The sequence below is a fragment of the Hylobates moloch genome, unplaced genomic scaffold (assembly GCF_009828535.3).
Source record: "Hylobates moloch isolate HMO894 unplaced genomic scaffold, HMol_V3 SCAFFOLD_5, whole genome shotgun sequence".
Classification (NCBI taxonomy): Eukaryota; Metazoa; Chordata; class Mammalia; order Primates; family Hylobatidae; genus Hylobates; species Hylobates moloch.
Window position 1 is genome coordinate 107,981,581 of NW_026652280.1, and position 109,586 is coordinate 108,091,166.

Consider the following 109,586-nt stretch of genomic DNA (forward strand, 5'->3'; position numbering starts at 1 on the left):
GGTCTAGGTGTGGGGTCTTCAGTTCACAGATTCTTGGCGGGGCTTCTTTAGTTGACTCAGACAAACACAGGGAACATAAAGCGGGAAGCCCCATACTTCCTGCTTTTTAATAAAACTGCCAAAGATACCACATATTTGTTCACCCTCTTTCATGAATATGTATGTGTTCATCCTTTAGTATTTGTCTATAAACATCTTAAGGCTTTTTCTCTTTTTGAATATTATGTTACAGAAAAACAGATCATCCTTTACCATAGTTGTTACAAATATTTCATACAATTATTTTTTTAATGTCATTTACTTGACTATCAGAAATTTTACGTTTACGTATTCACATTGCTATCAATCAGAATCCTGTCATTCAGATGGAGTAAATATTTACATCTAGTTCTATTTTTTGCGGTAATATTGGTAATGTTTTCCTATTAGTGGTTGAGTGGAATGACTTTCTCTTTTCCCTTCTTCAAGCATTTCTGTAGTTTCCCAATATTTGCAATGAAAACCATGTTTTAAAGGGGACTGAGGGGACTTCCTTGGCTGTGGCAGGTGGGTTGCTGAGCTGTACACTTCTCCATCTCCTGTTGTTGCAGAGGCAGCAGTGGCAGTGGATTGATGGGGCCATGTATCTGTACAGATCCTGGTCTGGCAAGTCCATGGGTGGGAACAAGCACTGTGCTGAGATGAGCTCCAATAACAGTAAGTTCTAATGTACCACCCCTCACCACTTCCCAATGCGCAGACTCTTCCCTTTACCTAATAAGCACAAAAATAGGCACGGGGCAGCCCTGCACTCCTCATTCCACACCAACAACTCTTTTCTCCAGCAGGGCAGTGGCCTTGCCACAGACATTGGTTACCAACCTTCAGTCCTTTGTGATCACTTTGCAGTCTTTGTCATATCAATGTACCAGCTGTTCTGTTATTTACTCAATATTTTCTTTAAATCCATTCTTTTTTTCTGAAATACACTTTTAAAATCACATTCTATACCATGAGGGGGATATATATCCCATTTTGGGAAACCCAGACCACAGGGAGTAAATATATGTGGTGAAAACAGATAAATCTCTTCTGACTTCTTTGAAATGAGGGTTTGCCATGAGCCCTGGAAAGCCAGTCTTTGCCTGAGTTCTTCCCTCCTGTCTGTTTCCCTGAATCCCGTCCCCAGAATGTGGTGGCCTGAAGCTCAGCGCAGGCCTCACACACTCACGTGAGCCTTCTCCTTTCCATGGCCTGCTTTCATTCTTTGTCTTTATGCTCATGATTTAGACTTTTCAGCATTCATGCTTGTGACATCTTGGGCTGGATACTTCTTGGTTGTGGGGGCTATCCTGTACATTGCAGGAGGTTGAGCAGCATCCCCAGTCTCTAATCAGTAGGTGCCAGTAGCACTCCTTCTCCCAGGTCATGACAATCAAAAATGTCTCCAGGCATAGCCAAGTGTTTCCTGTGGGGGGCAAATTTACCCCCTGGTGAGAACCATGATTAATAAGCCGTGTAGAAAACTTCAGCTGTACAAGATCACAGAATATTAAAGAATACTCAATGCCAAAGGTCGTATACTTGAGAATATCCCAGTGGGTCTAATAGGCCATCATAGTGACACCAGGACCCCCTGCCAGCCAAGAAGTCGGCCTGGGGCAGGCCTGGGCTGAGGTCTCAGCTATTGGGCTGGGGTAGGGAGGGACTCGGTCACCCCTAGCTGGACATGGGGGCAGTTTACTGTTGTCAGAGGAATAAACTTATACGAAGGAAAGAGAGAGTGAGAAAACTTTCTAACAGCATGAGGCGAAGGGCAGGCATGAGAAGACACACTCTGAGGAAAGCCCTCAGAGATAAACAGCCATAGAGGGGATTTTCACAGACCAGTGAGAGCACAGCTGCTGCTGTTCAAGGCAGAAGTCAGCTCAGATGGAAAGAACACAACCAAAACCAATAGGTAGAGGCTACCAACAAGTGGATTTTTACTCTAATCAAGGAAAAAACTTTAAACAGTTAGCATTGCTCAAACACATAATGAGCTACCCCAGGAAGTAGTGAGAAACCTTATAACCGGAGTTAACCAAGCAAAAGGTGGACATTGTAGTTGTTATTGCAGTTGACGCATTAAAAGTGTTAGAAGCGAGGCTCCGCGGCACAAAAGAATCAAATGAGGAACACTGTAAAAATACCAACATCAGAGGTTTGCTTTTCAGACCTGCAGCATCAGAATCTCTGGGGCTGGAGGCCAGACCCGCTTTGGGAGCAGTAGGCCAGATGCCTCCCTAAGTCCCTCACATTCCCCAGATTCTGACATTCCCACTGGACAAAGTTCTCAAACAAAAGTCCTTTTCCTGTGAGTCGATGATCACATCAGCAAAATTCAGTAGCGAAGTTGCCTCTGTTGTGTGGATGGGAACCAGAAGCCTGAAGCTGTCTGAGAACAGCACGTCTTTCGGTTCCTTTCCTTTCCCGTGGTTACTCACCCAGCTCGTGGCTGTCAGAACACAGGCTCTCAAGGCAGAAAAGCACAAGGAATGAAGCAAGGATTTGAGAAAAACTGGTGGAAGGTAGAATTTAAAAGCACATCCCCCTCAGCCACATCAGTACAATGGATTTTGCTCCCCACTCACTTTCTAATTTTTTTTAAATTCAAAATGTATAATATTAATGCCCCAATATACAGCCACACACACATTCTTGTTCTCTCTTTGTGACAGGGCTGTTCCTTTTTTATAACTCTTTAGAAAGAATCCCAGAGCGTTTTACTGTGTGTGTCCCTCTCTCACCCTTTCTGACTCTCCCCTTTACATCAAAATGTGTTTTGTGACTCCAGAAAATTGAAGCTTGCAATGTTTCCTGATGGTCCACTTTGAGACATTTAATAATGAGAACCTGGGTTTTGCAGTTGGAAAAGAAATTTCATATTCAGTATACATTGAGGTCAAGAGCATGGGTTCTGCATTCTGAATGCCCAGGGTAGAATTCCAGCTCCTCCTAGCTGAGCTGTGTGACCCTGTGCAGATCTCTGACTTCTCTGTGCCTCAAATGCCTCTTTATAAAAAGGAGGAAATAATCGCCCTAATCATCTGAATACATGTGGCATGCTTATCACGTGCAAGCTAGGCTCATGGCTCCGTGGCCTGGAGAAAAGGGAAAGTAAGGTCTCTCACTCACTCTTCCCTGAACTCTGCCTCCGATGAGGTGGGAAAAGCAGACCTCTCTAGCTTAGTGCCTGTAGTGAGCTGTGCTGTGCTTGATTGTTTGAAGCTGCTATTCTAGCTTATCCACAGGCTCAATGGGCAGCAACCTCAAAAGGACCCGCTGATGAGAGAGTCAGTCTCGTGCCTGGCCCATGGCCTTGTGCCGTATTCTCTTTGCCCCACACTGTGAAAGTACCCACAAGCTTGCAGGCCCTGTTTCATTTATACTCTGTGGTCCCTGTGCTGAGCATTATGGATGTAGGCATGGGCAGGCCCCATCCTCTGTGGCTCCTGAGAACTAGGAGTGGGAGGGGCACACCTCACCCCCTCCTCTCCCCAGGGCTCTCACCCACCCACATGCACCGGGAACAGGGCCAGATCTGCAGGTCAGGGCCCAAGCAGACACCTAGCCAGGGAACAACTCCTTGATCTGCTGCAGATACCCATGGAAGACAAGTGATGCTGTGGAGCTTGGCTTCTGGGAGGGAAATAGCTCGATCTTACCTCAAAAATACTTCTGTCCTTCAAAAGGCCACCTCTGCCTTGGGCTCTCTCCTTTTTCATAAGCAGGTGGCCTGTTGGGATGTGAGTGGCTTTAGCAGCCTTCAGTTCTTTGAACTTTGAACAGGAGCTTCTTAGATCCTCAGCTGTGGGCTTGAGGACAGGCCACCCTCAGATCCTCACTGCATCCTGCCTCAACACAAGAGCCCCTCATTCTCAGTTGATTCATGTCAACCCCTGCCTTTCCTCAAAAGCAGTGCTGGAGTGGAGATTTTGCCATGGTGTGTGACATTTAAAGTGTTTTTCTTTCATTGGGAAAGTTAGTATCTGTATTACGGTTCTCTAGGGAAACAGAAGTAGTTGGATGTATATATAGAGAGACAGAGATTTACTTTGAGGAATTGGCTCATGCAATTGTGGGGGCTGTCAAGTCTCAAAACCGCAGGACAGGCCAGCAGGCTGGAAATTCTTGCAGGACTTAATGTTGTTGTCCTGAGTCCAAAGACGGTCTGGAGGCAGAATTTCTTCCTCTTTGGGAGACAGGTCTTTTCTCTTAAGGCTTTCAATTGATTAGAGGAGGCCCACCCACATGATGGAGGGTCATCTGCTTTACTCAAAGTCTACTGATTGTTAAACATTAATCACATCTAAAAAACACCTTCACAGCAATCAGACAACTGTACATCATAGTCTAGCTAAGTTGACACATAAATCATATCGCCTTATCTACGATTCCAAGAAAAACACCCAGATAACTCTGGCAAGCTCAGTATAGGACTGAATGGATTTAAATGTCTGTTTATTTTCTTGCAGACTTTTTAACTTGGAGCAGCAACGAATGCAACAAGCGCCAACACTTCCTGTGCAAGTACCGACCATAGAGCAAGAATCATGATTCTGCTAACTCCTACACAGCCCCGTCCTCTTCCTTTCTGCTAGCCTGGCTAAATCTGCTCATTATTTCAGAGGGGAAACCTAGCAAACTAAGAGCGATAAGGCCCCTACTGCACTGGCTTTTTTAGGCTTAGAGACAGAAACTTTAGCATTGGCCCAGTAGTGGCTTCTAGCTCTAAATGTTTGCCCCGCCATCCCTTTCCACAGTATCTTTCTTTCCTCCTCCCCTCTCTCTGGCTGTCCCGAGCAGTCTAGAAGAGTGCATCTCCAGCCGATGAAACAGCTGGGTCTTTGGCCATAAGAAGTAAAGATTTGAAGACAGAATGAAGAAACTCAGGAATAAGCCTCTAGCCCCCTTCAGCTTCTACACCCCTCTGCCCTCTCTGCATTGCCTGCACCCCACCCCAGCCACTCAACTCCTGCTTGTTTTTCCTTTGGCCATGGGAAGGTTTACCAGTAGAATCCTTGCTAGGCTGATGTGGGCCATACATTCCTTTAATAAACCATTGTGTACATAAGAGGTTGCTGTGTTCCAGTTCAGTAATGGTGAATGTGGAAAAGTGAAATAAGACCAAGAAATACACCCAAGTGCTTCTTCGTATCCTTCATCTGAGTCTCTGCCTCCTCCACCCCAGCAACAGCACTGGTTCAAGGAGAGGAGAGATGCAAGTGATATGCCTGCCAACTTCTGAGCAGGGTTGGGCGAGTGGGTGCTATTTAGTTGTGAGTGCTTCTCAGCTTATGAGGGGGATGACAGTCACAGCAGGTATGGTGAAGCTGACCTGGACCCTGGACACTCATCTCCCCCACTGCCACTGGCAACCTGTGTGGCCTTGTGTGACTCTCTTTGCCCTGTGAGGTTTGCAATGGCTTATGCGGTGGTTACTTCAATAATGAGGAGGTGATTTTGCCTGCAAACAGATATATGAGTCCCTAGGTCACGAATCTGCATGGTCATGTAAAAAGAAGCAAATATGGACTCAATGATTATAGCGTATGGCTGTGGTATGATCACATTCGCATTCCTTAAAGGGAAATGCCACCAGACAGGAGAGGCCATGTGGGTTGGCCGTGCAGTTCAGGCAGTGTAGATCGCCACTTGCTTCATCCATGATGTGCTGCCAACCAGCAAACACACTCAGTTTTATTCCCTAGTCTGAGAACACTCCCTCTCATCTTAGCAACTATTGAGTGCTGGCTGAAAGAACAGTAAAATGAAAGGGGAAAGGGAAGTCATGGAGCCTCGGCCCTAACCAGTTCTGCTTCTACTCTGCCTTCCTTTCTTCTTCCTTCCTCCATCACACCCTTGTCATTCTTTTGGTTGTCAAAGAGGAAAACACCAGGAAGAATGTATTGCTCCTCTCAAGTATAAAATTCCTGGATAACCCAAAAGATAAATCTCCTAATAGTGATATTTCAGACAAAGTGACAGGCAAATGGAAAAGGCTCATTCTTTCGAAGCATATAGTTAGCTTCAGCAAAACTGCAACCACCAGCTCCCTAGAGGGTTCTGGGCAAGTCACTGTCAGAGAAACAGACAAAATTATCAGACTGCATTATAGAGATAAAAGATAAATTGGGGTGGCTCACGCCTGTAATCCCAGCACTTTGGGAGGCCGAGGCGGGCAGATCACGAGGTCAGGAGATGGAGACCATCTTGGCTAACATGGTGAAACCCTGTCTCTACTGAAAATACAAAAAAAATTAGCCAGGTGTAGTGGCGGGCACCTGTAGTCCCAGCTACTCAGGAGGCTGAGGCAGGAGAATGGCGTGAACCCGGGAGGCGGAGCTTGCAGTGAGCCGAGATCTCACCACTGCACTCCAGCCTGGGAGACTGAGCAAGACTCTGTAGTATTACCTGTAGGAACCGAAAAAAAAATGCAAAGGAAACGTGGCTGAGAATATCTCAGAGAGGTAGAAGCTCTCAGTTTTTTCTGACTATGGCACATATGAAAGTTAAAAAAAAACATGATGGCCCACCTCCCTCTCCTAATTTATTTGCTTTTTCAAGAGGAAAAATACCTCATGATAGCAAAGAAGTAGAGATGAACAAAGTAAAAATCAAAAAAATTACAGATAGCAAATCTACTGAGACAAAATAAAGTCATCATTCTATAAATATTTATAATATATAAAAATATTTACAATATATTTAAAAATAGTTCCAACTGAAAAGCATCACCAACTTAAGACCATCTTGGCGATATAATAATAACAAGGCTCCCTCCCTGCAATTGCTGAAATGCTGACAGTCTGCATGTGCACATACGCTGGGAAAGGCATGGATAAGCAGTCACCCATCTTATTGGAAGGCTGGGATAGTACGGAGTTAATTCTAGAACTGTCATGATTTTCATTTACGTATGTAAAATTTTAATAATCCTCAATAATTCACTGAGTGGATATATCATTTAACATATCTTTATTGAATGCATGCTGTGCACCAAGAACTCATTTTAGAAGCTGAGAATCCATCAGTGAGCAAAACAGATAAAATTCCTTGCAATCATAGAGTATTCATTTCATCAGGGATGGGGAGTGGATGTACACCAACAACAAACTAAGTAAAGGACATAGTATGAGAGGATGACAAGAGCTGTGGTGAAAACATAAAGCCAGGAAGGGGCACAGGGAGCAGGGATGTGTTGGAGTGTGTATGGAATAGGTGCTATGCTTCCTCTGCTCCTTTGGTCACAACTGACTGCCAGACTGTTTCAGCATTAAAGAAAATGTATGGGTTTATGTCACTCCACAGTCCATAAGTATATTTGAGCTTCAGGTATAACTTGACCAACAGCTCAACAAAGTTACCATATGGGAGTTTTCTCTATTTTGTGGCCATTTTTTGCTGGGGATTGGCTTCATTATCTGGCCCTATCTAATGCAAGGTGGCTGAAGCAGGTCCAGCTTCACATCTACCAGGAAAGAGATCCACAACCCTTAAACAGGAGCCTCCAAGTTATGCCTCATTGGCCAGGAAAGGCCCTACATGAGTTATGTACTCATTCTCCAACCGATTAAGGTAGTGAGGAGGATGGAATGTGATGATTAACTTAGCTAAGTCATCACCTGTAACTCCTCTAGAGCCCAGGAGTTTATGCAGCTTCACCTGAAGGACAGGACCACTTCTCACCCATATGGTGCCTTTGTAGAAATTGAAAAAAAAAAGATGCCTCTTCTTTGCAAGAAGACATAGCCCCATGGTCTCTCAGAATCAAGACAGGCTGGAATTTAGCCCTTTCTTGTCCTCTTAGTTGTGTGCCTTTGTGCAGTGCACAAGCTAGACAATCCTATTCTGTGGCCCGCTGTACATGGAAGGGGAGTAGGGCAGAGTGGTTCTCAACCCAGGGGACCAAGGACCATGCTTCGGGAAATTTTATCCTAAGGCCTTACTGCAATAATTTAGAACCAGGAGTCTCAACTGAGACTGGAGAAGCATCTGATGCAAGAGAAAATTCAGGTAATGTTGTTTCCTGAGATGTGCCCATTTATATGACTCCAGCCACGGCTCATGGCAGTTTATTATGATGGGAAAAACAAAGGATTAAGAGTTAAGCCACACCAGAACTGGCTGACTCTGCCTCAAACTGGCTGTGTGACATTGAGCCTACAGTGTCTGAGCCTTTGTTTTCTTTTCTCCGGGATTTGAGGATTAAATTAGTTAAGGTATGTGATGCATTTGGAATGGGGCCTGCCATAAATGCTTAGCAAATGTTATTGTCTCCATTTTAAATCTTTGTGATCTGAATATATGTCTCTCTTCCAAACCACAGTTTATTTATCTATAAAATGGGGGCCTTAAACTAAATCCCAATGCTTATAGGGTTTAGTTAGATGTGAATAAGTGGAGTGGTCTCTTGTAGGGCAATTTGAACCAGGAAATGAGCACGTAAATCAATTTCTTTCAACCATGTGAGAGCCAAACGAAGCAGGTCTGTTGACCTTTGCCCATGGGGCCAGTTGACAACCATGGAATAAACAATCCCTTCCAGCTCCAGCATTATCTTGTTCTGTTTATATCTGGATCGTGTACTTTCCTAAGTCAAGAATCAGTCTCTAAAGTCACTGAGAACTTTTACAAAAGTAAGTGAATATGAAACAAAAGAATATGCACAATAATAGTGGATCAGATATGTATCCTACTTGAGGACAGTCATTTCAGGCTATGTTGGAACCAAGGAACAGACAGTATAGACATATAAGCAGGTTATGAAAGTAGAAGTTTATGAGCAACCTCAAGGCCCTGCCCTGCAGCCCAAGGACCCCATGAAGACAGCTGGAGAGGAAATTTTAGGGACAAGGTGGAGCCAAAAGAAATCTGCAGGTGGAATCCTGGATTTGGGAGTTATGACTTTGACTTTAAACCTTTTTAAGGTTGGAGAATATAGTATTATGTCATAGTAAATTCATAGTCAATAGTAAATACATGATTGATTGATCATATCTTATTTAAAACTATTATTGCTTCCAAAAACTTCAGAAGATAGGATTAAGACAATGAACAGGTCTAGAATCTGATAACCTAGAAGGATATGGCTGGGTGCAGTGCCTCATGTCTGTAATCCCAGCACTTTGGGAGGCCAAGGCAGGTGGATCACCTGAGGTCAGGTTCCAGACCAGCCTGGCCAACACAGTGAAACCCCGTCTCTACTAAAAATACAAATATTAGCCAGGCATGGTGGCAGGTAATCCCGGCTACTTGGGAGGCTGAGGCACAAGAATTGCTTGATCCCGGGAGGCAGAGGTTGCAGTGAGCCTAGATGGCACCACTGCACTCAAGCCTGGGTGACAGACACTCTGTCTCAAAAAAAAAGGAAACAATGCATTGATTTTCATTGAAACACAAAATTTTTTTGTATTATGAATTAAAATGGAATCACCACAATACCTATGAATAAACATTGCAAAAATAAGGGGAGGATTAGCATAGGAAAAAGAAAAGCAGATAAATAGCTCAATAGGAAAAGCCAGGGAACAAGGGGAGGAGATCAGAAAAATTGTTCTCCATTTATTCAAATAAATTACAGATAACGTGATATCCACTCCATGTGCCTCTCCCAAAAAGAGCTCAGAGAAGAAATAATAAGGGGATCTGGCAGAATTGTAGAAAGAAAAAGAAAGAAATTAGCATTGAAATGAGAGAGTAGAAATAATTAAAGGGAGAAATAATATTACTAAGAAAATCGTGTGGCGTGGTGAATTGGCTTGAGGAAATAACAACAAAAAAAGGAAAATAGCAATTATATTTAAGTGGTTAAAGAGAAAATGATAACAATGGAAGATATAAAAGAACAAATGTGTGATTTTTGTTTCTGAAGAGGAGAATAGAACATATAGAACAGAAAAATTTTTAGAGATAAAATATAAGAAAATTTTATTGAACCTGCATCTGCTCATTGAAAAGACACATACGTTCCTGGAAAAATTCATTCAAAATGATAAACACCAAGACATATGCTATCTTGGTTTCTGAACTCTATGGGTAAAGAATCTATTGGGTACATAGGAAAAATAAAGACAAATACCTGGGAATAAATATCTTGTCAGTCTCAGACTTCTTAACAGTAATGCTCAATGTCAGAAGACAGTGAAGCAATATTTACAAACTTCTGAAAGAAAGAAGTCTGAATAATAATTTTATATGTAATAGAGTAAAAAGGCACTAAATAGTTAAGCATGCAATAACCAATAAACCTCTCCTGAAAGAAACTATCCAATAATGAAATCCAAACAATCAAATAAGGAAGCAAATAAAGGACTCAGCAATTTAAAAAACATAATTAAAAATAGTAATAGTAATTATTTAAAATTAAAGTTAAAATTATTGGTGGCTAATTAATTATAGAGCTAAGGCTGAGTAACTGAGATTTATGGTAATGGAATGGAATGCAAATGTTTTAAACCATGACAACATAAAAAAAGATTATAATTATATTGGAAATATGAAGGGGGAGAAAACAGAATAAAGTATAAATGCATGAATTTTCTAATTTTGAAGTAAGGATGTAATAGATACTCTCTAAAGTTGAAACATGTATTACTTATAATAATAAAAATAGCTGAGGTTTTTAAGATTAAAAAATGCTTCTTCAGACACTAATATTTTCTGCTGCAAACATTTATTTGAAGAAAGGCAATTCCTTTAGTTTCACTACAGGTGCTTACTTTATATAAAAATCAAAGCTGATATTTTTATCTTAAACAGCTGCATCTGCTATATCCCCATATCTAAAATTATTTTTTATCTCTCCTTCCATCTGAATGTACGTAGGTAGATATTTAAAGCCATGTCACCATTGTTAACAATGTTTATTTTTGCAGTGGTGGGATTGAGGTAACCTCTGTTAAATTTACTCTTTACATTTTTTAGAGTTAACTTTTTATAACATGCATATTTTGTTTCTAAAAAGACAATAAGGCTATTGCACTTTAATAAAAATATTGTTTTCAAATGTGAGTAATGATCAGAGTTTTTCATAGTGAAAAATTCTTGTCGCTTTCCAGTGTATAAGAAAATTATCTTCTTATGTTAAATTCATACAAACCTTTAAGTAAGCATATGTCCTTTATGCTTGTAGCTCTTATAAAACCAAGAAAATGACAGATAGAAATAAACTATATATCTAATAAACTTCAAACTCAGATAAGTTTGATTTCATGGAGAATGTGGGTTTGTTGCAACTAAACTTGACTTACAAAACAAGCCTGGAATGCCTTGCTATGGTTCAGGTTCTTTTGGGGGTTTGACAGTCAGTTTTTGGCTGAAATATTACTTCACTTTTCTTTATTTAAAGATGAAGTGGTGCAAGGCCTTTGTTCTTTGAGAGCCCTGCAACACTTGGCCTCTACTCCACACCCTGTTCCAGAATAAGTCAGTTTATGTTCTCTCCCATTATCTCAGTTACTGTACAACTTGATGCCAATGAACTTTAACATAAATGCAAAATGCAGCATGAAAATCCCAAGGCATTTCTCAGAAAGTAATCAAACACATTATCTAGAAAACTCTGTTTTTAAATACACATTATTATCCAAATGAAAATAAACTTTCAAAAAAACAAAGGGGGCAGGTGGAAACTTTCGGAGGTGAAGGCTAAGTTTATTGAGTTGATGTGATAATGGTTTCACAGGTGTACACTTTTCTCCAAACATGTTAAGTTGTATGCATTAAATATCTACAGCTTTTTAATATCAGTAATACCTCAATAAAGTGGTTTAAAAAAATACAGGCCGGGCGTGGTGGTGTGCACATGCAATCCCAGCATTTTGGGACGCTCAGGTGGGAGGCTCACTAGAGCCCAGGAGCTGGAGGCTGCAGTGAGCTATGATCACAATGCTGCACAAGCCTGGGTGACAGGTAAGACCTTGTCTGTAGTCTCTAAAAAAAAGAAAAAAGAAAAAAAGAAAAGAAAGAAAATACATTTTAAGATTTTTTTTTTCAGTTAGAAGGAATAAAGAAGACCTAGTATTTGATAGCGTAACAGGGGGACTGCAGTCGATAATGATTTAATTGCACATTTTAAAATAACTAAAAAAGTGTAATTGGATTGTTTGTAACACAAAGGATAAATGCTTGAGGGGGGTAGATATCCAATTTTCCATGATGTAATTGTTATGCGTTGTATGCCTGTACCAAAATATCTCACTTACCCCATAAATATATACACCTAACTATATACTCAAAAAAATTTTTTTAAAAAATAAATATTTTTCCAGAGAACCAGTAGCAAAGCAAACTCCCCAACTGTAGGGAGACCCTCTGAAACTATTGCTGTGGAATAAAAGATGAAATGCTCCTGATTATTGTAAATACAAAGTTGCACGCGGGATTGTGTAAAGGCAATGCCAGGTTGGGCTGCCAGAATGAGCCAACAGTGCGTGATGTGCTTCCCCCTGCAGAGAGCCTATGAATGGACATGCAGTCAGGGAGGTTTCACATCACCAAGATTCCTATCCCAGAAAAGCAGATGTTCATAGCTCTGGGAATGGAATGTGGCCCTTGTAGAGAGAGCCTATAAATGGACGCATGGGAGGCGCCTGTCCATATGGATAAGACAGGGCGATAAACGCCCTCATCTTGCCATGGCTCTTCTAGTTCTCTTTAGGGTTAAGGCATACTCCCTTCTGAGAATTTCTGGTCTAACCGGTTGTCTAGCTTCACATCCTATTTCTATGGATTATTTGTAACCAGCTTTTGTTGCAATTGTTACTGCTGATTAATATCTTGCTAATCATAGGTTATGGAAAGATTGTGTTTCTGTTTTAAGGCTCTGTTAGAAATTACTGATGCACACACTATACTGTAAATTCTTATCTCTGTATACTGTACTTGTACATACAAATGTACTGTACTTCTACATACAAATGTTATGTTAAAGAATTACTTCATCCCCATGTGATCATCTCACCTCATAATCAAATGACCCTAAATCCCTCACTAACCTATCCCCGCTCTCACTAAACTTAATAATAAATGCTGGTATATCCAGTGCATTGTTGGCACTATGGGATCAAAAGGTGGTGACCCCCCTGGACCCAGCTTTCACTATCTTATGTGTGTCTATTATTTCTCAACCTGCCGATCTGCCTGGGAACAAAGAGAGAGCCCCGTTGCATTGCGGGCTGCAGGCCAGATCCCGCAATACCCAACATATTTCTATAGAGCACAAGGGGTGCACAGGCTCCAGTTTGAGGTATTTAGTTCATGAGGCAAGTCTTTATATTCTCTTTCTTCATGTCAGAGGACAAGGAAAAAGCATGGACTTTTGTTGTCAAATGCACTCAGGTTACAATCCCAGGCCTGGCAACTAATAGCTCTGTGACTTTAAACAGCTCACTAACCTCTTTGAGGCTGTTTTCCCACCTAAAAAATGGAGGGCGGGGGCATGGGGGGAACGACTTTTTTATGATTGTGGAACGGATGACATGAAATTGTGTGTCAACACAGGTATTAAATTAGGAGCACAGTGACATGTGTCCCTAGACCCCTGTAGTGAGTCTGCCCTTTCAAGAAATAACACATTTGAATGGCTGCTGTCAATCTATGGCAACTATGTATTCTCCCAGGCAGTCATTGTCCCAGGATAAGGATTTAACAGAAAGTTTTGAGGCTTGACTAAAATTTCCTGAGAGTCACGGTAAGCAAAGTTGTCACAGAGAGAGATGGATCATCTGCCTAAGCAGTTCCAGAGCAGGAGAAGCACCCTGTGCTCTGTAGAATGGGAGGGTATGGTGCCGTCAGCTCAGCCCATGGCTGATTCTGCAAACTACTGGGAACAAGCTCTCCTAGCCCAAAGGCTGGGCTTCAGGGAATATTGGCTGAGCATGAGAGGGGGACCTGAAGGGGTGATGGGCTTAGATCCCAAGCATGGGAAAACACCTTGATGAGATGTCTCCCTCCTGTGTCAGTGAACAAAGGCATCAAGTGAATGTACCTGACCAGACTCCGATAATCAGAATCAAGAGGGACAGCAGCAGTAGTCCAGCACTAGAGAGAGCAGCCTGCTCCTGTGAAGGGTTCGTAGGTGGTGTGGATGCTCGATATTACGAATACCCATGGACTGTGATGAGCCAGAGTCTGAAAGGATCCTACTTGCAGACTGTTTTAAAATGAGGGCAAATATAACATAGTCTGAATAACTATTCACAGGAGAAGACAAAGTGACTACAGCTTTAATAGGATATTAATTTTTCTGACTTCCAGTGTGATAATAGAGAAGGGAAATAACCAGAAAGTGATTTTTAAAATCCTAACTTTGTCTAAATTTCTCAAAAGACTAATCTTTTTGAGGCACAAGAGAACCCAGTACAGTCATCCTCCAGTATCCTGTGGATGATTAGTTCCAGGACCCTTATCAGACACCGAAATCCTCAGATACCTGAGTCCCTTATATAAAATAGTGTAGTATTTGCATATAACCTTCTTACATTCTCCCAAATGCTTTAAATCATCTCTAGATTACTTATAATTCCTAACACAATGTAAATAATTGTTATGCTGTGTTGTTTTTTGTTTGTATTAACTTTTATTGCTATATTGTTATTTTTATTAATAATCTAATATTCAATATTTTCTATCACATTTGGTTGAATCCGCAGATGTGGAGCCTGCTGATATGGAGGCCCAACCCTGGCCTGGGTTACGCAAGCATGCCTATTGCCCAAGCTGGGAACAGCCAACAGAGATGAGGGCTGGGGTGTGGGACAGCCAGGGAGCAGCTCTACTTAGCCAAATTGAAATGCTGAGATGCCAGAAGAAGCTTCCCCCATCACTCTCTCTAGGAAGAAATATTTGAATCTTGACTGGAAAGAGTGCAGATATCAGAAAGGAAGAACAAGAGGAGGCTTATGTGGTTCCACTCCAGAAAATGCCACCACAGCTGCAGGGAAGTTCTTGGAAGCCTGTAAAACAGTGTTGGAAATAGGCAGAGCTGCCAAATAATGCTGGTGAATTTCTCATAGCAGAGTAGGAGAGACCTTCAGCTTTACAGCATTTTTGAAGATTGCATATATTCATAAGTTAAATATATGACATTCGTTTTCAGGAAGGACAGAACTTTACCCCACAGACTTTTGAAATGAGCCATGGAACAAGGTCCTGTGAGCCTTGACCTGGTCCTGACATTGGAAAAATCAGGCTGTGCTGGCAATCCCTGCAGAAGCAATGATGGAGAAGCATTATTGAAGAAATACGTATTCACCAGAGAATTGTTGGGCCATCCTAATATTTACTTTCAGTAAAAATCGTTCAGGAGGAACAAGAAGGGGTGGCAATATTGGCTGTTCTCAAAACAAACCAAAGAGCAAAGTGGGCTGGGCCTGGTGACTGGCATCTGTAGTCCCAGCTTCTTGGGAGGCCAAGGAAGGAGGATTGCTGGAGCACAGGAGTTCAAGGCTGCAGTGAGCTATGATCATGCCACTACACTCCAGCCTGAGCAACAGAGTGAGGTCCCATCTTGAAAGAAGGAAGGAAGGAAGGAAGGAAGGAAGGAAGGAAGGAAGGAAGGAAGGAAGGAAGCAAGGAAGGAAGGAGAAAGAAAGAAAGAATGAAAGAAAGAAAGGAGGAAGGAAGTGAGAGGTGACAGCATGCTGGCAGTCCTCACAGCCCTCGCTTGCTCTCAGTGCCTCCTTTGCCTGGGCTCCCACTTTGGTGGCACTTGAGGAGCACTTCAGCCCACCACTGCACTGTGGGAGCCCCTTTCTGGGCTGGCCAAGGCAGGGGCCGGCTCCCTCAGCTTGCAGGGAGGTGTGGAGGGAGAGGCGCGAGCGGGAACCAGGGCTGCGAGCGGTGCTTGCGGGCCAGCTGGAGTTCTAGGGGGCATGGGCTTGGGGGGCCCCTCACTCAGAGCAGCCAGCCAGCCTTGCTGGCCCCAGGCAATGAGGGGCTTAGCACCCAGGCCAGTAGCTGCGGAGGATGTACTGGGTCCCCCAGCAGTGCCAGACCAACAGTGGTGCACTCAATTTCTCACCGGGCCTTAGCTGCCTTCCCATGGGGCAGGGCTCAGGACTTGCAGCCCACCATGCCTGAGCCTCCCACCCCCTCCATGGGCTCCTGTGTGGCCCGAGCCTCCCCAACGAGCACCATCTCCTGCTCCACGGCGCCCAGTCCCATCAACCACCCAAGGGCTGAGGAGCGTGAGCACATGGCGCAGGACTGGCAGGCAGCTCCACCTGCAGCCCCGGTGCGGGATCCACTGGGTGAAGCCAGCTGGGCTCCTGAGTCTGGTGGAGATGTGGAGAACCTTTATGTCTAGCGCAGGGATTGTAAATACACCAATCAGCACCCTGTGTCTAGCTCAGGGTCTGTGAATGCACCAATCGACACTCTGTATCTAGCTGCTCTGGTGGGGCCTTGGAGAACTTTTATGTCTAGCTCAAGGATTGTAAATACACCAATCGGCACTCTGTGTCTAGCTCAAGGTTTGTAGACACACCAATCGCACCCTGTGTCTAGCTCAGGGTTTGTGAGTGCACCAATCGACACTCTGTATCTAGCTGCTCTGGTGGGGCCTTGGAGAACCTTCGTGTCGATACTCTGTATCTAACTGATCTGATGGAGACATGGAGAACCTTTATGTCTAGCTCAGGGATTGTAAACGCACCAATCAGCACCCTGTCAAAACAGACCACTGGGCTCTACAAATCAGCAGGACGTGGGTGGGGCCAGATAAGAGAATAAAAGCAGGCTGCCCCAGCCAGCAGTGGCAACCCGCTCGGGTCCCTTTCCACCCTGTGGAAGCTTTGTTCTTTCGCTCTTTGCAATAAATCTTGCTACTGCTCACTCTTTGGGTCCACAATGTTTTTATGAGCTGTAACACTCACTGTGAAGGTCTGCAGCTTCACTCCTGAAGCCAGTGAGACCACGAGCCCTGGGTTCGTTCACCGGGAGGAACGAACAACTCCAGACGTGCCGCCTTAAGAGCTGTAACACTCACTGCGAAGGTCTGCAGCTTCACTCCTGAGCCAGTGAGACCATGAACCCCACCAGAAGGAAGAAACTCCGAACACATCCGAACATCAGAAGGAACAAACTCCGGACACACCGCCTTTAGAACTGTAACACTCACTGTGAGGGTCCGCGGCTTCATTCCTGAAGTCAGTGAGACCAAGAACCCACCAATTCCGGACACAGAAGGAAGGAAGGAAGGAAAAAAGGAAAGAAGAAAAGAAGAAGAGAAAGAAAGAAAGAAAGAAAAGAAAGAAAGAAAGAAAAGAAAGAAAGAAAGAAAGAAAGAAAGAAAGAAAGAAAGAAAGAAAGAGAGAAAGAAAGAAAGAAAGAAAGAAAAGAAAAAAGAAAAGAAAAGAAAGACAGACAGACAGGCAGGCATCTTGAGGTCAGATCCCTGGCTAACAAATTCCTGAAGAGTGGAAAGAAATAATGCTCCAACTCTGGTCAGAAGTTCCCATAGAGAACAGTTTTCTATGTTGCATAATAAATTACCACAAGCTTAGCGGCTTCAAGCAATGCACATTTATTATCTCTGAATTTCTGTGCATCCAAATTGTACACATGACCTAGCTGGGTCCTCTTGCCCGAGGTCATGTAAAGCTGCTGTCAGGGTGTCAACAGGGCTGTGTTTTCATCAGAGGCTTTAAGAATCTGCTCCAGACTTGGGTTTTGACAGAATTTATCTCCTGGTGGTTGTGGGACAGAGGCCCCTATTTCTCACTGGCTGTTGGCTAGAAACCAGACCCTGCTCCCAGAGGCCAGCCACAGTTCTCATCCTGGGAACCCCATAGACAGTTCAAACATAGTAGCTGTGTTCTTCAAAACCGGAGAGAATCTTTCTCTCTAGTCTGCTGTAATGGAACATAGTCACAGGAGTAATCATCTTACATTCGCTTGGCTACAGGTAAGTCACAGGTTCCTTCCACTCTCAAGGGGAGAGAATTAAACAAAGGGCATGACTCACTGCGGGTAACGTTAAGGTATGTCTGCCACGCACCAATAAAATTCGTTGTGTGTGCATGTGTACCTGTGCACACAGGCACATGTGTATGTTTATCGGAAAGGCAGATCACTGCCTTGGTTTTGATTTCCCCCAGGCTCAGACTCTGAGGCAGGAATTCATGTGGAGCTGGTCCATTTGGGAGCTGATCCTAGGAAATGCCTGCAGGGCTGCAGGGGAAGGGGGAATTGCGACAGTGAAGAGAGGCAGCTAAGAAAAGATGTGTTAATAAATTATAAGCTGTGGACTGCTTGAGCTTTCACCCCTCTGGGAATTCAAGACTCCCACACAATACACACACATCAGAGTATTACCTGAGGGCTGGGGGCTGCAGTGTTTATCCACCAGCAGCAGGTAGTGAAAACAGCGGGAACTGAGAGGATACAGGCAGAGATCTGAGGGCAACTTCATGAGTACAAATATCATGAGGGCGATCACTAGACTAGCACCCCCGGTACTTAGCATGTAACTTCCTTGAGAGAAGGGAGATGAAGAAATGTGTTTGTACTGTAAGTCAGTGGACTACTAGGTCTCTTCTCCTAATCTATCCCACAGGGAGAGAATTTTTGAATCCAAAATTGTAAATATTTTCAAACACTTTCCTCAGGTTGAAAACATCATGAGATGAAAGACATTTCATTTATAAGAACCGTGGAAGAACCAGGGAAGCCAGAAGGCCAGGCAGGGCTGCCCTCCCAGAGAGAAGCAGTTACAGTAGAAGACTGCACCTTCCAGGGAGCTGTACAGAGCAGAGATGGGCACACGTTTAAAGCAGGACCCCTGAGCATGAGGGGTGCAGTGGGGACACAGCTGACAGATGACAGCAGAAGCATCCCTGATTGGCCTGACCGCCAAGGAGGCACTGTGGGAAGAGAAGGACTGTCAAAGTTGCTTTAACTTTTTATTGAGTATATCATACACGAACAGAAATGTGCACATAAGTACACACCTGAATGAATTTTCACAGACAGGACACAGCCATGGAATGAGACCCAGATCAAGAAGCAGAACCTGGACAGCACCCCAGAAGCTGCCTTTGTGCCCACTTCCACTCTTGATCCCTCCCCGCGAGGAGGGAACCACTATCGTGACTCAGCACAACGTGGACTCGCTTTGCCTGTTTTCATATACATGGAGTCATATAACATATACTCATTTTTGTCCGACAATATTGTTTGTGACATCATCCATGTCATTGCATAGTTCTAGAGCACTTATTTTCATGCTATGTCATATTTCATTCTGGAAATATATACTAAATTATTAGTTCTATTGTTGATGGGCATTGGGGTAGTTTCTTAATAGGATTTGAATTTGGTTGAGTTTGTTTGCTCTGTGGCATACAATATCATCATTTTCTCTGTCTCAACAGAAAATCTTTAATCAATGATGTGGGGCACGAAAGGATTTTGTAAAGTCAACGCAAAGAAGTGCCAAGTCCAGTGTCAGGGATAGTGTGGCATGGAACAGAAGCCACGTGCGAACCAGCCACGTCAGGTCGATTTTAATTTCTTGAGTTACTCATTAGATTTCATTCAACAAAAGTGCATCAAGTTACCTAATCAGGCTGACTGGAACCAGGCAAATTTAGACAAACGCCTCCAGTGGACATCTTGTATAATTTTGCTTTTTTGCTTCCCTTCTTGAGAAATTCCATGTAGTCCAGAGCTGTTGATTATAAAATCCCACTTATATACCAAGAGAATGCACATGGGACCCAAAATAGACCAATTAAAGTTTCATTCTTAGGAATTTTAATTTTGTGTGTGTGACTTTCTTAGTTGTTTTGTTTATTTGTTTAATGAGACAGGAGGATCTCATGATGGTTTTGAGACTGGTTTTGAACTCCTGGGTTTAAGGGATATTCCTACATCAGCCTATGGTGTAGTTGGGATTATAGTCATGTGCTACCACACCCAGGAATTTGAATCTTGAGAATCAAATGTTTTTGAACCTGAGTTACCGAGTGCACACCCAAAGCAGATGGTTCTTGAATAAGTGCTACTGCAATTCCCAAAGGGTCCCTGGTTCTTGCCCTTCCTAAGAACACGAACAGCCCTTCTTTCTAGTCTGCCAAAGAACTGGAACTGTTGAACTCTTCTGACCCAAAATTTCTTCCCCATTACCCTAGCCTATACTTTTTTTGAAATCCCCACATTAGTGATTCCTAGAGGGTCATACAATGAAAACATATAATACTACAGCTATTGTATGAAAGTACTGGGGAAGGAAATTTTACTCAGCTAAAATTAATCACTGAAATATTAGTTGTCATGATACTCCTGCGGCTGAAAATCTCTAGAAAACTGGGAGAAAGTTAGGAGGATGCAAGGAGTTGAGTGGGTGGTAGGAGGCTGCTGAAGACTACAGCTGTCAATGTCATGGCTTTGGTTAGGCCAGTTTAACTTATTGTAGGTAGTCAGGAGTGTGGCCTCATATCCACAATAAATGGCACAGAAAGAGTATTCTCTGTTTTCGTTTTTGCTTTCAGTGATTATCATGTGCTACAAGTCTGGGAACCATGGAGTTAAATGCTTTATAATAACTTTGCTTGGGATTTTACCTCAGTACATTTTTATGTAACATCACCTTTCCTGAACTTCTAGAAGGTGGGGCGGTTAGTGGCAACTCATCCAACTTTGCAGAGCTCGCTATTCTTTGTTTTTTGGGTAGTGTTCTGAAGCATGGCCGCTTGCTCTCTGAAATGCCCTGGCTCTGTTCCATTCCCACTTTTTATCTCAACCTTCTCTTCCCTTCCTTGCTGTTGTCCTTATTCCTGCTCAGTTTTTATTTCACTCCCAAAGGTCCAGCCAGTCCTTGAAAAGAGCCCTGGCTCTTCCCAGAGTTCACAGCTGCCTCCAACCAGAGTCAACTGTGTATAACACTTCCCAGCGTCATGTTCATGTCGTTAGCCTGCAATCGACCGTGATGAGAGTGTTTACATCACGGAAGTCAGCAAATACTACAAATCAGGTTGTGCAAGTTATGAGCACAGCACTGTTTATGCTGTGCCAGCCCTTGAAATCTTATTTGGGGTTGGGGAGTGGAGCTTAAACTCATCAGCATTGGGGTAGGCAAAACTATTTCTGATTTGAGCTACTGCTGCTGAATCGGTCTGCCTGCTCTCCAGTGAGTTCTCTGGCTATTCAGAGATTCAGATTCCTTAGACATATCATTGGTGCCCTCTGCTTCCTCCCTCTCAGATGCTGCTGCAGGTTTCATGACTGTTGGTTTATCCTCATCCACTTTTTTTGCAGGACTTCTACTAACGAGACACACTATCACTTAGTTTTATTGCAAATATTGATTTGCAAATTTTTGTTTTCTTCTGTTTTTATGTGGGGATTCAGAGATTTGAAAATTATGCCACCACCATCTCCCCAGAATCTATAAGATGGATGACTTATAGATTCATTCTAAGGTTTGTTCCTGTTCTGAAATTGTCTAGGTTCAAATCTCTGAAAACTGTTTTTACAGTGAGTTGGACCTAGAGCTATAGCTGGCCTCTCATGAGGCCCCTGAAGGCCTCCTGGGGGTCAGGGCTGGAGTACTACTGATCTTTCATAGAAAACGCCTTCTGTTAAATTTTTGTGGAAGGTACTTCTCCTTAGCTATCAGCTCTCTGGGGTCCTGAAGTTTCCATCGTTAAACTTCATGCCCTTCTGCCTGCTTCACACAGCCTCTGATGTTCTCTTGACTTTCTAGTCACTGTTTAACTCAGCAGATGCCAAAGTAATGTAAAACAAAAACAAAACAGGGTTTAAAGTCTTTAGCTCCAGAACAACCATTTTTCTGGAATTGTCTCCTCCAAAAAAGAAGTTTCCAAGACTCAGGGTCAGGAAATTTCTCCTCGACTTAGTGTCAGTTTCTCACTTTGCAAATTAAAAAAAAAAAAGGGGGTTGTGCTAGAATCATGGTGTGTTTTCTGTTTGCTTATTTACATTTTTCTGAAATGAGTTTTGTCTTTATATTGAGAAGGGAACAATCAAGGAAACTTGATCTGTGGGAAAAAAATTCACATTTGCTGTCCAGATGTTTTTACTAAGAATTCCAGGCTGGGCGCGGTGGCTCTCGCCTGTAATCCCAGCACTTTGGGAGGCCAAGTCCGGCGTGTCACTAGGTCAGGAGATCTAGACCATCCTGGCTAACATGGTGAAACCCCGTCTCTACTAAAAATACAAAAAATTAGCCGGGCCCCGTGGCAGGCACCTGTACTCCCAGCCACTCGGGAGGCTGAGGCAGGAGAATGGCGTGAACCCGGGAGGCAGAGCTTGCAGTGAGCAGAGATCGTGGCACTGCACTCCAGCCTGGGTGACAGAGCGAGACTCCGCCTCAAAAAAAAAAAAAAAATTCCAGATATTTTACAACAATTTGCAGGCACAAGAGTTTTCACGAGAGTAGGAGTCCGGAGTCCCTGGCACCACCACTTAACCAGCTACGTGCACTTGAACAAAGCATTTCATTTTTCTGAGGCTGTGTGCTCTGTCCAGTGGCTTTAATACTTGAGTTTTCCTCCAGATCCCATCTCCCCATAACCAAACACGTCCTGAGTTCAAACGGAAGAGGAAAAGAAACACGAATAAGCACACACAAAATTTATTTTTTTATCCCTGCACTATCAAATCATACAGCCATGGATATAAAATTTATGTTTTTATGATTATTTATTTTTCCATTTTCAGTTCCCTCCTCAAATCCACTGTGGCAACTATTCTTGTTTTTATCTGTTTTTGTGAAACACATATTTTTGTTTTGTGGGTCTTTATTTTAAACTTATATAAATGTTACTTTGCATTACTTTAGCATTGCCTTTAAGATGCATCCATGCTATCTTTTGTACATTTAATGTGCTTTTTCTAACAATTTCACAGCACTCCATGTCATATCTCCAACCACATTTTACCCATCCCTCCCCAGAGATGGACACCCAATTACCCTCAACTCCTTACTTGAGCTCGATTTTATTTTTCTCTACATCATTTATTAAATAATCCATTTGATTTTCTGCCAATTGACTTGGGGTATGATATTTGTCATTAAAATGTCCATCTATACATGAATTTCCTTTTGATCTCTCTGTTCTACTCCAATGGTCTTTTTTTTTTTTTTTTTGCGGAGGCGGGGACAAGGTCTGGCACTGTTACCCAGGCTGGAGTGCAGTGGCACTATCATGGCTCACTGAAACCCCCGACTCCCAGGTTCAAGCGATTCTTGTGCCTCAGCCTCCCCAGTAGCTGGGATTACAAGCACCCACCACCACACTCGGCTAATTTTTGAATTGTTAGTAGAGCTAGGGTTTCTCCATGTTGGCCAGGCTGGTCTCAAACTCCTGGCCTCAAGCGATCCACCTGCCTGGGCCTCCAAAAGTGCTGGGATTACAGGCATGAGCCACCACACCCAGCCTAATGATATATTTTTTCTTGCACCAAAACCACACTGTTTCTATTACTAGAGATTTGTACTAAGTTACAGTGACTGGTAAAAGAAATCTCCCTCATTATTCTTATTTTTCAATTTTCACTTAGTTATTTCTGAATATTTATTATTTCTTTTCAGTGTAGTTCAGAATAATAATTCAAGTTCCTCAAAAAATCCAACTAGAATTTGTATGGGGATTGCACTGAATTTTTGGATTAATTCGGGAAGAACAAATACCTTTATAATAGTAAATTGTGTCATCCAAGAGCACAGAATATTTTTCTGTTATTTTAAAATCAGCTGGGCATGGTAGCTCATGCCTATAGTCCCAGCACTTTAGGAGGCCGAGGTGGGAGGATTGCTTTAGCCCAGGAATTCGAGACCAGCCTGGGCAACATAGGAAGACCCCTGTCTCTACAAAAAAATATAAATAAATAAAATAAATAAGTAAAATTATTTTCTATATTATTTGTTCAAGTTTTAAAAGTTTTTCATAGAGGTCTTTCATAGCCTTGGTTAAAATAATTTCTAGACACTAGTTTTTGTTGTTATTGCGAATTGCTCTTGTTGGTTCATTTTTTCATCAAATTTTCTAGTTGATTAATGCAAATGTAAGGAAATCCTACTGATTTTTATAAACTGATGTTGTCTGTTGGAACTTTGTTGCATCAGCAATACATTTACCAAAGTATTTCATTAGCCATGCTTTTTCTGTACTTCATACTGCATCCTCCTGAATTTGTTTTTCTCTACAAATGTAAAGAGATTTAGCTTCTTCCTCTGATTCTGTTTCCATTATGGGTCTTGGAGTGCCTGAGGACATATTTGTTATGCCCCTATGTTTGAATGACAATTTCATGTGTCATCTTCATCGGTTATTTAAATATATTACTTCATTGTCTGAGTCCAGTGTTGTTGATGCGTAGTACAATGCCACCTGACTTTTTTCTTTTTAGGTGATCTTTCTCTCTATCAGCGTTTAGAATGTCCTCTTTGTCTTTGTGTACTCTAGGTCCATTTTCTCCTTAACTCTCTTGTTTGTTCCTTGATGAGCTTTTATTTATTTTTTTATTTTTTATTTTTTTTTGTTGAGACTGAGTCTTGTTCTGTCACCCAGGCTGGAGTGCAGTGGCGTGATCTCAGCTCACTGCAAACTCTGCCTCCCAGGTTCCAGCGATTCTCTTGCCTCAGCCTCCCAAGTAGCTGGGATTACAGGTGTGCCCCACGACACACAGTTGTTTCTTGTATTTTTAGTAGAGCAGGTTTTCTCCATGTGGCCCACGCTTGTCTCAAACTCCTGGCCTCAACTGATCTGCCCACCTCAGCCTCCCAAAGTGCTGGGATTACAAGTATGAGCCGCTGCGCCCAGGCTTTTTTTTTCTTTTTCTTTTTCTTTTTTTTAAATGAGATGTGTCATCTTTCTTTAAAAATGGAAATACATCTTTATTAGTCCTAATTTTTGCCCTGTGGGGATCCCATTATTCAAATATTCTTGCTACTTTTATATCTAGTCTCCCAACATCTTAGCACTTTTCTAAATGTTTTCTCTCTTTGCTCTTTCCTTTTTTGTGAGAGTTCCCCAATCAAATGTGCCTCTTCACTAAAAATATGCCTCCTCATTAATTATTTTTAGTTACATCCGTCCTGTAATATTTCTCATTTAGCGTATTCTTCATTTCAACATTATATTTAAGTATTTATACATGTAATTCTTAGTTATGATTTCTTTTTAGTGCACTATAGTAGGAAATCTTTCTTTGTGTCCTTGAGTACATGTACTAGATTATTCTACATTCTTGGTCTGTTTCAGGTGGTGCCTGTTGTTCAGGGTGCTGTCTTCCTTTTCTAATCCCCAGGCGTCTGATTATGTTGGTGTGTGAGTTCATGTTCCTTGGTGGTCATGGCTGGTGCTTCTGGGGAAGCACAGAAGGCCTGGTCCCAGTCTATGTCCCTCTAGGCACATGTAAGGTGAGGGATGGGGAGGAACCCCACAGTGGAGAGCCCTCGACATGGCAGAAGACCATCCCTGTTTGCTGCCTCTTCACCTGGAGACTCCTGTGACCAAGGTTTCACATTTAAGCTGCTAGAAGGCAAGAGCACCAGGAGGAAATTATTGCTGGGACACCCATCTGGGGGTTGGAAATGGAGGTTTGTTGGAGTGATTGTCAGAGTGTGATTGCTCAGTCCGCAACTCCTGTCATCAAAGAGGCCCCACGGTAGGGCTTTTACAACGTTCCTTTGCTCACTGCCACTCCCCACCCCGCCCAGCCATCCTCCACCTCAGGCTCCAGCCCTTCCTATCCCCAGTTCTGCCTCTGACCTTTACACATCCAACTCCTCAGAGATTTTGTGGCAAGTCAGGTCTCACTAATGCTGGTCTCAGTAACAACTGTTTCAGTACTGACTGAGTGGTTAAGTTAAATATTAAAAGCTGATTGAGCCAGTGCCCTTATACAAAGGCTAGATTGTAACAAAAGCCCACCAAGAGTTTTGCCCAGGCCTCTCCTGGGCCTTGAAGCACTGCAAGATAACCAAGGAATTCTTAACAGGACCCATTTAGGATTAAACAAGTTTTATTGGGGGTCTGAAAAAAACTTTCCAGGTCTCCACAAACAAGTTTATTGGGAGTCTGAAGGAACTCCCTAAATCTCCAGGATTTAGCAGGAGACAAGATAAGGTTAATCACCCCAGCACCTCGACCCATTTAGATTAAATAAATTTACAAGGCTCCTGAGGAAGGTCTTCAGGACTGAGACCTTAGTTATAGATTAGAAGAAGTTAATCATTGATGTCTTTAGATGAATGCACACTTACACATTGACGTATAGCTTAGAAGGTATATAAGCCCTGGAAAATTTTATAATTTTGAGCTGGTCTGGCGATATTTTCCCAGCCTTCTCCCTGTACCTGGTTACAGAAATAAACTCTCTTCTTTCCCAGTTCACCAGCATCTCGTTATTGGGCCACAAGAATAAACAGCCCAACCTTCGGTTTGGTCCAGGAACAATTTCTCTCAGATTTTTTTATAAATTGTTTTTCAAATTAATACTTCCTTTTTTTAAGTGCCTTCCAGTTTGATTTTGGAAGAAGCACTCCACAGCCTATGACAGTTTGCCATATTGCCAGGTAGAAAAGTGATGACATGATAAAATGTTATGCAAATATAAACTATGATAAGAACTAGGACAAATACTTGATAGTTATCTATCAATAAACTTCTAGAGCTCAAAAACAAAAAAAGAAAAGGAAGTTAGTTATGGATATTATTGTGACATTATTTGTTTGACATAAAGTAGCTGTAAGAACGGATTTTTTTTTCCAACTGTTTAAGTGTCTGTGAAGATGAAAGCTTGACAATAGACACCAAGAAGGATTGACACGTAGTGATGCTGGGGTCAAGTCCTTGAGAGCCATGGGCAGCTGCACACTAGGTCTCCCCATGCAAATACTTAATTCCCACTTGAGACTCCAATTAGCTTGTTAGGTTTGCTCCCTAGAAGCTGAACATACACTAAGGAACACCGGGAATGGTGAAACTTGAGAAGCATCAAAACACCAGTGCTCATCGTTTTTGTTTGGGAGATCTCATCACACTCCATGCCCTTTCCCCTACTTTCCTCTGGACCTTTCACCTAATTAGCTAGGAATTTATATATACCAGTCACAGGGTTCAGGACTCTTCCCTCACCAAACTCTGCAGGCTTTGAAATCAAAGGTCTAAATGTCTCCCCAGGCAATCAGAAAAGGCAAGACCTGGCAAATAAGAGATTGTACTAACCAGTAACAAAATCACAAGCAACATTTGCTCTTCCCCTTCCACAGCAGAATCCACAAGTAGGTGCAATGAAAGAGCCCTAGATTTGGAGCCAAGGCTGTCAAATGCCCTCCCAGCCGTTGTCACTAATCACATATCCACAAGCCAGGTCACTTAATCTCTCAAAGCCTCAATGTCCATATCTTCCAAATGGGGCTAATAATTCAGGTTAACTCCTTGGAACTTTCATGAGAAAAGACTGTATGCAAAAGCAACTGAAAACTGATAAAGCACCAGATATGCTAGTACTGCATTAGTATCATGAAATAAACAGGGCTCATTTCCAAAGGTACAAAGACCCTGCAAGTATAAAGACTTCTTCCTAGGTCTAGACTTTCCATAGAAATAGCTTTCCCACCCACTTTCTGATGCCGAGAATTTTGAAAGTTCTTTTTCCCTTAGGTTGAGATGTAAAGGGCAAATCTGCATGGAAAAATATTGCTTCAATTTGTCAGTCATGGGAACCTGGGGTAAATGCATTTTCAGAGCATTTATTGAAAGGAGAACAGTGGGCTACTAAGATAGAAGAGTTGCAATCTTTGTGTGGGCTAAAAGAGGCAAATCCAGGTGCCTGGGAACCTTGTTTATAGTTTTGTTCTCCTACACCAGCTCTTTTGTCAGAATTGCTTAAAAAACAAACATTGTTTTTGCAAGACCTCACCCTAGATGTCTAAACTTCTAAAATCCCTCATAATCAATTTTTCTGACTTTTAATGCTTATCTAGCAGGTAACATGCATTTTAAATTAATCCTTTTATCAACGCTTCAGCTGAAAAGCTGAAGTCTAGGAGTTGAAGGACCCTAAAGTCTCAAAGCAAAAATAAATACATCTTTTTTCATCTAAGAAGTATCAAAATGTGAGTTTATTTAAGTATTTGGGAGGTAGTATCTTCTTCAGACACAAATGTTGTGTTCCATTTTCTTCAACACTTTGAACAATTAGTAGACAAACCAGTTACTTGATTGTGTTTGAATACAATTACTTGACTAAGTCATATAAATTTCCTTCAGTATGAAAAACTACCACCTAATGGTGTTTTACTATTATTTCCCTCAATTCATACTTTGCATAATGCATTCCCGGTGCTTCCTCAATCTACAGGTTCCCTTATCCCAAAGGAACAACTTAATATTAGATTGGCCATATAAAATTTCCGCCTTCCCAAGTCAAAAATGGTTCATGATTGACTCAGGTTATGTGTAGAGACAGATACCTGGATTCAAAGCCCATTCAGGCCATTTACTAGGTCTAAAATCACAAATGGTTATATAATTTTTCTGAACCTCAGTTTCTTTATCTGTAAAGTGGGCTTAACAATAGTGCCAACCTCAGACAGTTGTAAAAATTAAATGAGATAATGAACGGAAAGTACCCAGCACAGTGCCTAGCACACAATAATTACTTAGTACATGTCAGCTTAAAAGAGAGAAGGGGATCGAGACCACAGTGAAACCCCGTCTCTACTAAAAAAATACAAAAAATTAGCCGGGCGTGGTGGCGGGCGCCTGTAGTCCCAGCTACTCGGAGAGGCTGAGGCAGGAGAATGGCGTGAACCCGGGAGGCAGAGCTTGCAGTGAGCCGAGATTGCGCCACTGCACTCCAGCCTGGGCGACAGAGCGAGACTCCGTCTCAAAAAAAAAAAAAAAAAGAGAGAGAGAAGGGAATGAAGTTGATCCATCTATCTGTATTCCCAGTGCTTATCACAGTGCCTAATTTGTTATATACACTAATTAAAATTTGCATTGGGTTGGATGGTTTTGGTCTTCAATTCTATCAAACTGAGCCATGATGTATCCATAATCCTGTGTGATATTTGTGTAAGAGTTTAATGTTTCTATTGTTAAAAGAAAAACTTTAAACAAATTAAATTTAGTTGAATTTATTTGAGCAAAGAAATCATTCATGAATAAGTCAGCACCCTGAATTAGTAAAGATTTAGAGATCTCCAATATAAATACTGGACTGTCAGTATTTAGAGACAAAAATAGTTTGATTGGTTACTGCTGGCATTTGCCTTACAGGAACATGTTTTGGCAGTTTGCAGCCTGTGATTGACTGAAAGCATGGCTGCTATGATTGGTCAAAACTCAGCTACTTGTTACCTGAATATACTCTCAGGTTAGGTTGCAGTTTGTTTATATATTAGGTTAAGTACCCTGCCTACCTAGGCAGTTTTGGGCCACATTAAATTTACTTTAACACTATTGAGTTTTATCCATTTTCTTAGTGGAATAAGGAATATGTGGAGACTACCTGAGTACTCCAAAATTTAGAGATCAGAAAGAGGGGAGCACTTGTGGGGAGTGGCCAGGGATTTGGAGGAAAACCATGGGATTGTCAGGTCTAAGGGTAAAGTGAAAAAGGTGCTTTGAGAAGAAGGGAGAACAGCCTTGCCATTTGCTGCTGAGAGGTCTAGTAAGCTGAAGGTTCAAGACCAAACACTGCATTTGGCAATAAGGAAGCCACTGGTGACCTTGATGAGAGGGAATTCCTTGGAGCACTGGGGGCAAAAGCCTAGTGGTCAGTTAAAGACAGAATGAGAGGTAAGCATGTAAAACACTGAGAGCAGACATTTTAAATAAATTTCCCTATAGATGACAGCATAGATTTGGTGGCACTCAGTAAGACATATAGAGTCAAGAGGAGGTATTTAAAGATGGGATTGTATAAGAACAAAAATATAAGAAGAATGTAGTAGAAAGGGGAGCTAGATCATGAGAAAGAGAGGGGAAAACTGCAGGAGCACAGCCTTATGTGAGAAACAAGCAGTACAACCAGTGCACACGTGGTGGTGCTGGCCCGAGGCCAGAGCAGGGACTGTTCCTTTGCATAGTGAGAAGGCAATGAGAAGGTAATGTGTGGGGTATAAAGGCAGGCAATTTGCCAGATTTGCTCATGGAAAACGGAGTTATTCTTTTCTGATTGTTTCTATTTTCTCAGTGAATTCAGAGTCAAAGTGATCAGCTGAGAATGAGTAGAAAGGGGCTATGGCCGAAGAGAAGTTGTGACTAGCCCTCTTGGTATGGGAGAGCAAATGGACTGGGAAAAGGTGGTAGAGTTACCAGGCCATGGTGAGGGTCCACTTGAGATGTATGTTTGTAAATTCACAGCTAACAAGTTAGTACAAAGTTGTGTTTTTCTTCATCTATGTTTAGCTGCTCAGATGCAGGCGTAGAGTAGATTAAGAGTTCGGTTTAACCAAAATTGAAGGTTTGCTAGGCCAGTCCAACAGAGAGCACAAATGGCAAAGTGTGTGCAAGGGATTGCTTATGGTGAGGCACCACGGTTAATCCGACCTGGATAAGGAGAGAAAAGAGGTGATGAGGTGTAACATATGGTAAAAACATAGAGGAGTCAGGGGTGGTCTTAGTGGGAGAAAAAGGTGTGCGGGTACTTCAAACAGGAGCTGGGAAGATAGAGGTGGTTGGAAATTGGAATGCATGAAATTAAAATGTTGGAGGTGGCATAGACACTGTAATAACAAAGCCCACATTATGACTGTGGAGTGGGAGGCTAAAGTCATGTCCATGAACATGGACATGGACGTGGGAGCTTCATTGAGAGGCTAGGGCAGGTGAATTATCTTATGTGGAGATTGACATCTCACATCCATTGTGATGACTGATGGTGGAGAGGAAAGCGGTGATCTATGTGCTTAAATTTTATCAGTGAGGGGCAGTGGAACATGACAGTTAGTTGACTGCAAGAATAAAGGGCACTGGGTGGCACAGACTGTAGCATGTGCTTTAAGACAGCAGAGTTTTTGAGGGGAGGAAGAGGAGAAATACCCTGGAAGTGATAGTGTGAAGCAAAGAGGACACAGGCCTTGTTGTAAGCATTTAAAGTACATTGGATTGACAAGAAGCAACAGGTGTTTCGGAGAAGACATTGGAAATGAAGAATTTCACTGATGACAGAACTTTGCAAAAGGCTCAGTGTAAGAGCAGGAGGTGACACAGCAAGGTAGGAGATTGAGTTAGAACACCAGCACACCAAGATATATGGAGATAAGAATTTAAAGATAAGATGGAAGACCTAGATATCCTGGACTGTTGGGGGGACCTAGACATTCTCTGTCTGTAGGAACATGAAGTCAACTATATCCCCCTAAAGTAGGAACCACTCCAGCTCTTTTCTGTGTTCTCTGCACACTCATATTAGACAGGGGGTTGGTGGTGGGGATGACTGAATGAACTAAGGAGTGAATGTATGACTCTCATAAAAGGTAGAGGAAGATTGGTGCTGTGGGAGGAGTGGAGGGAGACATTCATTTGGAAAATCAGATGGCAGGAGCCTTTTTATTGAGTAGTGGAAGAGCAAAGCAGAAGGACCAGAATCTGGAGTCAAAATACATGGTTGAGTTCTCATTCTGCAACTTCCTAGCTGCAGGTCTTTGGGAAAATGACTCCTTTAAACATAACTCTAACCTCATCTATAAAGTAAACCTTTCCTCCTTAGGAGATTGAGCTTCAAACTGTCACCTCTTTGAGGTTCCTGTCCCTTTACTACAACACTAATTGCATCCCACTTGGAAATTGTGTAGAGCTGTACAAGTAAAAGGGTGGACAATAAACAGGAGAAATATAGTAGGTTCCACATACTCTAACGCCCAGCCCTTGGCCTATGCGCCAACACTCACTCCCAACTCCTTGAAAAGCTGCTATTAAAAGAGTTTCCCTTTGGTTTTGAAAGATGTTTCTTATAATGCATAGCACATTAAAATAATAACAACTAACACCACAGAGAGGAGTGTGGAACACCCACTGAGAGTAATACAGATAAGGAGTCAGGGTCTAAAAGAAGTCACATAGGGTTACCTTGGGATGTGATACAACAAGGAACATCATAACCTCCTGCTTAGATGGCTGGGCAGAATCAAGGCTGCCACAGAGCCTGATGGAGTAGGAGGAACCACACCCAGCCATTCCCACACATGCTCAGGAGCAGGGCAGCTATGTACATGTTGCAGAGATGCTGTTTGTCTTTGACTCGCCCATGTTCTGAGTGAGCCCTTTGACCCAGTTTTAGAAGCAGACTGAGCCATGGTGAGCAGAGGCGGGGCTTGGGGAGGCAGGCGTCTTGGGGCTTTATAAAGCCCTGCTGGGCACTGCTGGGCATCTCTTTCAAGGTTTCTGCTGGGTTTCTGAACTGCTGGGTTTCTGCTTGCTCCTCTAGAGATGCAGCGTCTGTTGACTCCAGTGAAGCGCATTCTGCAACTGACAAGAGTGATGCAGGAAACCTCCCTCACACCTGCTCGCCTGCTCCCAGTAGCCCACCAAAGGTGAGTCACTTTTTGAGAAGCACCTTGTAACTAGTAAAAGACAGTTTTTCCTTGCTATTGGGGAAAACTCACTAGAATCCCACTCAAAATTTGGCAAGGCTTGTGCACAGCAGCCTTAGACAAGCAAGTTAACTTTACAGGGTCTCAGTTACCTCATTTCTAAACAGACAAACCCTTTCAGCTGTAGAGTGAGAAGAGCCCAAACCTCTGACACATGCTGTGTTTGTGAGCAATGGCAACTTTTACTCTGCCAGCTGCGCGAAGCAGTAGAAATATCAGTACCAGGCCACAGCTTTCCTCTCTCCACCACCATTCCCACATTTGCCCCTAGCCTCTGCCAAGACCCTCAGGACCTTGTGCCAACTGCAGTGTTAGTAAAACCAATGACTTTATATCACTGCAGCAGGATCAGAAATGGACTGAGGATGAGAAGCTGTGTTTGCCTTGTGTTCCAATTTTATGAAAAGGGGAAATGTGTGGTTGTGTGTGTATGTATACATGCTCTTTGCAAGAAGAACATGCACACTCCTTTTCTTTGTAAATACTCCCCGAACATGGCCCAAGTGCTTATGTTTCCCATCATCAGCGATGATGGTAACACAGCTATCGTTAGTGCCTCAGGCTCCCAGCCCCCTACGCGTTTCTGTCCAATCCCCAAACCATCCGCTACACATTGGGACTAGTTCTTTATTTCCTTACATTTTTACTCTATATTCTATGACTACTAAATATTTAGAAAAATGATTTTGACCTAGTGTCTTTCCTTGCCAAATACCCAGGGAACCTGAGTGTATAGATGTGCATGGTAGAGGCGGATGCACATAGCTTTCTTATATTCTTCGTTATGCTACCATCATCTCACTCTCCCCGTGCACTGCCAAACCCTGCATGTGGGTTAAATGTCCCAGCTCAGGATTTAAACTGTTTCTATATTTGTGAAGAAGAGATTGATTTGGGTTTGCTTGTTTCGATAGCAATAGTTGGCCATCAGCCAAAAGACACACACCAATCCTCCCCAAAACTCTGACTCCCTTGGTTCAAACTCTTGGAATCATTCCCATTTCCCTCCTAGTATATTCACAGTTAATCCCATTATGCATGGCTTGAACTAATATTGCTTTTCATGAGTCACCTTTTCTCTATATATCTAATCGCCTTTAATCCAACCCACATTGGCTCTAACTCCAACCTAAAAGTGGCTTCCATCACAGCATCTGCTTTGCTGTCTTCAGAATTAGGTAAAACTTGTGCCCTCCACTTCCTGTATTTCTCACATATTGCCTCCCTGTTCCCCTATACACCTGCATCTCCAGGGTTCCTTACTTGTTCAGTCACCCCCTGCTGTGGCCACTGCCCCTTCATTCCCCTCCAGTTCTTCACTGGCAGAAGTCTGTCATCCATCAAGGTTTGCCTCAAATGCGGTTTCTTCCACAAGGCTTCCCTGATCCTCCAACCCACTTAAATCTCTGCTTCCTTTGAACTCCTGTGGATTTTGCCTACATCCCTCTTGTGGGCCTGAATACATTCTGCCTTGAAGTTGGGTTATATGTGTGCTTATCATTCCTCACACTGGTCAAGGAGGTCTCAAGAACCTCACCCTCTTCTTTTCTTTGTCCAACCCCTTTGTTCAACCCTCACAAACCCTTCCCAGGACAGTGCCTGAAGTGTAGTAATTAATTTTGAAACACAAGGGAAGGAGGCAAGATGGAATACAGAAGTAAAGGTGTGGTGCATGTTCTTGAAGTGGGCAACACCAAGAGAAAAATGATTTAAAATTACACAAAGTGATCATTCTTTAGAGAAAGCACAAGATGAGAAGGATACTCTTAACCTTCGTGGGCTAAAGCTTCTGGAAGCCTCTAAGTGTTAATTTTCTTCAAGGCTTTATAATCCATTTCTAGAAATAGCTCCCCACCAAGACAGCTACAAAAGTTACCAACTGACCAGTTCTAAGCTTCTTCTTGCAAGCTTAGATTTCTAACTGGGAAGAAAGGGAGGGAGCCAGCCCAGAGAAGTCAGAGTGAGAACGAGACTGAGAGAAACGCAGCCAAACTGGCAGGACAAGCGCTGGCTAACCATTAGCTCCTAGGTACTGGGGAAGCTCCTCCGTAAATATTTGAGAGTACAAACTCCAGTTATTTGGAGGATGTAAATAAATAGGAAGATAAATAAATTCCAAACCTCTCCTGTCAGATATAATGTGTATTTATCACTCTGCCTCACTATCTTGTGATCATGTGATCCACTTTTGCCTCACAGCTGTCCTTAAAAGTGACCTTGCTGCTGGGAGAACTGGGGCTACCAGAGGCTCAGAATCCCAAAGATGATTGACATACACATTCAATCTGAGTTCCAGCTCCTGTAGAATGGAGCTAAATTTATAAGCCTGGCACTCAGGGCAGTGAAGGGACAGAGTATTTCTAACACGTGAGAAACTATGAAGTTACCCTGAGTGCATCACTTTACCAGTGTGTGCCTTGGTTTCACTACCTATAAAATGAAGAATGTTGCTAAAGTGAACAGAAGGTATAAAGTACTTTTGTATGGGAGCAGTACAGAGATCACCAAGTTCACCTCCCATATGCTCCCATACAAAAGGGAACACAGATTTTCACCAGGGATATTAAGAATCTGGGTTAAAGAGAAATGGATTGGTCCAGAAAAGAAATAGATCATCTCTCCCCTCTTCTGCTGACCCCTTCCCCTTTCCTTTCTCTCTGCTCTCGTTTAGAATTGCTCTTTCTGCTCTTTGTGTTCCCTGCATATTTACCTGTAAAAATGTCTGCCTCTTTCACTGGGCTGTGCTGTCTTTATGGGCACAATGCATGTCTTATTCACTGCTGTGTATTTGGACTAGAACTGTGTTGGATGTGCTCAATAAACATTGGAAGGCCCTATCAGAAAAATCAGCTAGCGGAAAACTTACTTAAAAGTAGGAAAACAGTGGGTATGTTCTTGTGTAGAAAAAAGAAAGAAGGAGAAAGGCATGTAATTAGAGGTACACTTTTAAAATGAGTAAAGATTGTATAATTATGCCCTATAAGGGCTAATAACATGTAGAAGTAAAGTATATGACAATAATGGTTCGAAAGGATGCAGAGAGTAAATAAAGTTAACCTAAAGTTTTTGCAAAAGTAAGATAAGTATTAATTTAAGTAATATTACAACAAGCCAATTATGCATGTTATAATCTTTAAGGTCACCAGTAAAAGGAAAAGAGGGTATAAAATGAATAATAAATATTTGCTTAATCAAAAAGGATATGGGAAAGGAGGAATAAAAGAACAAAGAACAAATGAGACAAATAGAAACAAATTTAAAAAATAGACTTAGTTCCAGCTGGGCGTAGTGGCTCACGCCTGTAATCCCAGCACTTTGGAAGACCGAGGTCAAGAGATCGAGACCATCCTGGCTAACATGGTGAAACACTGTCTCTACTAAAAATACAAAAAATTAGCTGGGCGTGGTGGCAGGTGCCTGTAGTCCCAGCTACTCGGGAGGCTGAGGCGGGAGAATGGTGTGAACCCAGGAGGCGGAGCTTGCAATGAGCAGAGATCATGCCACTGCACTCCAGCTTGGGTGACAGAGTGAGACTCCGTCTCAAAAAAGAGAAAAAAAAAGACTTAGTTCCAACTATATTAGTAATTACAACAAATATAAATGGATGAAATACTCAAAACACCACTATTGTTAGACTTATTAAAATTTTTTAAAGGACTAAAAATATATACCGATCACAAGAGATGTATGTTAAAGATAAAGACTTTAAGAAGTTGAAAGTAAAAAGGGACAGAAAAAGATAAACCATGCAAACAGTAAGCAAAAAGCTAGTGTAGCTATATCGATATCAGGAAAGGAAACTTTATGCCGAGAATATCACAAAGATGAAAAGGGATATTTAATAAGGATAGAAGGGTCAATTCAATGAAAAGATATAACAATACTAAATTTGTAGTCATCTGATAGCTTCAAAATATATAGAAAATTAATTAAATGATTGCTATATTACTGTCTTTTGAGGAAATTGTCTACAGACCATTAGTGGGAATTTGATTGTTATCTCCGTCACAGGTTTTCTACAGCCTCTGCTATCCCCCTGGCCAAAACAGATACTTGGCCAAAGGACGTGGGCATCCTGGCCCTGGAGGTCTACTTCCCAGCCCAATATGTGGACCAAACTGACCTGGAGAAGTATAACAATGTGGAAGCAGGAAAGTATACAGTGGGCTTGGGCCAGACCCGTATGGGCTTCTGCTCAGTCCAAGAGGACATCAACTCCCTGTGCCTGACAGTGGTGCAACGGCTGATGGAGCGCATACAGCTCCCATGGGACTCTGTAGGCAGGCTGGAAGTAGGCACTGAGACCATCATTGACAAGTCCAAAGCTGTCAAAACAGTGCTCATGGAACTCTTCCAGGATTCAGGCAATACTGATATTGAGGGCATAGATACCACCAATGCCTGCTACGGTGGTACTGCCTCCCTCTTCAATGCTGCCAACTGGATGGAGTCCAGTTCCTGGGATGGTATGTACTGGCACGAGCCTTATGTAAGAAAGGTGCTGGAATTGGAGGCTGAATATTACCAGTTTTGCTTTTCAGTTTCCCAGGTGGCTTCATCTACTGAAGGAAGGACAATATATTCACATAGCTGCTGCTATCATCCAACGATAACCACTTAGACTTACATAGCTTTACACAGTTAGGTAGCATGTTCACAAGCCATTCATTTAATTCTTACAACAGCCTAGGAAGTGTGTATTATACCAGATTTATAGAAGAGAACATGGAAGATCTGATTATCTTACACATAGTGAGTGGCAGAGGCAAAAATGCCAAACCACATCTGACATATTTCCTATTTTACTGTACCTGTTTCTCTTAAACATGTCCTAAGTCTCTGAGAGATTGGTGATGTTGAAAGATTTATGCAAGTTTAGATGTTCAGGAAAAAAACACCTTTGTAGAAACAGGCCCAGAAAACCACAGGATAGACTGTGAGTATTTCTACTCTTTCTCCCTTAGCTGGCTCCTCGCATATTGCTTTTTGCTTAACATATTAACATTACCTTGTATCTTACTTATATCTTCTCCCAGTGCTATATTGGAGGACTAACCCCTGTTGTTACAGCAAGAGATGATTCAAGGGAAACAGTATGAGAGTTTGGAGCCATAGCTCTATCAATAATCATTGATAAATTCCTGAACCTCTTTGAGCCTCGGGGTTATTTGCCTATCTGCTTTGCTTAACTCATAAGAGGACTGAATAAAATAATGCATAGAAATGTGAAATTTTCATAAAGATGTGAAAAAACAGTATGTTGGCAGTAGTTAAGACACTCTATATTTACTAAGTTTGAAACTAGGATTAAAAACCTTAGAAACCATGATGAGCATTAATTATAAAATTAACCAAAAAGCTTTAATGTTGGCAGAGTCCTCAGAGATTATCTAATTCAATATTTTTGCTTGAGAAAAAAGAGGTCAAGAGGAGTTTAACAGTTTATCTCTGTACATGCAGCAAGACAGTGCAATTCCAAAAGTCCATTCCAAGCTTTTCCAACTGCCCTACCTGGCTCCATCATTAACAATTCCACTGACACGGGATGGTCCAGTCTACATCATCAAGTCTGTTCTTAAAGTGCCTCTCCTACTTGATACTTATATTACTACCTCCCTAGTAACCCCTACCACCATTACCACCACGGATATGTCCAACCAATTATTTAGCTGAGGAGTAGAAATGAAAAATAGAGGGCATTCACCAGCCGTTAACCAAAAATCAAAGAACCTATTCTTGAGAGCATTGTCAGCCTTAAGCATGCCATTTCAAATGAGTAGATTCTTCTGAGGGGCTGGGTATTCCACAGATGGGGTTGCAAATGCATCTTCAGAAAAATATGGTATCTGGTTATGAAAGTAAAAATTTAAAAAACAAGTTATTGAAATGTGAATCTTTAGTTTGTATTTAAAACAAAAATAGCTAAGCTTGAGCCCGGACACTTGGACTACATACCCTGCAGGTGACAGTAACCACCAGGGCCAGAGGATGCCAGTGTGAATGAGAACTCTGCTTCTGACCTAGGCAATCATTCACCTGGGGACCCTCAGGTGGGAGGGAGTGGCTCTGAGACTCAGGGAGTTCTGAATCACTCCAGAGAAAATAGGAGGGGATGAGGAAAGAGAAGAGTATTTCTGGCTCACATTAGCTGGGAGTCCCCATGTTTTCTTGTGTGTTTTTTTTTTAAATGAAAATAATTAAAATTCATATTTGGAAAAAAACATACACATACACAAAAGTATATAAAGCGAAGAAAAACTCCTCATTTGACCCCCGTTACCACTTCCCAAAATTTAACACTAATGGTTTATATGTATTCTTCCAATATTTTTTCTAAGTACCTGCAAGTATACACATATCTATTCCATTTTAAACATTGTACAAAATATTCCTCATCTCTTAGGTCTTAGAGGTAATTCTGTATCAATATCTATAAGGTCCATCTGATTCTTTTTAAAACCACAATATTCTTTGATGCATATGCCAAATTTTATTTGGTCAATCCCATATTGATGGATATTTAGTTTTTTTGCAATGATAAAGTTTTAATGAACATTGTACAATAGCTTTGTATACTTTTGGCATTATAGTATAAGAATAATTCCTAGAAATGGAATCTCAGGATAGGATGATTTAAAAGTTTGATAAAATGTGCCAAATTCTTCTCCAAAATGTTGTACTAACTTACATTCCTACAATGTATATATTATCAAACTTTCTAATCTTTGTCAATTTAACAAGTAAAATTATAATGTTTTTGATTTGCCTTTCTTCTACTATAAGAAATCTTGAATATTTCTATGTTGTTTATTGGCCTTTTTTTATTATATAGCTTGCCTTTTTAAATTATTTATTTATTTATTTATTTATTTTTATTTATTTATTTTTTTTGAGACGGAGTCTCGCTCTGTCGCCCAGGATGGAGTGCAGTGGCGCAATCTCGGCTCACTGCAAGCTCCGCCTCCCGGGTTCACGCCATTCTCCTGCCTCAGCCTCTCCGAGTAGCTGGGACTACAGGCGCCCGCCACCACGCCTGGCTAATTTTTTTGTATTTTTAGTAGAGACGGAGTTTCACCATGGTCTCGATCTCCTTACCTCATGATCCGCCCGCCTCGGCCTCCCAAAGTGCTGGGATTACAAGCGTGAGCCACCGCGCCCGGCCTATTTATTTATTTTTTTAGACGGAGTCTCACTCTGTTGCCAGGCTGGAGTGCAGTGGCGGTGATCTCAGCTCACTGCAACCTCCGCCTCCCAGGTTCAAGCGATTCTCCTGTCTCAGCCTCCCGAGTAGCTGGGACTGCAGGAGCCCACCACCACACTCGGCTCATTTTTTGTATTTTTAGTAGAGATGGGATTTCACCGTGTTGGCCAGAATGGTCTCAATCTCCTGACCTCGTGATCCTCCCACCTCAGCCTCCCAAAGTGCTGGGATTACAGGCGTGAGCCACTGTGCCCGGCCTAGCTTGCCTTTTTAATGAAACTTTTATAAATGAAGATAAATTGCTTTTTGTTGGTTGTAAGTATTGTAAATACTTCCCCAATTTGTCTTTTGACCTTGTTTCTGATAGAAGGCTTTGATTTTTAGATAATCAAATTTACTGGCCTTTTCCTAAATGGATTCTAAATACTTTTCTATAGTTTCTAAAGTTTTCAAAATGTGTGCGTGTGTGTGTGTATATACGGGTAGAAAAAAAGTATTGTTTTCCCTTAATTTTATGTATATAAAAATTATATATACTTAAATATATATTTATATATTAAATATACCAATTTACTTATACTAATATATTTATATATACTAAATATATACTTACATTTATATATTTATATAAAATATTTGTATATTTATATATATATACACACACACACACACATGCACATAGCATTGGGGAAGAAAACAATACTTTTTCATTGATGTTGGAGTTGGGATTGTTATAATTCTTAAGAGAAGGTCCCTGGATTTCAGTGAATTTGGGTTGGAGTCCTGACTCTGAATCCTTACCCTACCATTTATTAGCTATGTGGTTTTTGGGCAAGTGGCTTAAATTCTTTAGGCCTCAGTTTCTTCATTTGTAGGATGGGAATAACTATATCTGCTATAAAGATTTATCATGAGGATTAAATTATATGGAAATATGGCTCCCAAAGCAGTGCTGTGGGTGAATACTGGGAGCTTCCTCACAGGTCAGAATACTAAAATTACTACCATATCTCACCCACAAACTTGAGTTTTTGGGACAGTACTTCCGACAGATGAAAGTGGAGCACATAATAGTCAAGACCACAATTATTTATTGAATGCTAGTCTGATTATCATAAAGTTAGTGACTACGGATCATTTACTCAACATAAACTCTTTTCACAATGAAAGTAGTGCCATACAATTCAAGGCACATGGTTCAGGATCCAGTCAGAACTGGGTTTGAATATCAAAATCCATATTAACTAGCTATGTGACCTTACACCAGTTACTCAGTCTCTCAGGAAGGCAATGTCTTCACTTGTGAATGTGGATGTTACCTACCTCATTGGATTGTTTCAAGAATTGTTTAAGGATAACTAGTGTCCTACTAGTGTTTTAAATGTTAGTTTCCCTCCCTGTCCTTTACCTTCTATGACTTAGGATATAATTTCAGGATCATGGTTTGCTTTAAGGAGATGGGTACAAACCCAAACCTGAATTGTCTCCAAAAGTGCCTATTAACACATTTTTCACTGAAGTCAGAGACAGAATTCTGAATAAATGAGCATTTTACAGAGTGTCAGGACACTAAATTTTGACTTTACATTTCAAATGTATCATGAATTGCACTAGAACATAAGCTCCACAGGACTGGGATTTTTTATTTTGTTTATCACTCTATATCCAGGACCTAGAATCATGCCTGGTACACAGTAGGCACTCAGTCTACTCTAGATTTGGTAGTGATGGTAAATATTTCTTGTTTCTCTTTACAGGTCGTTATGCCATGGTGGTCTGTGGAGACATTGCCGTCTATCCCAGTGGTAATGCTCGTCCCACAGGTGGGGCCGGAGCTGTGGCTATGCTGATTGGGCCCAAGGCCCCTCTGGCCCTGGAGCGAGGTTTGTAGTAATCCATTACCAAGAGGCTGTGCATGACATAGCCAAGAACATAGATCCTAATTCCACATTGGCACACCTGCTACTGAGGTATGGGTTTGAGGATGGTATTGCTTGCCTCTAAAAAGGGCTGGTCTATGGAGCAGAGGGAGGAGAGGAGAAATGGGAGAGGGGAATCCGCGAGGTTTCCTCTCTTGCATCATCAGGCATTGGGATAATGGTGAGTGGAATGAGTGGTGCAGATGCTGGTGAGGAATCTTAGGGAACTCTTCTGGCAACTGAAGGTTAAAATATATAACTGGATATAAAGTGAAAGTCTTGCCTTTGAGACTGTTGGCTTCTATTCTAGGTTTTGTTAAGCCCATGTAGGTGAGGAAAGGGAAATACACATCTCATTTTTGTAATACCAACAACCTGTCCAACTCCTTTTGAATATGTGAGGGATGTTGAATGGGCTTGAACTTGGCCATGGGACACAGATAATGACCAGAAAACTCCTTTATATGGTTCTCTCATCCTTTGTGCTCAAGGTAGGCTGCATTGTGTAGTCTCTGAAACCCTTTGTGTGCCTTTCCAGGGCTGAGGGGAACCCATATGGAGAATGCATATGACTTCTACAAACCAAATTTGGCCTCGGAGTACCCAATAGTGGATGGGAAGCTTTCCATCCAGTGCTACTTGCGGGCCTTGGATCGATGTTACACATCATACCGTAAAAAAATCCAGAATCAGTGGAAGCAAGGTATGAGATTCAGAGGGCAGAAAGTGGGGGCTCTATTTACATAGGCCAAGGGTTTGTACCCAAAGGCCATAACATGGTCTCTTCTCTCCTGCCTTGAAAATAATGTCAAGAGAATTGTTTCCTGTCCTCTTTCTCACACTCTTCCCTGGGTCTATGCTGAAATCCATTTGGATGTCATTCAAGTTCAGGTGTAAAATTGCTTCTAACTTGAGCTAAATAAAAGAAAGTAAACAATCCAGGGCAAGGCCCCCAGTATGAAACCAAGGGGTGTCAGCCACCTGGGAAGATGGCGTTAAGAGGCTGGGCAGCCACATTCTACAGTGGTTGACATTTGTTTCTGGTTAAGTCAGGCATGGTTTGGCTCTTAGTTTGTAGTTTACCATCTTTTAAAGTCTGACGTTGAGAAATTGTACCTATATTTTCTATATGCCAAAGTGTTATCAGTGATTTTTTTCTTTGTGATGCTACTGCAGGTTGATTTTATTTTCATCTTTAGTTTTGGAATTTCCCTCCTGAGAAATATGTACTGCTTTCATATGCAGAAAAGAAGCAAATAAATCTTCCCTTTAAAATAAAGAGGAGCAGGGAGTGGTGGCTCACGCCTGTAATCCCAGCACTTTGGGAAGCTGAGTCAGGAGGATCACTTGAACCCAGGAATTTGAGACCAATGTGGGCAACAAAGCAAGACCCTGTCTCTAAAAAAAAAAAAAAATACAAAAGTTAGCCAGGCATGGTGGCATGAGCCTGTAGTCCTAGCTACTCAGAAGGCTGAGATGGGAGTAATTGCTTGAGACCAGGAGCCCATGCAGTGAGCTATGATCAAGCGACTGCCCTCCAGCCTGGACTACAGATTGAAACAAACCCTGTCTCTAAAAACATATAAATAAATAAAAATAAAATACAGTTAAATCCACTTTAAAGACATAAATAGTATTCTTGCTGCTCAGGCATGCCCAGATGGGCATCCGCAAAAGACAGATTGCAGTGTGGGAGAAGGCATGGATACCTTGGGGGTGGCATAAAGAGCTACCTCTTGTCCCTTTCCACTGCAGTGGGTGGGACACCACTTGCCAGAGGTGAACCTCATGGGCAAGAAATTGCTTTGGGCCTCTCTGCCTCTGTCTGTCTTCTGTAATTGGTTATTTGCTCCTAACTCCTCTGAATTCTTGTGGCATTTAAATTTTACTCCTTATTTGCATATGTAAGGTGACAGATGCTGCTTTGGATCGCAGCACTAAAATGTAATCTTTCCTAAGGGCAGAGATTGCATTGCCCTCTTCTTCAGAGTGAGAGAGACAGTCTGCAGAGTAGAGTCAGAGACATCTGAACCTGAATCCAAAGCCAGCCTTTTTAAAGTTGGACAGATGACAATGTTTTGTAGACCGGTTCCTCCTCTGGAAAATGAAGAAAATTATATAACACAAGGTTGATTTGGGACAAGTGTCATAGAGGCTGGTAATAGTAGATACAAAGGCTTTGTTTCTTTCCCTTCTTTCCTTATTTGTAGAGATTGCTTAGTAAGTGCATGTAGAATGAATAAATAAAGCTTATATGTGTTTGCAGGAGGTAGGAAGTAGTTCCCTGGGAGGCCTGGAGAAACTCGGCACAGTTAAATCTCAGGCAGGAGGTCTAAATGGCTCTCCTCTCATGCCCCATCCTTGCCTTCACGCTTCCTCTTCCAGCTGGCAGCGATCGACCCTTCACCCTTGACGATTTACAGTACATGATCTTTCATACACCCTTTTGCAAGATGGTCCAGAAGTCTCTGGCTCGCCTGATGTTCAATGACTTCCTGTCAGCCAGCAGTGACACACAAACCAGCTTATATAAGGGGCTGGAGGCTTTCGGGTGAGTCCTCTTCTTGGGGAGCCTAGAGGCTGGAGAGGTGTGAGCAAGAAGGAGGCTTCTTCATGCCTTAAGTCTAGACCATCAGCACCCCTGTGGGGGACAAAAGGCAATCCTCCAGTAGAACAGGAACAATCCCAGGTCCTTCCATGGGGTAGTGGGTTATTGTCTGGGTAGGGCCCTCCATGAATTATTGCAGGGAAACACGGGGGATTTGGCAACACTGCGGGATCAAGGGGCAGTAAGAAACTACAGAGGAGAAAGAAAGAAAGGGAGAAAGGGAGGAAGGGAGAAAGAGAGTAGCTAAATCATTCAGTCAATAAACATTTTCTGAACATGTTATGTGCTAGACATCGTATTAACCTCTCAGGATACTAAAATGAATGGGACTCCATGGTCCCTGCCCTAGAGTGTCTCACAGCCTATACAGACACAAACACACAGAAGCAAATGATCACACTACAGGGTAGCAATTTGAGAAGTGTCAGGTCCCATTTTCATTTGTCACTGTCTTAATTCATGTCCTGCTTTTGCTTTTCTCCCATCTATAAAATGGGGATGTTCCAGCTCATCCCCTTAGATGTGAAAAAGCAGAAAGAATGCTGTTTATTGATTCACTACACTAATACACTAATATTTACAAAGAAATGTCTTCAATACAGTTTCCACTGGGAAAGGAATCTTTCCCTTTCTTCTTGGTACCTGTTTCTTTCAAATTTTGGTCAATGTTATCAACAGTAGAATAGGCTACCAAGTGTAGCCCCTGTTACTAACTGGTACTCCTAACCCTGCCACTAACTAAAACATCAAAATTAGCACAAACACTGCTTGTAAGACCAGCCCTATCGAAACAAAAAGTATAACATATACCAAAGATACTAGCTTAATATCTTTAATATATAAAGATATTATCAATAATAAAATAAATACCCTAATAGAAAAATGAGCAAAGGATACAAACAGAAAATTTTCTCAAAGAAGAAATGTATATGATCACATTTTAAATGTGCATGTTCATTAATAAAAAGTTTACTCAAGTTACCATTTTCTCTAGATAGTCTTTTTAAAATGTGAATACCCACAATTGTCAAGCCTGTGGGAAAATGGGCTGTAGTGGATGTGTAAATGGATCAGGTGTTTTGAAGAGTAACAGGAGAGCCTGAAGCCAAAGCCTTAAAGATGTGCAACCTTTGGGCTTGGTAATCCCATGTGTTTAAAAGAACACCTACCTATTCACTGTAGTGTTTTAACTAGTGAGGAACAGGAGCAGGAAGATAGGTTAAAGTGCGGTACATCCTGTCATGGACCATTCTTCAGCCTTTACAAATAATGTTATAGAATGTCATGGAAAAAAAATATATATATATACACACACACACACTAAGTTAAGAAAGTATGCTAACCACAACACATACCATGATTTTCTTTCTAATTTTCTAGTAAACTCTATAAAAGTAGGGATGGATTCCACCAGAAAAATATGCCCTAAGTGCTCTCTCTGAATGGTAAGCCATTAGTGGTATGTTCTCCTTTGTACTGTTGTGTATTTCCAAATATTGTAGAAAAAACATGCGCCCAAAGGTCCTCTCCAGAAGCTATTACTTTTCCCCCTTGCTCCCTCCCTCCCCTCCCCGGCCTCTCACATGGCTACCTCTGGCTACCTCACAGGGGGCTAAAGCTGGAAGACACCTATACCAACAAGGACCTGGATAAAGCACTTCTAAAGGCCTCTCAGGACATGTTTGACAAGAAAACCAAGGCCTCCCTTTACCTCTCCACGCACAATGGGAACATGTACACCTCATCCCTGTATGGGTGCCTGGCCTCGCTTCTGTCCCAGTGAGTACTGCATCTGGCTCCATGTCCTACATGCACACCCCCAGCCTCCACCCCCATGGTCTGCGGGGTCAACAAAGTTGGGTTTCTCTTTTGGCTCAGAAATTTAAAAGAAAGGAAGGGGCCTGGTGTGGTGGCTCATGCTTGTAATCTCAGCATATGGGGAGGTTTAGGTGGGCAGATCGCCTGAACCTAGGAGTTCAAGACCCGCCTGGGCAACGTGGTGAGACCTCATCTCTACAAAAATTAACAGTGTGGTTGTGTGCATGTGTGGTCCCAGCTGCTCGGGAGGCTGAAGTGGGAGGATGGTTTGAGCCCAGGAGTGGAAGGTTGAAGTGAGCCATGATTGTGCCATTGGACTCCAACCTGGATGACAGAATGAGATCCTGTCATAAATAAATAAATAAATATAAAAGAAAGGAAAGGAGGGAGAAGGCAGGAAAAGGAAGGAAGACGAAAGAAATTCATACCAAAGGTGTACGTATCAGACAATGGTCTCCAAAGTGAAGTACCTGATGTCAAGGGATGGGCAAGATCAAGAAAACAGTAGCTTTGGTATGCATATCTTTGTCTCATTTATTTAAAATCTCTATACTTAGTAGAGCATGGTGGTTAAATGGGTCTGACTTTAGAGCCCACAACCTGGGTTCAGATTTTTTTAACCACTTATTAGGGTTGACTTTGGATAATACTTAACCTCAATGCACCTCACTTTCTCCATCTGTAGCATGTGTGCAATCACAATACCTGTGTTCTACTGTTTTTATGAGCTTTAAGTACCTAAAACAATTAAAATAGCAGTGCTTAGCAGGTGCTCAAATGTTGGATGTTATTTCTATTCATTTTCTGTTTTGTGGGTTTTATAAGGAAGTACTGCATATAACATAAGAGCTAGGTGAGGTGGCTCATGCCTATAATCCCAGCGCTTTGGAAGGCTCAGGCAGGAGGATCTCTTGAGCTCAGGAATTTGAGACCAGCCTGGGGAACATAGGGAGGCCCCATCTCTACAAAAATTTTTTTAAACAATTAGCCATGGATGTTCACGGTGGCTCACGCCTGTAATACCAACACTTTGGGAGGCCAAGGTGGGAAGATCACCTGAGGTCAGGAGTTTGAGACCAGCCTGGCCAACATGGCAAAACCCCTTCTCTACTAAAAGTACAAACATCAGCCGGGCATGGTGGTACGTGCCTGTAGTCCCAGCAACTCGAGAGGCTGAGGCATGAGAATTCCTTGAACCCAGGAGGCAGAAGTTGCAGTGAGCTGAGATCGAGCTACTGCACTCTAGCTCGGGTGACAGAATGAGACTCTGTCTCAAAAAAAAAAAAAAAAAATTAGCTGGGTGTGGCGGCTTGCACCTGCAGTCCCAGCTACTCAGGATCCTGAATCCTGAGGTGGGAGGATCAGCTGAGCCCAGGAGGTAAAGGCTGCAGTGAGCCTTGATCACGCCACTGCACTCCAGGCACTCCAGGCTGGGCAACAGAGCAAGACTCTGCCAAAAAAAAAAAAAAAAAGGCAGGAAAAAGTGCTTATGGGTGAACTTGATCAAATTATTACTCACAGGGGATGATCAAAAAGTTACGACTGCTGAACCATTACCAATCAACATGGGAGCCTGAAGGGTGAGTCCAGTGGTCTGATCTCCACCCGGAGACACTGTCAGAATGCACTGAATTTATCCTGTCCTCATGAGAGGGGAGAAGCTCTATGTACACCCAAAATTATCTTGTGTTTTCTCTACCTTATAGATCTTGGATATTAGCTGCTTTCCTTTTGGCAAGGTTTCCTACACAAAGGCCTGTCCCTGGGGTCTACCAGAAGTCCCTCTTTATGTAGGGTGCCTGGAACCCATTTCTAGTTGCATGAGGTAGACAGGGAGAAGATCGGGATGATAGGCTGTTGTTCTATTTGAAGTGGAGAATATTATATATATATATAAAAAATATGTTTTTTATTTGATTTCTTTCCCCACAGCCACTCTGCCCAAGAACTGGCTGGCTCCAGGATTGGTGCCTTCTCTTATGGCTCTGGTTTAGCAGCAAGTTTCTTTTCATTTCGAGTATCCCAGGATGCTTCTCCAGGTGAGTGTCATCTTTCTAGTAGGCCTTCCTGACAAGATTCATCTGGTAGAATAACCATCTTCTTCCCCACCATTACTGAGGCTGCCATCTTGACAGAGTTATGTTATTATTAACAGCAAAGTAAATCACTGAAGGGATTTAAGCATGGAATAAGTTTGTTTAATTTATGTGTTTAAAGCACTTATTTGGCTACTACTTAGAGACTAGATTGAAAAGGAACAAAGCTGGATATGGGGAAACCACTTAGATTGTTCCAGTAAATAGTTCAGGCAAGAGGTAATGGTAGTTTGGTTACAAGTGATTAAAGAGAAGTTGATGGATTTGAGATACCTAATAAGAATTTATTGATTATTTTGTGATTGATGTGATTAAGGACATGCATCTCAGTACTATGTGGCATACACCTTGACCAAATCAGTGTGTCTGCCTGAATGTTTTGCTAACAAGTATATTTGCTTATCACTTCTTGGTATTCTAAGCCACACACACCACACGTTCCTCCAGGGTGTAACCTCCCACAGAACCTGGCTCTCTGTTGGACTCGTGATTGGCAATAGTGATAATGACAATGAAAAAGGTGTAACAATCTTGCTTTTGCTTCCCAGGCTCTCCCCTGGACAAGTTGGTGTCCAGTACATCAGACCTGCCAAAACGCCTAGCCTCCCGAAAGTGTGTGTCTCCTGAGGAGTTCACAGAAATAATGAACCAAAGAGAGCAATTCTACCATAAGGGTAAGAAAAAAGGCAGGAAGAGAGGAAGAGAAGGTAACTTATCTCAGACCCCATTCCAGTAGTTGGGAGCCAGGGATTTCTTCAGAAATCTAGAATTTAGTAGTCCAGGGTCAAGACTTTTGCAAGATATGGTTGGGAGAAGATTTACTAGAAGATCTGTTGTCCAAAGGGGTAAGAAGTGGGTGGGGAAACAGAAGATAGAGTTGGGAAGAGGGAGGCAGGATGCAGCTTCCCAGTTTAGAATATAGCTAAACACCCAGAATGTGTAGTCCCATGGAAGCCAGAAGTATAGTCTTTGAAAATACCATCTGCAACAGTTGAAAGAGAACAGACTTTAGAGCTAGATATCCAAATCTAACCCTGAACTGTGCCACTCACTAGCTGTTTATCTTTGGAAAAATGGTTGAACTTTTCTCAGTTGTCTTATTTCTAAAATCATACTGATTTTGCAGGATTTCCAAACAAATTAAATGAATTACTCTACATAAATATGTTATCGACTAATATTACTGTCTCCTCCAAACTGACCTCTTTCTCCACCAAACATAAAAACAAAATATTGCTCCAAAAGCAACAAATGAAAGGAAAATAAAACCCAAAGGTAATCCTAGAGTGATTAGTTGGTGGTTTTAAAACCATGGTAATACACAGTTTTACCATGGTTTCTATAGGTCTTATATATATTCTCAAGCAAAACTTGGGATGCATGTTGTTTTGCAGCATGGTCTCAAAAGGAGACAGAATATATGGAATTGGAAACGTTCCAGAAAACCTAGACCTAGGGGCCATTGATCCCTTCTGGACCAGTGGATATGTTATAGCAAAGAAAGACAATGAAAATAAAAATAGAGCCAGGCACAGTGGCTCACGCCTGTAATGCTAGCCCTTTGGGAGGCAGAGGCAGGTGGATCACCTGAGGCCAGGAGTTTGAGACCAGCCTGGCCAACATGGTGAAATCCCATCTCTACTAAAAATATAAAAAATATAAAAATATGAATATAATAAAAAATAAAAATTATGTAAAAATTAGCCGGGTGTGGTGGCACACACCTCTAATTTCAGCTACTCAGGAGGCTGAGGAGAATTGCTTGAACCCAGGAGGCAGAGGATGCAGTGAACTGAGATCACACCACCACACTCTAGCCTGCGTGACGGAGCGAGACTCTGTCTCAAAACAAAAACAAAAAGAAGAAGAAAAGAAAAATAAGACCTCTGAGACAAACGTTAACGGACAAAGCACTGAAATACTGCAATGAATCAGAATCAAAAAATTTCCAGTTTAGAAGGAAGTGACTGTTAGGAAACAGGAAGCTGAGAATTACATCTCAAAGTAGGAACTATTGGCAAAAGGATGGGATGAAGATTTCAGTGGAGGAAGGCTATGTTTACTGTAGGAAAATGTTGTACTCTTATAATAAAAGTCTTAATAGCCTTTTATTAAGACCTTAAGTGCTAGATTCAAGATGGCTGCCCCTCTTGTTCTGCGGGTCCAGTGTTCTATTTGGTGGACTAAGGGCGACCTTGCAGCCCCTCGCAGCACAGCCAGAAGAGCTTCACTGTGAAGGGGCAGACATCTTCATTACCATTTTCTCTTCCAAAAACTCATATAACTCTTTGTGAGTACTGCCTCTTCTCCTCATTCCACAGTGAATTTCTCCCCACCTGGCGACACAAACAGCCTTTTCCCAGGTACTTGGTACCTGGAGCGAGTGGACGAGCAGCATCGCCGAACGTATGCCCGGCGTCCCGTCTAAAGGTGGTGAGTGAGAGTTTGCAGAGTTAGTGGCATAAAACCCTAATGTCTTCCTCTGGGTAACAACACAGAGAGAGAAGGTGGGGACAGGTGCAGAGAGAAGGTGGGGACAGGTGCAGGGAGAAAAATGTTTAATGGAAGAGGATTGGGGTGAGAGGAGAAATGGGAGAATTATTTGTGGTATTTTTAAAAGGAAAAGCAAGTATTCAGAATAGGAATCTTGTAGTTTGGGAACATTAACCAGGCCAGGGAGAGTTCATAGCTTTCAAACTAATCAGAAGTTGGGATTTGTACCATAAAGACCAATTAAAACTCTTGGGGCTCTTTGCCTTGGAAAGGCAAAAGCTGGGGGAGAAACATGTTCTGAAATCTTGAATGTGAAAAATAGGAGCTGGATTTGTTTACCTGATCTGCTGAAGATAGGAAGCTCTCCTAGAAGCTTGACAGATTAGCATTCAGAGCATTCGTTGAGTGAACAGGCTGTGAACCTGAATCTATAGAAATCATTACTCCAGGGGGATGAGATCAACAGATCTGATGAGCAACAGAACAACCAAGATGAACAGCCCCAGAACCTCAGAAATGGTACACACCAATGTGTGGGAGACAGATTCATAAGGAATGGGGTGGTTGAAGATTCTGTTAAAGCCAGACACTTCCGCTGCAGGGATTTTTAGGCTAAGGGTCGTGTAACAATTCTTATATCATGGGATTCCTTCTGGGGAGAAACAATGAGGTTCAGGAAATTCATGGACACAAGGATAGGGAGAAGAGAGCAAAATGAAAGAGGATTGTGGTGAGAGGAGAAATGGGAGAATTCTATATGATCATTTTTAAAGGAAAGCAAACATTCAAAATTAAGAATCTTATATGAACCCAGGTAGCTGCCTTCAGTTGACCAAATACGTAGGATAAGCAGAATGATAGAGTGAGAAGAGATTTATTTTACAACCCATAAATTTTAATTAGTGCAGTCTCCATGCTCAAGTTTTTAAGATTTTCCCCTTCTTTTGGTAGATGGAGAGGGAAGAAGAAAAATGTGTGCCGAGGCAGGGAAGGAGCAGAGGAAGGGAAGGAAGAAGTCAGTGGGTGGCAGAGATGCACAGATACAGCCACCTGAGAGGAAACAGAGGTGCAGGTGGAGGGGCCCTGGGTTCATTCCTTACCGCTGGGATATTGGCAGGTGCTAGGCTGTTGCAGCCCAGGTGTTGTTAGGGCTAGGAGAGGTGGACAAGTGGGCTGAGGGCTGCAGGATGCTGTTGAGAGGATGAGCTCAGTTAGCAGGCCCTGAAGACTGTGGTACTGCCCGGCAGCCTGTGTGCATCTTGGAAATATGGTTCTTAAGGGCAGGTCAGTAGCAAAGAGGGGCTGTTAAATGTGTCAACTTAGTTCATTCATCAGAAGAAGAGTGGGAGAAATAGGGAGGGAGGGGGGAAAGGGAGAGAGAGAGGTTGGGGAGAGAGTCAGTGGGAGAGGGAGAGAGAAAGAGAAATTTGGAATTTTTAAAGGAGAATTTCCACGTCAGGCTCCCTCCCTCTCATGGTAGACAAGCTTCTCACAAGTGCTTAGGCAGCAATATACCTGAAAAGAAAAGCTAGAACTCTTGAACTTTTCTCATGTTGATTATTAATATGAGCAGTGAACTTCCAACAATGAGATTTTAGCAGAAATGAAGGGCTGCTGTCAGTGCAGTGCTAGTGGTGGAGCTCTACAGGTCTCTGCAGTGCCCTAGCCTGCCCCTCCTGCTCTCCTATCACAGGCAGATGTGCGATGGGGACCCTGCCTACCCCCAGCCTTGGCTCCAGTAGCATTGGGCACAGATCCCGCAGGTGTCCAGGCTTGGCACAAGGTGCATAGTGGGAGCACCCTCAGGATGCAGTTAGGAGAGCCCCTCTGCACAGCCACACCTCGGGCAAGAAGCAGGTACTGGGGGCAGGGTGCCCAAGAGGAGACCCGTGATTGAATGACCTTTTGTTTATTTAAGTTCTACAGATCCATGGAAAGCTTCCTGGGAAACGTATGCTAGCAGAGCTTCTCCTTGTGAATCATATTTTTAAGATCCCACTCTTAGCTGCTAAATGAATTTGAATTGACATAGTAGCCCCATAAGCATCAGCCCTGTAGAGTGAGGAGCCATCCCTAGCGGGCCCTTCATTCCTCTCCATGCTGCAATCACTGTCCTGGGCTTATGGTGCTATGGGCTACGGGTCCTTTGTGAAAGAGCAAGATGGAGCAATGGAGAGAAGACCTCTTCCTGAATCACTGGCCTCCAGAAATGTGTATGCAGATCAGCTGTTGCCTTCAAGATCCAGATAAACTTTCCTGTCATGTGTTAGAACTTTATTATTATTAATATTGTTAAACTTCTGTGCTATTCCTGTGAATCTCCAAATTTTGTACTTTGTTCTAAGCTAATATATGGCAATTAAAAAGAGAGAAAGAGGAAATGATTCCTGTGTTTCTTGGAACCCAGAATACAAACCCAGGTAACATGCAGCAAGCCTACTAGACCTCGTGGGTCAGAGGGCTGGGTCCTCACCTCACAGGCTGCCTCTGTCCCCTTGCAATTCCATTCTATTTCTGCCACATGCCAAGTGCTGTGAACAGGTACAAGGCAAATAAGAACGGTAGAACACAGCTTCCCCCAGCCCACTTCCCTGATCTAAACACACCACATAGACAGAGAGCAGCAGACAGAGGCCAGCAGGAGCTGTAGTTCAGATCTTCTTGGTCATTCCTTGCCGCTGTTATTTGAACGAATAAACACAGGGCAAAGGTTAACGAGTTTTTGCCTTCTATAGCCAAAAATAAATAAATAAATAAATTTTGATGCCTGGCAGGAAATTATTCCATTACAGGATCTTTCCCTCTTGGGGGAGGGCACTGCTTCTTCTAGGGTCCTCTTATAAAATAGCAATGGTTCAGGGAGATGGGGGTTGAGCTGAGGAGGGGAGTGGGAGGAGAGGGGAAGTATCAAGGTGTTGTCATCACTTCCTTTTAGAAAGTTTCCTCAGCCACCCCCATGAGGAAAGGGCACCTTGGAAAAGAGAGAGGATCCTTTCCATTGGCGGGGAGCAGAGCTGGTGGGGGTGGGGGAGGAGGCCTCAGGGAGCGCTTAAGAATGGCCCCACAGGAATGAGAAGCTGGGTCTGTTCCCTTCACTGTTTTGCTCAAGGCTGTTCATGTCACAACAAATCCCAGATAAGCCCCAATTTGCTCAGCAAATCCAGCATCAGCTGACTGCCTTCCCGGGCCTCTCTCAAGGTACCTGCAAAACTCTACTCATCACACCAGCTGCAGCCGCCGCTTAGCAGCCCCTCTTTGCTACCCTCTTGCTGCCTGCACCTCCTCAGCAAGATGTTTAGGGGCCCTCAACGTGGTTGGCATCCCTAGCAGAACAACATGTGCCTTTCAGTATCTGTGTGCAGGGGAGAAAAGCCAGCATTAACCTTAGCTCTGGAGACAAGAGGCCTCGGGCCTGGCCTTCTATCCACACAGAAGTTCACTGTGGGGTGTTGGTGCTGAAACTGCCTCCATCAGCCTCAGTCAGCCTCAGCAACCAGAACTTCCCATACCTCCTGCATCAGAGGCCAGGCCTGTCTCCACTAGGGAGGCATTTGAGCACAAATGGGATGATATTAAACATTCGACAACCAGGTTGTCAAGGGCTGACCAATTGAATGGACACTGTCCACACCCTGCACACCAGCTGGGCATCAGCACTGGCTCCCTCCAACTTCCCTTATTCACCAACTTTTATACTGAGCCTGAGGCCTTCCTCTGGCAGCTCTGGGACACTGATGCCTGCCTGCTCTGAACAAAGCCCTCTCCTCCATGTAAGGTCAGCACACAAGGGAATGAGTTGCCAATGGCTCCGTCAACATTTTCACCCTAAAGTCTACAGATACCATACAAATAAAGACTTTCCCTGTGGGCAAAAATTCATGTAGGGTGACCTAGGGCAGGAGAGAGGATGGCAGATTGGGCAAGTGTTGGGCTATGATACACTCATTCAAATGGGAATACTCAACACCTGGTGTTAAAACTGATGCAAAGTATGGCCCCTCCACTGACCATGAGACAAGCCCAGGCTCTAAGGGGACACACTGATCACATCTTCAGGAGTCAGCACGTTGAGGCAGATTCTGTGTGTGGCCCAGCTTTTGCCCTGCCTCCACCACCCTGAGCTCACAGCCAGCCTTCTGCTTGCCAGCCAGTGTGCACAAGAATGAACCTCTACTCTAAAGGGGCAGTGAAGAGATGCCACATGCCACAGAGAACACGAGGGAGTCCATGGCACCTTCCCTGTAGCACTAGCTGGATTTTTCAAAAATTTCATTGTATATATTTGAGGGATAGAACATGATGTTGTAAGATATATATATGTAGTAAAATGGTTACTGTAATGGAACAAATTAACATATTCATTATTTTACAAAGGTACCCAACCCCCTGCCACCATGGCAAGAGCAGCTGCAATCTACTAATTTAGGAAAAATCCTCAGTACAATACACTGTTATTAACTATAGTCCTCATGTTGTACATTAGATCTTTTGACTTACTCACCCTATGTAGTTTCTACTTTACATTCTTTGACCTGTATCTCCCTAGACACTCCCCTCAACTACTTTTCCAGTCGCTATGTTAATGTTTGATCTCTCTTTTTTTTTTTTTTTTGGATTCCACATATAAGTGAATATGTGCAATAATTTTCTTTTTGTGTTTGGCCTATTTACTTAGTCATCAAGGAAGTGCAAATCAAAACCAGGGTGAGATACCACCTCACACCTGTTAAGGTGGCTATTACCAAAAAGACAAGAGATAGCAAGTGCTGGTAAAGATGTGGAGAAAAGGAGAACCTTTCTAGACTGTTGATGGGAATGTAAATTGATGCAGCTATTATGAAAAATATTACAGAGTTTCCTAAAGAAACCAGCTGAATTTTACAATGAATCCTGCCCTTTAAGTTTGGGAGAGGTCATGTGGACAGCCATGGGACAAGTGATACCATGAGATCGTCCCATGCCCTCTTTCATGACCCAGTCTAGGAAGATATTTTGAGATGCTCAAGTAATCTGTGTTTCTAGTACTGTTCCGAAGACCTTAGCGCACAGAACATGATTTGTTTAGGGGCTTATGAGGAAGGAGGCTGAGAGGCTAAACATTGAGCTCAATTTTTAACTGAATTTTTAACTTCATAAATTTCAGCCTGTTTTTCTACCCATCAGTGCACTCAAGTGACCTCAGTGGATGCCATGTGAGGCACAGGCATTTTTCCAGTTGGAGAGAATGGGTTGTCTGATGTCAGGACACCCAGTGTCTAGATCTGGCTGAACATAATCGCAATGAGGTCATGTAGAGAACTATTTGGTTCATGGGGTTGGTTCTATGTAAGGAACTGAGACCTGCCTGTCTGCTCTCAGACTAGCATAGGATAAAGAAACCAACGTTCACCAAGTGCTCCTGGCACTTCCCATAAGTCACTGTTTAATCCAATAAATTCTCATTGTGGTTCTGTAAGAGGCACCATTAGCCCTTCCACAGATGAGGAAACAAAGGCCTAGGATAATTAAACACTGAGTTCCCGGTCAGACAGTTGTCCAGAGTTGACCGTGACATTCACAACCAGGCCCATTCCCTTCAAGGTGAGCTACAGCAAGGCCAACCCCTCTGAGTTCACTGCAGACACTAACACAGCCCTTACTGCTGGAGTTCTTATCGATGCCTAGCTCCATCACAAAACTAAGGAGGCCAGAGTGCTGGACTCGCCCCTGCCAGTGCCAAGCAGCTGCCCTGTGTCAAGCCTTCTCAGCCAGGCCAGGAATCTCAGAAACAGACACTATTGGACACACAGTAAGAATGGATCATCCCTTATTAACGGGGAAAAAAATTCCCTGAAGTGAATCTTTTGGGTAGAGTGCCTTTCAGCCGTATTTTGCATGAAAATCATCTTTCAAAAAAAAGTGACATGTTCACCAGCCCACACTGAACTTGCTTTGTGAACTTGCCAAATAGTCTCATACCCCCATAATTTTACACTTTCTTTCCCTTATGAAATCGTTCTAAACATCTCCTGAGACACCAATATCCTCAGCTCAAATTACTTCCTCCTCTGGACTCAAGAGAATTTCCTATACACCTCTGTTGTAGCATCACTCACTGCTTCCAGTGACCTCTGCATGCTCTGTCCCTCCCACCAGACTTCTATGGAAAAAGGGTCAGGTTTGAATTCTCCTCACGTAGCCCAGTGCCTGGTACATAATGCTGGGCTTGGGTGTTGAATCTTACTTATTAATGTGCATGTATATTCCCAGATGGAAGGGGTCTGAAACACCGTAGCACTGTGAAATACACTGAGCTTTGTTCCTGTAAAAGTGCCTCTGAGTAACCTTCGACAGACAAGAGAGGGATCATCTTCAAAGAACTCAACCAAGCCATTTGCTGATCCCAATCTTCCCCCACACCCGCTCCCGCAGGCTTAACCAAACCCTACGTCTGCCTTTGCACGCCCTCTGGTGGCGCTTTAGGATAATGACCACACAAGGGCGCAGAAGGAGTTGGGGATAGGGTCTTTATTAGACGGTTATTGCTGTACTACAGGGTCAGAGTGCAGTGTAAGCAGTGTCAGAGGCCCGCGTTCAGCCCAAGAATGTGGATTTTCTCTCCCTATTTATCACAGTGGGTAGTTTTCTTCAGAAAAGCCCCAGAGGCGGGGACCAGTGAGCCCCAAGGTTAGAAGTGGAACTGGAAGGCTTCGGTCACATGCTGCTTCCACGCTTCCAGGCTGGGCAGCAAGGAGGAGATGCCCATGACGTGCCAGGTCTCCCCATCTGACACCAGTGAAGTCTGGTAGGACAGCAGCCGCACGCCTGCCTCTGCCAGGAGGCCTGGAAATAGAAGAAACTCCTGGTTGGCACAGGGGATAGGGGAAAAAGGAGCGAGGGACTGGGAGCAGAGTCAGAAGTTCTAAGCTTCTGTGATCAAAGGTGCAATGAGCGGACGATGGTCTCAGAGTCAAACAGCTGAGATGGGAGAGCAATAGGGCATCTGCTCAGCTTCCACGGATATTCCTGACTCTCTGGGAACACCATGACCATTAGCTGTAGATCTTGACTTTCTGATTGCCAGTTTTATCCAGCCAATAGCAAGGGAGAAAAGCAGGAAAGTTCCCTTGGGCAGCCAGGAAGAATGGTGAAATTAGACCCTTCGGGGTTTGAAGGCACACCCTCCGCCAAACATGGACGTGTGCCAAAACCCCTAGCAGCCCAAGCCCCAGCTGACTGGGGCAGGTCCAAGATGCCCACCATGGCTGGAGGCTTTGTAGGCTTTGCTGCAGCTGGGCTGGCCACCAGGGACAGCCACAGGGCCAGCAGGCAGGAGTAAGAAACCTGCACGCAATGTCCCTGAGCTCCTGGGCTATGGCTCCACAAGCCAGTCCAGTGTACCTAACATGGCGAGCTGAGGACCCACAGCTGGGCTCTGGCCCCACCCCTGCCATGCTGCTCTGTGACCCTGGATAAGGCACTTTCCCTCTTTGAACTGAGTATCCACTCACTGAAGGTTGTGAAAACTGGCATGACAGACCCTCTGTATGGTGCAGATCCAGAGACACCCTGGGACATGAAAAGGGGCTAAAGGAAGGTGGGTAGAGTTCAATTCCAGGGCAGACCCCACCCCAGCCTCAAGGACACCAGCCAGCCCTACAGGGCCCTCCTCACCAATCATGGTAGGCAGCATTGCAGGGTCAGAGGTCTGAGTCCGGAATAGGAGCAAGGGCAGGTCCCTGCGGAGAGGCACTTCTGGCCTGAAGACAGCTCCATTGAGCCCCTGCAGTACAGGTGTAGTGCCTTGGACCAAGCCCACAGCCTGGTAAGGGGCGCCTGCCAGGGCCACGGCCAGGAGGCATTCCCCGAAGCCTTGCTCCCCTGGTGCAGCAGGGCTGTGGGAGGTGGTGACCTGTGCGGAGAAGGCGAGGCGACAGTTACTCCTCCTGGCTGCACCACGTCCACCCTCCTCTCTTGGCCAAATCACCCATTGGTAGGATGTAGGGCTCCAGCCTGGATAATGTGCTCAGTAATTCAGGACCAGAAGGGAGAGGGCAAATGGGCCAAGCTGTGTGCCCTTCGGCATCAGCTTCCTGGAACAGCCAATGATCTCCTTAAAGGGAGGGCAAAGAGATCTGCCAGGCACAGGCGAAGGCTTGGAGGAAAACAGGGAGGAAAGAAAAGGAGGGAGGCAGGGCTGTGAGGAGACTCCACTCTGGCCCCTCCTGCTCTGACACAGCTTCCTACACAGCATCAGTGGCATGACTGGGATGCAGGAGTGGAGGGAAGCAGAGGGGTGAGGACATGGCAGCTCTACTGCCTATCCCTTCTGCCAGCTCTCACTGGCTGAGCAACAGGCTTTGAAACAGACTTTGATCTAAACAGGGAACCAGAGGGGAAGGCACCAATGGGAAGCCGTGTGAGGCAGCAGGACGTGCCGCTTGCTCCTAGAGCTTGCAAGTGAATCAAGAACCCGGGTGCTACGGCATGAGGAGCCCTGAGGGGAGTTAGGCAGAGTCAAACATGGCCGGGCAGAGTCAAACACACTGGCTCGTCATTTTCTTTGGCTGTGAAATGGGGACACTGCTACTGCCTCCATTCCCACAGCACTCATACACAAAGCAGTGCCATTAGCAACACTCGGGGCCAGGCAGTGTCTTCATTTTGCAGATGAAGAAACTGCAGCTACCCCTCACAGGTAGACAGGCCAATACAAGGCTGGCACCTAGGCCTCTGCTCAGCGAATGGGCTCTGGAAATATGGGGGAGAAGACTAGTGCTGACAGGGATGGGGAGGCAGCGTCGGGGAGAGGGGCGCACATTGAGGCCAGCCTCTTTCACCAGCAGCTTGGCGTTCACCAAGTTCACATCCGCCTGCTTGGAAGCCTCTTTCAGGAGGCCGACAATGACTGCGGGGCTTAGGCAGTTCCCAGCATTCTTCAGGGATGTTCCTGGGGACAGAGAGAAGCTACCATGAGGTCACTGTTTGTTGAGCACCACAGGAGGGGGCAGGAAGCCACTGGCACCTAGCTCTGGACTATGGGCTCCTCGCTGCCCTGGGGACCCCAAGGGCAGCCTGCCCCAGGCAGGTCCATTCGCCCTTCAGTGGGCTCAGAGGAGGCATAATCTGGGCCCAAGCCAGGAAACCCAAGATGCTTTAACCACCCTGAGAAACTCCTCTCCAAAACTCAGCTCAACTCCACTCTGCTCCCCAACCCTGCACCTGGCTTGGCCATCCTGGCCTACCTATTATTCTCCCAGGGGACACTGGAAAATTCCCTACTCTTACCCCTCCCTAGCACTCAGAGCCTTGCCAGCCTCAGGAAATCAAAGCAGAAAGAAGTAACCGGAGCGACTGCCGCCCAGCTCCCTGCCTTGTTTCCTTTGGCGCTTGGACACCCAGGCCAGTGGGACCCTCTGGCTCTGCCCTTCCCTGGTATTGTCAATGCCTGGGGTTTAGCTGCCCTCACCCTGCAATCTCTCCCCAACTGTGAGACACCCAAGAGTCCATGGGAAAGATACACCTCTACAGGGTTAAGGAAACTGGAGCCCTCCTTGGTCACTCAACCACATCCGCACAGTACTGGATCCACTGCAAAGGTGGCCACAGCCCACTCAGCAGCCCGAGGGCTGGACAGAGGGCACTGTTCTCATTCCCACTCCACGGCTGAGCAAACACTCTCGAGGGCTGTCAGATGGCCCAAGGTACCACCTTAGTAAGTTACAGAGTACAAAGTGTCCTCACCACCTCCTGGCTCATCTGCCCCTAACTCTCACTTTACAAGTGAAGAATCCAAGCCTCAGAAGGGAGAGTCACACAGCAGGCAAGAGACAGGGCCAAAAACCAGAATCCAGCATCCTGTTGCTTAATTAGGGCCTCCCTCCAGCCATCCTACGACCTCTTGCATGAAACTCTCTCTCTTGTAGAGGTGTCTCTTGCACCCAAAATATCTAGGTCTTAAAAATGCTACGTAAACATGATTTATGACTATTCAGTACATCTTTCCAATGACTTTTTTTAACCCCTCCCTTTACCACCCTCCCACCCAGTAGTAAGGGAGCTATACTCAGGGCAGGGTCCAAGCCACCCCCACTGCCTCTCACTAACCCTGTGTCCCATAGCAGATACACCCAGCAGGGCAGATCCCACACTCCCTCATCCCCTCCTCTCCCTCCCTCTGCAAGGTCCCCAGCTCACCCTGTGTTGTCACCTGGATGGTCCCTTTGGGGGACCCAGCCCAGGCTCGCATCAGTGTCCCCAGAGCTTCTGCCAGACCAATCCAAGGCTTGGTGTGTGGAGAGAAGGCACTGGTAAGGGCCTGGGCATTCACCTGCAGAGGATGGAGGAGCGGGGCTGTGGTCAGGAAGAGGCATGGCAGATCCTGAATCAAGATCTGGCTGCCAAGACCCAGCTCCACAAGAAAGACAGTATAGGGTCACTCCTGCCTTGGTGCCTGGTGGGCGACAACTTCCATCAGCCACTAACAACAGGACAAGGACTTGTTCCCACAAATGAAGAGAGCTGTAGAGCCAGAAATGGACACAGAAGGCCACAACCACTCAAAATCGTTCCTTTCAGCAAACTGTGTCTGCCCCAGCCCCCTCCATGGGAGACTTGTTGTTTTTGCACTGGGGAAGGGATTGGACAGCACAATAAAGGTGAGTCTTTGACACAAGACATATGGGAGTCGCAGATAACTTGGATGAGGAGTGACGGGTCTTCTCTGGCAGTCCCAACTTGCCTTCATTTTTATTTTCTATCTTGAATTTTTTTAAGTGTTTACATTGTCACTAAACACTATGATCAATTATCACAAAGTTTTGATGATCATGCTTCAAATATCAATGCATGCGAAGTCCACTGTGAGGCATGCTGTGACATTGAGGGGACACAAGCCCCATATCCCCCAAAAGTTGTAAGTCTAGGACCTGGCTGGCTGCCCCCTGCCCCACCCAGGGGCCTGATAACAGAACCAGCTTGTTCTGGGCCAAAATTTCAGTTCCATTTTGTGGTTTAAAATGCTCTGGTTCTGAGTTAGGCATCTGGCCACTTTTATTGAGATAACTTGTAAAGTCAACCATCTTAGAAAGATGCAAATCAATCAGGCAGCTACAAGATGTAATTAGAAGGAAACACAGATGCTTCTCTTTCTGTTTTCGTAAAGATATCATTGGAAGAATTTTCTTTTTTAAACAGAGAAATAATCATGGTATTGGAAATGACTGCTGAGGCCGGGCTTCACGGGAGCCTCTCCAGTGGGGCAGGCGGCAGGTCTGCAGGCTTCCTGCTGCAGGGCCCCTGGATCCTCTCCAAGGGGTCACAGACGAGAAGGGTGGTGGGGTGGAGCAGTTAGCTGCTGGGAGGAGACCTGGAGCACCATGCTGCCACTGCCGGGGCTGAGGGCCTGCAGCAGCAGAGGAAAGTCCAACTAAGAGGGCCCATAAGGCAGGCACCTCGGCACATCTCTCTGTCCTCTGTGTGGGCCTGCAGAGCCCAAGCCCGGGGAGGTGTCCATCACAGGGCTCCCAAGTAAAAGGAGGATTCTCAGTCTTCCCTGGTGGACAGGTGGGAGAATTCCAGGGAGGAGTCAGGCACTTTTGGACACCAACCTGACCCTAATGTTATTCTGTGTCTGAGGTTAGAACAGAATTGAACCAGGGAAAATGCAGGAAAGAATTAGGAAAATATATTTCTTATGTGACAAAAATGTCTCTTTTTCCAAATGGCTACTCTAAGACTATTTGCTGATGTGGGTGAACAGTTCAGTTTGCCTAAGGGTAGTTATTCTGACCAAGAGGTTTCACCTTCTAAGATGGGGACATTGTGTGGTCCATTTGCTGGAACCCTGTGTCCTGCAGCAGATACACCCAGCAGGGCAGAGCCCATACACTCCTCACCACCTCCTCCCCCTCTCTCTGAAAGGTCCCCCTCCCTCCCCCACCCCCTCCCTCTGCAAGAGCTTATATTAAGGAGTCCCTTTCAGGGAAAGCTCTGGAATGTCACTGCTACCTAATGGTAATGGCAATAAATCGCAAGGCTGTGATGGGGAAGGCAGACAGCTGCTTTCTGAGAAGGCTGAAAGGGTAAAACTGTGAAGCCCAGATTGGCTGGCAATGGTGATGAGCTCAAACCTCAGCCTGGGAAACGAGCAGCATCCCCTGGGAGGAATGAACCTGCTCAGAGACCGACCAGGTGCAAGATGAGTGAAGTGTGCTCTGCCCTGAGGAGCCCACACAGCATAGAGGACAGAGGATGCAGACAGGTCAGAGTCTCTGCTGACCTCCTCGCATGCTGCTGGTCATAGCCCTGCTGACTTCCATGGACTGTGTGGGGCTGCTGGGCAGCAGTAGGCACCCTTCTTTCCTCAGGATGGAGGGGGCAGAGAAGCCTGGAGGGCTGGGCTCTCAATCCAGAGGTGGGAGGTCAGAACCAAAATCCCCATCTTTCCTGCCAGTGCTGTCCCCACCAGTGAAAATCGCCCAGCTGAGGGTCAGCCAGGACAACCGAGAACACCCAGCCCATTTTCCTGACCCTTTGACTCCATGGCCTGGGCCCACCCACACAAGCTGCAGAAAGGCTTAAGTCATGTTTTTTTGTCCTCAGGGAACTAAGAATTTAGGGTAAGTAGAAAGATTAGGGAAAAAAAAAAACACCCCATGGAACCGAACCTTAATAACAAGAAAGAATGTGGTTCTCAGAATTGAGAAGGGGCTGGAAAGGCCAAGCAAGACTTCGTAAGGAGGCAGCAAGCCCCTGGAAGGAGAGCTATGCCTCCCTCACGCACCTGTGTCTCCCAAGAGCTATGACAATGTCTGGTACCCAGTGAAACTTAAGGAATATCCACAGACTGAATGAATGAGACAGGACTGGAAGTGTAAGTCAGGTTAAGCTCGTAGGAGACGCACATGCCAGGAAGGGCTTGATGGAAGCAAATACAAGAAGTGGGGGTCTTATGCCATGATTTGGGGAAAGCAAGGGGGTCAGCCAGCATGGAGGGCTCATTTGGGAGAAGATAGGGCAGGCTGTCAAGGCAGGGTCTGGGGCGCTTACAGGGTGTGAACTTTCTACATGGCCGCCCCCAACCACATCCCCACCTGCTGCGTCCAGCTGGCACCCAAGCAGCACTCCTTCACTCCCACGGCATGTGGAGAACAAAGGAGGCTTTCTGTAGAGGCTGAGCCTGGGAAGGGCCACAATCTCTGCAGCAAGACTACGATATAACAGGCCTGAGCCGGGCTCTCTGCTGCCAAGGCCTCTGCTATCAAGGCTGCAGATAGGAGGCTCCCGCCCACCCGCTCTGGAGAGTGCTGACTCAAGCAGATTTCCCTTATCTTCAGCTCCCAGGGCTGAATCTGTTCACCCACGCTGCCAGCAGCCCCTACAAGATGCCTTCCTTCCTCTCCTCCCTCTGACTCCTGGCCCCCGGCCCCAGGTGGTGATACTTACAACCCCCGTGAGAGATTTCCCCTTCACCATGTCCACGAACTGAACAGCAATTTCCTCCCCACAGCGGCTCTGCGCCTCCTTGGTGCTGGCACCCAGGTGGGGACAGCTGATGACATTCTCATGGTCCACCAAGGCCCGGTCCCGTGGTGGCTCCTGCCCAGAAAGAGATACCTCTAGGTTGGCTGCCATGGACTGGTCACACGCTCTTGGGCCATCCCAGGCAACAGGAAAGTTGGAGGGAAGGCAGTCAGGAGTTCTGGTGCCTTCCACTTCTATTTTGTCAGGGTGGTCACTGGACTCTAATGGGCTTCCACATGAATGTTCCATCTCAGCAGAGTGGACACAGCAGAAAGTGTGAACCAGATTCAAATCTCACCTTCACCACTTAACCACCTAGGTGCCTTGGGGGTGAACCTTGATCTAAGCCTCAATTTCTTTATCTGTGAAATGGGTTGATCCTATCTCCCTCATAACATTACTGTGGGGATTATGCACCTTCAACATGGGAGGCTCTCGACCAATGGGAGCTACTGTTGTTGCTGTTACTGGGCTTTTCCCCGAAACTCACCCCCCTGCATCCATGCAGCACTTGCTGTCGATGTGCCTTGCTGGACTTTTAGCACCGTGTCCTGCTCTTCCAAGACATTCCATGCAGGTAACTGCATCTTGGCTCTCATCAGGACAGGTTACCCATCTGTGGCACCTCCACCCCACCCTCCAGTGTCTTTTCCACCCTTCCGCTCACTGAGAAGATTGCCCTTGGGAATGTTATTTAGGCATCTTCTGGCCATTCTCCTCAGGGCTCTGTTGGTCCCATTGAATTTTGACCATTTAACCCTGTGAGTCCTGGTCACATGTAATCATGTAACCCTGTGAGTCCCGGCCACATGTAACCATGTAAGTACCACCAGCAAGTGGTACAAGGATGCTGAAGAGAGGAGAAGGTGCTGTGTTAGGGAGGATGGTGATACAAAGATGGACAAGACTTGCCCTGCCTTCCGGGAGCTTATGATCTAAGAGTTGAGAAAGATGACCAAGGTTACAAACCAAAAGGCACGGTGTGCCCTGGGCTGGGAGTACACAGTGAGTGCTACAGGGGCTCAGAGAGGGCCAGTGACCTTCCAAGGACACACAGCCAGTAACCTGTGAACCACAACTACCTCATCCAAAGTCCATGTCCTTTCCCCTTCCTCACCAGGGGAAGCTCCAATCTTGGGGACAGGATCTTTCAGGAGAGAGCCAACAGGATTCGAGTGCAAATGCACTCTTCCCTACTGGATCTGGTGTGAGGCTGAGCCTCTGCTCCAGCTGGGAAAGCAGCCCACCCCGAGGACCCGGAGGGAATACTGCCAGTATCCTCGGGCTTCTGTCCACCCAGGAAGAGAAGAAGGGAAAAGGAATGCCCATGGACACTGAAAAGGACATTTTCTTGGCAATGGGACTGCATTTCCATCAGGGTCCCTCAACTATACACTAAAGCCCCCTCTCTCCCTGCTCCAGACCCTCAACCTCAGAACTGATTTGTGGCTCTATCTTTGTCGATATGTTAGCAGTCTGAGAAGCCTGGAACCAGGAACTGGGTCCCCTTTAAAGCCCGAGTTTTGCAGAAAACCACATAGCTGCCTCCATACCACGCTCCGCAAGGACTCCTCAAACCACAAAGGTTTGTTTTTGGCAACACAGTTTTCTCCTTTTACCATGGATGAAAGAGACAATAAGCTAGAGGCCTTCTGTAAAACGCCAGGCTTTCCCTGCCATGGGCCTCTCTGCTCCCTATCTGTCCCCTCCTCCTGATGCTGAGGCTGCCAGGCACTTACTTCTGTATTTTTAGTAGAGACGGGGGTTTCACCATGTTGGCCAGGCTAGTCTCGAACTCCTGACCTCAGGTGATCCACCCACCTCAGGCTCCCAAAGTGCTGGGATTACAGGCATGAGCCACCACGCCCAGCTAGGCACTTACTTCTGTAAACACGTCCAGTGCAGCCCCGGCACACTGGCCAGACTGCAGGGCCCGGAGCAGGGCGCCTTCGTCCACGATCCCTCCACGGGCACAGTTCACCACACGCACCCCCTTCTTGCACTGGGCAAAGGTGTTGTCATTCAGCAAGCCTAGAAGAAAGCGAAGCATCTTCCTGCTGGGGCAGCACCAGGATCCCCACGCTCATCCCTGGCTTCCAGAGGTCTTCCCTTTCCTCGAGCCAGCTCTTTCCCAGAGCCTCTCCCCTGCTGGACCGCAGCCTCTTTGCTCTCATCTCTTCCTCCTCAGATGCTCTGGGGCAGGAGTCCCTGTTACGGATCTGGGCCAGACTCAGTTTAGAAACATCTTAGAAATTCTTGAGATATTACTGTTTCAAGTGGGTCTGGGAATCAGAAAGCACTGCAGGGGCTGCAGAAAGCATCCACGGGGGTCACTGGTCGTCCCTGTGCCCAGCTCACCTAGACCCCAAGCACTTCTAGCTGGCTCACCCTCCCCTATCCAATGTAGGAGTATCTAACAAAACACCAGGCTCTGCAGGACCCAGGTGGACCTCTCCCCACAGCTGGTTACCACTGTCTGGGGAAGGCCCAGATGGAGGGCCTATTTGTTAACTGGTCTGTGGCTTCTGTGACCAATCCACAACGTAAGGACACACCTACCTGCTGTGGAGGGCAGGAGAGGAGTGTGCACAGTGATGAAATCACAGAGAGGCCAGATCTCCTCCAGGGGCAGCTGCTGAACACCAAAGGAGGCCGAGACCTCTGGGGAAATGATGGGGTCATACCCTATCGTCTGGTTGGAAGCAAGAGAGAGGGAGGAAGTGTCATTCTTAATTATTAGTATTATTATTATTAAGAATGGCAAACATTTTTTGAGCATTTACCATACACTAACTACCATGCTCAGCTTAATTAATTCTCCAGTTAATTTACCGTACACTAAGTACCATGTTCCACATACTAAGTACTATTTACCATATACTAAGTACCATGCTCAGCTTAATTAATTCTCATGACCACACAATGATGCTGGGACTGTTCTTGTCTGCTTGAGAGCTGAGGGAAGCAGGGCTTCCACAATGAGGAGGGGCACAGCCAGAGCTCAAAAGAAGGTGCGTCTGCCTCCATGCTGTGACCACACACAGATGCAACAACAGCTCATGTATGCCTGGACAAGGTGGAGCTTGGAAGTCCTTAGAAAGCAGGGAGTCCTGAGGGAGGGAGGGCAGTCATGTGGGGAGCGGACAGCCAGGAAAGGGAGGAGGAGAAATGGCAGCTGCAGCTGGAGGGTCCAGTCCAGGAAACAGGTGCATCAGGTACTAAAACAGAGTGAGCAGAAGCGAAGGAGGAAGACAACAGTACAAGGCAGGATCCAGAGCGGGAGCGAGACTGCATGCCCTCTAAATCAGGAAGCCTCACCTGTGTCCTCCCCCAGTCACTGCCCACTGTGTGGAAAGGTACAGGTCAGTTCCCCTGGACCTGGGTCCTCAACCCTAAATAAAGGAGCTGGGCAGATGATTGCAGCCATCTCTCACTCTCACATTCAATAACTGGGAATTATTTGACCCCAGGAGTCGGAGACTAGCTGGGGCAACATAGTGAGACCCCACCTCTACAAAAAATTAAAAAAATTAGCCAAGTGTGGTGGCATGCACCTGTGCCACTCAGAAGGCTGAGGCAGGAGGATCACTTGGGCCTAGGAGGTTGAGGCTGCAGTGAGCCAAGATTGTGCCACTGCACTCCAGCCTGGGTGACAGAACAAGATGTCTCAGAAAAAAAATAAATAAATAAAACAAAATAGAAAAGAACATAATGGGAAAGAGGACTTCAAATTCAGTAATTCTAGGGCAGAAGCTAAAATGGTTATGATTAAGGTGAAGCCTCTGGATCCCTTTTTTCATCATTAGCCTTGTGGAATAAGGAAAGCCAAGTGGCCCCACACCAACCATGAGGCAGGTTTTGGGGAAAGATGCTGCCTCTCCCATGCCCTATAAGAACCTCCAGCTCAGAATGCTGGTGGTCTTTTTCAGACACTGCTGCTCCCCTCGGCTGTAACCTACTCATTTCCGGTGGGGAGGAGAAAGTGTCCAGGGGAGGAGATGGGATCCCTGCCATCGTTGTCACAAGTCTTCTTTGTCTGCTGGCCCTGAAGCCAGCCAGAACAATGGCCCTGTTCATCTCTAATCCAGATGTATTTTTTTTTTCATATGGAGTGGGGAGAGGAAGGGAACACCAATAGAGATCACAAGGTCCAGCCTGACTGGTCTAATCCATGCTCAGGAGCCAAGAACAACCTGGGGGCTGGCAGGAGGAAGGACCCTGCAGGCTGAACCTGGCCCCCTCCACAGACAGGTGCCTGGGGCTGGAGGGAGGGGGTTGGGGAGAGGAGCAGGTAAGCATCTTCCTCAGCGGTCAGCGAAGCACTGACTGACTCAGCTTCCTTCTTTCACAGAGAGTACCTCATTTATCTGCAAATGACTGCAGGGAAGGAATCTGGCTGAGCAAACCTCTGTTCTCATTTTCCATTTGAGATAACCAGGGCAGAGAAGAGCTGAACTCAGCTGGGGGCTGGGGTTCCGACACTAGGAGACAACGTTGAGGGGATGGAAAGGGTGACAACAGGCCCAGGACACACGTGCCTGTCAGGGTCCTGGTGTGTCCTGGAAAGGGTCAGATGTCCTAATATACAGACATTGGAGCACCTCTGGGTACACACCATTCAAAGACTACTCCCGGAGAGAAGCCTTGGGGAGAAACATGAAGGGGTTCCCTCACCTCAATCCCAGCCCCAGGGCAGACTCCTGATGTTGAGGCAACAGAGGAAGCCTCACTTTCTAAGCAGGACTCCAGGGCAGCTGGTGGCTCCTACCTGCCTGAGGTCACAGAAGGCAGTCCTGAGAGGCTGGTATGCTGGCTGCAGGGCCTTGCTGGCTCAGCAAAGCAAAGAGAAGAGCAAGGAGGCCTCCCAGTTAAAGAGACTCTGAAGAAGAACCTTCACCGTCACGTGCTCTCTCTGCCCCACAGCTGAAATTTTAGTTTAGCACTGGAACTCTCCCTACCACGGCAATGAAATCTTAAACAGAGACCCAAATATAAAAACAGGTAAATTCAAAGCTGCAGAGGTGAAGGCTCAATGTGCCACCACCTGCTGTCTCCCTGGGCCCCTCCTTGCTCCCACCTGTGTCCCTAAGGCACCTTGCCACAACCCGAGGCTCTGAGTTTGAGAATCATTGCTCTGGGCAGTAAGCATTCCAGGTAACACACTGAGATAGGAGCTGCCCATCCTGGAGAGTGTCTGTCCTTGGAATAGCTAAGCATACCGGCATGGCACAGGGACTGTTTACCTACAATGGATCATGAATAAAGTCAAGTGGTATTGGGCAAAGAATGCCAGCCTGGAAGGCTGAGCCGGAATTCACCAGTTCATAGTCACATTATCTTCAGCATATCATAGAACCTTCCTGGGCCTCGGTTTCCTTATCTGTAAACCTGGGATAATAATTCTGACCCTGCAGAGTCATTTTGAGCACAGGAACCGACACAGTAGACCTCAGCAAACATTAGGTGGACCTGAAAAAATCGTTGATAACTGGTGCCTCAGGTTCAACATCCATCCCTCTGGGCTAAAGTTGGATTCATCACAACACTGGCTACAAAGAAACTGTTAAGAGATGTTTGTCTGTTCCCTCAAGGAAAACCTTGATAATAAAGCATAACGCTCGCTTCTTGATTGGTTTGTGCCTCTTAACACATTCTAAGGAACACACCAGCATGAATGAGCTGAGTCTCTGGGGTCATGACCTGTTATTCAGCAACACTATTGAGAAAAAGTTTCTCGCAGACAGAACAGTATAGAGCGTAAGACCTGTATGACTCAGACCACAGGCAGGCTGCAGGCTGGTCAGGCCACAGCGTGAGGAATGTCACTTCCCTTGCTCCGGAAGCCATACTTCTTTTAATGCTGCCAAATGTCAGGTTACCTTTTCTATCAGCTATGCCGCTGATAACCACGCTGCCCTTTTGCAAACCAAAGCCCTGCTCCCCCAGAAAAGCTTTTCACAAATGCTTCTACATCTGAAACTTGTCTAGCTGCTTTTTGGACCCAAAAGTAGGGTGCAGAAATGTATTCTAGCTAAATTTCCTGTGAGGGTGCCCAACCATTCTAGCCTTCATATGTCTTTTCAGACCTGATTCTGCACCCTTAAGTATTAACTACCTCTCCTTGCTTCCTGCCATCCACAAATGACACATGGTTCAAGCTGTTGATGAGAATGGGGGGCAAGGTGGAGCACTATTGCATACAATCTCCCTCCAAACTGAGGTGGCCCATTCCACAACAGCACCAAGCACTAATCCCTTCAATAGCACCAAGCTCAAGGGGCTCCATCTGAACCCCGAGGGAATCATGAAAGATGTCTTACCAAAGTCCACATCTATACACAATCTAAATGCCCATCATTGAGAGAATGGCCAAATAAAAAGCAATTTATCTGCACAATAAAATTCCACACAACTGTTTAAAAATATGCTAGATTTAGTTGTTCTGAGATAAACATGTTTTTTTCTTAACATCACGAACAATATTCTTATTCTGTGTAGCCAAAGAATCCATCCACAGGCATGGAACTGTATGCATTCTGTGCAAACGCATAGAAAAGTCTCGGATGACATGCTAAACTGATGTTTACCGTGAGGAGACTAGGGTTCAGATGGTAATCAAGTATAGCCTTGTCCATGTTTTAATTTATATGAGAATGCATTCCTTTATTACATGATTAAAACATAACTTTAAATAGTCTGGGTATATGACATCTAGGGATTTCCATACTCTACCAGTTTAATAATGGTTTCCAAAGAGAGAATGAGGCTAGTATGAAATAACTTGTGTTTAATAAACACTTATCCTCGTTTCCTGTCTGGATGCTTATACATCTCTTTCACAATATGTTCAAGAATCTTCCTTTCTCTTTAGAAAATCTTCTTCTCCAAGACCACTAGAACTGGTGAGCTCTCCGCCCTGAGATAAAATTCATCCAGACTCAAAAGTATGATAATGACATGGTCGAGGTAAGCAGCTGAGCACGAGGAGAGGCCACTTAGACGCTCCGGAATGATGAGGTCCAGGCAGCTCTGGAGGGGCTGAGGTGGGAGGCAGAATGATCCAAGCCATGTTTCAGGGGTTTACAAAGAGCATGTTCTGGAAGCAAGACAGTTAAGAATGACCCTCCAGAGACATCGGACAGAAGAAATGCAAAGTGAAGGCACCGGCACCCTCCACACCGTGCTGGGAATGGGAATAAAACATTCAGTGGGTGATCTGCTCTGAGGCACAGATTAACACTGAAATGAGCAGGCCGTAGACATCTCTTTCAATCAAACACATGCCGGAGAGGTGTCAGCCATTTCCTGACACTGATGCTCAAGGTCCCAGATACCCCTGCACCTCTTGGAAGCAGCCCAGGGTAGAGAGTTGGGCAGTGCCAGACGGACAGACAAGCTTACCTAGCACCTCAATCATTCAGGAACCAGGTGGGGCTTTTCATCTGGTTTAAGTCACTGCCGAGGTCTCCATGATGAAGAATATTGCTGAGCCAGGAATTTGATGTGTAGTGATGCACGAAGAAGGAAGGCCCAGGGAAGGGGAGTCATGGGGAAGAGGACCCCTTGGGGAAGGGGGCAGGAGCCTTGGAACAGCCACTGGTCTGGAGCCTGTCTCCCAGTTACTGCTTCATCAATGAAATGCTCACCCATTTGGCTATGAGTGCTCTTAGTTTTACTTAACTCCTGACCTCTGCCTTTTAGATCAAAATTCTCCATGGACTAAACCTTGACCCTTGATCCCTTACAAAAGAGGATGGAGGAGCTCTTTGTGGCTTATGACATCCCACCATCCCTGCACAGAGGGCAAGGCTGTGGTTTGTTTACATGATCAATGATCCTGCTGGGCTACATCCGCCTCTCTCAGGAGTCCAGGGATCAAGAATACATCTGGCCCTTCTCAGTGCAGAGGCTTAGGAAAGATATCTGGCTGACTTAAATAAATAAGGTGGGGAGTGGAGGCAGGAGGGAGAGGATAATATTCAATGTGTACAATGGGATACTCACCAGGCTCTAGGCTACTGTCCATTTGCTATGAGTCCTTAGGCATAAGCTTACAAATTCTAGATGTCAATGTAAAATTAAAGGTCAATCTATTAAGATCCCTTCTAACTCCAAGAAGGTAGGAGGGATGCAGAAAAAGGGAGAGTTCCATAGCAGCTCTATGTAAACTTTTATAGACCTGACATGATCTGGTTGTCAAAACTAATTTCCTAATGTTTAAAGACTTCCTGGCTGCAGTTTGACCCCATAATCCCTGTAATTCCCTAAAACAGAAAGTGAACAGAGAGACGTCCCATAGCAGCCTTAGTGGGTTCATCTCTTTGGCCTATCTGGGAAGCCCTGCAGATCCCCTCTCTTAGATGAACTGCCTCTCTCATTTGCAGGGTCTCCTGGATTAGCCCAAGTGGGTGGCACTGCTACTGATTGCAACCCTCCCTTAGCCAGAAGCCTACTGAGCTCCCAGAGTAGGAAAAGGCAGAGACCTGGGGGAAGACAGGAGTTAGGTGTGATTTCTGAGACCGGTGTGAGGTCTTCCAGCCACCATAGGCTCTACAATCATATCATAGTGTACATACAAGCACTTTTAAATCTTTTCTGAAATATGGAGGGAAACTGGAAGGACAGATGGACAATAGATGTAAGGCTCTACTGTGAGGCCATAAACTTGTTCCTGTTTTCTAAATTATCACAGGAAAGCAGACACAACAAAAGCAGGAAGGAAAGAAAGAATGGGCAGGACACAAGCACCCTCCCTGTGAGGCAGGATAGGTAATCAAGGAAGTGCAGCAACCTTGGTGATCCTACAGTCAACAAAATAAGCCTTGGCATTCATATTATAACTGAGCTCATTCAAGCAAAGCTACCTTCAGTAGGGAACTTCCCATCTAGACAGCCTGTGCACTTTGATTTTTCCTGTCCTCAAACTGACCCCCTGCTCATTATAACAGTAAAAAACACACTCCTAGATGGAGATTTAAGATGCTAATAAGACATGTGCCGAATGAACAAGCATGTACAGCTACTACTCATGTGCACCCAGAGGACCACCCGAAACATGCTTACTAGTAACAGCTCTTCCCACCTCCTTATGAATAATCATGTAAAACTCCCATAAAGGGAGTTTCTCCAGCAATAATCAACACTGCCTCATTCGTTTTTGTTTTTGTTTTTTAAGACAGAGTCTCATTCTGTCGTCCAGGCTGGAGTGCAGTGGCATGATCTCGGCTCACTGCAAGCTCCGCCTCCCAGGTTCATGCCATTCTCCTGCCTCATCCTCCCTAGTAGCTGGGACTACAGGCACCCGCCACCACGCCTGGCTAATTTTTTTTTTTTTTTTTAAGTAGAGATGGGGTTTCACCATGTTAGCCAGGATGGTCTTGATCTCCTGACCTCGTGATCCGCCTGCCTCGGCCTCCCAAAGTGCTGGATTACAGGCGTGAGCCACCGCGCCCGGCCAACGCTGCCTCATTCTTATGAGCCGCCCGCCCTGAATTCTCTCTCTGTCAAGGTGTACTGTCTACTCTGCACTTAACTTTCAAAATATTCTTTTTCCTTTGCAATAAACTCCTCAATGCTGCACCGTGTCTCTTGTTTAAATTCTTTTAAACTAAGAAGATAAGAACCAAGGTCTCAAAACAGCCATCAACACCTGGTTCACTGGGACTCAGGGCTATTCACTCACCAGAGAGCTAAAGGACCCCCACCAAGTATTTCCAGCTTTTGAGTCCAGATCAGCAGGCCAGTGTTCTCTCCCTCCTTGGCTTTAACGCTTATTTAGATGGGGGCTCCAAGAGAGGGTCAGACCCTCCTAGAACAAAGCTTCTGGCTTTTGCCCAGACATGCTGCCGTTCCCAAAATTGCTGCAGAAAGTCCCACATCACAGGGTTCCAGCAATATCTTACCTTCATCCCAAAGGACTGCATCCGGGTAGCTACCTCTCTCCCAATCCTGCCCAGGCCAAGAATTCCCAGGGTCTTTCCATTCAGCTCTGTTCCCATGAACTGCAACCCAACAGGCAAAAGGAAAGAAGCTGAAGTCAGCAACATGAGTGGACCCTGGGTCCTGAGCCCAGGTGGGGCGAGTCAAAGCCGCTGCTCACCTTTTTCCGCTCCCATTTGCCATCCTTCATTGAAGCCGTCGCCTGGGGAATCTGCCTGCAAGGATAGACACAGGTTCAGAGGGTCCACTCGGACTCCCGCCAGCCCATGAAGGAGACGCAACATCAGGTTTGCACAGTCACTGCCCATGACAGCCACTTTCCCAAGAACTGGGTCTGGGGGTTCAGGTTTAGGAACACTGATGGGGGATAAAGGGAAAACAGAAGAGAGAAACCCTTGGCAAGACCTGACTTAGAAAGCCTGTGATTTCTGTGACCAGCCAGGCGTCTGGGAGGAGGTATGGATTCCACCTCAGCCACTGAGGCATCAAGCAGAGTGAGTTTTTTACTTTAAGTCATCGCCAATCCTCCAAGGTCTGTAGGGATAACTGAGTGGGGTACTGGGCAACTCTGATGACATCGAGTACTCCAGAAGCTCAAGGAATTATTTTCATCTTCCTATCTCATCCAGCACCATAATCTAGGACGTCTTCTACTATTACGAAGAAGACACCTAATTATCTATGCTTCCTTGAGAGTTTCTTAACCCTGTGGGTCTTAGACTAGTCTGGACCCTCGAGTGGATGGGTAGATGCCAAAGCCCAGACACTTCCACTCTGTCCTGAATGCATGGTCCCAAGAGTTTTAAACATCCACACCACCTTCCTGTCCCACCACCACCACCAACACACACACACACACACACACACACACACTTCACAGCCTGTGTCCTTCTATTAGTTCAGATGGAAGTCTGAGTCTACATCTGTGTTTTCTGGAGGAGACAGAGGAAGTGGCAAGTAGGGCAACATTAGAGGTCAAAGGGCAATATATGTCCTGTGGGCATGGGTCATCAACACATCTCTGGAGGCAAAAAAAGGAAGAAATGAGAAACAATGTTTAAGGTGCACTTTCTCTATTTTAGACATCCTAAAAGAAATGTTTAGACACACATTAACTCCTCTAATATTCACAGCTGCATGGAGGGAGGCACTGAGGGTTAAACAATTCTTCCCAGATCACCCAACTGGAGGCACTTGAACAGATTCAAAGCCAGCAAAGTCAACCCCAGCACAGCCAGCCTCTTGAGTACTTAAATGTGGGCCTTTAACCTGATGCCAAAAACCTCAGAGTGAGCAAGCGTGCAAAAAGAGAAATCTCAAGCTGCTACTTCCGTGCTTTCACTTCACTAACTTCTAACACAAAAACATTCTCTCATCTCTACACATCACTAGGACATTGATCTCCATCTGAGGGTAAGGCTGAAGGTGGAATCTGTCCTCCTCCACCACAGAGGCGCACGATCTTATGAGTAAACTCAGAAGAACTTCAGTACCAAGCCACATGGGGGACAAGCTGCATTTACCTCACTGCTCTGACCCATCAGGCAGGTAATAAGGACAGGGACTTGCCTTGAGGAACCGTTCACTTCTGGGGAAAGCTTGCCTGATAAAATGCCTTTGATCTAGTGAGACAGAGCCCTACCTGGCCCCTTTCTCCTCTCCCTCACATCCTATTTTCTCCCCACCAGACTCCACAGTGCTATCTAAGATGTATGCATGCGACACCACAGAACACAAGAAATCCCTAAACCTTTTCTCTGGCTGCTGCCCCCAGCTGATCGTGGAGCCTCTCCAGGTTTCAACACTTTGGAATCCTCATCAGGCCAGACTGGAGAGGACTCTAATGTGGGCGAGGGGCCTCACAATAATTAAATGGTTGCTGGCCTGACTTACTAGACGAGGAGATGGTAAAGCAGGCAAAAATGGTGAAGCCTACATTTGTTGATTCTCTCCTTCCTTCCTTTCTGTGTGCTGTTCTTCTGCACCTCAGGAGCCCCTGCCATCTGCTCAAAGTCCCTACTGTGAGGCCCGGCCATGCCTGCTCTCCACCCACATTGCCCAACCCTGTAGAGTCTACATACAGCATCCACACTCTCCTACTGTCCTCCTTGCTAGGAACAGTCTGATGAAACGAGCGCATTCCTTCCCAATAGGGTGTGCGTATTTCCTAGTTTTGATGCATCTTTGATGAGTGAGGTCATGGTGAGCGATTGACAATGGGGAGCTGTTTTTAAACCATAGCACTTCACCAATTCCTTTAAACAAAGCTGGTCCTGGAAAAGGAGGGAAAGTATTGCTGGCTCCCAATCCTTTCCTTCCACCTCCAGAAAAAATGTGAGGTAATTAATTAGAAACTCACATTGAGATCTTTTCCCTTATTCAAAAAAAAAAAAAAAAATCCCTGAAGGTAATAGCTAAAGTGAAACCAGGGCGCCAGGCTTCTATAGTTCTCCAGGGGGAGAGACACTCAGCCTAGACGTTCTGGGAGAACCCGGCTGCCAGCTTGGGGGCCCCTTCTAGGCTGAGACCCTACTGCTGTGTAAGCTATCGCGGTTTCTCCTTCCCCCCCACTGCCTCCCTTCACCTACCAGTGAATATCAGTGAATACCAGAGAGCTCAGATGGAAACTGTAGGGAGGAGTTAGAGCAGAGGTAAACTCCCCCAGATCTTCCTCCAGCAGGAGGGAAAGCAGGTCTTGCCATGGGAAAAGTAATTTATTGGTCCCGGAAGGTTTTAGGCCTGAGTAGGGAAACAAGGAGTCCTTGATGCCTAGGTCCCCTGGTTTAGGGAATCCATGGAGCTTCAGAGGGACCTAGAACAACTTCCTGCCCTGTTTCTTGGGAGCCTTGTTCTTCCCCTTGACCACATAAATGCTTGAATTGCCTGTTCAACAGAAGTGCTCCATGCAATCAGTTTTGCCAAATTACTAACCAACACACTGAGACTCAAGCACATTCTGTGCCATATCTACTTGATTTCTAGGCTGCCCCATCCACTCAAGAGGCCTGAAACTCCTGCTAGAAGAGCAAGAGTCTTGCCCATTTGAGTTCCATTGCCTTATGAACCCACAGGAACACACAAGGACCCTGAAGCAGGTTCTTATTCCATTCTATTACAATACAGATTTGTAAGGGCAGTGACAGAGATAAGCCCTGAGGGCCAGGGGAATCAGTGAGGGACATAGCCTAGCTGGAAAAGCCAGAGAGCTTCTTGGATAAATTAATACTGAAGCTTAATCTTGAAGTAAGCAGAGGGTACCTAGACGCTGTCCATACCCTGCTGCCTGGAGCATCCTTCCTTGTTATCTCCAGGCAGCAGGGTATGGAGAACATTTGCAAGAGTTGGAGGCTAGAGAAGGCAGAGTGTCTGCAGCATGAAGAATAGAACATGAGTAAAGGGAAGTGCACCTTTGTGCACTAGGGAACCTGTGTAATGGTGAATAGAGGACCTGATGGCCTTAAAGGTTCTTTGCAGTCTGCATGTCGCCTTCTTAGCAGTCTGCACGTCGCTGAGACGAAATGTTTCTAAGTTTTTCTGGGTCCGTTTGCTTGGCAAGCGGTAATAATTGGCATATCGGAGTGACTAGCTTTGCTGAGAAGTCAGGGACTTACCTGGCCAGGCACATGATCATCCCACAGGTGAGTTCTGCGGCACTGAGGCTGTTCCCATTGGGGGTGCTAAAGATCAAAGAAAAGGGGGACATCAGTGGGCACAGACCCAGTATTCCCACTCCTTCCCCAAGAGAAAGCCTTGAATGCAGGCTGTGCTCTCTCACTCCTGCTCCATGAACTGACCGTGCCACTGTCCAGAGTTCTCTGATGTACTCTTGCCCTAAGCCAAGGGCTGGAAAGAAACCCCCTTCCCCTGGCTTTATGTTTCCCTGCAGAGGGACCTCCATTAGAGAAACATATCTGGCTTCTCTCTACCCAAACACTCCTCCTAAGGCAGAGAAGTGTCTCACATGATCAGATGTGTGTGGCTCAGCCCCTTTCTTTCTCCTGTTTCAGGATCTACCTGCCTCCAGGAAGCACAAATACTCTGCTGCTCCTACCATTGATCTTACCAAGGTCTGAGTCTCTCAAACTCAGGGCTCAGCCCAATGTCTACATATCTTCATCAAGTTACTCAACCTGGCTGCTTTTTTTTTTTTTTTTTTTTGACAAGGACTCACTCTGTCACCCAGGCTGGAGTACACTGGCATGATCACAGCTCACTGCAGCCTTGACTTCCCAGGGCTCAAGCGATCCTTCCAGCTCAACCTTCTCAGTAGCTGAGACTACAGGCTGGTGCCAACATACCTGGCTTTTCTTTTCTTTTCTTTGTTTTTGTATTTTTGAAGAGATGGGGGGCGGGTGTCTCACTTTGTTGCCCAGGCTGGTCTCGAACTCCTGGGCCCAAGTGATCCTCCCACCTTGGCCTTCCAAAGTGCTGGGATTACAGGTGTGAGCCCCCACACCCAGCCCCAACCTAGCTTTTATTAGTAATCTCCACCTGTCTGACTACTCTTCCTATCTCTCAACAAGTTCTGAACTGAGAAAGCCTCCTCGCACCCTAAGTCACAGGGCAATGCAGACCCTTCCTGTTCTTTAGAAAAAAGAATAGAGGTGGCAACCCACAAAACTATTTTTCTTTTCTTAAAAGCTTTTTAGGTTTTTGAAAGAATTTCATATACGTGTTCACCCTGATTATTCCCCTGCTGGGTCTGTCTTTTTCATCTCTGGAATGAAGGTTAATAAGGTTACAAGAAGAAAAAGTCAAGAGATCCTGTATAAGATAAAGGGACTCTCAGAGTCTGTCTGTCTGGAAAACCACCTGGCTTCTCATCCTCCCACAGCAAACAGGCTGTATGGGGGAGCAAGCAGAGGTGCAGAGATTGGGGCCTGGCTACCTCTGGGTCCAAGGCAAGATGTGGGATGGGTTATCGTTTAACATTTCTACTGTTGAATATTGACTTCAGTCAGGTGACCAATTAACCTCTACCTTACAGGGGGAAGTGCGGCGCAGGGGAGGGGAAAGGTCTTAAGGACAATGAAGTCCCCAAGGGAAGAGAAAAGTCTTAAGGACAAAGAGGCCTGGGGATGGCCTTGCCATACCATCTAAGTGACAGAACAGGTACAGTACAGCACTGGCGTGCTGATGACCTCTGCCCCTGTGCTTCTGCAGAAACAGCTTTAAAGGGGACCCTTCTCCTCTTGCCCTAGGGCACTGAAAGAGAAACTAGTGTCTTAGTTCCAGAAGGTGGCAGGGAAGTGGGGAGGGCAAGGATTCTAGTCACTAGTCTACGAGCAAGGGTTGTGCCTCTGTACAAACACAGTAAAGTAGAGCTGACAAAAACCTGCCACAAACATCATTAATAGAGGCAGAGGGGGCTGGGTGGGAGCAGGAAATGCAGATGAACTCACTGAACTTCCGATTCCTGAACCAGGTCACAGAGGTGCGAGCAACTCCGCGTGGGGTGGGTTCGTGAAACATTTTGAGATTACGCAGGGACTCTCAATTTTAAAAACTCTGGAACCCCCTGATGGCATTGGTGATATAGTGGTGAGCATAACTGCCTTCCAAAAACCTTGGAACCACTATGCTGTGAGGGTTGACCATGCAGGCCCTAGACCAGGCATCCTCTTGGAAGCCCTTCCAATGGACTCAGCTTTCTCTCTAGTGAGTTTTTTCTCCCTTGGTGTGGTCAGTCTCTGCACTCACCCCCCTTCCCCCGCCCACAGCCTCCATGACTTACTTCATAACCAAGATGCCCTTCCTTGTTGCGGCCTCCAGATCCACATTGTCCACACCTGTGCCAGCCCTGCCCACCACCTGGAGTTTCTCAGCTGCGTTGATGACATCAGCGGTCACCTTGGTGGCAGAGCGAACAATAAGGCCCTCACAGTCCTGAAGCAGAAGAAACATTTGGGTCCAGAAAGTAATTCTGTGAGAACTCGTAAAGCCTCAGACACATCATTGATTGCTCCTGAGTAAGAGATGCATTTCCAGAACCTTAGGAAGTCACTGATGACTGCCAGCTCATAGACATCTTTGGTATACTCACTAGGGAAATGTGGGCTAGGACTCATGTTGATTTTTACTTAGAGTGGAGGAGACTGTGCCTCTAACACACCAAGTGCTTTGTTTGGCATGCTCAAGAAAGGGAAGCATTGGCCCATGGGCTCTGGGCACCTGGCTTATCTCTCTAGACAGCACCATGATGCCTGCAGCCTGGATGTCCCTCAGACACATGCTGGAAGTCAGGGGCCATTTCCTGTTCCTCTCTGTCTACCCTATCATTCCTGCACATTGCTTGCTCAAAATGGGAGTTCCTATCTGCTGGCTGATTTTGATATATCCAAAGAAAGAAAGGCAATGTCATCTGTCCACACATTTGATAGGTTCTGCCATTGGTCAGGCCTGGGTTCAAATCCAAGGCCCCTGCCTTCCCAGCTATGAATCAGCTTCAGCCTCCTCAAGTGTGTGAGGAGGAAGCGAGAGAGAACAGGCACAGCACCTAGCACAGTATCTGGCCACGCTTAATGAACATCACTACCTCCATTAGACACTGAGCTACTGAAGGGCAGAGGTGGGAGCAAATTCTACTTTGTAAGCCCCTGTCCCTGACACAGGGAAGGCACTCAATAAATGTTGGTTGGCTGAATGAGTAAATAATGAATGAAATGAATGTTGAAAGAAAAACATTTCCTAAAAGAGAGACCAAAGGAAGAGGGGCAGGGGAAAAATGAGAGCAATTAAATTCATCTACACTTGCTCAGACACCCAGGCAATATTAGACTAAAAATACACATATGCGAAAAATAAGACACTGAACTCATCACAGCCACTATACGTGAGCTAAGTTAGATCCCCAAGACGATCTTCCTTATGCTCATCCAGAATCCTGTGGTATGTGCTTCTTTCCAGAATAAGAATATTCTTGCTCAAACACAGAATGAGAATCCCTAAGAAATGGGGCAGGTGAGCAAGTCCACACTCTGTCCCAAAGTGGCAGACACCAGGCCGGTGAGAAAGCAGCAAGTGTGCTTGCAAAAGCACCAAGCTGGGAATCAGGAAGACAGAGTTCTAATCCTAGGTCTGCCAACAATGCGTGGGTCACTGAGGTAATTCAACTCACTCTATACCCCTAGTCTCCATCTGTAAAATAAAAGAGATGGAGCACATGGCTCCTCAGATTCATTTTCCCCATACAGCTCTCAGCTGGATCCCATGAAAACCTTCTTTTCCCTTCATTCCCACTGCATGGATTCTGGAGATAGAGAAAGGCCATGAGAAGTTGGCTCCTAGGGTAAGGGCCCACACTGTGTTTGTTGTGCACAAACCTAGAGCATAGGAGCAAATATGGACAAACTAAATGTAAGGAGAGCAGTGGGTAATTTTATCTCCACTGAGAAGAGAAGAGGAATGATGCTTAGGCTGCAGCATAGAATATTTAAGCCTTAAGAGTTTCTAAATACTGGAATAATTGTTCAAGAGCAATAGTAGAACGATTCCTCTGGAGGTGTTTATGCATCACGCATCCTTACTGCTTGGCAGCTGTGCCTACCAGCAGAGAGAAACATGCAGGCTGCCTGGAAGACACTCTAAGCCCTTTTACGTCTCAGGTTCTGAAGTAGAATGTCAGAGTGGGAGATTCGAAGAAATGTTCACCAGCATCTGGTCCAACCCCATTTTACAGAGGAAAAACTGAAGCCCAACAAAGTTAAGCCTGCCTACTTCCCCTTCCCCTCCCCTGTACTTTTCTTTCTTCATTTTATCGGATGCCTGCTATGTATGTATCTGGCATTATGCTAAACTGATTATGACCTAGGTGTATACAAGTCACATGGGCATCCAGGGCTTAGAGGAACCGAACAGAAGCCACCTCAGTGCTGGCTGCCCCAGTGCTGAGGCCAACACCAGATGAGCACCTGGAGGTACTCCGATTTCCCCCAACAGCAGCCTGGTTAAATATCAGCCAAGCCAGGCAGAAACGGGATACTGACATCTTTTTCACATTCAGGTCCACCACGCAGGCTCCAAAGAAAAGGATTTTCCTGCCTGGACAAACTTTACTGACTTTTCAAGGCGCAATAAAGTTATCTTCCAGGAAACATTTGCCAACAACCCTGAACTGTCACTCTCCCTACACCCCAGCATTTTTGTTGTGATCACCAATATAGTATGTTTCATATCTAGTTGTCCTCTCTTAGACCTGCAGTTTGGTCTCCTTAGTTATATTTTATATGCCCAATGCAGGGATTTGGTATTAAAACTTATCTACTCTATACCATATATCCACAGTATCAGCCTCACCAGCACATAAACCATTTACTGAGCACCTGCTGGGTACTAGGCATTATACCAGTTGCTTTACATTATTCTCTCCACAACTCCAAGGAGAAGGGGTATAATTATCCCCAGTTTCCAGATAAAGAAACAGAGGCTTTGAGAGGTAACCTGCCCAAGGTCACTCTTACAGATCAAAAACCAGCCAAGAACTGGAAAGTCATTGCCACTGGCTAACTCTGAGACTGTAACTGAAGAAGAGTGGGTAGACCTGCCAAGATGTCAAGAAGACAGAGCCAGAGCCAAAGCCATGGCCAGTTAGGTGCAAAAACCAAACTGTAAAATCCCTTGGAGAGATTTACTAGTAACAATAGCTACCATTTTTCGAGCAAGTACTTTACATCCAGCACTGTGCTTCACAACAATCCTAAGACAGATATTATAATTATCCCTATAGTACAGACAAGCAAACTGACACTTAAAGAATTTAGAGAGCTTGCTGAAGTCACATAGCTAGGATATGGCAGAAGCTGGAATCAAGTCCAAATCTGTTGAGCACCAAAGTCCAAGTTCCAACTACCTTCCAAATACAGCATTTAGACACCTAAACCAGGAGAGACATCATTGCCAGAAATCCTGTGGCTTCTCCAAGATGGCAGAAGCTCCCTAACAAAGGTCCCTGGATCTTCTGGCGACCTGCTCCTCCCAGCCAGCGTGCCTACTGGGGGATAATAGAAATAGGCACAAATGTCTCTGTTGAGAAGAGCAAGTTGCCTGTGGCCTGTAGGCAAGCTCACAGTTGGTACTTCACAATGAAGTGTTTTATACACTTCCATTGAATATATGAATTCAGTGATGAGAGGCCCATAGAAACCACCCTCATCAGTCCCCCATCCTCACACCTTCACCCTCTTTCCCAAATAACTTTAACACTTCACATGCCTGAAAATCGCCCATCAGAAATCCCTTCCTTTGACTGTGATAAGGAGGCATAAGGTCTACTTCTAAGAGTGCTCAAGGATTTTCAAAAATCTTATTAAAAGAAGTTGAAAAAAAGCAGGAAAAACATGTTCAGAAATTGACAAATCAGTCAACAGAACTAAATAGACACTAGACAAACAGAATATGTGAGAATTTAGAAAATAAAAAGTAGAACTCAAATTGATGGGGAAAGGAAGAACTAAACAAGAAAAATAGTGTTATGAAAATTCAGGAATAAAAGTAATAGATTGCTACCTCACTTCAGATTTTTAAAAATCCAGATGAATGAAAGAATTTTTAAAAATATAAGCATTAGAAGAAAATGTCAGGGGATACTTTTATGACTCGGATTGGGAAAACCTTTCATAAGCAAGGCACAAATCCCAGAAACTCTGGAAGAAAATATTGACAAATCCAGTTACATTCAAATTTTAAACTTCTGCATGGAAAAAGATCCCATAAACAAAAGCAAGTAGTGGTCCTGATATGTGGAGAAAACTCCTTTCACCATATGTAACAGAACAAGGATTCATCACCAAAAGTGATAGAATTCCTACAAATCACTTTTTTTTTTTTTTTTTTTTTTTTGAGACAGAGTTTCACTCTTATTGCCCAGGCTGGAGTGCAATGGCGCAATCTTGACTCACTGCAACCTCCGCCTCCCGGGTTCAAGCGATTCTTCTGCTTCAGCCTCCCGAGTAGCTGGGATTATAGGCATGCACCACAAATCAACTTTTTTAAAGGATAAAGAACACAATAAAAAATAGGTAAATATATAAATAGGCAATACACAGAAGAACTACAAAGTGGTCACTAGTTTCACTAGTTTACAGACTCTTCAACACTAGATATCAAGGAAATATAAATTTTTAAATATGATATTTTCGGGCATCATTTTGGCAGAAAGAAAAAATAATATTCAGCATTGGTGAGCATGGAGGGAAACAGGAGTGTACACTGCATGGCCTTTTTGGAGGGCAACTGGGCAGTGGGTGGGTAAGCACATTTTTAGTGGTCATTTCTTTGCAGCCAGCAATGACACCTTAGAAAATTGGTAACACACTGAGGAAACACAATCTCCTTTCAAGTAGCCAGCTCAGGACCAAAAGTCAAAGTTCAACTGACAAGAAGCAGGCATGGAGCAAGAGGAGAAGGGACCACCCAGAGTCATCATCTTACCACCTTGTCTCTCTAGCATCAAGTTCCAGAGCCCACATCTCAGGCCCAGTCCTGCTCCAGAGGCTCTACCCAATCATTCCCTTGGGCCTTAAGGGTCCAGCCTTCTTCAATGCTCTCTCCAAAGCTGCCACAATGCTCCCCTTGCAAACCTGCTCCCCACGGGCAAAACTAGCTGGAGAGCATGCAGACTCCCCAAAGTCCACCCACTCTTGTAGCCCCTGAACAAGCACAGAAACAGCACTATTGTTTCTTTCATGAGCATGGACTTTCTGGATGGATCTCCCTTGTGAAGATTTACCCTGTAGTCTCTTGACTTTTCCCTCAAATCAGTCTTTTTTGGTGCCAGGGAATCTAAGAGTCCCCAGTCAGACTCCTACAGATGAGCATCAGGTCTCACCTGTCCCAAGGGCAGAAACTCTCACTCAGGAGACCTTGGTCCCACATTAGAACCAGACATCCGACATCAGTCAGAGTTAATGAGCTTCCAAGGCCTCTTACAACCTCAACTACTCACTCTATCCACTCATTCAATCAGCACATATTCACAGACAGCCTGAATCCAACCTACCTCCTGCTAGACCCTCAAACCCCCTGCACCCAAGCCCCTTCCCTCCTCACGCCACAACTCACTCCCTTCAAAGATTTTGCCCCAAGCTGCCTGCTCCTGTCCTCTACTTATGCAAACTACAGCCCTAACCAAATGCACCCATCTGCTCACATCCTCTGCAGTTTGCAATTAAAACTTCTCCAGTGTCCAGAGATCCTCCCTCCTCTTTGTCATTCCCTGGGTGAGGAAGCAAGTCTCTCTCTACACAGCACCAAATTCTGATGTTCACTGCCCTCTGCGTGTGGCTTCTGTGTCTGCACTGTGGCGGGAACAGACACTTCCCACACTTCCTACAGGTCCTCCCGCTCCCCTGTCCTTAGCTGCTGTTCAGCTAGAAAACTGCTTGATTTATGGCTGTTCCAGACAAACTGCTAACTCAGCAATGAGAACCCATTCCCATTCCTCAAGTTCACACATGCTTCCTTTCCCAAGAGGACAGGCTTGGCCTAGGAGGTAATTCTAGCATTGCCGTGCCTCCGACTTAAATCATACGGCAAGACAATGAAACTGTCCAGGTCATGTTCCCCAGCTATAGGGAAGGCAGATCTACCCTGTTTTGCACAAGATGTGTGATCCTGATTAATTTGATGGTTATTTAACTTTTGCAAACTAAATCCTTGTGTAAAGTCTGGGAACTTGCTATTTTAAAGAGGTTTTGAAAAGAAATCTTGCATGGAAAGATTTATTCCCTTCCTAATCTTTCTTCAAGTACTGATACGAAGATATGGATGTGCTTCAGTAAATTAAATACCATTACCAGTGTTTAGTTTAGTGGTCCTGACCAGCAATGCTACTTAATGAAACAGAACAAAATACCAGAATGCATCATATGTAAAAAGAGTAAGTATTATTTCATAAAATTTGTGTGTCTGTGTGTACACATATGTATGAGTGTTTAAGTTATGACATAAAACAAATTTCTTATTGTGGGTCACAGTCAAAGTTTAAAAGCCACTGATACATGGTAATATTATTTAAATATTTTCCGGCATATTGGGTATATTTAAGACGTGAGTTCCAAACAAGATGCTTTATTATTTTAAGCCAACGTTTTCCAAACTTTTTTGACTGAGGCTCATTGTAAGAAACACATGTTTTTTGGTGGAGGGGTGGGACAGGGTCTAGCTCTGTTGCCCAGGATGGACTGCAGTGGCGAGATCATGGCTCACTGCAGCCTCAACCTCCTAGGCTCAAGTGATCCTCCCGCTAGAGCACCAGGTTGGGAAGAGTGACAGCAACCAGGGCCTCAGCCCTCCACCCCACCCCCCAGTAGCTGAGACTACAGGCTTGTGGCAAGATGCTTAGCTAATGTTTGTATTTTTTGTAGAGACCGGGTTTTGCCATGTTGCCCAGTCTGGTCTCAACCTCCTCAGTTCAAATGATCTGCCTCCTTTGGCTCCTCCCAAAGTGTTGGGATTACAGGCGTGAGCCACCGCGCCCGGCCAAGAAACACATCTTTAAGTTGTAATTTCATAATCACATACCACACATGTACAACTACACAACATAATTGAAACAAAATTCATGAAACAATACTTATAGCCTTACTATCTGCATTGCTGTCTGATATTTCCTACTTCGTTTTTTAAAATGCTAGTCATGACCCATTAAACTGAACTATGACTTGCTTCAAGTCTGAAAAGCACCACTGAAAGGGCAGGGAGGAATGATTATACTTCCTGACCAGGGGGTGAGTGATAGGAGACTGCCTGCCCAGAATACAAGGCAGTGGGAACCAAGGCCAGGCCCGGTTCTAGCAATGGTGCCAAAGCTTCTTTCAGCATTAAAGAGATTTCAGTGGGGGAGGGCAGTAGACACTATGCCAGACACCTCTTCATGCAGAATAAAAAGGCATAGTGTAGAAATGAGGACCCTTCAGTGGGCTGACCGAGGAGATTAATTGGCATTCTGAACCAAGTGTGTTGCAAAGACACACACGAAAGCTGAGCCTTCCCAAACAGTCCAAAAATGCCCAGCAGTCAAGTTAGCCAACAAACACTCCTCCTCTCCTGCCAAGAGTTTTCAGTGCCTTTAAAATGTTCTCCAAGTTTCAGCACCAGACTCCCAGTATCCACCCAGCTGATTCCTGACTTCATGGAACAACCCCTCATTATGGATGAGGCCTCCCATTCCTCTCAATTCTTCTCTCATCCCTCCCTATCCCCACCCCCTCATTGGGGTATCAGGTTTCTAATTTCCTTTAGAGAGGTGAAAGCACTTGATTGCCATCCTCTTCCCAATCTGCTGCTCTGGTGGAGGTGAGAGTCAGAGGCTGTTCTGCAGGACACCCCACTGCCTTTCCTGATTGTTCCACAGAGCCATTGATACCATTTCACAGAAGAAAGGAGGTGAGGAGCCTGCCACCCATCCAATCCTACTCAGGTCCCAAGCCCTTGCCCACCAATTCGATGCATGATGATTGGCCCTTTCTCTGGCTTTTCCAGCAGGGGAGCACGCAAACGTTAGGGAGCTGGATGGTCTAAATTGGGGCTATGCTCTGTGTCATCTGCTCAACTGTCTTCTGTGTATTAGCCATGCTCCCTAACCAGCTTACAAACTTCTTGAAGGCAGTGACCAAATTCTTCTGAGTACAGGGCAGAGCTGGATACTTGGATATAGTGTCATGCCATGGTGACAAGATCCATGCCAGCAGATACAAAGGCAGACAAAGAGAGAGAAGCAGTTTCCAGGACCACGTGGTTGTGGCACAGCTAAAGCAAAACCAACAGACTCTGCGGTCTAAGGGGTCCTCGGAGGAGGAGATGGCTGAAGGTGGTGGACAGGGCTGAGGCTGGCAGAAGGCGGCTGTGCGATTTGGAGGGTGGGAGAGAATATACAGGATCAGGTGAGGTAGAGACTGGGCAGCTGGGTCGACTACAGAGGTCGAAAGTGCAGGCACTGGAGTGAAGAGTTCACAAAATAAATATTCTGGACAAGGCCACCAGGCCCAGCAGGCCTTTTCAAACACGGTAGATAAAAGATTTGAAGTAGATTAATTACATATCACAACAAAAGGGGATAAAAATTTGCTAAGACTATAAATCATCTGGGAGCATTTGGGATCGGATTCTAGTCGAGTCTGGTCACTCCCAACCAGCGATAAACCAAAGGTGGGGAGGAGGCTAAATCTGGACCCCAGCGCTCCCCGCCCGCCTCCCTTTCCTCTGAAGGCTCCCAGAGGGCAGAGGGGCGGCGAAAGCACTGAGCAGTCTTGCATCAGACGAGGGGCGGGTACGTGTTTGCTGCCTTACGAGGGCTGCCTTCCCCTGCAGCTGACCCAGCAGCCACGAGACTGGTTGGGACTCCGCCAGCGTCCCCCCGCCCACCGACCCCCCCACCGCCAAGGCAGGCTGGAATCGGCGGGGCGGCCCAGAACTTGGTTAGGAAGAATCACCAGTACCAGTCCCTGGGTTCCCCGCAAAGAAGCCACTTTGGGGCCCCTCTGCGGATCCCCCAGCGCGGAGGCGGTTGGGGGTTGGGGAAGAGGCAGCGCGAGGCTGCCAGAACAACTGCGCGCGAAGGCGCTGGGGCGCCGCGCTGGCATCCGCGAGCAGCCTGCAGGACCAGTTGGTGCAGCCCGCATTTTGCAGTGCTAGCGGAGGCATGCCAACGTGAAAGACGCGGTTGAAAACTAAAAGAAAAGTTTGCATCTCGCCGCCGTTTGTTCTTCCCTCTTTCTGCCTCCCCCCGCCGCCGTTCTCCGCTACCCCCCAATCTCAGGAGACCCCGGAACTAATTGATACGGGGGGCATGCGAGGGGGGCGCGCTGGCCTGGGCGCAGCCAGCCTTTTTCCGTGGAGGTTGCCCTAGAGACCTCAATTTTCTCTCGCTCGCCTTACCTGCAGCTCGGCTATCAGCTCCTCTTTGCTAAGGTTCTGCTTTTCCACCACCTGCAGCCCTCCATCTTGCAAGATCTTCCGGCAGCAAGGGTCCAGGCTGTCACTGATGAGCACTTTCCGCAGATTTGCAAAAGCCATTGCTGGAGTTGGCCTCGGAGTCGGCCGCTGTGAGTAGAAGTACCTAAGCCAAGAAGCTGCGGTTCGGCCTGGCGCGCTAGAGTAACTGGGCAGTATTCTCGAGCTCCCGCTCCTCCGTCATCTCCTCCTCCTCCTCCTGCAGTCTCCTTTTGATTGGACGGAAATACTCAAACTCTCCGCGACTCCGCCTCCTCCTCGCGGCTCTGAGGTTGCCAAATCCCTGCCCGCTTTATTATCCTCCCGCGATGAATTTCTCCATCTCAGCCAAAGCTCTTCCCTACACCTGGTGAGCATATAAAAAGCACAATTTACGCTGACTAGCCGATGCATATCTGAAATGAACGGAGAAATACACCTTCTCATCCTGAGAGAAAAACTTTATTTTCACTTTTCCTCCTAAGGATTCATTTATTAATTCCTTAAGAATTTTTTTTTTTGAGTGGGTAAATGTGCAAGGCACTGCGCTAGACGTTGAAGGGAATTCGACTATCAAAAAGATATAACCTCTTTCCTCTGGTGGCCTAACATCCTAGAGTACCAAGCACACAGACTTGGAAAGTTACGTAGTGAAAAGCAATAGTAAGCTTTCTGAGACACCACGGAGCTGTGATTTAATTTCAAATTAGTGATGCAATGAGAATTATGAGTTTATAAAAGAGCGGGGACCTGGTGCATTTAAACTAGGCATACTTTGTTAAAGTTATTTATTTCCTTTCCCTCCACTTCCTCTCTAATTATGAAAAAGAAGAAAAGGAAAACGGGATTTCAGTGTGGTTTAATTGCCCAAGAAGGCACTTCTCAGCTCTTAACTCTTTTATATTTAAACCCCATAACCGACGTGCTCTCTCATGCCCCATTTTACAGAAATGTCAGAAAATTCAATTTGAGATTAAAGTCATCTAGAATCAGAAGCAGAATCAGAGATGCTCATAGTTGAATTAGAATTCAGCTTTATGGACATACCAGTCCAACTAACCATTGTGTGTTATGTCATCCTGAGCTATTCATAACTCAAGTGCTAGATCCTTATCCTACAGAACTATGCAATATCAATTCTATAAAGTAATGAAAATTCTATACTGATCATTCCTAGGCACAAATCAGATTTTTAGACCCAATGTCCTCAGTGGGTAAAAAAAAAAAAAAAATTGTCTATCATGTTTCCTTGTTCGGATGAATTGTTATTCCTACATTCCAAGACTAATGAGTATTCAAATTCTCTGTCTCTCTTGAAGTGCCCAGCAGTACCCTGGGGTCTAGGGACAGACAGGAGACCTATCACAGGAGGCTTAATGGAGGGTCTTGGGAAGCATCCATTTTTGTAACCTCTTTCCTTCAACTCCTCCTAGGGCTCACCAACTGCTTCCTTTCAGTGTAGAATCTAAACCCTGCTATCATTAACATGTAATCCCACCCTTTCACACCAAGTCAAACTTCTTGGATACTGTCTGAACGCACAACCCAGAGGGCCTCTTAAGCCTGATCACCTGTTTTCTTTATTTATTATTTATGACCCACCTACTTTTAAAACAGATCCAAGCCACACAATAAAAGACACTTGTAAACCATTAAGAAAATAATTAACAGATAAGAGTCCATTTCCAAGTGAAAAGGAGGGTGTGTGACAATTGTTACATAAGTCAGAAATGTTCCCTCCTTTTAAATTTCTGTAGAATTAACTTCGAGTTATCTCACAGTGCCTTAAGGAATATATTTATGAACTTTTCATGTCTTGTTCCCCATGGACTCTCATTTCCTTACGATCAGAGACACGACTTTGTATACCCCCAGTAGTGCCTAGCACCATACCTTCCACATCACAGAGGCTCAGAAGAGGTTTGATTCAAAAATTAATTTATCCAGTACCTCCTATGTGCTAGGCCCTGTGACACATAAGACACAGGCTTCTTTCCTCAAAAAGAAAAAAGAACAACATTTTAAGAAGTGTACCCTAGCATGGTGGCACATTGCTATAGTCCTATCTACTTGGGAGGCTGAGGCAGGAGGATTGCTTGAGCCCAGGAGTTCGAGGCTGCAGTGAACCATGATTGTGCCCCTGCACTCCAACCTGGGCAACAGAGTGAGACCTGTCTCTAAAAAATAATAAAAAAAATTAAAAAGGTATAGTTTAAGAATTATAAATAAAGGTGTGCTGGAGTGCTTTGGGAGCAAGGAGGAGAACCGTCTCCTGAGGTGCCAGGAAGATTTCCAAGCAAGGTTACCTTTCAGCTAACCTTTTGAAACTCATTCAAGGCAGCTACTTTGAGAGGCTCAAGGATACAGAGATGGGTAAAACATAACCTGCCTTTAAGCTGCTCATGGGTAACTGCCTAATCTTGAGAGCTGAATATGAATTAGCCAGGGGGAGAAGAAATGACATTTCCAAAGGCTTAGAGTTGTGAGGAGCTGCAACATGTTCATGGCTTCTCTACCATGGCTGTGGGGGATGCCAATGGGATACCAGGAGGTGAGACTGCAGAGGGGCCAGGGGCTGCTCATGAAGGGCCTTGCCCTGAGGAGGAGTTTAAACTTGACTCCAAAGTTAGTACAGAGGTACCGAGTGATATTTAGAAGCAATATCATTAAATGTGTTGCTGGTCGGGCTGAGACCTGCATTATACAGATATATCCCTCACCACTACACCCCAGAATCTCCAACATCAATTGCAAACTAAGGGTTTTTCTTTGATAATTGAGGGTTGGAGTTGGGGAAATTTCTCCCTCTCCCTGTGTTATTGCATCCATCTATAAAACAGGAACTTTGGCCCGCTTGGAAGTAGCAGGAAAACAGTTCTGCCCTTCTCCTCAGACCCCTCCTTCTCTCCCTTGCTCTGGCCCCAACCCCTTGGGAAGAGAAAACCATTCTGATTAGTGAAGTTTGGGGAAAAGGTCTTAGTGCGTGCCCAGGCCAGCCCCTTTGGCTCTCTCTTTCGAAGCTGGAAGCCTAAAATAACGTACACAGTCCTGCTTCCTTGTGTGTAGTGAATCTGTCAAGGCAAGACCTTCCCCTACCTAAGGTTGCAAGATGTGCAGCTGCTCTGCCTGTAACTCTGAGGATAAAGTTAATGGGGTTAAGGGCAGGAGAGTAGGAACTCTGTTTTTCTACTTGGAGACCAGCTGTGATATCCAAACTCGAATCATAAGAAATAAAATATATAACAAACCTGCACGTTGTGCACATGTACCCTAGAACTTAAAGTATAATAAAAACAAAACAAATAAAACGATATTTTAAAATGTAGAAAATGAACTGTCATCCACAAAACAGGCATATCTTGATTTGAATTTCAGCTTCCCAAGTTATGAACAACGTGATTTTGGGCAAATTACATTGTCCCTCTAAGACTTAGTTTTCTCCTCTGTAATATGAATGAATAGTATGATAGTGCTTACTTCATGAGGCTTTTGTAGGGATTAAATAAGGCAAAGCATACAAGTGAGTGTAATCTCTAGTGCTTGACTTTCCTTCATTCATCCACTCGATCAGTGTATATTTATTGAAACTGTAATGTGTCAGGCACTGCTGAGAGGGTTGGAAATGAAGCTTTGTTTAAGATCATCTCTGCTCTCATGGAGCTTACGTTGTGTTTGAGGATAGAAAATAAATAAATAAACAAAAAATTGAACCGGATAATCTCAGGGCATATATAATAAATAACGTAAAACCAGATGATATGAGAGACAGGACGGGGGAGAGGAATCATAGACTTTATGATGAGGAAAGGCCTTCCTGAAAAGGTGGAGCTTGGGTTGAGACTGAAATAAGAAGAAACTGGCTATGCAAAGAATTAACGAAAAAGAGAATTCTAGGCAGAAGGAAAAGCAGAACAAGTGTGGCACATTCAAGAAACCTGCCCAAATATTTCTATAGTACTTACTATGTGCCAGGCACTGGAATAACAATGCTGAACAAGTCACATGTAGTCCCTGCCCAGAGGGAACTTTTTTTTTTTTACAAATTTAAAAAATCTTTTAATTTGTAAGAAAATTTAAAAATGTTTCTATCCCCAAAGAGAATGAATCAAGTTACATATAAAGACCAAAAGAGAAAAACAAAGAAGAGAATGAGAGGGGAAGAAAGCAGAAGGAAGGAAAGGAGGGAGAAGAGGACAAAAAGAAAGGGCTTAGCCAAGCATATCTTCACTGACAATCTTGATTAAACTTCACTTTTCTCCCCGTCGACAATTCTTCACATTTGGCTATTACCATAAATACAGTCCATAGAGAATCATTCAATAAATATTGTTTGAACAAGTGGACAGTCATCTAGAAAATAAAGTCAAATCAGAATTTTATGCCAAGACAAATTTCAAATAATTTACATGTGAAATGTAAAAGCTAAAAACATAAAGAGCACAAAAATCACGGAAGAATTAATTTTTTTTTTTTTTTTTTTTTTTTTGCTGGGGAGGGCAAGGCAGCCCCATCCTTCAGTATTTATTTATTAATTTTTTCTTTTTTTTTCTTTTTTAAATTATACTTTAAGTTTTAGGGTACATGTGCACAATGTGCAGGGTTGTTACATATGTATACATACGCCATGTTGGTGTGCTGCACCCATTAACTCGTCATTTAACATTAGGTGTATCCCCTAATGCTATCCCTCCCCCCTACCCCCCAGCCCACAACAGGCCCTGGTGGGTGATGTTCCCCTTCCTGTGTCCATGTGTTCTCATTGTTCAATTCCCACCTATGAGTGAGAACATGCGGTGTTTGGTTTTTTGTCCTTGCAATAGTTTGCTGAGAATGATGGTTTCCGGCTTCATCCATGTCCCTACAAAGGACATGAACTCATCATTTTTTATGGTTGCATAGTATTCCATAGTGTATATGTGCCACATTTTCTTAATCCAGTCTATTGTTTTGAGTTGGTTCCAAGTCTTTGCTATTGTGAACAGTGCCGCAATAAACATACATGTGCATGTGTCTTTATAGCAGCATGATTTATAATCCTTTGGGTATATACCCAGTAATGGGATGGCTGGGTCAAATGGTATTTGTAGTTCTAGATCCGAGTGGATTAGCCACACTGACTTCCACAATGGTTGAACTAGTTTACAGTCCCACCAACAGTGTAAAAGTGTTCCTATTTCTCCACATCCTCTCCAGCACCTGTTGTTTTCTGACTTTTTAATGATCACCATTCTAACTGGTGTGAGATGATATCTCATTGTGGTTTTGATTTGCATTTCTCTGATGGCCAGTGATGATGAGCATTTTTTCATGTGTTTTTGGCTGCATAAACGTCTTCTTTTGAGAAGTGTCTGTTCATATCCTTTGCCCACTTTTTGATGGGGTTGTTTGTTTTTTTCTTGTAAATTTGTTTGAGTTCATTGTAGATTCTGGATATTAGCCCTTTGTCAGATGAGTAGATTGCAAAAATTTTCTCCTATTCTGTAGGTTGCCTGTTGGTAGTTTCTTTTGCTGTGCAGAAGCTCTTTAGTTTAATTAGATCCCGTTTGTCAATTTTGGCTTTTGTTGCCATTGCTTTTGGTGTTTTAGACATGAAGTCCTTGCCCATGCCTATGTCCTGAATGGTATTGCCCAGGTTTTCTTCTAGGGTTTTTATCGTTTTAGGTCTAACATTTAAGTCTTTAATCCATGTTGAATTAGTTTTTGCATAAGGTGTATGGAAGGGATCCAGTTCCATCTTTCTACATATGGCTAGCCAGTTTTCCCAGCACCATTTATTAAATAGGGAATCCTTTCCCCATTTCTAATTTTTGTCAGGTTTGTCAAAGATCAGATAGTTGTAGATATGCGGCATTATTTCTGAGGGCTCTGTTCTGTTCCATTGGTCTATATCTCTGTTTTGGTACCAGTACCATGCTGTTTTGTTTTGTAGCCTTGTAGTATAGTTTGAAGTCAGGTAGTGTAGTACCTCTAGCTTTGTTCTTTTGGCTTAGGATTGACTTGGCAATGCAGGCTTTTTTTTGGTTCCATATGAACTTTAAAGTACTTTTTTCCAATTCTGTGTAGTAAGTCCTTGGCAACTTGATGGGGATGGCATTGAATCTATAAATTACCTGCCCATAGGGAACTTGCAGTCTAGTGTGTTAGTGTGTATGTGCTATGTGTGTAGTCTGTGTCAGAAAAGCCTCAGAGATGGTAACACTTAGGCAGAGATCTGAAGGTGAAGACAGCCAGTGAACACCATTTAGAGGAAAGAGAATAATAAAAACAAAGTCTCTTGGGTAGAAAAGTAGATGGAGTTTTCTAGGAACTGACAGAAGGTCAGAACAGCAATGATATAGAGAATGTGGGTAAACATGGCAGAAGACAGGGTAGGAGACATCAGCAGGGGCCACACCATTGAGGCCATGGGAATAGTCTGGACTTTGGGAGATGCTAGTATCAGAAACCCATTGTGAACTGGTTCAAGGAAAAAAGGAAATGTATTGGCTCAGGTGTCCAAAAAGATCAAGTGTGGACAAAAACGTGCTCAGATAGTGTCACTGGCAATCCACATCTCTCTCACCTGTCTGTTTTCCTCTGGCTTGCTTCATTTCCAGAAAGGCAAAATGCGGCAAGAATGTCACAAGTTAGTAAAGAATATAAAATTCAGCCATATAGTCTAGCAGTTTAGCAATCCTAAAAGATTGCACTGGTTTTCTAATAATTGCCACAAAATGTCCAGAACCTATCCTCATCAGACCCCCCTGGGCCACATATCTGTCCTTGGATTAGTCACAGTGGCCAGGAGGATGAATATGCAGATTTGTCAGTCCTGAATAAAGCAACCACTTCAGATCTGAGGAAAGAATTCATCTATCTGAAGCAATACACTAAAATTATAAGAAAAGTGGGTCCTCAGAGGAAAATTCAGGGTGCTGAGCTGAAAAAAGGGAAATGGGGATTGGAGGACAGGCAAGGAACACCAACATTGACTACTCTACCATGGTTAAGAAGTTTAGATTTAGTTCTAAGTAGAGGAGAAACAATTGATGGGTTAATTGTACGGAGGGGACTAATACTAAGTTTTTTACAGAGCACTCTACCTTAACACAGAAGCTACATTTCACAGTGTTTTCGTGTTTTCATTATCACAATGACAATGATGATGATGGTGAGCAGGGAGGTGATTCCCTTGTGGGGCACATGAAGGGACAGGATAAGACACACCTATAACTTGAAAAGGCAACTCTCTGATAGTGAAAACTAAGAATCAATGAGTCATGAAGGAAGTTAACCATCCAAGAAAGTGACCTATCCTGATAGAAGGCAGATGCCGGAAAAGGGTTTGAGGAGACACCAGATCAAAAGAGACTATTTCATCAAAATATAATTGAACATTAAAAAACCCTGTAACATAATGAATTATAATTTTTTTCGGTGGAAAGAATATAGTAATAGAAAGGGCTAGTTAGGATATTCAACAAAAATGAGCCAAGGAAAGTCTTGGCTTTTACTCAGCACTGTTCCAAGAGAAACAAAGGAAGATCGTGCGTGAGGCAGACAGGGGTCCTGTGGTCATTAGTGAGTTGTACTTTGATGTGGTACAGAGGGAATTCATCAGATATTATCACAGTCTGTACAAAAACATGCCTCCTTATTCTACAACTCCCTTTCTTTGCCACGTTTCTGAGTGGTTATTTTGTTTTCCAGATATCCTGATGCCAGTAAAGAGCTGCTGGGTGATCTGTTTCCCATCAGTTACCATTGTCTTTAAGTCTTGTGGCAAAAGGAGAAAACATGCAGGGCTGAAAAATGGTTTAAGGGCTCCCTGTCTGCAGAGAAATGCAGGCAGGCACCCAGGCCAGGCAGTACAGGAGAGGGGAACTGGTGCATGGTCACTAGATGGGCAAGCTCCACCCTCACACCACTGAACATGGTGGCTGTTTTGGTTTGTATACTAATATCATGTGAGTTGGTCTGAAACTCTGCTCAACACTAAGGGCTCTGATAGAATCACATTCTTAAATTTATTGATCTGAGGATGGAGCCTGAGCTGTTGCCTTAGAGGTCTCATAATCAGAGAGCTTTCTCATCTCAAGTTGAAGTTCTTCCCTTCAACCGTTGTGCCTCAAAACCTGTTATGGTCACTGAATCCAACAAGAATCTAGTGAAACCTACAAACTGTCTCACCTGCTAAGCTGTGTATTCAGTTTTGAGGACATATATACCTCCTGAAACCTGCTCATGGGTCTCCTAGGATCCCATGAACCTTTTATTGGGATTCCATATGTTACATGGTTTAGGCGTGGTAACAGATGCAAAATAAGCCTAAAAGTATGTAAACCAAAAAGTATCTGAGACAGTTCTCAATCAATTTGGAAGCTTATTTTGCCAAGGTTAAGGACATTACTGGAAGACAAGAACATGGAAACGGAGAAACAGTCTGTACTTTGTGCCTTTCTCTCAAGATGATTTTGAAGGCTTTGATATTTAGCGGGGAAAATTGGACTGGAAGGGAAAAAGGGAGGGTATGGTAATCCACATGATGCAAGATAAAAGGAGCAGGGAGGGGAAGAGTCAATTCTGTTTACATCTGGTGCCCAGTAAATTCACAATAGGCAACACAAATCCTTGATTTCTGTCTGTCATTAATATGACATTCAAGCCTTTTTGTGTTGCTGTTTCTAAACTTAATATAATAGTTTACAGACTGGAGGACTTTAGATTATATTTTGAAAGATTCAAAGGACAACACAATTAGAAGCACCTTCTTAACATGGTGGCAGGAGAGAGATAGAGAGAGTGAAGGGGAAAGTGCTACACACTTTTAAACAACCAGCTTTTGTGAGAAGTCATTCACTATCATGAGAATAGCAAAGAGGAAGTCCACTCCCATGATTCAGTCATCTCCCATCAGGCCACTCCTCCAAAACATGGGGATTACAAATCAACATGAGATCTTGGTGGGGGCACAAAGCCAAACCATATCATCATGCCCCTAGCCCCTCCCAAATCTCATGTCCTTCTCACATTTCAAAATACAATCATGCCTTCCCAACAGTCCCCCAAAGTCTTAACTCATTCCAGCATTAACTCAAAAATCCAAGTCCAAAGTCTCATCTGAGACAAGACAATTCCCTTCTGCTTATGAGCCTGTAAAATCAAAAACAAGTTAGTTACTTTCAAGATACGATGGGGGCACAGGCATTGCATAAATTCTCCCATGCTAAATGGGAGAAATTGGACAAAACAAAGGGGCTACAGGCCCCCTGCAAATCCCAAATCCAGCAGGACAGTCATTAAATCTTAAAGCATCAAAATGATCTCCTTTGACTTCAGGTTTCACATCTAGGCCACAATGACACAAGGGGTGGGCTCCCAAGGCCTTAGGCAGCTCTACACTTGTTGCTCTGCAGGATACAGCCCTGGCAGCAGTTTGCACAGGTTGTCATTGAGTGTCTGTGGCTTTTCCAGGAGCATGGTGCAAGCTTTTGTTGGATCTACCATTCTGGGGTCTGGAGGACAATGGCCTGGTTCTCAAAGCTGCACTAGGCAGTGCCCAGTGGGGACTCTGTGTGGACGGTCCAACCCCACATTTCCCTTCTGCATTGGTCTAGCAGAGGTTCTCCATGAGGGCTCTGCCTTTGCAGCAAACTTCTGCCTGGACATCCAGGCATTACCAGACATCCTCTGAAATCTAGGTGGAGATTCCTAAACCTCAACTCTTGACGTCTGTGCACCTGCAGACCCAACACCTTGTGGAAGCTGCCAAAGTTTGGGGCTTGCACCCTCTGAAGTCATGGCCTGAGATGTACCTTGGTCCCTTTTAGCCATAGCTGGGACACAGGGCACCAAGCCCCAAGACTGCACAAAGTAGAAAGGCCCTGGTGCCCTGTGTCCTAGGCCTTTGGTTCTGTGATGGGAGGGGCTACTGTGGAGACCTCTGACATGCCCTGGAGACATTTTTTCCATTGTTTTGGCAATTAACATTTGGTTCCTCATTACTTACAAAATTTCTGCAGCCAGCTTGAATTTCTCCTCAGAAAATTGGTTTTTCTTTTCTATCACATTGTCGGGCTACAAATTTTTGGAACTTTTATGCTCTGTTTCCCTTTTAAACATAAGTTCCAATTCCAAACCATATCTTTGTGAATACATAAAACTGAATGCTTTTAACGGCAGTTAAGTCACCTCTTGAATGCTTTGGTGCTTAGAAATTTCTTCCACCAGATACCCTAAATCATTTCTCTCAAGTTCAAAGTTCCACAGATCTCTAGGGCAGGGGCAAAATGCCTTCAGTCTCTTTGCTAAAACATAGCAAGGGTCACCTTGATTCCAGTTCCTAACAAGGTCCTCATCTCCATCTGAGATCACCTCAGCCTGGACTTCATTATTCATACTACTATCAGCATTTTGGTCAAAATTATTCAACAAGTCTCCAGGAAGTTCCCAACTTTCCCACATTGTCTTGTCTTCTTTTGAGCCCTCCAAACTGTCCCAACATCTGCTTCTTACCAAGTTCCAAAGTCTCTTCCACATTTTCAGGTATCTTTATAGCAGTGTCCCACTCCTGGTACCAATTTACTGTAATAGTCCACTTTCACACTACTATAAAGAACTACCTGAGACTGGATGACTTATGAGGAAAAGAGGGTTAATTGACTCATAGTTATGCTTAACAGGAAGCATGACTGGGAGGCCTCAGGAAACTTACAATCATGGTGGAAGGTGAAAGGGAGGCAAACACCTTCACATGATGTCAGGAGAGAGACACAATGAAGAAGAAAGCACTACACACTTTTAAACAACCAGATCTCATGAGAACTAATTCACTATCATGAGAACAGCAAGGGATAAGTCCACCTCCATGATTCAACTACCTCTCACCAGGCCCCTCCTCCAGCACATGGGGATTGCAATTTGAAACAAGATTTGGGTAGGGACACAGAGCCAAACCATATCATCAAGTATCTATTTCCTGGAATGATTAACTGATTAAGGATGCTTGAGGCCAAAGTTGAGCAAGATAGAAAATGTTTCCTATCCCCAAGCCAGCTCAAGGGGCTGGATTTTTGGTCTTTGGAGTTTGGCACTATAGGCAAAAAAAATTTGAAAGAGCTATTTAAGGAGGTGTCCCTGAGGCACAGGGAGTGCTGCTTAGATGCACCTAGGTAGTAGAGAGGAGAGAGGAGAAGGAATGCTTTGTCCCCACTCTTCCATTCCTTCTTTCCACTGGAGGGAAGTTCAGATTTTCCCTCTGAAGGTTCAAGTCTGATTCTGTTGAGTTAATTGACAATAGACAGAGCAACAGGGAAAAAAGGCATACAATCTTATTAACATGCATACGCACAGTGAAAAAGCAGGAAAATTATTATCCAATAACCTAATGGGAAGAGATGGAGAATGCAGGCAATTCTTTTGAGGTGTAGTAAATTATTGTTAGAGAGAATGAATGGACTCAGGAGACAGAAATTAACTTGTAGAATGCGAATGAGCCTGAGAGACAGACTAAAGTGAAATTAATCAAATAATCACACAAATGAGGATATATTTATAACCTAGGATAAATGTACTACAGAATTGTTTCTTTGAGAGTTTTTAACAAAAGAACTTAATCAAGACTTGTGGAAAAAGGAGGAAGAAGAGAATCAAGGTTTCTTTGAGGGAATGAAGATCCAGATGATATCTGAAGAAAGCTGAGATATTAACTAGCCCTCTGAACCTTTCATGGGGAAGAGACACAAAGGGGGAAAGAGTGCTCCAGGCAGAGGAAACAGTGTGAGTGCAGATCCTTTGGGGTGGGAGAATAGGAGGTGATCATGGAATGTTCATGAAACTGAAAGAAGGCCAGTGTGGCCAGAGTCCAGAGAGGAGGGTATGTACAGGTATGCACAGACTGTCATTCTAGTACCTCCAGGACTGGTGACTGTGTCACTGACAGAGATTGTTGTATCATCACAGTGACCATCAGCAGAGAAGCAGAAAGGAGGCAAACTCAGCTGTGTAGGCAACTGGGGCAAGAACCAGGAAATTCAGACTTTCACTGTTAATATAATGTAAGAACGTGGATGTTAATAAAATGAAAGGATCTTCTGTAGTTTGAGACATAGTCCTCTGTCACAGCATTGAAGATTTAATTATTGTCATTGCATAGAGAAGATGCAGTTTGATCCCTTGATGCCACCAGGATCTTAGGCAGGACTGGGTTGGAAGAAGGCCCTGGCACTGTCACTCCTTTGATAATTGTCATGCACGTAGAAAGTGGAATTCAAGACGAAATGAGCATCTCTAAGAAGACACCAGGTAGAAAGTTTCTTCCCATTCCATTTCTGTCATTCCTCAAGATGAATCAGAAAGACCTATGGAGAACAGAGGTTCTTGCTGCAAAAGGTACTTTCCTGCAAATCTTTACCATCCCACACCCCCACCCCTAAAAATTCCAGGCTCTAAAGTCAGGCTTCCCCAACACATATCAAGTCCAAGATACTTCTACAGCTCAGTACATATGAGATTTCAGAATATAAATATATATATATAAATATACACAAATATTATATATATGGATGAAGTTAGTTATAAATTCAAAGCCCCCATTTATTGTTTGCATTGATTGTACTGGAGGCATTAATCTTTAATTTTTTCCAAGTTCTTCTAGTTTTATTGCTTTTCCAGACAGCAAACTCTCCTCTCCATTCCTTATCCTGATCTTGGAATTACTCTTCTCTCTTTTTAGGTTGCCTTCTCATACTTTCAGGCCTCAGTTGCCCTCTCTCCAAGCCTTCATGTCTTCAAAGAGGCAGCATCCTTTTCTAACCAGGCTCCAGGTCCTGTTCAGTGACTTTTGATAAAACGTTTAACATTACATTTTAGGGCAATCTGGAATAATTCCTTGACTAACCTACTATCATCTAGACTCATTCTTCTGTATTGGATCCCTAATCTCTTACTTGTATTTTGGGGAGTGAGGGAGTGAAAAGGCTGGGGCAAAAATGGGTAGCTACCTGCAATTCTACTATCAACTTTGAATCTGTTTTAGTAAAAGCTCTTACTAACACATTCTCACTAATGTACAAATGACTGATATAATTTTAATATAACTTCTCTCACAGTTATTTGTATGCACATTTCATCTATTCAAATAAGATCTTATATTTATGTATGAATTATATATTTCATAAAATAACAATAACTTGGTAATGTAGAACAGACTGATATTAAGAGCACTATTTCCAAAATGAGAAAATTGAGGCACAAAGAAGTTGTATAGTACTTCTACTTCCAGCCAAATAGAGTAAAAGAGTCCGGGTTTACCCTCCTACCTGAAACAACTAAAACAATGGACAAAATGCATGAAGCAATTGTCTTTGGAGATACTGGTCATTTGGTGACAAAAGACAGAGATGTCTGAGACACAAGAAATACACAGGGTAAATCCTATGATTGCCCCAGCTTACTGTATAGAGAGAGTTTTCAGGCTACAGGGCAGGGATGAGGAAACCTGGTGGAGTCCAGTGGTCTCCCTGACTTAAAGAAATCAAGCTGTGTGATAGAGAATGCTGCAGGGAAGAGAGGTAAAAATCGAGATAATTCTGGAGATCAGCAGAGGAGCCCCTTAGAGTTTTCAGATGAGACTGACCATAGCATGAATGTGTTGACACTACTGGAGGCCAAGGAAAAACCTGCAAGGATTAGAGAGGGAGCAATCTCTAAAGCTCTCACAGGCGAGGAAACATTCCTATTCTCACCAGCCAGACTGAAAACCGAAGGCCTCATAATTTATGGGCCACTGGGCCTTGCCTCAGTAAAAGGGAAAAATTAGCTCCAAACTAAGCATGGCTTACCTCCCATCTAACAAAGCTTAAAAGAAATTCCTGAAAGGATCAAACTGTTCTCAATTAACTTGACCATGTCCCAGAACAACTTGAGAATAGAAATATATATATAAATACCATGGAAGCCAGCATGCAGCAAGGTAAAATTCTCAATATATAGAATTCAATTTAAAAAATTACCAAACATGCGGTTCCAAGATGGAAGAATAGGAACAGCCCTGGTCTGCAGCTCCCAGCATGATAGACCCAGAAGATGGGTGATTTCTGCATTTCCAACTGAGGTACTTGGTTCATCTCATTGTGAGTGGTTGGACAGTGGGTGCAGCCCACAAAGGGCCAGCTGAAGCAGAGCAGGGTGTCGTCTCACCCAGGAAGCACAAGGGGTAGGAGGATTTCCCTTTCCTAGCCAAGGGAAGCTGTGACAGATTGTACCTGGAAAAACAGGACACTCCTACCCAAATGCTGCACTTTTCTCAAGGTCTTAGCAACCGGCAGACAAGGAGATTCTCTCCTGTGCCTGGCTCTACAGGTCCCATGCCCACAGAGCCTTGCTCACTGCTAGCGCAGCAGTCTGAGATCCTGCTGCGAGGCGGCAGCCTGGCTGCAGGAGGGGTGTCCTCCATTGCTGAGGCTTGAGTAAGTAAACAAAGCAGTGGGAAGCTCAAACTGGGTGGAGTCCACTGCAGCTCAGCAAGGCCTATTGCCTCTAGGGTCCACCTCTATGGGCAGGGCTTAGCTGAACAAAAGGCAGCAGACAACTTCTGCAGACGTAAACATCCCTGTCAAACATCTCTGAAGAGAGCAGTGGTTCTCCCAACATGGCATTTGAGCTCTGAGAATGGACAGACTGCCTCCTCAAGTGGGTCCCTGACCCCTGTGTAGCCTAACTGGGAGACACGTCCCAGTAGGGGCCAACAGACACCTCATATAGGAGGGCGCCTCTCTGGGACAAAGCTTCCAGAGGAAGAATTAGGCAGTAATATTTGCTGTTCTGCAGCTTCTGCTAGTGATACCTAGGCAAACAGGGTCTGGAGTGGACCTCCAGCAAACTCCAACAGACCTGCAGCTGAGAGATCTGCATGTTAGAAGGAAAACTAACAAACAGAAAGGAATAGCATCAACATCAACAAAAAGGACATCTACACGAAAACCCCATCTGTAGGTCACCATCATCAAAGACCAAAGGGAGAAAAGATGGGGAGAAACCGGAGCAGAAAAGTTGAAAATTCTAAAACTCAGAGTACCTCTTCTCCTGCAAAGGATCATAGCTCCTCACCAGCAACAGAACAAAGCTGGATGGAGAATGACTTTGACAAGTTGACAGAAGTAGGCTTCAGACGGTTGGTAATAACGAACTTCTCTGAGCTAAAGGAGCATGTTCTAACCCATTGCAAGGAAGCTAAAAACCTTGGAAAAAGGTTAGACAAATGGCTAACTAGAATAAACAGTGTAGAGAAGACCTTAAATGACCTGATGGAGCTGAAAACCAAGGCACGAGAACTTCATGACACATGCACAAGCTTCAATAGCTGATTCGATCAAGTGGAAGAAAGGATATCAGTGACTGAAGATCAAATTAATGAAATGAAGCAAGATAAGTTTAGAGAAAAAAGAGTAAAAAGAAATGAACAAAGCCTCCAAGAAATATGGGGCTATGTGAAAAGACCAAATCTATGTTTGATTGGTGTACCTGAAAGTGACGGGGAGAATGGAACCAAGCTGGAAAACACTCTTCAGGATATTATCCAGGAGAACTTCCCCAATCTAGCAAGGTAGGCCAACATTCAAATTCAGGAACTACAGAGAACACTACAAAGATACTCCTTGAGAAGAGCAACCCCAAGACACATAATTGTCAGATTCAACAAGGTTTTAATGAAGGAAAAAATGTTAAGGGCAGCCAGAGAGAAAAGTTGAGTTACCCACAAAGGGAAGCCCATCAGACTAACAGCAAATCTCTCTGCAGAAACTCTACAAGCCAGAAGAGATTTGGGACCAATATTGAACATTCTTAAAGAAAAGAATTTTCAACCCAGAATTTCATATCCAGCCAAACTAAGCTTCTTCATAAGTGAAGGAGAAATAAAATCCTCTACAGACAAGCAAATGCTGAGAGATTTTGTCACCACCAGGCCTGCTTTACAAGAGCTCCCGAAGGAAGCACTAAACATGGAAAGGAACAACTGGTACCAGCCACTACAAAAACATGCCAAATTGTAAAGACCATCGATGCTAGAAGAAACTACAGCAATTATTGGCCAAAATAACCAGCTTGATATCCTAATGACAGGATCAAATTCACACATAGCAATATTAACCTTAAATGTAAATGGGCTAAATGCTCCAATTAAAAGATACAGACTAACAAACTGGATAAAGAGCCAAGATCCATCAGTGTGCTGTATTCAAGAGACCCATCTCACATGTAAAGATGCACATAGGCTCAAAATAAAGGGATCTACCAAGCAAATGGAAAGCAAAACATAGCAGGGGTCACAATCCTAGTCTCTGATAAAACAGACTTTAAACCAACAAAGATCAACAGAGACAAAGAAAGCCATTACATAATGGTAAAGGGATCAATTCAACAAGAAGAGCTAACTGTCCTAAACATATATGTACCCACTACAGGAGCACCCAGATTTATAAAGCAAGTCCTTAGAGACCTACAAAGAGACTTAGACTCCCACACAATAATAATGGGAGATTTTAACACCCCACTGTCAGTATTAGATGGATCAATGAGACAGAAGGTTAACAAGGATGTCCAAGACTAGGACTCAGCTCTGCACCAAGCAGACCTAATAGACATCTACAGAACTCTACACTCCAAATCAACAGAATATACATTCTTCTCAGCACCACATAGCACTTATTCTAAAATTGACCACATAGTTGGAAGTAAAGCACTCCTCAGCAAATGTAAAAGAACAGAAATTACAACAAACTGTCTCTCAATCAAATTAGAACTCAGGATTAAGAAACTCACTCAAAACCGCATAACTACATGGAAACTGAACAACCTGCTCCTGAATGACTACTGGGTAAATGACAAACTGAAGGCAGAAATAAAGATGTTCTTTGAAGCCAACGAAAACAAAGACACAACATACCAGAATCTCTGGGACACATTTCAAGCAGTGTGTAGAGGGAAATTTATAGCACTAAATGCCCACTAGAGAAAGAAGAAAAGATCTAACATTGACACCCTAACACCACAATTAAAAGAACTAGAGAAGCAAGAGCAAACACATTCAAAAGCTAGCAGAAGGCAAGAAATAACTAAGATCAGAGCAGAACTGAAAGAGACACAAAAAAATCCTTCAAAAAATCAATGAATCCAAGAGCTGGTTTTTTGAAAGGATCAACAAAATTAATAGACTGCTAGCAAGACTAATAAAGAAGAAAAGAGAGAAGAATCAAATAGATGCAATAAAAAATGATAAAGGGGATATCACCACCAATCCAACAGAGATACAAACTACCATCAGAGAATACTATAAACATCTCTACGCAAATAAACTAGAAAATCTAGAAGAAATGGATAAATTCCTGGACACACACACCCTCTCAAGACTAAACTGGGAAGAAGTTGAATCTCTGAATAGGCCAATAACAGGCTCTGAAATTGAGGCAATAAGTAATAGCCTACCAACCAAAAAAAGTCCAGGACCTGATGGATTCACAACCGAATTCTACCAGAGGTACAAAGAGGAGCTGATAGCATTCCTTCTGAAACCATTCTAATCAATAGAAAAAGAGGGAATCCTCCCTAACTCAATTTATGAGGCCAGCATTGTCCTCATACCAGAGCCTGGCAGAGACACAACAAAAAAAGAGAACTTTAGACCAATATCCCTGATGAACATCAATGTGAAAATCCTCAATACTGGCAAACTGAATCCAGCAGCACATCAAAAGGCTTACCCACTACGATCAAGTTGGCTTCATCCCTGGGATGCAAGGCTGGTTCAACATACGCAAATCAATAAACATAATCCATCACATAAACAGAACCAATGACAAAAAACACATGATTATCTCAATAGATGCAGAAAATGCCTTTGACAAAATTCAACAGCCCTTCATGCTAAAAACTCTCAATAAACTAGGTATTCATGGAATGTATCTCAAAATAATAAGAGCTATTTATGACAAACCCACAGCCAATATCATACTGAATGGGCAAAAGCTGGAAGCATTCCTTTTGAAAACCAGCACAAGACAAGGATGCCCTCACTCACCACTCCTATTCAACATAGTGTTGGAAGTTCTGGCCAGGGCAATCAGGCAAGAGAAAGAAATAAATGGTATTCAATTAGGAAAAGAGGAAGTCAAATTGTCCCTGTTTGCAGATGACATGATTGTATATTTAGAAAAACCCATCATCTCAGCCCAAAATCTCCTTAAGCTGATAAGCAACTTCAGCAAAGTCTCAGGATACCAAATCAATGTGCAAAAATCACAAGCATTCCAGGCTGGGTGCAGTGGCTCATGCCTGTAATCCCAGCACTTTGGGAGGCCAAGGCAGGTAGATCACCAGGTCAGGAGATCGAGATCATCCTGGTTAACACGGTGAAATCCCGTCTCTACTAAAAAAAAATACAAAAAATTAGCTTGGTGTTGTGGTGGGTATCTGTAGTCCCAGCTACTTGGGAGGCTGAGGCAGGAGAATGGCGTGCACCTGGGAGGTGGAGTTTATAGTGAACTGAGATCCCGTTACTGCACTCCATCCAGCCTGGGCGACACAGTGAGACTCCGTCTCAAAAAAAAAAAAAAATCACAAGCATTCCTATACACCAATAACAGACAAACAGAGAGCCAAATCATGAGTGAACTCCCATTCACAATTGCTTCAAAGAGAATAAAATACCTAGGATTCCAGCTTACAAGGGATGGGAAGGACCTCTTCAAGGAGAATTACAAACCACTGCTCAATGAAATAAAAGAGGACACAAACAAATGGAAGAATCTTCCATGCTCATGGATAGGAAGAATGAATATTGTGAAAATGGCCATACTGCCCAAGGTAATTTGTAGATTCGATGCCATCCCCATCAAGCTACCGATGACTTTCTTCACAGAATTGGAAAAAACTACTTTAAAGTTCACATGGGACCAAAAAAGAGCCCACATCTCCAAGTCAATCCTAAGCCAAAAGAACAAAGCTGGAGGCATCACGCTACCTGACTTCAAACTATACTACAAGGCTACAGTAACCAAAACAGCATGGTACTGGTACCAAAACAGAGATACAGATGAATGGAACAGAACAGAGGTCTCAGAAATAACGCCACACATCTACAACCGTCTGATCTTTGACGAACCTGACAAAAACAGGAAATGGGGAAAGGATGTCTTATTTAATAAATGGTGCTGGGAAAACTGGCTAGCCATATGTAGAAAGATGAAACTGGATCCCTTCCTTACAACTTATACAAAAATTAATTCAATATGGATTAAAGACATAAATATTAGACCTAAAATCATAAAAACCCTAGAAGAAAACCTAGGCAATACCATTCAGGACATAGGCATGGACAAGGACTTCATGACTAAAACACCAAAAGCAATGGCAACAAAAGCCAAAATAGACAAACGAGATCTAAATAAACTAAAGAGCTTCTGCACAGCAAAAGAAACTAGCATCAGAGTGAACAGGCAACCTACAGAATGGGAGAAAATCTTTGCAATCTACCCATCTGACAAAGGGCTAATATCCAGAATCTACAAATAACTCAAACAAATTTACAAGAAAAAAACAAATCACCCCATCAAAAAGTAGACAAAGGCTATGAACAGACACTTCTCAAAAGAAGACATCTATGCAGCCAACAGACACATGAAAAAATGCTCATCATCACTGGCCGTCAGAGAAATGGAGATCAAAACTACAATGAGATACCATCTCACACTAGTTAGAATGGTGATCATTAAAAAGTCAGGAAACAACAGATGGTGGAGAGGATGTGGAAAAATAGGACTGCTTTTACACTGTGGGAGTGTAAATTAGTTCAATCATTGTGGAAGACAGTGTGGGGATCCCTCAAGGATCTAGAACTAAAAATACCATTTGACCTAGCAATCCCATTACTGGGTATATACCCAAAGGATTATAAATCATGCTACTATAAAGACACATGCACACGTATGTTCATTGTGGCACTGTTCACAATAGCAAAGACTTGGAACCAACCCAAATGTCCATCAGTGACAGGCTGGATTAAGAAAATGTGGCACATATACGCCATGGAATACTATGCAGCCATAAAAAATGATGGGTTCATGTCCTTTGCAGGGACACGGATGAAGCTAAAAACCATCATTCACAGCAAACTATCACACCAACAGAAAACCAAACACCACATATTCTCACTCAGGTGGGAATTGAACAATGAGATGACTCGGACACAGGGCGGAGAACATCACACACCGGGGCCTGTCAGGGGATGGGGGCCTGGGGGAGGGATAGAATTAGGAGAAATACCTAATGTAAATGACTAGTTGATGGGTGCAGCAAACCAATATGGCACATGTTTACCTATGTATCAAACCTGCACGTTGTGCACCACATGTACCTAGAACTTAAAGTATAATAATAATAATAATAATAATAATTACCAAACATGCAAAGAAGCAGGAACATGTGACCCATGATGAAGAGAAAAAAA

General features: G+C 44.3%; 3 protein-coding genes across 8 annotated transcripts in view; 2 read left to right on the plus strand and 1 right to left on the minus strand.

The window, feature by feature from the left end:
• REG4 (regenerating family member 4) overlaps positions 1 to 5,165 on the plus strand; it is a 17,417-nt gene extending 12,252 nt beyond the window's left edge. For both annotated transcript variants that reach the window (XM_032151951.2, XM_032151950.2), the window contains 2 exons: positions 591 to 696; positions 4,497 to 5,165. In XM_032151951.2, coding sequence (XP_032007842.1) covers positions 591 to 696; positions 4,497 to 4,564 — 174 coding nt within the window. In that variant the 3' untranslated portion in view covers positions 4,565 to 5,165. The remainder of the gene's footprint in view (positions 1 to 590; positions 697 to 4,496) is intronic.
• A 27,009-nt stretch (positions 5,166 to 32,174) lies between these two features.
• On the plus strand, positions 32,175 to 53,480 carry HMGCS2 (3-hydroxy-3-methylglutaryl-CoA synthase 2). 3 transcript variants are annotated; one of them, XM_058439816.1, is made up of 11 exons: positions 32,175 to 32,303; positions 32,434 to 32,539; positions 36,611 to 37,065; positions 41,558 to 41,683; positions 42,258 to 42,422; positions 44,105 to 44,270; positions 45,936 to 46,106; positions 48,078 to 48,184; positions 48,790 to 48,915; positions 50,563 to 50,674; positions 52,653 to 53,105. In XM_058439816.1, the coding sequence occupies exons 2-10, from the start codon at positions 32,436 to 32,438 to the stop codon at positions 50,667 to 50,669; spliced, it is 1,527 nt and encodes a 508-aa protein (XP_058295799.1). In that variant the 5' UTR covers positions 32,175 to 32,303; positions 32,434 to 32,435; the 3' UTR covers positions 50,670 to 50,674; positions 52,653 to 53,105. The 3 variants fall into 3 exon arrangements, with proteins under 3 accessions (XP_058295799.1, XP_032010738.1, XP_058295800.1); XM_032154847.1 differs by lacking the exon at positions 32,175 to 32,303 and having other exon boundaries at positions 32,375 to 32,539; positions 52,653 to 53,480; XM_058439817.1 differs by lacking the exon at positions 32,175 to 32,303 and having other exon boundaries at positions 32,386 to 32,539; positions 52,661 to 53,105.
• Positions 53,481 to 57,226: 3,746 nt separating this feature from the next.
• Positions 57,227 to 89,313, minus strand: PHGDH (phosphoglycerate dehydrogenase). Of its 3 annotated transcripts, none has more exons than XM_032154850.2 (12): positions 89,051 to 89,313; positions 79,911 to 80,062; positions 77,788 to 77,853; positions 74,337 to 74,391; positions 74,140 to 74,238; positions 66,797 to 66,929; positions 66,120 to 66,268; positions 64,160 to 64,312; positions 60,911 to 61,043; positions 59,533 to 59,663; positions 58,388 to 58,625; positions 57,227 to 57,556 (listed from the first exon to the last, which is right to left on the minus strand). In XM_032154850.2, the coding sequence occupies exons 1-12, from the start codon at positions 89,186 to 89,188 to the stop codon at positions 57,402 to 57,404; spliced, it is 1,602 nt and encodes a 533-aa protein (XP_032010741.1). In that variant the 5' UTR covers positions 89,189 to 89,313; the 3' UTR covers positions 57,227 to 57,401. The 3 variants fall into 3 exon arrangements, with proteins under 3 accessions (XP_032010741.1, XP_058295380.1, XP_058295379.1); XM_058439397.1 differs by lacking the exon at positions 89,051 to 89,313 and adding an exon at positions 88,612 to 88,707; XM_058439396.1 differs by lacking the exon at positions 89,051 to 89,313 and adding an exon at positions 88,606 to 88,673.
• Positions 89,314 to 109,586: the final 20,273 nt, after the last annotated feature.

Excerpts from the sequence above, each read along its gene's own strand:
- HMGCS2 (XM_058439816.1), top strand. The coding sequence starts at position 32,436 with ATGCAGCGTCTGTTGACTCCAGTGAAGCGCATTCTGCAACTGACAAGA. Across the intron at positions 32,540-36,610 it reads CTCCCAGTAGCCCACCAAAG|GTTTTCTACAGCCTCTGCTA; the intron begins GTGAGTCACTTT and ends TCTCCGTCACAG. Across the intron at positions 44,271-45,935 it reads AAGGGGCTGGAGGCTTTCGG|GGGGCTAAAGCTGGAAGACA; the intron begins GTGAGTCCTCTT and ends GCTACCTCACAG.
- PHGDH (XM_032154850.2), bottom strand. The coding sequence starts at position 89,188 with ATGGCTTTTGCAAATCTGCGGAAAGTGCTCATCAGTGACAGCCTGGAC. Across the intron at positions 64,313-66,119 it reads CACTGGACGTGTTTACAGAA|GAGCCACCACGGGACCGGGC; the intron begins GTAAGTGCCTAG and ends CTTTCTGGGCAG. Across the intron at positions 61,044-64,159 it reads GGAAATCTCTCACGGGGGTT|GTGAATGCCCAGGCCCTTAC; the intron begins GTAAGTATCACC and ends CATCCTCTGCAG.